The following is a 144,179-nucleotide window of genomic DNA, read 5'->3' as shown; positions in this document are numbered from 1 at the left end:
ATGATGCAGTGTAGCTGCCAGTTGTGTCCACAAGCCAACCTGTAGGAAAACAAATCATGATTTTTTTAAAATGCCCACCAAAATTCTAGTACTTTAGAAATGGTATGATCAAAGGGAGTTTTATAAACTTCTGGAATTACCACATATAAATACCATCAAACAATGTGGGTTTACAATTCCATACTTTTGCCTCCTGGGACAGGAATGGATTTGTCCCCAGCAGTCAGGTAAGGTCTTTTTTATGGGCTTCTGTTTAGAGGTCACACCCATGAGAAAAGGCACAACAGTCGTCACCACAAGACCAAATAAACATCTCTCAACAGTATGGATTTAACTGTCAGTCTTTAGACAAGCTTCAAAAGCCTTGGGATTAAATATTGTGTGCATGAGACCCTCAAATAGAAATATCTAGTGACTTATGCCCTACATTCGTGAATCCCTAAAAATAACTCCATTTTGTTATATTCTTTGTTATGAAAAGTCAACTTAAAAGCTTCATGAGCAGTGATTAATTGGGACATTATGTGAACAGCAGACAAAATATGCAAGACATATACACATACATACTATAGTACTAAAAGGCATGTCAAGTTCTTTCTAAAGAGTAGTGAAAGTACAGCTCTCATCCTTACTTTGCCATAATGGAGCCAATGGGGAAAATGATAGATATTAGAGTGATAAGCTTGTGACCAAATAGTATGAAGATGACTCGCCCACCCCTTCAAAGCAGTTTGGAGAGAAGCAGCTCAAGTCCTCCACACAAAAAAGACCCAACTTTGGAATGAAACTCCCTTTAGGTTGCATTTTCAAAATCATGTATTTTCACAGTGGAATCTTCTGTTCTTTCTACTTGCACAGTTCTGAACTACATGAAGTCATGATGTAACAGCTCTTAGAAGCCCCAGGTGTTTCATACTAGTTTGGTTGGTTGGTTTGGTTGGTTTTTTGTGTGTTTTTGTTTGTTTGGTTGGTTGTTGTTTTGTTTGGGTTGTTTGTTTTTTGTTTTTTTCAGGTACTCTCTATGTAGAAATCATCGCATTGAGACAGAGCTTAAGTAGCATGTGAAGTTTCATGAAGATTGACTGCCCGGGGCTACCTCCATTCAGTGTGCATTTGCTGTTCTTCCTCTCTTTTTACGTCACACCCTCAGGTAAGTCTGAAATAGTGATAAGATTATAGGAAAATAATTTGTGAACTGACCTGCAACAGGTGGGCTCACTAGATATGGTATGGCATGCAGAAAATACACAACACCTAGTGCTGATGATAAGGAAGAAGTTCCAACTACGTCTGCTGTCACAACAGGGATCAGCGTTACATAGGCTCCATCGAAGTAGCCAAAGGTAAATGAGAAAGGCACAAGCAAAGGGAAATTTTGGAGAACTGGCAGGAAAAGACAACAAAGGCCATCCATTCCCACAGCGAAGAGGTAGCAAAAGTGCCGATGCTTCTTCAGACACCTGCAAATTTCAAAATGGAAAAAGAAAGAGATTATCACTGGACACAGCATCTCATTTTATGCACCAACAAGAAGCACTTCAGTCTCTCTCACTCTCTCTTACACAGTTCAAATTTTAGTCCATTTTCTTACACAGTCCTCAGGATGAAAAGCTCCACTCTGATGAGCCCACACAGGGAAAGCTACTCACCTACAGCTTCAAAAGCAGCTGGTAAGCAATAGCTCATGCTGTCTGTCATGCTTCCTGCCTCTACTGAGGGAAGCTGCTCCACTACAAGAATTTTACAGTCTTCTGAAGTTTCAGTGTTTTGCATCCCAGTTCAGCAAGGTGTTCCCAGTATTATGCAAAAAGTATTATAGTATACCTATTTTAGCTGTGATCTTTTTTGTCAGCCCTTAAACACTGGAATTACCATGAGCAAAGCAATTCCCTTTCTCCCCTCAATGACTGATTTTCCCCGCAAATTGAATATACACAAAGAATGTATCTTTTAGAATCAAAATACTTCTTAATATAGCCAGTCTCTACTGATGACACAGATGCTGCACCAAAGCATTGTAAATTCTCATGTACTGGAAAGCATGTATCAATTTTTGGTCAGTTCTTCTGAGCATGTGCCTGACAGTGTTGGGCCCAAACCTTGACCCTTTTCCATAACTTCTGTTATGGAAAGGCAGAAGAATTAGAGACGCTCAAGGAAACAAGTACAGAGGATCATGCTCAATGTACCTCAGGCAGGGGGTTACATTCCTCCTGTCAAATGCAAAAACTTTGCACAAACCCATAATTTCTCAGGAAAAAAAAAATCCCCCCAAAACATCAGAATTTAACAAATTCAGAAAAGACAAAACCATTAAATAGTAAGTATTCACAAAAGTTAGTGTCTTGTTTTCTTTCTTTTTGAAGTTACACAACCTACAAGAAAACTATTGCAACTCCCTTGCATCCAGCCTCTCATCAGATAGAGCTTACACTTGCTTAGCCATAAACCATTACCTTCTGTCTGTCAGCCATCCAAAGGTGACATTACCAATGATGTCTATGACACCAAGTATGGACATGAGAAAGGCAGCCTGGTGATGACTTACTCCAACGCTCAAAGCATAAGGCACTAGGTAGACAAAAAGAGGGCTACAGCCATAAGCCATAAATAAAATTGACACCGCCAGCACCATGAAACCTGGCATCAGTAAAAAGTCATATTCCTTTCTTGAACAGTAGCATAAACATTCATGAGACCACACTTTGATTAAAGGTGAACAGATGGACATTCTCTTCAAGTCTCGTTTCTGTTCTTCAGGGACATAATCCTGTTCAAGAAACTCAGGAGCAGTTTTGCAGTCCTCCTTTAGGGCAATTGGCCGCATCAAGGCACCACAGACACAGAGGTTTAAAACAAAACCTCCCAGGATGAGTAAAGCTCCATGCCAGGAAAACTGCTCGATTAAAAGTTGAACCACAGGGGCCAGGATGAAGGTACCGATTCCACTTCCTGACATGGCTATTCCATATGCCAGTGCTTTTCTTTTGTTGAAATATTTGCCCACCATCGCAATGGCTGGAGAATAACAGAGTGCAAACCCAAGTCCTGGAAGAGAAAGCACAGTGTGGATGGCTTAACACTAAGCATAACATATGAAACACATTACATTACATCAAATAGTCTATTTTCATCAGGACTAATTAATAAGAAGCCTTTTCTGATTCTATATCACACAGTCCAGTCATAGTGTGAAGAGAAACCAGGATGACTCCTCTCTTTAACTGTTAAGATCATTGACTTGACAAACCTAATGGATCATCATTAATCCACAATACAATGGCTCAGAAAGAAGTGATGAGGTTCACTTAGGAACAAGAAAAATCAACAAACGTGAGAGAAATGGTGTGTCAGCCTCTCTCTCCTGGATGCAAGATGAGGTCTTGTCCCAGGGTCTGTGCAATATCATTGGACACACTGTCCTCATGAGGCACTACTTTGTGTTTCCGTCACTTGAAATCATGAACATTAATTTTCAGCTCTTTGAAACAGTGCAAAAAGGTTTGTAACTAATATTCTACAATAAACCTTTTTAGTCAGCTAAAGAAACTCCATACAGTAGTTGCTTGGATTCCTGACTATTTTAAATCCCTGCCTTCAAGCAAAGAAAAAGCCTCAGAAAGTAAAGTAATGTTCAATCTAATAAAAAAATAAGATCCATCTCTCAAATGGGGAAAAGGAGTTTGCACAGAACAAGAAAGCAGATTTTAATCAGCAAATCCTTGGCCTAACACTAAAACATATTTCTGAATCTGCTGCAGAAATGAGCTCCTGACTAGCTGATTTAGAGAATGTCCTGCACTGAAGGAAAAACAGTTCCCATTCCCTTTGGCAGAACTTGCCAATAGAGAAGGTAATTACCCAGCACTGTAACCAGCTTTCCACATCCTCCTCAAAGGCTGCACTGTGCAGAATGAGCAATAAGCCTGCCAGGATGGGGGTAAGTCGATTAAAGGGACTCCAGACAGTGGGTGCCCCTGCTTTGGCATGCCTCAGGAGGTGAGGGGACAACCGGGGCAGAGAGCTGGGATTGTGGGCAGCAGAGCCACAGAAGCAGTCCTGAGCTGGACATCATTACTCAAAAGCTCTATTTGGCATACATACCATTTATTTTTAGAGCTGGCAAAAAAGCCAATAAATGTCCTGAGAAATGTAGAATTGCAAAGTTTGGGGCTGCAAATATCTTCATATCTCTTAGAAGGAGCTCTGCTACTTATTGCCACTCCCCCATCCCACCTCAGCCTCACTCCTCACAGTTTCAAGTCCTGCAGCTTTCATGGATTTAGACCATTATTAGTTGTGCTCCCACCTCCTTTCTGGTTTGGGGCACTGCCTCTAGTGTTTACCAACAGTTCATCTCTCCATTAATTAGTCTCAACAGACTAGCAGTTCACTGCTTGTAGAACTGGCTCTTTACAACTCCATGCACAAAGTGCTACTGCTTTTCCATCTCAGCATTCGCAGTGGTTCTCTCTAAAGAAGCCTCAGTGGCATTAGCATGGTATGTGGCACACTCCCTTGAGCTACAAGGAGCCTTTTATTTGTTCTGAACACATTTGTCAAAGATTAACATTGTAATACAGGAGTGACAAGCACTACAATAAGGATTTTTAATTTATTTTTTTTAAAACAAATAAGCTGTTGGCAGCCTGTGAACTGCAGTAATTCCACCAACTTGTTACTGAATAGCAGGGGACCAAGTACAAGGGCTTATATCACCGTGGCTACCAGGTCAGTATTAGTGAGGAAGGAATGTCAGTGAGGCCATGGGCACTTCTCAAGTTTTGCTGTGCACAGCAAACACGGGGAGATTAGGACAGAGCAAAGGCAATTTCCCCCATACCTGAACACAAATGGAGCAGCTGCTACAGCAACACTACCAGACAGCAATTTGTTTGCTGTTTAAATGGAATGTAATGCAACTAAAAATAAGGTTCACAGCTGAGGTACCAGGTATTCACCCAGTGCTCCTCTGCCCACTTACTCTGATTAAAACAATTTTATTTTATTTTTAATATGCAGATATTTGGGGCAGACTACAACTCCTACAATAGCAGCAGCCAAAGCCTGTCTACTACAATGAAAGAAACAGACCTGAGTATCTCTATTGACCAGTGGGGTGTCAATATGACATGGAGAAAAGACTACCTCTCTTGGAAGTACCATAATTTTTAACATTCCTGTGTGGTTTTCCTGGCAGGAGCAATGAGAGCTGATTGCCTCCTACCTGTAAGAACTCCTAATGATAAGTAGAGATGTTCCAGTCTGGTGGCGAATGAACTCAAAATTAGTCCAGCAGATGCAAGCAGGCCTCCTAGCATGATACCAACTTGGCAGGAGACATGATTGCTGATTAAACTCCCAAGTGGAGCTTTAAAGAAACAAATAAACCTGATAGTTAATAGCAGGTCCTCATATACAGTTTGTTGCAACAGTCAACAAGGAAAAGGAAGCAGCAGGCAAGCAGGAGAAAATGGTGATCACAGCCACACAGAGTGTTCTTCCAACACCCACCCTATCACAATGATGTGAGCACCAAAATAGTTCTAAAAGTAATTTTTCTGAAAGTCAGTATAGAACTGAAGTTTACAGTTGCTTTCTCAGCAGCCATTTTTGTAGATTGAAGTCATTATGGGTCAGATTTGGAGGTCAAGAGGGGACACAGTGACAGCCCATTCTGTTCGTTACTCCATGCTTACAACAGTGAGACCTTCCCCCACCTAGAATTTGCACTTTATCCCTCAGTCATTTCAGATGTCCTACGTGGTGCCTCCCTGGCATTGTGGGCTCTGCATCAGACCCAAACAGCAGAGGGTTTACATCTTTTGGACTATCTCCAGGGTTGCTACCATGGTTATTAACCCTCTTCTGCACTTCTCCAGCGCTGATGGCTCCCAGATCACTCTGCCTATACCATGGGCTGTCATCACCAGCCCTCTCCCTCCCTGATACTTGCAATGCCAAGGCAAGGTTATCTTTAATTCTCTCTCTCTTTTTTTTTTTTTAACCCCAGGATATAACCTGACAGACACAGGAAAGCTACTGTGTCCCATTACAGCTGTGTCCCTGTAGTTCAGCAGTTCTCATGGATTAACCCTCTTCCATAGTATTACGGAATGGGTTTTCACCTAGTTGTACAGTTTTAAAGTAAACTCATGAGAAGTTCAGTACAACTGCTGCACTGATGCATGGTATTCTCATTAACATTGAATTTTCAAGAAAATAACATACAAATTTGATAAAAGGAGAATGACTGTGACTTGATTTGAAAGCAAGATGTACATCCTATTCTAAATCTCAAATATGATTCCAATCAAAAGGCAAATGAAATATGTGCTTAGTTAGTAGTTCTCAAGCACAACTTGTCCCACTAGACCTTGACAAAAATACATTTCTGAAAACTTAGATCATTTGACAAAACAAAGCTCTGCTTCTTTTCTATAGCATGAAGACACTCCCTTCCTGTCTAGCTATGCTGAGGGTTGCATTTTGGATAAACCGTACCCCAGAGAGCCCACAGTATCTATCTTTACCAGCTGACTTCACAAACTTGTGAACATGTTAAACCCAGATGGAGCTGAAGAAAAAGCAGCCATATTAGTTTTAAAAGGGTAATACACACCACAGAGCATTGTAGCACAGTCGACAATGGAGTGGATCCAAGCTGTTCTGGCATAATCCTGCCCAAAGTATGCCTGGAACTCCACAAAAAAAATGGAGATGCACCTAGGAAAGAAAACATTTAACACCAATCTGTTGCATGTGGGATATTTGCCTTGCAGAAAACACTGATCTCATTCTTCAAGTATAAAGAGTACCCACTTGAAGGTCTTTGCCAGCCTCCAGGAAAATCAAATCTATGGTTTGCCTAAATTTTAACAGGTTATTGGAAATTATGGGCTACCTTAGTACATGAAGATGTGAAATGATGTGTGCAAGCTGAATAATTCCAACAGTGCTCTGTGGTAAGGCACCTAGGCTAGGGTGATTCAGTCACAGAATAATCCTTGCTTTACACTGGCACAACTGAAATTTGTGTCCAACTGTTACCCTGACAGTGGGATTAGATAATTAGGCTGGTGTAGAACCTAATACAGACAGATAGCTCTTCCAGAACATTATAATACCATGTTTTTCACAGTGGTATCTGTTGCTAGGTTTTTATAACTTATGATTTTTAACTGAAATGAAATTGAGTCATAGAATCATTGAGGCTGTAAAAGACTTTTAAGATCATCAAGTCCAACTGTAACCTAACTACCATGACCACTAAACTATATCCTGAAGCTCCACATCCACACAGTTCTTGAACGCCTCCAGAGATGTTGACTCTGTCACCTCTACGGGCAGCCTGTTCCAGCCTCTCTTCCTCAAGCCTGTAGTGTTGCTTGGGCTTGTTGTGACCAAAGTGCAGAATCTGGCATTTGGTCATATTAAACCTCATTCCCTTGATCTCAGCCCATCGATTTAACCTGCCCAGATCTCTCTGCAGAGCCTGCCTACTCTTGAGTAGATCAACACTCCTGTTTAATTTAGTGTTGTCTGCAAACTTCTTGAAGGTGTCCTCAATCCCCTCATCCAAATCATTAATACTAAACAGAACTGGCCCCAGTACTGATCCCTGGGGCACACTGCTCATGACCAGCTGCCAGCTGGATTTAACTCCATTTATCACAACCCTTTGGGCCTGCCCATTCAGCCAGTTTTAAACCCAGCAAAGAGTACATCTGTCTATACCATAGGCGGCAAGTTTCTTGAGAGAATGCTGTGGGAGACATTGTCAAAATCTTTACTAAAATCCATATAGTCAAGGTCCACAGCCTTTCCCTCATCCACTAGCTGTGGAAGCTCTAATTATCACCACATTGTGATGTTTCTTCACTGGTACAGAAAGCCTCATCTCTTCAGTTCTTCACTGACCTGGTTGCTCACTAATGGTAACACTCACATCTGCACAAACTGTCCAGCAACGTGCTTAGAGAGTCAGCACCACCTACAGCTATGTGTTCATGGATGTACAAGTGCAAAGCAAGTGAAAAGTAACTTCTCATGAACAGAGAAACAAAACACAGCAGGAGCCCATGGACCTTACAATAGTTTATTAAAATGCTTCCAGGAGAGGTTACTTTTCTCTGCTTAACAAGTGTTACTGTTGTACCTCTCTCTGCAGAGGAAGGGATTAAAAGGCTGCATATTTTCATTCTGGTTTCTGGATCAGCAGGAGATCCCTTTTCCCTCCTGCAAATCAACAAACAATCACTTTCTTTGGGTGGTTTTTTTTTTGCACATACATCATTCTCGTAGATACTCTAAATGTCTGCCAGCCATTAGATGATTTCACATATGAACAGGCATTAAATACACAAGGAAACCTCTACTGCTATCACAGAATTGGTAACTTTGTGTACATAAACTAACACTTTTTGTCACCATTTCCCTACCCCTTTATAATGTTGACTCAAGACCCTAGACTTCAGATCCCTGAACTTGACAGATTTATTTTTTAAAGAAGCACAAAATTTAGCTGCAAAACACCACATTTATGTTATACTGACTGTCTAACACAACACTGTGCTCCTGTCAACATTCTCAGTGTTCCTCACTTACCAAGATGTCTATCTTGCTGCTTAACATAGCTTAAATGTCTGTGTTCACACACACCAGGCTTCTCTGTCTCCACTTGACATGAAAGTCACCCAACAGCAGCTGTGGAACCTATCTCACCCCAGATGTCTATATTATGCTTGTGCAAGGCAGTAGTCTATTCCTGTTCTTTCTATATTTGAGAAAAATATGTTCTGCATGTTTTGGATACCAGAAGGGTATAGAGAGAGGCCTCCTCTCTAGGCCACTGACCTTCTCAGTCAGGATGGTATGTGAAATGCCTGCAATAGGAAAAGGGGGTATTTACAGGTTTTTCAGATTCAGGAGCCAAGAAAATCCACTGGGACTATCAAAAATGAGAACAGTTGTGGGGCCAGAGGGACACAGTGGACCCAAAGGGTCTCTACGTGGTTTCTCCCTCTCTCACAACCACAGCCTGAAATAAAGCTGCCTGCCCCAAGCTTTGATTCCATAAGAAATCAAGGAGAGGGTGTTGAGAGATAGAGTAGTTGTCAGAGGATCTGAGATTGAAACTAGAGGGCTCATAATCCCTCAGCCATCCCCACAACCTTAGGAATTTCTGGAAGCCTTTAAAAATGTAGCATGAGAGAGGTTTGTGCTTAGCAGAATAACCCCTGCAGGTGTGAGACATCAGGGGAGACCCCCAAACCCTCTTCCTAAGGGGAGAGAAAAAACCAAAAGGGGGGTAATGCCACAAACAGGTCAAAAAGACAAGATGCAGCCCCTTTACCTCGTCACGGCCCTGGTACAGATAGTGACAAGGAAGCAGCCGGCAACGATCATCCACCCCCAGCCTCCATCAGGAGGCCCGACATGCCGGGGCGAGGCCATGGCGCAGGCTGGGGCGACTCCTCCCTGCTCCCTGCCTCAGTGGTAGGGGCCGACGCCAGCTGGCTTGCCCAGAGTGGGCTGGGGCTGCCTGGCACATGGGTTACTGGTCATCTGAAGAGAAAGAGAGAGAAAAACCAGGCAGAGAGGGGATCGAGGTACATCACACATGCTTATGCCACAGACGTGGGGGTGTCTTTCAAACATGATTTATGAAAATTTGCTGGAAGAAGCAAAAGTGCCATCAGAATTTGGCCCTCTGTCTGGCATCATTTATTTCAGGGTAATTTGCCCAGCAGTGATATCCTAGAACAATGTAATCTTTTTCCCCACAAATGTTGTAACACATACATGTAATTCACACTCTTTAGTGGTGCCAGTCGCTGCAGCTCATTTACCTTCAGTGGGGCTCCCTTGACTCACACCAGTTCCTGGCCTGAATTGTATTTTCAGTTGCAGCCTCCACAGAGTAGCTATACTTCCTTGACAGATGCTGAATATGCAACATTTCCACTCACAAAAACCACAGGCTTCCCAGGAAATGCTACCTGTTACAGCACATAATATGGATGCCAAGGTACTCCGAAATGCAACTCAAGAAAGCAGCTACATGGTTAATAATGTGCCTTTTCAGTTCTCAGCCAGGTGATGTTCAAAGCTTGGGTGTGCAAGACCAAGGGCTCCCTAACCCAGAACAGCAAGGCATCCCAGAGCCAACCCTAAATATCACTTCATGTAAACCTTTGAGACGTTATTCATCAGCTGCCTTTCTAGAGATACCAGAAGGTGCATTTCAAAACCACTACAAAATTATTTCAAGGAAATATAAACACATGCCAAAGTTTAAAGTGAACTAAGTAGGATAAAACAGGAATGACAAAACAAACAAAACCCACAACACACTAAAAGCTTAGCTGAATTTTTACTAGGCTGTAAGTAGTTCTCTGTAATGACACTGCATAAGAGAAGTAATTCTCATCTACCTGCTTGGCTTTCAAAGACCGCTAATTGCAGATGATCAGTCAAGACACAATCAAGCCCTATATGCTAGCATAACTCAGTGTGTAAGAGTTAAAACCAGAAAAAAAACAAGTGCAATTTTCAGAAAGAAGTCAGGTCCAAACTCCAGTAGCTGTGATGTCATATGAGGCACCTGAAAGGCCATACGAAGTGAACAGTGAAAAGAACTGGTTCTAATCTCAGCACAAAATGTGTGCTTGTCAATGCTTTAGAGCAGTGATTTAAGGTAACCATGGTTGAGGCAGTATCCTTGAAAAAGATCCGTGAATAAATATATCCACAAAAAATGCCAAATACTATATTATACAGCTATGTAGCTTGAGAAGCTAAAAAAGTTACCATGAAATATCTGTTCCAGGTCTTTGCCATTTATTTGTGCCTGTGTACTAGTCAGCCTGCTAGCTATCACTCATTTTACTTGAGGCCAAAAATATTTGGGAAAGAAAATTATTGTCCTATTTTCTCTCTTTGCATAAAAGGCTTTGCTAATATTTATTTATGTGTAAATATTTGTACAAATCTTTCCAATGATTCAGAACCAAAAGCAATGCCCATTCTAAGCCTTAAAACATGTACTAATGCAGCCTGCGTTATTCTCTTCTCCTCCATTGTCACAAACATCTGCTTCATTGTAAATTGAATGCTATCATAAAGGCTTTGCAAGGTCTTTGTTATCCTCTGTGTTTATATGGAGTCTAGTATAATGAAGTCACTGCTGCATGAGGTACTATTACAATATAGCATTCACTAATGACTTGGAAGAGAGTTCAAATATGATAAAAGAAAAATCTCTAATGGCCTGTTTTGCTCATCACATCCATGGCTCTTTGGAAAGATATATATTGCTCCACTCTGCCTGATTACATAAATGCTTCACACTGCATAAAGAATAGTTTACATCTCAAATGGGACATGTGACATAGCTGCAGTTTGTATGATATGGCAACATACATAGCAGCTCACAAAGACTGAGTATGAATTCACAACTAGGGTAATAAGAACTTTTGTAAGCAGCCACCAAACCTGTTATCTCATGGGTAGAGGCTCCTAAGTGACTTTAAAGGGTCCCAGATGGATGCAGTCTTTACAAGTTCATTCCTACAGCTGATTAGAAAAAACATACAAAGTAAGTGAGATCCAAATGAGTTTACAATTTCAAACCTCATCTCCAAGGTATTCAATTGCTGGCACTTATGTACAGAAAAGATCAATGAAAGCTATGAAATGGAGACCAGGGCAGTTTGCCTTTTCTGAGACAACTTCTTAATACAGAGAAAAACTGTCAATGCAGCTGACAGAGCTTTCTGAGAAGTCTCTGTGGGTGCCCATATGACCCTAATGACATCACTGTCCTCTTCACAAGCTTTGCAACATTCTGCTTAAAGGGTAAATTTCATTTTTTGACCTTACTTGTTCTCTTCAGGACAAACATACAGCAGTACCAGTGTGTACTCACACCCTCCTTCCCTCCATACTATGTTCTGAAACAAACTCTCCAACGCAAACAGACAAATTGAGGGAAAAAATGGAAAACAGATTGGCTAATGAAGTAAATTAAGAAAGCATGTGTAGGCAATTGTAGTATTATTCACAAAAAATCGATGAGGGAACATGAAAACGCATGCAGTCAAAAGTTAGAGAATGTCAGGCATGTGATACAAAAGACACATCCATGGACTTATCACTTGACACATATATTCTGTATTTGCCTTCCAGCATGCACTGCTAGTTTGTGAGTACACCATACATCTCATGCGCTGAATACATCCAACAACAGAGAGGTTTGCAGAGTTTATGTTACATTTTGAGTAAGCTGCTGTGAACTAATGACTGATTATTTTTAACTAGTAGGGTAAATTATACATCCCTTTCTGCATAGTTCCAAGCAAAAAAGTGACTCATTAAATATGTGCAGTCATTGGGTCAACAACTTATCTGATGGCTAGGGCAGTGATAATTCGTGCCAGATCAGTGAATGAACAGATCATCAAGTAGATCATCAGTATCAGTATCACTAAGGTTGGAAGAGACCTCAAAGATCATCGAGTCCAACCTGTCACCACAATCATCATGTTCCTGCCTACTTAGGTGGAAAATAAAATTCAAATCTTTTGTGGGTGTCTTTGTCTAACCTAGCCACAAATGCTGATATCCATTCCAATGAAGCCAGAGTGTCACAAATAGATTATATCCTAACTGCCAATAAAGTCTTCCAGAAACTTATCCTGTCAAATTCAGCTGAATAAAGCCAGTACCAGTGCTTACCATCATGTAGCCACTACATTTTTCATCTGCAGGCCTCAAAAAGTAGATTTACTGAGTTACTTTAAGTTTAAGATGGGTGATTGTATATACCCCTAATAATAGAGGACAACCACCTGAACTAACAAAGCACTGACAAAATTCAAATTATTTTGCCCGAGCGTTTTTTGGCAATCACGAGTAATGCAGTTTGGTGAAGTTTATATAAGCAGATGATACATCACAGAAGGATCCTGAGCACTTCAGACACACCTCTGCAGCACATTTGCAAGGCAGGGCTTCTTATTTTGAATCTGAGCAGTATCTTTCACTGCCTGTTCTGGATGAATGAAGATGTCATTTTATGTTTTGATTTTTAAAGCTGGAGAAGGAAATTCCAGAAATGCCAGAAGAAATAATGTCAACCCTTCAATAAGCAGAAATATACATTCCTTTTTTTTTCCAGAGGAGTCAACAGTCTCCACATGCAGAATCCTAACTAATTTCAATGAACAAATAGCAATAGCCAGGTGCCAAGACTTCTGGCCCAGCTTTCCAGGCAAGCTTCAGATCGTGTTTGAGACCCTAGTTTGCATTTTAGCCATATGCCAACATACCTGAGAATCTGATGACATATCAGACTAAGCAAACATAGATTTGTTGCATGATGGTTGCATGATCACTTGCTGTTATTTCCACAGAACCCTGCCTGCCAACTTACACACTAAAAGCAAATATTTGTTGAGGTTACAAGCAACAGAAAAATATCATATTATAAGAAATGCCTGGCCAACAAAGAAATAGGCCAACCTCCCTGTATCAGGATTAGTGCGAATCTCATCTACTTGACTTCATGCATGCTTCAAGGAGTACTGTGCCTTTTGTAGCTTCTGAACTAATTAATAGGCAAGTTAAATAATTACCTTTCTTGTTGTTGCACGTGTAATAAACACTTCTGTCAACCTGTCAATTTTCTTGTAAGTTTAGAAAACTCAATTTGCTTACATTCTGGTGCTGTTTTCTAATTATCCATATCATGGACAGTACAGATTGTGGACTCTGCAAAATGAAGCTGAACAGGCAGAAAGCGCATATTTTGAACAACCATGTCCTCCCCTTCCCGACCCTACCCTGGCTTGCTCTCATGTTGCATCTTTTTTTAACCTTTCTAGTGTGGGGTAAGACTCCTATGGCCTATTTGCTTCACCTTTAGCACTGTAAGGTCTGATCCCCGCTGGCAGTGCTGATTGCTATTATAACACATCTCAGCTGTGCATAAAAATTCCAACTGCTTGTGAGGGCTAAAGGAAAGCAGAGTTAAAAGAAAAGCTCACGAAAGACCTCTACACTTTGAAACCTTTGACAGATCATTTTCACTCAAGCATTAAGCAAATGTGCTTTGCTGTGAGTTCAAAGAAGTTATTTAGGGTGAAGGTGACAAAAAATTCTGCTGATGCATAGGAAAACCTTAGTTACAGAGCATGCCCTGACAGGTCACTAAGCAGTGACTCTGTTCCTCAAATTAATGCATTTGGTTTAATTTGGCAATATATGTAATTTATCAGTTACTTCAGCAGCTTTTTTGAGAGCCCTGGAAAGAAAACAATGTTCCTGAGAGCATCCCTTGCTCAGTATGCTCAGCCAGCAGAAAGGAGTGGGTGAGGTTACTAAAAAGGCACTGTTATAACCTCGCACCTCATCATGAGGTCCCTTTCACTGAGGAAAAGAGCACAAAAATCCACGGCAGCCTAGCAACTGGCCAGCACAGTGACGGGAGCCACTGACCTTTTAAAACGTGGCACACAGCCAGCAAAGCACTCGCTGCCCACTGTGCCTGCCCCTCTTTCCACCTTAAAGATTTTCTTCTTTAAACTAATTGATTCAATAATTATATCACAACACTGTGAAGCGAAGATGTGTAGCAGTTTCATGACATAGGATGGAGGAATAGCAGGTAAGGTCACAGTGGCCTGGCCAGGGACCAAAGGATTGCTTTTTTCCTGCCTCATTCTGCTGCTCTGTTTACAGTGTTGATGTATCTGGCCAGCTCCATCAACTCAAGAAATGCCACCTCATCTTCCAAACAGTTTGTATGTTTTTTTGAAAGCACAGCATTTGTAGAAGAATATGGGGATAGCAAGAGGAATGGGCACAAGGTCAGGTTTGTATAACAGCCCCAGAGCACAAGCACACAGCCCCCCGACCATACTGGGTGTTCTCAACCTACCACTTTCCATTTCTTCACACTATCCTGGCTACACAAAATAAAACAGCTGTGTATTAAGATATCTTTGCAATTTCTTTAGAACTGTGTGGAAGGATTTTGTGCAGTTTACCCAAAGTAACTGGCCCAAATAGATATACCAGCATAAATAAGCACAGAATACACCACCTACTTTCACCTGTTTGATGTATGTAAGAGAAGAGACTTACCCAGAATTTTCTTTCTGGATCAGTGTAAGATACATACATACATATAGGCTGTACCTGCCATTTGCTGCTTTCACAGTGATGATGGCTTGGGTGAGGCCTGAGAAACTTGTGATAGTCTCTGTGTCCAGCACACCAAGACAGAGTCCCAGAACAGAGTCCCATTGAATTTAAACCCTACCACTCCCCCACCCCCCTTTTATTTTTTTAACAATGTACACAGCTTTCAAAGTCACTTTGAGAACATTCATGTGCATGAATTTTATGAAGAACAAGTCTGAAGCAGCTTAAGCATAGCTGGAGAACATTAATTAATGCTTAGAGTGAAAGGTAATGGAATTGCATATATTTACTGCATTTACCACTCTATGCGCTTAGCTCTAGGACATTGTTAATATTTTCCTAGATATACTCTATTCATGTAGCTCTATGACAGTTCTACTATCTGTCTTACTTTTCTTGACATTAAGGTTGTGTCAAACATTATTTGTAGTCATTTGCAACATTCGTTCATTCAAAAAAAAATTCAAAAAGCATAGAATGAGTAGCAAAGGATAGAAGAAGGGGAGAGGAAAATGTCAGATGACAAAGAGAATGTGCTATGTGAGTGTAGATTGTAAGAAATGTGTAAGATTAAATATTGAACATGTTTTGAAAGAGCTCATTTTTTAGATCCTGAAGGGTCAGTGATGACCCTATCTGAAACAACCTACCGTAGAGAAATGAGCTTCAACCAAGCAGCAGGTTAATGGGAAGACACAAAGTTGGCATAATACTGATTACCATATAATAGCCTATTACCTTCATGTCACAGGTTTCTCTTAATACTATGGTGTCAGGGATCTCCCTTCCCCACTGACCAGTGCCCCCTCCAGAGGCTTCCCAGCCCCTTAGCTAACTTCCTCCATCTCACCAAATACAGCAGAGCACATGTTAGTGAGATGCAATATTTGATATGAGCACAGAAGATGCCAATAACTGCAGAAGCTTCTATCAACAGAATTGCCAAGAAATGGCACTTTTTCAGCCTCCTTTTGCTTCACCCCTCCAGCACCTGCATACCATTGTAGACACTACATTCAGCAGTCTGGAAGGCAGATAAAAACCAGGTTGTTCCTAAATACACAGCTCCTCGGATTCAAAGGCTATTTCTAATCTAATTTGTTTTCTCCAAGAAAGAGATGTCCCATTCTGCACCTTGGGTTAGCTATTTAACTGGAAAAGTACAGCTTGTTTTGATTTTACAGAGGCTATTTATCAAGAGCTGTATGATTACAACTTTGCCTTGTTTAACAACAATCCAAGAGGTCCTTTCCAACCCTATGTTCCTAAATAGCAATAACTCTGAGCATTGCAAGGCTACTGCTGTATATCCTCAGCTTTCTTCTCTACTTAAAGATGTTTCTGTCTCTAGAAAAAAACAATGTTTATGCTCTTCTGAGAAGATTGGCAGGCTGATCCACTGAAATATTACTTCTCCATGTCAGTAAGCCTGAAGATTACATGTATCTATATAAGTAGCACATTCAGCTTCTCAAGTCTCCATAAATTCAGCACCTCTCCAGTACTGATACAAATGGTTAACAAGAACCATTTACCTGGAAGTTCATTAAGGGGATTGTACCAGAACCACAGTAAAAAACAAACAAACAAACAAACAAACCCAACCTGACTTCTAATTGTCAGTCACAGGGCTAACACAAAAAGAATACTAAACCAAATTTTAATAATAATTACAGGTTTTTATCTGTAATTTATCTGAATAAATCTGAATGGTTTACTCTGCAAATCTTTAACTTCTTTTAAACTTTTAAGGAGGGGCCTCCCCATGATATAAAATAAGAGCAACATTAACAACCTCTTTGTATTCTAGTAGTACTTCAGGACTTCTAATCAGAGAGTGGATGTCACAGTTCTAGGCATCATACAATTGCCTGCCACCCAAAATATATCAAGATAGAGAAGATAAATTGTATGACAGCCCAGCTCCCATTGCTATGCTGAGCAGCAAATGTTCTTCATTTGCTTCAGTTTGTGCATATGAGGGAGTGGGATGGCTATTAAAGAGGACAGACTGAACAGAACATGGATGCGGGAACAGGAGAAGTAACATAGAAACCAAAGGAATGTTAAACAGGTAGTAGAGAAGAGGGGTGCCAGAGGAGCAGAGTATCTTTCAGATACTGGAAGGCCACAATAAGGTCTCCTCAGAGGCTTCTCTTCTCCAGACTGAATAGCCCCAGCTATCTCATTCTATTCTCATAGGAGAGGTGCTCTAATCTTCTGATCATCCTCATGACCCTTCTCTGGACACACTCCAGCATGTCCAGATCCTTCCTGTAATAGGGGCTCCAGAACTGGAGGCAGTACTCAGGTGGGGTCTCACCAGAGCCTACCTAGCATGTGTAACTGTATTACTGTAAACACATGGTAGGTAGGCAGTGGATGTGGAAGGTTTGTTTATTTACAGTTAGCTGTATGTTTCTAATGATTTCTAACAACATTACATTTATTACTTACTTTTTGAGCTTTATAACATATTATTAATGATAACTAAACATTCTCAAGCACTACTTGTTTACTATTAAATTTAAGTATGATAGTCCAATCATTTTCTAAGTCATTCCTATCTGTGTGAGGATCTGTGTACTTCTCTGGATCAGGCACGTATTAGTTTCCATTGTATTCTTAAAGAAATGTTAATATATGACCCTAATTGTTTGGAAATTCTGAAAAAGCTTTTTATTAAAAGTTGTCTTCAGCTGACACTTTCCCCACATCTGTTATATTATTTTTTCCATACTCAGGAAAATCTTGCCTGAAGAAAGAATATCACTGCAAAAGTTCCATGGAACATGTGAGAACAGAACAGTTTTTCTCAGACCATTACATAGTCAGTCTGTGGAAACCACTACTCTCCATTCTTTCACTGGTTACACATCCCAGATTTGACTTTGGTGATAAGGATTCTCTTAGGTCAGCTGTAGATGACCTGGCAAAGGAGATACCAAGCAAATGCTATTTGCCCTCTCCAGAGAAAATTAGGATGTTATGAGGCACCTCAGGAGTGCTCAGGCACCAACAGTACAGCTGTGCCTGTGTAAAACTGAGAGGCTCCAAATTATGGAGACACATCTTCATGCACACACCTAGAAGTGACAAAGGCCATCCAAAAGCTGCGGCTGCTGACAGCTTTTATGTCTTGTCTCTGATAAGAAATAGTATAGATGCACACCAGTTCCAACATACATCCCTAGTTGGGGGGGTCACAACCTGGGGAAGAGCTGGCAACCATTCTGCAGTGTTCTGGGAGGGCTGTGACATCACACTCAGATGCTCCTCAGCAGAGGGGAAGCCAAAAAGGAGGCAGGACTCTGGGAAATCTGTATGTCCTCACCTAGAAATCTCAGTGCTGTACTTAGCGCATGCTGGTATGCTGAGCTTTTTGCAGTTGTCATCTTTTCAGCCCTTCTGTTTATGGAAAAGCCTTATGCAAGTTATGCAAAACTAATTTGATTTATATTGTCTGTGAAGTTCCTGACTGGATATTAGTAAAACTAGGAACTGCACTTAAAGATACCTTTTCCCCCTGTTCTCAGTGTCAGAGTCTGAGCAGCACTGTCAGATTTTTAACAATTCACACAGAAAAATACATTTCGCTGGTAATTTGCAAGATGTGAATTGTACACAACTGCTTCTAAAGGGAGAGAACTATTTTAAAAAACAAATTCTATACCTACAGAACAAGTTATCTTGAAGATTACCTCTATTAATCTGACATTCTAGGGCTGCTGTTAGTGTCATTTCATCATCCTTTCCTTCTATGTGCAAGATTTGTTTGAAATCAGGTGTGAAAAGGCAAGGCAGGTTATTTCCTTTTGTTCACACAAGCTTATGTTCTGAAACACATCTATTAGGATACTTGATGCCATATGTACTCTACTAATGGAAACACACATCACATGATAGCAGACTGTCACTATGACCACTGTTTTTCTTGGGAGGTTTTCAGCAACTCTGTAAAATTAAGATAGCCTTGTTATCATTTCCCTTTAGCAATTATAATATATAATTATAATACAATATTATATATATATCCAAATACTATATATATCCAAAAGGATTGGATGAATAAGTCTAAATACTGAAAAGAAAATAGAAAGATTAAAACCTGGATGTCTGCTGTTTACCAAAACAGGCTTCCAACAGCAAATACTGATGAATGTTGCTTTACAGGGTTAGGTATTTCTGAGAAGTCACAGCACAGATTACATTTACTCTATTATAAATAAATACATAAATAAATAAAAACATAAAATATTATATAAGACATAATTTATAAGATACAATTTCTATATTGAATTTATAATATATTATAAAGAGATGTAGTAGATATTATAGCCACATGTACATACCAATGGACACGTCTCTACAAGAAGGTTTGTATGTGTGTCACGGCACACAAAACTTCAGAACCTCATAACAGCAGGGAAGCTACTAAACTGAGAGCTACTAAAATGAAAGACAAGGAAACAGATGGAGGTCAAGAGGAAAAACTTTTAGAATGACATTAAAAAAAAACATCTCTGACCAGGAACAGCATATTTGACAACATGCACATTGTGAAAACATGCACCTACTCAAGAGTAACAGTTTGTCTTAGTGAAATCACACACTGAAAGTTAACAAACAACTGATGTGTCTGTGGCAGATCATCACATTCTTCATTCTCAGTCGTCCATTTGCCTCACAGTCATCCATATTTCAACTAAACCCTTGCTTAACAGTTTTAAAGATCCCCTAAAAGTTAAAATATACTTGAAGAAAAGTGCCTCAAGTTCCCTCTGCCGAGCCAATACTGGTGCAGCTGCTTGATTACATCATTTTCAGAAACGATCAGCAGGAACTTTCCATGCTACTTAAGGGTGTGCTTCTGCTAATTACTATTGCAGCCCAGCAATACAGTTTCTTAATTTTAAATTAAAGAACACTTCCCTCCACAGAGAATGTTTTTCTTCTGTTATGTGAAACACACACATGCAAAAAAAAAAAAAAAATAATAAAGGCTACCTGTCCTATTATGTATGGTTTGCTTTCCAGATTTCTGGCTATTTTAACTTTTTAAAAGGCTTTCTCTGGTGTTTCTGTACAAGCTCCATGGGACTCTCAGCAAGAAGAATACTACAGTAAGTGTTCAAACATGCCTATGTTCATATTTAAGGAATGGAAATATAATTGGAGAGAATGCTTGAAAAAATAGCTGACCACAAGAAGGATGGAATTATGGTAACTCATAAAAAGCAGGAGACCAAGAACACTGCAGCAGAGGACCCATGGGTGCTTCTTGCAGGAAAAAAAAAAAAACCAACACCACCTAACTTGTAAGTAGGGAGGGCAGAAATTTTACAGAAGAGAACTCTGAGTTACATTAGGACTAATGAGTTAGTATGTAGAAAAACAGGAAACCACTTTCCTCAGATTGTATCTGTCTTTTCAACAACTGCACTGAAAAGGCAGATAGCTATAAAACAAAGAGAAAAAAGCCCATATGGAGCATCAAGACAAGATGTTAGGGAGTCACCTTGTTAAATGTTAGACAGCAATGATACAAAAACCCGTAAAAGGTGAAGTTATAAAGGACTTGAAAAGGGGGGAATTAAAGAAAGACAGAAAGAGACTGATGCTATCTAAGAAAGTCCTCTAGAAATTTATCTAAGAACTGGCAGTGAAAGAACTGATGTAAATGCTCCATCTCTTCTTCCTATTAAACCCTGTCCTAATTAGAGCAGCTGAAAGCAGCACAACATTTACAGCCACAGAACCAGCCCAGTCTTTCAAATCTCCCATAAAAAACTCCTACCAGCAACCTCTCAAATGAAAACACCTCAAAAGCAAACTATGCAGGCTCTGCTGTTTCATGTGATCCTACAGACCAACTGCAGGCCATTTATCACAGCATCTTGAACCACTGTTTTAGAAAGTTTATGAAAACAAATGCCAAATGCTTGGCTAAAAAATTCAGGAAAAGATTGGAGAAATAAGAATAGGCTTTCAACCTGGTACCATGTTCCAATAGGAGTTATGAATGTTTAAAAAAAAAATAAAATAAAGTAGTTCTGCCTCCTCTATCTCAGCTTTCTATTAGCATTATTGGCCAAGGAGCCCTCACAAAGAAATGCAGTTGCTAGCTGGTCATATTGGACAGTTACACAAATATTGTTTGGTCAAAGTCTCACTACATATCAACTTAGGAACCCAAAACCCAAGAAACTTACAAGGAGGACTCATTAGTTATCCTCTTACCCTGTTATTCTAGCCAGCCTTGTAATTGTGCATCAACTAGATCCCATTATCAATGATCCTTTTAGTAAGATCAGTTTCACTACAAACAACTTATTACATGGATGACAAAAGAAGCAAAAATAACTTGAGAATTATCAGGCAACAAAAATTATGCCTAAAATCAATGTTTATATCTTGAAGATCAGAGAATGATATTCCTTAAAATCTCCTCTAGGTAAAATTAAGTTTCTTTTGTGAATGACAACAGGTCCTAGTGTTTGTTCTTCTCTAGAACATCTTCTATTTACAATGGAAATTGACATTATCTATTGAAAAAAACTATATGTATCATGGTAGCATTATTTAAATTTCATCTTCTGAATTACTTGAAGAGTAACTTGAAGTATCCCAAAGAACATTTGTGACAGAAAACTTTTGGTTCATCCATAAGTACATCAACAACGTAATAGGTAAAGGATAATCTCGATCTCATATTAAAACTGGTAAATAAAATCTAAAGTAAAATTAAATTAACATTTATTTCTCAGCTAAGAAATCTCTCACTGAGCTATGTGTCCATTTCCAGTTAAGTAATGCCTGTGTATGTTGGTAGTCTGAAAAAAATCTGAAAGATAATGCTATCAGTGTCTTCCTATGAACTTGGCTGAACAAAGCTCTCTTGCATGCTCTAAATCCTACATCGTGTGGTCATTTTTCTTCTTGAGAAGGCATTTCATGTTAGGGCAGGTTGCATATGATAACTGTTAAATTGCTACAAACTTCCAAATGCACCAGAATTTAAAAAAAAAATAAACATTAAAAATCCCAACCAACTTATAATCAGTCCTCAAGTGCCAACTGATTTCCTTTTCCTCCTTCACAGCCACCCTAAAGCACAGTCCACCTGTTTCACATGGTATCCTGCCTGTCACCACCTCTACATCCTCGGGGGGTTTACCCACATTGTTTCCCCATCTAGTTTTTATTTCATGCTTCAGCACTGATTGCATAGTCTTTCTCTGTCAGGAGGCACTGATACATCTGATACTGAGGCATTGACATCAGTTACATGTTTGCTGTATTCTCTAGGAGCAATAAAAGAAACTTTTTAATTTTTATGGAGTTTGTCCAAGCTTAATGTACCAGCTTTTCACAATTGTCCCAAGATTTACTTCCTAATTTAGATAAAACAGTAAAGTTGCCTACTAAAGGAGTTCTCTGGAAAAAGTCTCTGCTAGATATGGCTGAAATGTCTATGCAAGAGCTCTTATTTAATGCACTCTTGTTATCCCATCTTTTATGGCAAACTAGGAGAACTTAGCAACTTTGATAAGTATCATTTTACCATCAGTCACTTGGGGGCTGTTTCTGTGTAGCATGCACCATAAGCAACAGCAGAATTACATCATGTGGGCTGCAACTCCCAGAGATTAGTCTCCACTCCATTAACTTCATTACAAATAAACTAGCTGTGTGGGTTAATTCTATTTTATTCTTTCCAACTTCCAGTCATCGGGGTAAATTAAATGGACACTGGCAGAATGAACTCTGACCACAAACAAGAAAGAGATTAAAAACGAGCTTCATGAAGAGCAGAGGATGGTGGATCAGGCAGGGAATGAGTCACAGTTCATCCCAAATTTCCTATTCTTCTCTGCATTGCCTTGCTCTACTGCTCTACATCCTCTGCATCTGGATCCCTAGGGAAACCAAAATGGCAACTGTTCAAAGGTTGGAATGTGTGCTGTGCACCACTGAGCTAAAGAGTGGGGTATAGAAATATCAGTGTTTGCCTATACAGGAAGCCAACTCTGGCTGGGATGCACAGGGGTGTCTTTTGCCCTGCCAATTCTCATCGCAGCCACATGTCACTTTGTGAAAATGAAAATTAAACCTGACCCATTTAATTGTTCACCAATTACATCCTGTTTTAACTGCTGAGATGTTCACATATTTAGGATGGAAGCCAGGTCCTTCAACACAAAATTACATAAATTGCATATTTTTGCTGAGAGCTTGAAGACCCTTTGTGATCATTAGTGATGGCACATTCAGCACCTTCATCCAATGCCAGTTTCTCAGCTGTCATCAAGTTGCATTTTATGGCAACTGCATTTCCCAAATTAAACATCTGTGCCACTTTCAATACAAAATATCAGAAGCATAGAGAAACAGTCTGAACTGGTGTAGATGAGGAAATAGAAAATACTAATGCTACACTTAATAATGAAAACAGCTTCTATAGAAAATGCTTCAGATGCTGCTGGAGCACAGCACTAATATTGCTCAATTGGAGAACCTACCTAGCCCTTGCATTAAATCAGTCCCTTCAATTGGGGAAGGTGCTGCTCCCCTCAGCTGGCTCTTCTTGCTCAACTGATTACTCTCTGCCCTGCTACTGCTGGCATCACATTATAGCTGCCCCAAGGACCACTCAGACTAATTAAATAAAGAAATACAATTACAGAAGTTTGGGAAAGAGAGAAAAGAGAAGTCAATAGGCAGAGGGCAGTTTATGAAGAGGGTTCCTAAATGCCTAGCCAAAACACATGGTGTTGGTTTGTTAGATTAGATTTTACAAGCTCTATAGGAAGGATAGATGGAGGAGAGGGGGTGTTGCCTTCTATGTCAATAATCAGCTAAAGACCATGGAGCTCCACTTGGGGATATATAGGATGACTGAGACCTTGTGGGCCATAATTGAAGGCAGGTCAGGAACAAGTGAAGTTATAGTGGGAGCCTGCTACAGGCCTCCTAACATGGAAGAGCAAGAAGATGAGGTCCTCTACAGACAGGTAGGTGAAACCCCATGTGCACATGCCCTGGTATGCATGAGAGGCTTCAACCACTCCATTATCGGTTGGAGGGGCAGCACAGCAGAGCACAAGCAATCCAGGAAGTTCATGAAGTGTGTTGATGACAATTTCCTTTTCCAAGTGCATTTCACATCTGGGAAATGTGAGTCATTTGGGAGAAATCCAGAAACTGCAGGAAGGAAGGAAAGAAACTTTGAATTTAAAAGAAGGGAAAAAAATAAAGTGAAAAACGGGAGACTGTTTCCATCTTGAACAATGGGGGAGAAGAGGCCAGTGCTGTCCTGCTGAGGACTGAGGATGAGGAGTTAAATTCCCAACTTCAAAACTACTTTCACAAGTGCTATTCAGAAAAGGGATTGCAAGAGTCTAGTGGTTGTTACCTAAACATCTTCTTGGGTTTTGTACTCAAAACCTGCCTCTAGGAAACATCTTTCAATTTTAAAATATCCAAACAATGTTTTCTTCTTCTATTAATCTACCAGCTTTGCAATAAAGAAATGGTTTTGTTGGTTTTTTACTATATATTGATCAGCTCTCTTACCGAATGTTTAAAATGAATTCAAGGGTGGCTTCCAAACATTAGGTATGGTGCTGCCTCAGAAGAAATGGAGTATAAACAGTGTGTGTCAGCAAGTACACCAGCAAACTGGGCCATTTGAGGAATCCTACAAGTTTGGTCATGTCTCTTGACGAGCTATGGATATTGCTTTGATGGCATCACCAATTGCTAAGACCAGAAGAGACATTTCTCTTGATAAGCACAGGCTGGCTTTCATCTAGCAGAAAGAAAACTTAAAATTCTCAGTCTCTCCCAGATCATACAAAAAGACTTGGAGAGTTGAAAAGTAAAAGGTGATAAATTAGTTCTCCACAAACAATGTACCAGTGCGTTAAAAGAACAATAATGTACATTCTAACTAAATATCCACATGTGTACTAAGGCTGCACATTACCTTTATTTCTGGACACTGTTATGACAAACCTCTGGCAGCAACTAATGTACTTATTCAAAAACCATTCAAGGATAATATTCCCCTGAAATGGAAGGTGACGACCAGAACAGTTAAAGAAGAGAATGTTTTATAGTAAAAGGAGCTCAGTTTATCTCTGAAGTGATGGGTTTATATTAATTTTAACTCTATTCAGTTAAATAGCATTACCCAACATACACTTTGCATCAACTTGCAAACCCATTTGCTAGTGCACAGAAGCATGGAGGTACATCCACAACACACACGAGATATACAACACATACAAAAAAAGACAGTTACTTCATTCTTCTCTGTGATTTACATAGCACTCCAAGACAACATTCACACCAAAGCCCAGAAAACCATCTTAGAATCAAGAGCCAGAAAAGTGTTTTCCTTCAGTGAAAACAGATAACATTGCCTAAAAGCAAACATGGAAGACCACCTCATTTACTGCCTTCTCATTTCATTATCCCATCAAATGGAACAAACAGAAATGAATAAATTAAACACATAACAACAACAACAAAGTGCTGCTTCATTTTAAGTCCCAAGGGAAAGCAGCAAGAATGCCCTGCTTTGTGGATAACCTGCAGTTCTCCAACTCTGAACTGCTACTGAAACAAGTATTCAATAGCTTTCAGAGTTTTATTAATGATAACTAAGGTCACCCCAACTCACTAATAAAATATATTGCTTCATTCCCTCAAGCCAGTTCCACAGTTCCCAGCTGCTGCAGGCTTTGGGGAAGAAGTCTGCTACAAATTGCTGCCTAATCTGAGTAAATTATCTTGCTGCTGAAGCAATGATCTGTTGCCCCAGGGGCCCACTCAACTTAAAAGGCTGCAGAGACAAAAGTGATGGATTTTGCCTTTACAGTGAAAGGAAAGATACAGTATGGACCTTCTGGGTATACCTGCATTCTACAGGATCCAGACCCGTACTACCTTGGTGTCTTGTGACCATGCTAGACAAGTGTCATCTGAGCACCTGGGCACACAGCACCACAGAAATTGAGAATGCTTCTTGCAAAAGCAGAAGGATGAGGGACCTTAACTCTGAAGATTTTCACTCAGAAGACCACAGCTTGTCCTGCATGTAGTTACATCCAGCATTCCACAAGCCAAAGAGAGACAGACAATCCAGATAAAGAGAGCCTCCATCTGGGTATCTTCAACCAGAGCAGTTGAATTGGTATATAGTCCCATTCACAACAGCTCTTCCCACTTGCCAGAACACAGACAGCTTTAATAGAAGAAAACTAAACTGTCTTTGCAGTTCATTTTCAGTGACGAAAAACTGAATTATTAGCATGGACATCTTTGACTTTGGTTCTAAAGTCAAATTTCTCCATACAATATAAAAATAGGATAATAACAGAAAACAAGATGCCTGAAGTAAGAATGAGTACAAGTCCTACAACAATGCATAAAACCATCAATACTCTCCAGACTGAAATAAGTTATAGCAGACTACAGAAGGCTTATACGCTGCTGATTTTTCGGTCTTCCCATACCACTTAAAACAGTGCTATTCACTTAATCATTTCTACCATTTAACAGCAGGTCTACACTACATTCCAAAGCATATTTAACATTATATGCCCATGTAAAAGAGTTTAAGTGCATGCAGGTGACAATTGTGCTCTCTAGGATGAGAGGTACCCTCTTAGGAGTGACTTCATTTTCCCTTTTAGGATTTTAGGCATCCGTCTATCCATCTGAATATAATCTGATTAATAAAACTCACATACTGACAATGCCTAGGTCTATTTTCTAGAAGACTGGTCTTTTGAAATGTTCATAGTGCAAGAGAGAAGTGTGGCAAATGTATCCCAAAGTTATGCACATAGATAGCTATACATCACAAAAGTAAAATCATGAGGTGAAAACTCAGAATCACAACAGAAACACAGGATCAGTTATTTGTGTATATAGCTAACTACATAAGCACAACTCTATTAAGATACCTAAGCATTCAGATACATTTGCCATGCAACTACCACATGTCACATACTACTGACCACAATTTAGGAAGCAATTATTTCTTTCATCAGCCACAATGCTGGCAGAAACAGCCCTTACCTCCCACTCCCCGCGACATGTTCCCTCCTCCCAGGCTACCTTCTCAACCCTGACACTGCAGCCACACAGTCAAAAAGATCAGAGTTAAAAGTAACTGATAACCAAAGAAAAAAGATGGTTTTGAACCTGTGGCAGTTTCCCAGTGTGGTTCACCAGCAGCCCCACAAACGGTTGTACTAGTACAGCTCAGAGGGTGGCAGGGGGCTGCTTACGCAAGCACAGTTGTCTAAGGAAACACATGCCAAATTTCTCCCTGAGGAAGCAATTGTGTCTTCATCAAAACATCTGAAAAATCTTCACACACACACCCTGCCCCCATGCCCAGTCCATAGGAACATTGTCTGGGAATACAGATCTAGAAAGGATCCATGGGGGGTCTGCTAGTCCCCTTCCCTGCAGTTCTTGGGTGAGAACCAACCCAGTAAACCAAATCAGTTAGGAGATGTACTCTAGCAAGACACTCGTTAGGTAAGTGAAATACAGCTTGAAGCTGAAGTGAATGTGAAAGCTGGGGGAAAAGAATTTGCTGAGGTTTCCTCCATCTACATATCAGCTAAATCAATTCTGATAAATCCATGTAAAATCAAGTTGAACACTGTACGTATTCTCTTTCCTTGTAATTTTCCAACTTGAGTTAAGGCAAAAGTTAATGATTGCACTTTAAAGGCAATCATACAATGCATAAAATTGCAGTTTAAAGACATTTTAAAGGTATGGAAACCCCTTAAGGAAGGCGCTGAGAAGCCATCCTATCAAAACACAGTTTCTGTTAAACTGTTGCAAAAGATGGGAACTTAAAGTTTAAATATAATGCAAGTGAAAAACTATAAGCCAAAAGCCACATAATGAGCTACATAGCTAAAAACTTAAAAAAAATAACGTGAAAAGACAGTAGCTGCTAATGATTTAAGGTGAGTTATAATATGTCCATAACAGAGGCATAATAGAATCACCCTGAGCAAAATACAATCCTGCTTCACTTCATTAAGTTTCACATTCTCCTCCAATTTCCCAGCACTAACGGAAATGTTTCCGCATTGCCACTGCAGGGGGGGACTTACAACAACAAACAGGCTCAGCTATCCCAACCTGCTTGTTAACTTCATGAAATCAATTCAGTCAAAAGGCTATCACACGACCCCAAATTCATCCCAAATACCTAGTCAATAATTTACCCCCAAGATATTAAACAGTACACAAGTGGCAAATTATTAGAAAGTTCAAAATAAAGGTAATGCTCATTGATTCTTTTTGCTTATTTTTTCTTAAATGGAACCATTTCCTGAACTTAGTCTGTCCATGAACAACAGATTTCTTGTAAGACACATGTTGACAAGTCCACCTGTCCTATGTATGTTATTGCACACCTACTGAAGTCTCAAAAGGGACTAAGTAGTCTCCTGGAAATTAATTGTTTTAACATCCCAGGAGAATTGTCAAGGCTGTTCAGGAAAGGGATCACTATAGCCACTTTCACGGCTATTTCTGTGGAAGGCCACAGAACAGCTCTTCCACTGAGCACTTTGTGCCTCAGGTTTTAGAGCTGTTTTGGGAGCCACGTCCACAGGCTGTGTAAGGGAGAGAGTCAAGGTAACAGCCCAGATAGTCCATGTGCAGACAGCCACAGCGCACACAGCACAGCCCTGCTCTGCTGCCTCTTACAGCTGCCTCTGAACAGGTCTATTTTTTCTCCTTATGCAACAGGAAAAAAGAGAATCACGTTTTCCTTATAACTTTCAGGAACTTGAAACTCTGTATATTCATTAACCGACTAACATGTTACCTAACTGTTACCTAACCAACGGCTTACATATACTTATGCACATATACACACTTCTTGAATGGTGGGGCTTATATTTAGAGTCATAGGATGGTCTGGATTGGAAGACACCTTAAAGAGCATTCAGCGGTAACCCCCCTGCCATGGTCAGGAGCACTTTCCACAGGTGCCCACATTTTTTCCGCGTTTCTTCAGTTCTAGGTTCCCTGGTGCAGGCAGGCATGAAAGCGACTCAGCTGAAGCCCCACCAGAGCTCTGCGAAGCGCCGCTAGGCAGCACGGCGCTCCGCACCCGCTCCTCGCATACCCTCAGCCTTGCCCACACCGCTAGCGCGGCGCAGACCGGCCCCCCAAACCGCGTGCACTCTCCGCGGGGCAGCCCCGTCCCTCCCTTCCTGCAGCTCCCGGACGAACCCCACGGCGCCCCACGCAGCCCCTACCTGCAGGCTGCAGCCCCGCCCGCAGCGGGTCCCGCCGGTGCGCGCTGTCCCCACGGGGCGGTGGCTGCCGCAGGCCCGGGGCGGGGGCAGTGCCCGCCCCCCGAGCAGAGCTTTGCGGGACGGAGCCCCCATCGCTTGGGGCGGGGAGGCAGCGCGGTTTCGCCTCCGATTCATAAGGAGCTAAACGTACCGCGGGAGCGTTCCCGGTAACTTTGGTCACCCACCTCCTTCTCTCGCTGCCGCCCGGCGCTGCCCCGCAGCGGGACCCAGGGGGCTCGGCGGGGCGCTTCCCCTTACTCTGGTTACGGCCCCGCCGAGCTGTCATCAGAGGGACCGGGAATCCCTCCTAGCGTGGTACCTTCAACAACATGAAAAGGGCGTCTCAACAGTGCCACGAGTGTTTTCATCGCATTAAGAGGTGTTGTTTTTTCCCCAAAGCTTGTACTGGGATTTCGGGATCAGTGCGCTCAGGCATTTCAGAAGGAATTTTTAAATTGTTCCAAAGTGAGGCAACACTAAAGAGCAGAAATAACACGGATCTACATACAGCATGCCCTATACACCATTAGGAGTCGTGCTGCCATTGCTTGCTAGTCTTTAAATTTCCAAACTCCATTCAAAACCCCAGACCACGGGAAGGACACACACAGATTTTAGCAGGCTTTGGACCCTAGACTCTTGGAATGAGTTTCAAATTCCAGCAGCCTTTTGTTTATCCAGGGAAGATAAACTAAGTGGCCTGCTGAATGCTGCATGGGTTTTCAGACACAATCTGGGAAGCAGCAGGTCTTTAAGGGACATTAAGCATCCCACGGTACCTTCCCTGAGAACAAAGATAAAATGGGACCTTTTCTAACCCTTCCTAAACAGTCACTAGACAAGGACTGCCTGGTTCCTGTCTTTCACTCAAGCCTTTGCTGTCTTCAGTGCTGCTATAAGAGCAAGTGCAAACCTCCCAGGAGCACACAAACAAAGTGAGAGGAAAGGGTGGCTGGGAAGCATTTGCTACGCTGTTCTTCCAGGATAATTTCAAAATCCTTCACCATAGGAAAGAACACATGATTTGGGTGAGGACATGGCAGCTTTGGGGCAGATTATTAATTGTAAAAGACTCCCCTTTCCAGGTAACAGAGCTACTCTGTACAGGACAGTGGCACAAGATACCTAGGAGAGACTGGTCTACAAGTGCTTCCTCCTCCTTCTGCACCCTGCAGGGTTGAACCTGTGTGCTGAGCAGCCCTCACCTAGAGCACAGCTTCCCTAGCACAAGAACTCCCTTTCCCGTGATGGGGTAGTTAACAGCAGGTGTAGAGGAAAGGGGCTTGGTTTTCCCCATCACTTCTGTGGACAACAAAAAGTTGTTCTTGAAAAAGAAAAAAAAAGTGTATCTTTTACCTTCCTGGTGAGATTTTGAGTTTGTGTCTTTCTGTTTTTGTTTTTTTTACAGTTGTGTAAATAGAGTTCTTGGAAAGATTTATAACCTTACCTGGATTAAACTGTGCTTCATGTTGGAAGATTCTCCATGCCAAAATACTCTACAAACGTAATTACAAAAAGCTTTGTTTGTACTACAAGATGACCTGTGCATCCATCCAAAAGACCAGGGAAGCAGCAAACTTCCTCTGCAGCTCTGGTTGGCAGCACCTTTATGGCAACTCCCCCTCAGTGATGGGAATGGCAGTGGTTATCTGTGTTGTCTGATGACATCTTGATGTCCAGGTTAACAACGGGTGATGCTTTCTTCCCTCTGGTGTCAAAAGGATGTGGTCAGAGAATCACAGAACTACACCATGAATATAAACATAGAGGCAGTAACACTGCTCATACTCTGCTGATCCAGCCATTGGCACTGAAACAACTTTAAACTACACTTTTGTGCTATTTAAATTTGAAAGTTATTTTCAGCACTGAAGTATCACATGCTAGGTATCACCAAAACATTATCCTTGACTTCGTTTGATTCTCTGGAGCAATACTATAACAACACTCTTAACTCCTCAAGCAAGTTTCAGCTGTTAACACCAGACAAAAGATCCATTGTACTGCTCCAGCTAGCACCTGTAATGACTTTAGTCCCTCCAGGACTGCAGGACTATACATGCCATTTCTTTAGAGCTACTGTATTCCTGATATCAGAGGAGTACATCCCCTCATCTGACCAGGCAAAGACAACATGTCTAGGAAGGGGATTGGTTTGGTCCTTATGGAAACAAGAATAATTCCTGTATGCTCCTTTACACTTTCCAAACCACATAAATAATCACAAAGTGTAATACTATGGAATTTAATAGGTAAGGAAAATGCTTTTAGAGTTTGAAGAATGGCTAGGTACATAGTACAGTTGATGAATGGCCTTTCTATGCATATATATTCTTAAAGTATGTTCTTTAATAGAATCTTTATATACAATTATCTGTGGTAAACTGAAAACCCCACTACCCTCGTTTCTCTTACCATTTCCTCCATTTTCCTGATACAGCCAGCCACCAGTACAGGCTGTACTGTAATAGCATGATCATAGTATCATTCAGGGTTGGAAGGGACCACAAGGATCATCTAGTTCCAACCCCCCTGCCATGGGCAGGGACACCCCACACTAGATCAGGCTGGCCAGAGCCTCGTCCAGCCTGGTCTTAAACACCTCCAGGGATGGGGCCTCGACCACCATGTAACATTTCCAGATCTGGTCAGTGACATAAGGATCTACAACCTTCAGCACCCTATAGCCAAAGGGATGCAACCCCCCCGCCCCAGCATCCCTGGAAATTAAGCCAGAGACATCCCAGGCTGGAGAAACTGTGGTTCCTTTGGCTACCCCTCTACAGCTACAGTCCATGTCTTGCTGACTCTAAGACAAGGATGTAAAATACTTGCTTATCACTTGTTCCTTTGTGAAGGTGAAGGCAAGCTTTGTTCCTACCTGTCTGAGCACATGCAATAAGCTTTTTGGACATTATTTCAATGTCTATATTTTACAAAGTTCAGAACTCTAAGTAGTCAGAATTTTCCAGTGTAACAATTTCTCACTAGAAAACACACATTGACTAAAACAAATGTTCTATGGAAATGTCTTTCTGTGGCTCTATAAAGGCAGCAGCTTAAAAAAGAAAACTAAATCTTGCCTGTCACATGCCTTTTTTCTGGGTAGCCTGCTAGGCTTCCTGCTATCAGGCTTTATTAGTGGAAAAAGGAAGTTTTCAAATTGTCTAAATTTCATTTCACAACAGGAAGAAAAATAATTACATGTTGGAATTTTTCACAGCATGGGAATAATAAATTTTGATTAGTTTTTTTGGAAACAAACCTTTGTACAGTCATTCTAGTCTCTCTGCCATATCCACTTAACTGTGCACCTGAAGCTTTCAGTCCATAAAGGAATGTTCCTCCAGAAGAACTAGCTATGTCAATGGCTCTACAACTTATCATGCATTGTGTTTCTGTTCTACCTGCTAGATGACAAGTATGGCTTGCTGTGCTCTTCTGTAGAGTTAGTGTTAGAAGTCAAATCTTGCTCATCAACACCCTCACCTATACCAGCTGTTGAGAAAGCACACAAGCTAAAAAGCCAAGGTTCAAAGCCTTAAGACAGAGCAGGCTCTTTATTCTGTTCTCCAAACCAGTGCATGATGCCAAGTAAAAGATGGTAAACTACTATCAATTCTCCATAACTCCACAACACAGAAAACCACACACTTAACAAGAATTGGCCATACCTAAAACGAAACTCCAGCTGGTACTTGCTGACTGCTGGGACTTTCAGGGAGAGGTCCTCACCTGTCCCAGGTGAGGGTGTTTTTTCCCTCCAGCTCACCTGAGAAATACACAGCTTAACAGCAAGGATCACTTTCAATTCAGTTTTTACAACCTAATTGTTGTATTTGTATTCACAGGCTGTTGTGTTCATAGGCTAAAGTTTATTTTACACTTTAATATACTCCTTTAAATAAAATGTGCCTATTGGTAATATCTACAGCAAACATTTACAGAGTTAACAAAAAGAAACTGTTGTCATTTCAGCCAGAGAGAAAGTTCCAAGCATCAAAGATTTCTGTTTTATTTGGAGATGTACCAGATTAGTTCCAGGGGCACTTATGCAACACAACCCTCAAGCTGTTTTTTTTTTTTTTTCTTTCTTCTTTTTTTAATTCTCTATGTGTGCAAGGCATGTGTTTGCTTTTTTTCTCTGAGAGTTAGGCATGTGTGGACAGAGACCTAAACCAGAACCAGCTAGAAAGTACATCAGAAATTATCTGCAATGCATAGCAAGATACTGCGTTAAATACTACGATGACTCTTTGTGACCTTGCATTTTGGCATCAGCCTCATGCTGGCAAAGCCAGACAAGCTGCCACCATTATGGTGCTGAGATGGTTCAGTTCCCTCCACCCAGACAGCAGTAGCAAAGCAAGGTGCCTCATGGGTTCTCAGCGAGTTATTTTCAGTACAGAAATCAAACAGACCCTTGAAATGAGAAGTACATTTAGGAGACAGGCTTCACCTGGGAGCAGTGAGGTACCCAGAGGTGGGCAGAAGGGTGCAGGTGCAGGCTGGCTTGTGCCTGTGCTCACACACCTGGGTACCACACTGGCCTGAGGGAAGGGGGTAGGGCTGAAATCATTCTGGCCATGCCATATGATGGGGAAATTACAGTGCCTTACCCTTCTTTGTGCCACTGGTACTGTTTGGTAGGAGCAGGTTCGATGCATCACCCCTGTAAGGGCTATCAGATCAGTACAAGCCAACCCACCTTCCCACCAGGTTTTCATGCTGCAAAACCACCCAGATCCTGTATGAGGTCTCAAAACTTCGCTGTGGGCCTGCAAAGCATAAGGGACTGCCATATTGGCACGTGTGTACAAGCATACTTTCAGGTAGGACTGGATACAACTTCTTGGGTGATGAATAGAGACTGCATAGAGCCTTGGAGCCTAAATTTACCTGCTCAAGACATGAGATTTAAATCAGTGAAGAGATGTGAAATGGTCCTATCTAGTATTCAACTGCTGTAAGACCAATGCTGCTAATTTTATGACTAGGCACAGAAACTGGTTTCTTCATTGACAGATTTCTCATTCAAGCTTGAGTGATCTTTCACTAATCAAGGTACTTTGCTTGTATGTTTTTAGGCACAGTCATTTGATGGTTGTTTATAGAGACAGATTTTTTTGCTTGGTTGTTTGGGGGTTTTGTGTTTGGGTTTTTTTGTTGTTGTTATTTTGTGTTTTGTTGGGATTTTCTTGTGGCTATACATTACTGAGTTGATAGTCATACACCATTGCCTTCCTACCACAGTAGGGTAGATGGAATGGTCAGGGACTAAAATGCAAATTGGTTAGCAAACTCATAGTTTTTCTCTTACTTTCAGGAACTCATTTCAATTGCCAAGTGTAATGATCTCCAGAAGAAGAAAAATAGACTTCCATAATGTTTTCATACCGGTAGACAATGGACTCCACAGGGTGATATAACAGCTCTTTTCCTGTTGATAAAGGCACTTACAATTCCAGGGTTGGTATCTGAGAACTTTACAGTAACGTGTATAAAAAGAAACTTAAAAGATTCCCATAATGCTGTGAAGCAGAGATTCATGGAAATCTGACAAAGATGATTTTATAACTCTTTCAGGTAAGAGAAACAGAACAGGTATAGGTTGTATGGCAGGTTAGAAATTAAACTCTTAATAGTCAAGTAACAGAAATTGTGAGATAGGGTTATGGGTCAGTCTGCAGTCATGATGAGAAAGCAGCTTTAATTTCCCTTGCACCACTCTTCCCAACTCAATGAAAAGGCAAACCAGTGATACATAGGGAGTGCCACACTTTACAGGCAAATCTGCTGGAAAGAAGACTTCATACCTGCTGTATTTGAAGAGAAGAGATAACTTACTTTCTAAGCTAAAAGCTACTACAACACTGGGAAATCTGGGAGGGATTTTGGCTTAGCTTGTAAATAGTTCTGATTTTTTGTATGTGTACAGCCTGTTGTAGCCAAGTGCAATATGCTGAATGCTAGCTGGGTAACAGCATGCTCCATGCTTGAGACATAAGAACAGCCTGTATTTGTTTCCTTATTCAAATAACACTAGGAGTGAGGTTGTTCAAAACAAAACATTCTTCTAAAAGGAACTTACGTGTTTAATCACATTCAGCATTGTGTGATTCATTTAGCTAGCTTTGAAAATAGAAAATGGTTCAGTTGTTTTGAATTAATATGCATTATTTTACAGTTCATTTTAAAAAATACAAAAAGAGTAAAAATAATTTTCAAATACAGGAGAGCATTCCCACTGTCCAAAACAATTCCAGTAGTATTTTTTTTTTTTTATTTCAGTCTCTAGGTGAAGCTTATGCAGTCTTCTCAGGGGAGAAGCTTCTAACAGCTTTATCTGCCTTGCCCCCATTGTATTACCCCATTTTACAAACCAGATGTTCACAGACCATGTTTACCATGCTGCCTCTGTGGCACTCCGGGCTATGGGTATGCTGACAGGATATTGATGGGATAATGCCAGTGGGAGGACAGAGAGACTAGATTCAGCAGAGTGGATCAAAATAGAATCATAGAATTGTTAGGGCTGGAAGGGACCTCAAAGATCATCTAGTTCCAACCCCGCTGCCATGGACAGGGACACCTCACACTAGATCAGATTGCTCAGAGTCACATCCAGCCTGGCCTTAAAATTCTCCAGGGATGGGGCTTCCACCACCTCCCTGGGCAACCTGTTCCAGTGTCTCACCACCCTCATGGGGAAGAACTTCTTCCTAACATCCAATCTGAATCTACCCATTTCTATTTTTGTTCCATTCTCCCTAGTCCTATCACTACCTGACACCCTAGAAAGTCCCTCCCCAGCTTTCTCGTAGGCCCCCTTCAGACACTGGAAGGCCACAGTAAGGTCTCCTCGGAGCCTTCTCTTCTCCAGACTGAACAGCCCCAACTCCCTCAGTCTGTCTCCATAGGAGAGGAGCTCCTGCACTCTGATCATCCTCATGGCCCTTCTCTGGACACATTCCAGCATGTCCAGATCCTTCTTGTAATAGGGGCTCCAGAATTGGACAAAGTACTCCATGTGGGGTCTCATCAGAGTGGAGGGGGAGAATCACCTCCCTTGACCTTCTTCTTCTTGATACTTCTCTTGATACTACTATGTCAACACAGTATTACATCTGCCAGTTGGCAATGATTTACTGACTTAACACAACAATGCTTTGATTTCAGTCTCCCAACTGATGCAACTGTTACAAAAGCTTGCGTGAAAGAACATTTTGATCAGGACATTTTTCCTATGGGCTTGAGGCATTCACTTTCTTATCCTTACTGGCACACATGCATTCCCACTTCCACCCAACCTAGCATTTACATTAGGAACTCCTATAAACAGAGACCAATCATTTTGTTTTTGTGCAACTGGCTAACACATAGGAGCGCAAAACAAAACCCCAATCACAAAACCCCCGAGTGTCAACCTACCAGCAGCCACACCATCTCATTGCTTGAAGCACTCATGTCTCTACTGCAATAATATCCTGCATTGTTAGACTGCTGCCTCTTCTTGATGAAGCTCTTCCTTGCTTTAAGCAGCACTGCTCCTTGATGCTTTCAAGGCAGTAAATAATTTAGACCAAGACAGAAGAATCTAAACAAACAAACAAAAAAGCATACCACCTAGAAAAAAAAAAATCTCTTAACATATTCTGTAAGAAAGAGGTAACAAGGTTAGCTGAGGCCACATCCTCATGGATGGGCATAAATGGAGATCTCAGTAACAGAAGTCAAACTCAACCCAGTATATGCATTGCCAAATCTGCTTTGGTACATCAAAGAATTGGTTAAATTCTGCTTTGTACTAGGCATGATGTTCAGATTTGCTCTAACTTTTACACTTGCAGAGACAGAGGGGACATTCATCCAAAAAGCTGGGTAGCAGTGTAATTGTCAACTTTGAAAGATACAGCTGAAGCTAGAAGTGTCCTGATCATCACAACAAAATAAACAAAACCACTTAGGAACATGGAGTGACACATAGCTGTTCTAAGTACAACAGGATGCCATTTGTCTTCCTTCATTGTCTTAAACCATAACATTAAATGGGTGCTTCATAGTTGCATCTACAGTGTTTAGAGATAAAACATGCAGGACCAAAGCATTTGTAAGCAGCTTGGGGTTTACCTCAGGAGAAGCTGCAGGAGGCTGCCAACCCCTTGCTGCAGCCAGCTGTTTTGCACAGCTGCATACAACAAAGCAAACTGCTGAAGGCCAGCAGAAAAGAGCTGTGTTTCTGCCAATGTAATAGTTTTGAAGGGGGGCAGGGAGAAGGAAAAATAATTGAGAGGCCAGTACATCCCCTACTGTGTCTCACTTCCCGAGGCAAGCAATGTTTAAGACCAGGCTATTCAGGCTATTGCCAGCACCTAGAGAGCATACCTGCCACTAGAGATCTATGGTTTCACCACCCATGGCTGGGTGCTTCACACAGCGGTGCTTCGCCCAACTGTTAACCATTAACTCCTCTAGCTCATGACTCCCTAGCTGAACCCTTCCTTTACATCTCAATTAGAACTGCTTGCCATTCTCTCACTGGTTGAGCTAACTATCGTATTGCTTACCCTACAGTGTCGCTTCCCACCTTGCTCATGCTATCCCCGAAACCTCTAAAGGTCATGCTGCTGTGGCACTTCCCCAAGCTCAGTAGCTTGATCCCTTACCCCTTATAAGCCTCAGCTTTTCTTACTCATTTATCTTGTTTCTCCGAGTGCCTTTTGTTGGGATTTTGGAGGGGAAGGTAGAAGGGGGAGGTTCAAAAAACAGACTCTTACTTCACAGTCCTGTTTTTCTCCAGATACACCAATAATCATGCAACTAATAAGATCCAATCAGGAACTGTAATACTTAATTGATAAGGTTTTTAGGTTTAAACCACCATTTATTTCCCAGGATATCCTAGAAAACAGATGTCCTCTACTGCCCAGGTACTGAGAAACAGCAAGACACAAAACAAATGCAAAATTCAAAGCCACCTTGTACTTTTAAAACAGATCCCAGCAGAACTCCTCTGACTGGAAACAATGGTGCATGTTTTTTTTGTCACCAGTTCAACCTCATACGGTTTTTCCATCTCTAAAATTTTGCAGTATCCTGCCAAAAATTACTTTCAAGTATCTTGTGACAGTCTAATGGGAATATAAGCACTGATAACAGTGAAACACCAGGACAGCTTTGGTGAGGTTGGAATGCACTGCAAACACCCAACTTGTACTGTCCCCATGTACTCCATGCTACTCTTCTCTATCGAACCTCATCAAGTAAACAGTCATCTCTCACCAGCAAGCATTAACAACTTTCCCCCAGTAGTTTAGCCTAAAAACCGTAACTTTAAAATACAGACCATTTTTTCTATGGGATGCAAACTTTTGTCAAACTGTTAACAATTGGGAAGTAACAACATCAAATGTTTGAGTCCAAAAGAATAAGATCCTATCACAAGCCACCACAACTGAGAACAGAGAACCCAAATCATTCTGCTCCTACTTACCCTAATAATTACCTTAACATGCCTCAGAAAAAGAAACCAGATTAAAACAGCCCTATTAATCAATTTATACTGAAACAAGTGCTTTCAATACATATTAAATCTGCAAAGTCTTCACCCTTCTTCATTCCTAAACCAAAATGATCCAATGATCTGGGTATTTCTAGGCTCTCAGCGTAACTCCAAGCTTGGTGTGCTCAAACTTAGAGTAGAGGTTCACCTATGTAGTCAGGCAAGAGTGTTTTCAGAGTCTTTGGATACTTCTGGATGATGAAGGAAGACAAAGAACCCTCCCATCAAGTGGACTGTAGACAGCAACTGGATACAAAATACAATCAGAAAAATGCATGACAGTGATTCTGCAAAGTGCTTCCTTACAGCAAAAATATTGGAACGGGGCTAGAAATCAATTACTCTGCCATTTGTCCAGCATCTTAATTATGGAAGAGGTACATGTGAGAAAGTTATCCATGGGACAGCAATATGCCCTTGCAGACAGGAGGGCCAAGGGCATCAAGAAAGAAAAGCACATTCTGCAAGTCTAGAGAGGTTCTCCTCCCCCGTACTCTGCCTTCCAGCTTCTCCTACTTAGTGGCTTCTCATAACTCTCCAACATATTTAGTGTGATGGTTATTTTCCCCAAATGTGCTCATTTGTGAGGATTCACTTCAGACTATTCTTCTTACAGTCTTTAAACTGGGGCAACTTACCCTTTAAGCATTTTCGATTTCAAATTAGTATTTTGAAGCTCATGTTTTAACTTGTGCTTCTCTTAGAACTGCTGTGATCACTTACCTGACAGCCCCTGGAATCTTACAGCTAACATTAGGGCTGCAAGAATTTTGCTTTCCTTCTTCAACCACACAGCCTCAATTTGTGCATCTTGCATAGTTCATATATATATTTTTCTGAATGTCTTGCTCTAGGCTCAAATTCTGCATTTTTTTTTTAGGATTAGAGGATTTCCATTTGTTTAGTTCACATTCTAAAGAAGACTTTAGGCAACTATAAATGCTTAGAATGCAAGAACATCTAAATGATAGATAATCCCTTCAAAAACTGACCACAGAGATAAAAGAAAATAATATTAGCTCCTCTGAAACCAACCAACTCCACAAATTCCTCTGAGTTCCACTGCTTTAACAAGGCTTATTTAGATTGTTGATGTTATGCTTCCCTCTACTGTTCATCATAATTAAGTGCAGTTACCTTTAAACATTCTGAAGTCTTCCTCATAAAAACCTCACCACAATCTTTGGTGGCAGGCAAAACTTGGCAAATAAGCTTCATAAAAGCTGCATTTTGCTCAAGAACAATTAGAGGCACTGAACAGAACTGCCTGCATATACCTCAAGATAAGGATTACATGAAATATCAACTACAACATGGCAATTGCCTCATGCTGTAGTTTAGCCAGGGCAATCCCAAGCACCAATATAGGCTGGGCAGTGACTGGCTTGAGAGGAGCCCTGAAGAAAGGACTTGAAGGTACTGGTGGACAAGAAGCTCAATGTGAGCCATCAGTGTGCACCTGCAGCCCAGAAAGCCAAACATCTATTCTGAGCTGCATTAAGAGAAGCATAGCCAGCAGGTCAAGGGAGGTCATTCTGCCTCTCTACTCTGCTCTGGTGAGACCCCACCTGGAGTACTGTGTCCAGTTCTGGAGCCCCTGTTGCAGGAATGATATGGACGTGCTGCAATGTGTCCAGAGAAGGGCCACAAGGATGATCAGAGGGCTGGAGCACCTCTCCTATGGAGACAGACTGAGAAAGTCTGGGCTATTCAAGCCTGGAGAGGAGAAGGCTTCAAGGAGACCTTCCAGTATCTTAAAGGGGGCCTATGAGAAAGCTGGTGAGGGACTAAAAGTTTAGGATGTCAGGGAGTGATAGGACTAGGGGGAATGGAACAAAACTAGAATGGGTAGATTCAGATTTGAGGTTAGGAGGAAGCTCTTCCCCATGAGGGTGGTGAGACACTGGAATAGGTTGCCCAGGGAGGTGGTGGAAGCCCCATCCCTGGAGGTTTTTAAGGCCAGCCTGGATGTGGCTCTGAGCAATCTGATCTAGAGTGAAGTGCCCCTGCCCAAGGCAGGGGGATTGGAACTAGATGATCCTTGAGGTCCCTTCCAGCCCTGACAATTCTGTGATTCTAAGCTTCAAATACCAAAGCAATGTAAAGAAGAGTGAAAAAAAAAACCCAAACAAACTCCAGAAGTCAAACTGCAGAGAATTACTATAGAAATAACTAGTCATGTGTGCTACAAACCAGTGTTACATATTACACATCATTAATTTCAATAAATAATTGCACAGATACACTAGAAGTGTCAAAACAGTAGTGGTCTTTATTTCCATCAGTCGAGTTAACACTGCAGTTTTAATATTAATTTATTTCAACAATTGGGAGATACAGAAATTAATGACTACTCAAAAGGTGAAATAAACCCCCTTCCAAAAATATACTGGAGAATACAAGTGTCTGAATTTTACACTGCTCCTCTGCTGAGCTCTTCACATTATGTGACATCACATACAGATTTTAAAGTCAAAATAATTTATGGACTGGTTTTCATGTGAGCCTTCACGGTGCCCAAGAAAAGCAAGGCTATGCAGCAATCTAAGTACATAGATTTCAAAGGGGTCTCAATTCAACTGGAAAACAATTAAATCTAGAGCAGTCCACAAATCAAAACAGGTTAGAAAATACTTTATTGGAATAAACACTCATATTTTAAGTGTCCTGGAGAGAAAGTTATCTTCAGCTGAAAACCAGAGAAAACATTAGGCAGTATTTGTCTAGTTTTAGAAACAGAGCTTTGCATAATGCAATTATCAGTTGGTTTTGATTAAGGTCAACTTAAAAGTTTCAGACTACAGAAAAGTCTTCAAATAAATGAAAACGACCTCCTCCCTCTGTCATCTAATGCCAAGTATGTACCACATACACAACATCTGTAGTACACAATTCCTCAAATAGATCAGAGATTTTCAACATCAGGTCAGTAACTGAAATGTTAGTTCACATCTTCTTTTGAATTTTTAATATGGAGGAGAATTAGTCTTACAAAATCAGTTAGCAGTCTGTTCCTGCTGCAATCTTGACTACTGAAAACTTAACCCCCTTGCCAGGTTTTCTGGCAGTCTTGCCAAGAAACCCATGTAGTCACAGAAAGCTTGCAAATTTACATTTTTTTCTGAAGGGGCTGAGGGGTATTAAATTAAAAAAAAAAGTGTCCCATCTAATGAGGAAAGGCAAAAAACCAAAAGCAAAACATAATCGGTAACTCGTTTCACATTAAAATGCATCAGCTTTGTAGTTTCATTTGAAACCAAGAACAAATCATGAAATGTCATGAAAATAAGATAAAAAAATCTCCTAGAGTGATTACTAAATGAAGTTAAAATTACCACACTAATCAGTAAACCCCAGAAGAAAAGCAGATGCCTCATCTTGCAGGTCTGACATTAAACAGTATCTACTTTTAAAATAAATTCATAAAATCTGTGTTTGGCCACTTTGCACATTTTTTTCCCCTAAAAAATACAGTGTACAGAAAAAAATCTCATTATTCCCAGTATGAATTCTGAAGTATAAGCTCAAAACCCAGAAGTTAAAGATCAGCTAAAAGGTTTTTGAATTATTTACAAATCCAGCAGGTAGAACTACCGTAATGGCTTCATTTCCATCCTTGTAGTGGCTTTCACTCTTATCCAGCAGCATCTGCAGTAGGAATCTCTTCAAGCAGCTTCATCACTGATCATCTGTCATTTTAAGCAATTCTAGAAGAGCCCCAACAGCTCCAAAATAACCCTTTAAACACAGCAAAAGCAAACCAAAAATCAATTCTATTTCAGAATAAAACATAAGCATAAGCATGTAGTCTTCACTGTCATTAAGCCAATTAAAAGACTTTTCTTATAAGATTGTCCCTGATGTAGAAAGTATTTGCTGTATCTGAATTAACAGATTTAACATGATCTTGATTAGGTCCAAGAAGAGGCCTTATACTGGGAGAAGTCTTACACAGTTCTCCAAAACTGTTCAAAAAAGTAGAAATTATAGAAACCACTACAATGGTGCTGAATTGAAGCATCATTTCCATTATGAACACATCCCTCTGACAGCCACCTCAAAATCATGTTTATTACCAAGATTAATTCTAGTTCAGGTTTATATAGCAAAATGATGCAAAGGAATAGAAAGCAAAACTAAGATGTGCAAAGCTTAGCAACAAGTATCACAAGATGAAACAAGAGTGTTAACAGGGAAAGAGCATTCTTGAACAAATGTAGAGTTATATTTATGCAGAACTTGCTTTGTGCTTTCACTTCAAAGCAATGGCATTGAAATTCTCCCTGTTAAGTTCACCAAATGAAGAACCACAAGATTTTGGTACTTACAAATGAAAGTTCAATACGTATTTCCTTACCTCATGTTCCAAAAACAGAGCTTTCAGCTGTCCCTTGGACCAATAATCCATAGCATATGCTAGTACCTTCATAGATATCATATTAATTCTGAGGAAGTTGCCAACAAACACCACCTTGTCTATGTTCTGCAAAATTGAAAAGCAGACCAGGAAAAATTATATTTAGATATACTATTTTGCCTCATTCAGTAAGTACATTTCCCTCCACTAAAGTGTAATGAGAATTTTGGGTTACATTTAAATTCTCCAGACTGAAAAGTTAAAACCAGTAATTGCAGTTACAGACTGCTAAACAGAGACGTTGAAAGGGGAAAGAGAAAAAAGAGGACATTTTCTTCCAAAGAAATTCATCATCTGTGCTATCAGTCTCAACATGTTCTTAACAGTCCCAAGACTTCCCTAGCATGAACAGCATTTTGCTGGTTGGCAGATTTGGGTTTTTTGGTGTTTTGGGCTTTTTTGTTCTTGATCTTGTTTGTTGTTTTCTGGAGATTGGTTGGTTTTGCCTTTTTTTTTTTCCTTTTAATTGTATATGATGTGGCTGCACTGAAGACATCTTCCCCGCCCTCAGTTTGTTAGATGAAGCAACCCTAGAGATCACTGTGATTATTAAACCAGAGTGAGAACCTCTGAAGGGTACCTGAAAAGGATTATGTTAAGAGATGTAGAGATGGGAATAAGCATCCTTCATTATTTATTATCTAAACTGTGCTTCCATTTTCAAAAAGCAATTGAAATGCAGCCAACACGCCACTTGGCATGCATTGCATTCCTTTGTTTCAAAGCTCACTTGAACTCAGTTTTCATACAGAACCTTAAGAATTTTGAACAGATAGCACTAGTGTCAGCAAGAAAGCCACAGACTCCCCTTGTTTGCATGTTGCTTATTTCTGGTGCTTAAACAATGCCCTGTAACTATCTTATCAAGCCTGGGTTTGCCCATTGCATTTGCCTGCAATGCTTCTGTACTTGCATTTTGAATAGCTGTACCATATGATGTTCACCATACACCAGAAATGGTCTAGAGCATTGAGTAGGAGGTCAAATCCTGTAGACCTAACTTTTACATGAGTCTTGAAGGAGCCTTAGTAAAGTATCTTCTAGTGTCCTCTGCTGAGAATTACCAGCAAAAATCAGCATAGGGGTAGAAGCACTAAGCATTACTTCTCTACATTCATACAGCTCTGTAAAGCCCAACATCTGGCTCTGCAGCAATTACTTCACTACAGACCACACTTCTCTGTGGTATTTCATGTGCACAGTACCAGACATGACAGAATATCCTCACTTGAATACTCAACATGAAGAGTGCTGATATCCAGATGCAATAATTCATTCATCCAGTCTCTGATGACTGAGTTACGTGTCTGAATGTCCTCAAACCAAGCACGTTGACACAAAACTTTATATAAGTAACTCAAGTGGTTTATAAATATCTACTCCTTCAGACTCTGCAGTTGCATCACCTTGCATTCATACTCATTCTTAGGAACTCATATGGCTGAAAATAAGAACTTCTCAAATTCCAAAGAGCTGCTATTAAACATGGCCAAGAGCACTCTGAATCTTCTGACAAAGCAGTTTTGTCTCTCGAGAGATTTTTGACAAAGGGGAGACAAATATGTAACTCATTTCCTGTAAATGGAGTACCATTAAATTGGTCAGAATCTGCATTTTAATACCATTTTCACAAAATTACTTTTTTGACTGCATATACACACACACAAAGCAACTGTTACCAGAAATTCAAGCAAGTAGTGCCTAGCACCAAGTACAAATAAAAACAACACTGACAATTTTAATCTAAAAATACCAGTCACATCTACTAGAATTGCAGTGTATATTGACATGCAAATTTCACATCAGTTTTATTTTCCAATATTCCTTGCCTTAAAAATTATGTTAAGGTTGTATCCTGGACTTTTGAACTAAACCCACCAATTTTCAGGACCTGGAAAGCACTGACTTTTAAGCTCTCTTAAATGCTCTTGAGGGAGTCTTGATAGTTTTCAAATTGTTTACTACTGAAAGACAGGAAGTCTTAAACTGATGAAGGAATGGTGAGGAAATGCTTACTCAAGCTAACCAGAATGCAGCATCCTTCAAAAGGCATGCACTTTTTTTTTTGTACTCTCTGGGATCTTGCTAAATCATTCAACTGCCCTGCAGTTGAAAGCTATACTATAGCTTCAATGCAATATATACAAAAATTTGCCAATATAATTGAGTTGAGGAATCTACATCAAAAATGTAATTATAAAGCCTCCATATTTTTGCAAGTAGCCTCATACAGCTGCAACTTACATGTTCTGCTAGTAAGAAAATTATAAACCAGGGAGATTGGTTTCTTTGATGCAGTTCTGCTGAGCCTAGGACAGACTGTTTCAAACAATGTATAGAGAAATGGTTCCAGACTATGGAATTTTTCTGCCCCACTGCCAATTCTGCGCAAGGAAACTTTGCTTTGAAGTTCTGCAGACAAAATATTTCATTTATTCCCCAGATTCATTTTTCCCCTGCACATATGCAAGTCGTTTTCCACACAATATTAAAACTGCAATAATTGGGGAACAAAGAAAATCTGGGGAAAAAAAAAAAAGCACAAAAAGCCCCACACAATTAAAAACAACAACAAACCACCAACTTATCAAATCTTGTGCTTCAGGGCACAAACTGATTTATTCAAAGAATCTGAAAGTGAGCTTCACCATAAACCTAATTTAATACACATGAACTCCACAAAAGTATATTCAACTGATTAAGCTCTCATTTGGGCTTTTCATTGATCAAGCTTGGTGAGAATCAGAGCTGTATATCCCGAAGGCAATTTAGGTGTCAAGATGATTTAGAGCAGGATTACTTCCCCCTACCAAGAGCAAGCCAGCTGGAGATTAGCTTACTTGCACTTTTTTTTTTAAATAGTATGTAAAGCTACTAAATAAAGTTTTCATTCTCTAAGGTGACAAAGTAATTTAGTTCAAGCGCTGGAGAAATTCTGCTTTGACATTGTGAAATGAAGACTACTTTACACATCTGCAATCCTCAGAAAAATCATATGGCTCACGTCCAGTTTCAGTAAGCCTGCCCACAAAACAAGGATGTTAGGAACTTTCACAGCAACTCAGAAGCATTAGTTTTATTAGTAGCCTGTTTCCTCTGAATGCATTGCACGTGGCTCCCTGTGGCAGCTCTCCATGCTTTGATAGCCCTGTACAATGCTGCTTGAACTCCATGCCACAAGGCAACACTGTAAAGAAGCTGAAAGCAAAGAGAATACTGAAAGAGAATCATCTTGACTGAGAGTCAAATTGCCAAAGCCCTGCTCCCCCAACAAAGTCTGCAGCCACTTTTCACAATGAAAGGAGGTTATCAGTGGCATTTGATAAGGGCTTACACTATGACTTGGACTGTTCAAGATACTTGGAAGTGCTCTAGAAGAGCACACTAGCAAGAAACACAACATTTATTGGTATAAAAAGTTATTCAGGAGAGCAAGGATGAAAAATTAACAGCATAACAATACTGAAGAGACTTACACCCAGTGTCTAAGGAATAAAATAGCAGCTGAAGCTTCAGTTTAAAAAGTTAAATGACACAAATGGAAGGAAGAAGAGACAGAAAGCCTTCAGGATTCAGTATTCCAAATCAGCCACCACAACTCAAGAAAGACAGATGGTACTGTGGATGGTTTCTTAAAACTACAAACTCTTAGTAAAAGAATTTAGAACAAAATAATTATCAACATGCCATCACAGAAATTTATTGTGCAACCACAGTCATGAAGATCATTTGATCTCAAAATTCGAACCGTAAAAAGATTAAGAAGGCAAAACTAAACAGTAGAAAAGTGACATGGTGTCTTCTGTAAGAGAGAAAACTAAGGAATAGGAACTTTCTGTCTTGAAAAGACCAAAAGGGAGATTGGGTAACAGTTTATTAAAAAAGAAACAAACCAAGACCCACCCAAAGCACTAGTGACTTCTTATTTTGCTATTTCTCCTAAAGCAAAAAGCTAGAAAGGACCCAATAAAATGATACGGCAGACTAGTGAGTTAATTGGTTTTGGTTTGGGTTTTTTCTGGGGCTATGTGAGTGTGCTCAAGAGAAGTGCCTGAATGTTTGGAATTATTTATTTTTAATGGTGTTTTATTGTTTGTCAATTCTTTTTTTAAACTGCTGGAAACTGGAAAGCTACATGAATGGAACGATCCATCCATAGTTACCATGCCCAAAGGAAAGAAACCAGCAAGCATCTGAGAGGAGTTTGAGGCAGTAAAATGGACCACACCTTTTCTTCTTTCAGACCCAATAGAATGGATCTCACATCTACCAAAACATTTAACACAATACACCATCTGAACTCATGCTATGAAAACAAGCCAAGCAAAACACTATTTAACAAAAAATCCCCACAAACCCAAAACAAACACAACAAAAACCAAAACAACCATCAACCAACCAAAAATTATCTGTCAGGGCACAGTAAGATCCATTAATAACTACAAGGTAATTGGAAGTGTTAATTTGGATTACAAAGGCGCTAATGTCTGTATGTTACAGCATGAGAGCAATTGAACAGCTCTTGGCATCAACAGTTGAAGGAGATCTTTACAGTCCACTTTTCTTCACTCTCAACCAACTTGAAGTTCAAAGCACCCCACACTTTGCATTAAAGCATACACAACACAAATCAGTAAAGTTTAATTTAATAAAAGTTTAATGTGGTGTCCTATTTACCAAGGCCAGTTCACACCTAATATAGCAACAGCTTGCACTTTTGTACTCTGACAATCAATTCTGTTTATAAAGGTTTTAAGCTCATAGTAAATACGCTGTCTTACCTCATTCAATGCACACATGCGAGCAATAGAACCTATGTTGTTGGTGATGGTGACCAAAGTAGCTCTGGCCAAGTCCTCTTTACTGATGGAATCTCTCTTTTCTTTACTCATCATATGACCAAAGCTGTGTGAGGAAGATTATTCCTTTTAATAGAAGTTATTTAGGAGTGCTAAAAGCCCTCAGAAATGTTATTATTTAATAAGATTTGCTTGGATTTGATAGCCACTGATTCGAGACAGATTTGAAATGTGAAAAGGCATCTCACTGGAGAGGCAGATCAATGAGCAAAGACCCTTCTTCAATAACTGTAATTTAAATGGAAGCAAGCTACATCAAGCATTGCTAATACCTGGAGGTTTGTTTTGTTTTTTTTTTAATAAAATGAAAGGAAAAGAAAAAAAGGCAAAGGGTAGTGAGAGATCCAAGGACAAACCAAACAACACATTCAGAGTGACATTTCCACACGGACATAGTGCACAGTCCAGGGATCACACACTCATATCAGCAACCAGAGTAAGTTTCTCAAGGAACTCCTTAAGACCAGTTCAATTAATACATACCTTGAGGCTACAGCAGACCCTTGAAGGCCAAACCGCTCGTAGTCTCCTCCATAAATATCTTTCACCAGCTTATCCACATTGGTGCTGTCTCCTTTTGCGGCCATTTCTAGTGCTTCTTCAAACGTCTCACAACCAGTCAGCAGACAGCACAGGCCCAGGAATGTTCCTCCTCCAAGACTGAAAAAGCACAGTTCCTTCAGACCAGTAGCTTGAATAAACTTTCACTACAGCTCTTCAGACTCCCATAAGCAACACTGTTTGTCTGCACAGCTACCAACTGTTATCCTGGAACTCCTCGCTCAGAGAAAACAAACACCCTAAATTGAGTTTCTATTTAGCGTAAATAGCATCCAGTGTGATTTTAACTGAACTACTCAAATCCTTAATATTTAAATAGGAAAAAATATGCTAAGTAAACTGTTAGCTAAGAACAAGGTCCTGTCAAACACTGCAGATGTCAGTTTGCTATTTGGAGCACTCTAGTGAGTTTTCCTTGAGCAAGAATGATTAGCCAGCAGCTCACTTAAGTCAGCGACAAAATAATAAGTAGCAGAGTACCTAAGCAGGGGGAGGCAGCCAAAAATCAATCTTCTACCTTTGACCAGTAGCAGGAAACAGTCTGTTTGATTCCTGTTCAAAGTAAGGTTGGAATCAGCCCTGAAAGTCTCAGCCTTCCAAAGAACTGAGGGAGGAGCATTCACTTAAGTATATTGCATGGGCTCGAGTACGATATCAACTGACTATATAAATTTATCAATGAGTATTTGTGCATAATAGGTTTCTAACTAATTCATTAAGATTTTACTTTGGACTTCAGTCATAACAGATCAACTTCAACTTACTAGCCTTCATGTCCTTCCTCATTCTTTCTTAACACTTGAGAAAGTTAGCCTATTTCCACTGAGTGCAGTCACTGTAAACAAGAGTATCAGAAAGACACTACACTTGCCATTCACAAAAAAACCAAGCAGAGGAGGTCAGATAAGGAAACCACTCAGTACTCTTGGATTGTTACAGCAAGTTTTTAAAGAACATCTTGCAGCACTGTAACATTCAGCATCTGAATAGCAGGAAGCTCTGCACACCAGCCACAAGACAGTATTAATTTCATCACCTGTAACAAGTCAGTAACCCACTGCAGACATGCTTTTCCTTTCAGTGGAAAGGATCAGAAGCACACCTAAAGATATCATAAGGGCTATGCGTGAAAAACAGAATTACAAGTAAACCAATTCCTTTTCCCTTCAACTTGTGTTCATCTGTACTATACACAGAAATGTGGCTCATGGCTTATTGTGACAAAGATATGCCCCAGATAAAGCAACAAAAGACACAGACAGTCACGTGCAGCAGGCAATGAGGAACCGAATGCAGCTCTGGAAGGGACCCTGGAAAATCCAAAAAGCTTCTTTGGTGGTTGTTTTTGGAAGGGGAGTCTTTTAGGTTTCTGTTTTGATGAGGTTTTTTGTTTGTTTTTAAGATTATTAAAAATTACATGTACAAGGAAGAAGCAGATCTACTGGTATTGTTACTACTATTCTGGATGGACACATTTGTAACTACAGTTGACTGCATCAATAATTTCCCAGATGCAGACCCTTTCTCTAAATGAATCCTACGATTCCAGCCTTGCTGCTGGTGAGCTTTTAAAAGAAATGGGAAGACAAGCACAATTCAGGGCTGCGTATGCTAGTCACACTGTCTGGTTCTATCCCTTCATTAATGGGGAAAGAAAACAGAATTAAAAGAACATGAAACTAAGTTTACCTGGATCCTGTAACTCTTTTATAGTTGTCCTTAGAATACACAGCTAGGATGCTGACCCCTGAGCCTATGTTAACCAGCAGCATAGGATATGGATTATCAAGGCAGTAAGGCTGTTTCTGGCACTGTTCAGGATCTGTAGGATTTTCAAAATAGTAGCACTCTGGTTGGCCATTGAAACCAACAGAATCAACATAAAGGAGGCCCTGGATCAAACAGTCCAATTCATCCAGTTTATGGAGTTGCAGATCTGCAATCTGCAAAAGAACAACAAGAAAGTAATAAACAAACATTTCCTAGTATAATATAACACTGAGAAGTACAAAAGGCTCTGCAGAAGCACTTTGATCACTTTAATAGTAACACATTATGCTCCTTAAACAGTACAAAGATCTGGCTAAGCACAAAGTCAAAAATAAAAAGATCTTGCTATCTGCCAGACAGTGGGTACCTTCCAAGACAACGATGTGCTGCATAGTAATGTTGTTTAGTTCCTTTGCCCTTGAGACAATCTCTGCTCTGCAAGCAGGAAACATTTCTCCTCCCCCACCACTATTGGGAAACAACCCATTTCTTTCCCCTCATCCCCATTCCATGAAGAGCTGCATTCTGCAGCTTTTGGACAGTTACCTTGACACATGCCTGCACAGCAGCATTCCTCAGGATGCAAAGTGTTCTAACTCATCATCCAACAACATTTCCCAGCAATTTAATGAAATATTCAATAGAAGCACTAAGATCAAGGAACTTCAGTTAAAGAACAAGATATTTAAAGCCTTACAAAATTGACATGTTTATGTTAATATGCATTACATATGCACTGGATTATGCTTAAGAGCTTTCCATTATTTTTTTTCCCCCTGTATATGTCACCAATAATCCAAAAGAGCTGTTTCTTCAAATTACAGTGAGTACTTTCAAATGCCTCATAAATAATCAAGTATTCCCAGTGTTTGGTGAAAAACAATGTAAAAACCCAAACACTGTCAGACCTATGCTCCCAGCAAAATGTTCATGAAAATTTAACTATAAGAGAAGGTAGAAAAACAACTCTAAGAGCTTAAAAAGAACTTCCCCTCTGAGATCTCACAGGTCACCCATGACTGTACTTGAACAAGTCTACTTGCCAAGAAGCCTGTTTAATACAGGTGGAAATCTCATTCCTTTGCCCTTGTATCCTATTTTGAGAATCTGTAGAAAGTCTTCTTTTCATATGACAACAGGTTTAGACTATTTTAGGAAGAAAATAAATAACTGTAAAGTTGTTCATCCATTCCCTCAAATCATCTGCATCCTCACACGTGCTAAGGATGTCTCACCTAACTCAGCTTTATAACAGAAAAAGCAACAGCTTATAAGGTACAAAAGGAGGTTATACAATACAGTTGGTTCTCAAACATTTGCATATAGGAGGATGTTTTTATAACAGCTAATGAAGATTTGTGAGGCTAATCACCTTCTGTTTTCAATTCTGGAAGGTATAGTAAGCCAATATAAAATGGAAAGACATTTCTGCAGAACAGGCACGGCTAATACGTTACATTCTTTTGAGTTATTTAAATCTCTCCCCTGAAGGTTTTTTCTCTGCTTGCACATAGCTCTAACCTGCCTGAAGAAACAGCTATTCTACGCTTTGGTTTGCCTCTTTGTCCAGCTTGCTAGTCCTCAAATCCTGGAGCCATATAAAAGAAATAAGCCCAAAAGAATCAAATCAACAGTCTCAAAGACCTCAATACAGACTCAGTTATTCACAGGGCAATAGAGGCACTTGGACATTATTTCTTCTGGTTTTAGTATTTCCTCCTGTAACATTTGTAATCCTTTCATAATTGTTTTCTTGGTTACCACATGGTTACACAATTACAATTGCAGAAATTCAGCATAAAAGACTTGAACCATGCAGCCAGCAAATAAAAAGGACAAACATGAATCAGAAGAACACACTTTTAAAAGAAACATTACAAAAAAACTTGAGGCTCCTTTGGATTTCAGCAATTTCTTGTGATTAGGTTAAGAGGAAAAGCTGCAATTAAGAGATACACAACACCGGGCATTAATCAATTCTTCAAGCACTGTCTCACAACAGACATTGCATGGAGCCCACCAAGTCATCACTTGTTAGATTTCTTTGGTTAAAATCCAACTAATCCTGCACATAGTTAGTCAAAATATGGAAAGATTCTATACTAACTACAGTCTTTCTCTAGGTTGTGCGCCGCGCAGTCTCAATTTCCTCACCTTATTGTCTACGTTTGATTCAGCATGACCAAACATAGACATAGTATGAAAAAATCACTCATGTGAGGAACCAGAACTGTTATACAAAGACAAGTCATCAGCAGGTTTATGATCCCTACAAAATCCTCTAACCTCCCATAGGCCTAACACCCAGCCACAAGCTCCATTTGTATCGTCCATGTTGCAGGTTTATAAATAGGAAAGCATTGATGACAGACCTTGCATGATAAAAGCAAGGAAGCCATACAAATCTAAGATAAAACACTTCTGGCATCAGTGCAAGAACAGACAAAAGAAAAAAAATCCTTGTTTCCACAAACTCTCCAGTCAACCCAACAATTTTGTAAGGACAGAAGAAACTAATCAAAGGTTCTTTTGCAAGCACTAAGCAAAAGAGGGGTTTATGAGGTCCAGCCCTCCACATACGAAAGACATACTAGAATTTCTTCTGCTTTTTATAGCTCTCTGCTATATTTAACAGATGATATAGTGTAAGCAGGAAAGCCCTGTTACTGCCTTCCTTTATGTATGATATTCATAGCAGACTGCAACTATTTTCCTGCATTGTTACAGCAGTTTGGTTTTAATTTCTGGAACGACCAAGGTTGGCATCACTATTCCACATCTATTCACCTTCAGTCAGAGAACCACAAGCTCTGCAGCCACCAGACCTCTGAGGATCCAAACAGCCCAGTGAGCCACCAGTGTTTCTGAACACAAATTAGGGCACAGTTGCAAGAAATGTAGTAACAGTCTTGTACAGGAAGTCAAGACAGAGCCAGAGTCACAACTCCCAGTCCCTTCCTCTGCATTTAGAGCTGCCTTTTCTCCATTCATTTCTTTGCTCATAATGACTTAAGCAGCAAAACTGCATCATGAAAGACATGCCTGTAAACATCGTAACGTGTAGGAAAACGTGTGTTTTCTGGTGCTGCCACTTGATCTGCAACACTCCAGTGGTCTTCATCTTTTACTTGTTCAAACCTCTTCTTGCAGGAACTGAAGTTTATATGCAAAAATGCAAACTGAAATTGGGAGCTGCATGTAGCAGCACACTCTAATTGAAGTTTTCCCCTACAACCTTTTTTCAAAGGGCATTTGCAGATGTTTTCCATCCCTTTAGAATTCCTAATGTGAAGGCAGATAGCATAATGGTCAACTTACCCTGTTTTACACTCCTGTAACTATACTCAGCATAGTGCCTCTCTAGAAGAGTTTTATCTCAAAGTTGTGCTATGAGAGGAAGAACTGCAGAACAAAGTAGTATACAGGACCCTGGAGGGAAAATTTACAATGGTTACAGGAAAACCATATGTACATTTTTTTTAAGAGAACAATTTTTATGCATCACACCCAGTCTGTAGAAATTCCTCTTTATTTTAGACTGCTTCTTAAATACTGGGGAGGAAAACACTTTAGATTTCAATTAATGCTTCAGGACCATCAAAACAAGGGACTCAGGACTTCAAACACATTTACAAGCAGGTGCAACACAACAAGGAAGTAATGAACACTTCCAGGACAGTTCACACCTTAGCAACAGACTCACAAAACTCATCTGATTTCAAGGGTACACAAGGTGTGCTGTGTCTGCAAACAGATGCCATTTTAAGAATGAAAGCTCACCTCCTGTACACTTGCAAGATGTGCTGGGAAATGGCACTGCCTGTCCAAGTTTCGGGTGGACTTTTTTGTTTACTTTGTTGGGTTCTGTTTTTTAATAATATGGATGACGTAAAACAATATTTAGCTGTATCCAAGTATCAAACAGTAAGAAAATAACATGGTACCAACTTGCTGCTGCTTTGAAGCATAGAAGCACATGCATCAGAGACTTGGATTTCATTTGTTTCTTTATGGCAAATATTTCCACCTCAGCAAGGAAAACAGGAACAGCCCAGTTCTCCCCAAGTTAGCTGAGGGCATCCATGACACACATGGAGTGGAGCTGAAGTCTAATGGATCAACACTGGCATGCAGACACCTTTTCAGTGAAGCTCCAACTCATGAAAGATTTCATCCAGTTTGAATCTTTACACTGTTACCAAGTTCTATCAAGCACAGGAATGTCCAGACCTAAATGCAGCTATGAGTTCTACTGTCTCATGGAAATTCAATAAGAAATATGATTTTTTTTTTCCCGAAAGAAACTGTTAGGAACATTACATCTTGCAGATTTTTATATCATCAGTTACAATTGCCTTATTTTCTGTATCACTCTGGCTCTTATATGCCTTCTGGATCACTCCAGTTTTTTCTTATAATAGTTTACAGTCTAGCTTTTTCTTTCAACTTTCCTAAACACACACTTCAACTCCTTTGTATTTTGATTGTCTTCACCTCAAACTGCAACCCTGCTTTGTTCCACACCCTGAGGCTGAGAAATACCTACTTGCATTCAAAGGACAATCTAATTCAAGTAAAGAGTGAGCCCAGCATTAGCTGAAGCAGATAAGATAGGCTGCACCAGCTCTGGGGCAAAACAAAGCACTTGTCTGTGATCCTCTCTAGAGGATCTGCCCTCTCGCCCAGCTAGCTGCAAGGACCTCTTCCTTCTCTCTTGACAAGGAAAAGATGCATGTTGCTTCTCCCCCTTTCTTCTAGAAGAGTTTTAGCTTCTTGTGCTCATGGTAACAGAAGGCATCATGATTACTTCACCCATTCTCTGGATGCCACTTTCAACTCCAGCCCAGTCTACACACCACAGGCCAGCACCTATGGCCTGAGCAACAGTGTCCAACCTCTTCAAGCAAATGAGGTACAACAAGATTTTTGAGTGTCTTACACTAATCTAGAGTTACACACCTTACTAATACTAAACCACAGGATAGTGAGTTCACTTGCTTTAAGGTAAATACAGTCCATGGGTCATCCACAAAGTCAGTCCTTAGAATCAGCTAGTAACTGGCACAACAAAATCATTCTCCAACAGCCAAGTTAACTCTTAAAGCTTTTTTCCCTTACAGATTATGGGGCAAGTCAAGGCCTGATTTTGTGTTGGTAACATATTTCCTTCCTCCCCTGCCTCAAATGTTCTTCATTAAGTTATGGTTTTCAGTACAGGCTCTGCTTCCACTGAAGCCATCAGTAAAATTTCTACCAAGCTAAGTCAGGTTCTATAGGTGCCTGTTCACAAAAGGAACACAAAAATTCCACCACTGAGCCATTGAAATCAACGTGAATTTTGCAATAGAGCAGGAGGATTAAGCAACAGACTCATCCATGCCTTAAAACCACTGCTAACTGAAAATGAAGTCAAAAGGCCATAAAGATTAGACATTCAGAAAGGGGGGACAAAAACCCAAACAACAGCAACACACAACATGGAAAAACTCCTCCAACACCCAACAAAACCCCCAAACCAACCCAGAAAAAACTCCCCTAAGCTGGAAATAGTCCTTTTAGTGAATTACTGATGTGCTTCAGTGAACATTAAGTATAACCACATGGTTGCTGAAATTATTTCTGTGGTCTAGAATCGGTTTTCCTACTTCTAGGGGAAGCATTCGCATCTTCAGAATTAATCAAACGATTTTCCAGGCTACTGATCATTATTGCCTGCAGCCACCAAGCAGTCCATGGAGTCTTCTCCAGGTCTCCCCCTATCACCAGAATGGATTACATGAAAGGGAGCAGACCGGTAAACCAAGCTAGCTTTGTAGATTTAGTTGTCTTTCCATATCATGGAAGGCAGGCTAAGGGTAAACAGAAGATGCCCCTCAATTTTACTTTTGATACACAAAAGCAAAAGAGGTGTCTAAACCAAACCTAACTCATTGGGGGATTCAGAATTGAGAGACTGTAACAGGCAAGTAACAACATAAGGAAGAAAAAGCTGCTGTAATTATAGAATGATTGCTTCTTTGGGATTCAAATGTTGGTTTGCAATATGTTGGATCTTTTGTCCCAGTTCTACGCAATTCTGATGTCCCATAAGCATTTAGAAATACCACAAAAGACAAACAACTTAAAAGCATGTACATAGGGAAATAAAGAGTTCAGAACAAAAGCATGTTACCTTTATCAGTTAGTCAGCTTCCTAGCATTTAGCCAGATTTGTAAATGCTGTTCATTGCATCAAACAAAGTTTTCTACATTGTTTCTAAGAAACAGAAACATTTAAAACCTCCTCCATAAATGGTATTATACAATACTGAAACCTGCAACAGCAAAATATTAGACTTGGCACATGTTCTCTCTACCTCTACAGGTGCATTAGAGTGACCAAGTATTGGCAACAAACATTTCAATGCATTGAGAGTGCAGCCCTGAAACTGTTGTCCAACATCAATTTGCAAGCACTGAGACAGCCAACTGCTGCTACAAGAGCTAACGCAGTAGGAAAATACAAGTGTCAGGACACAGGACACTCAGCCCTCCTAGAGAGACTAAGCAAGCAAATCTTCAAGTAACAGGTAGTATTTTGCTTCTGTAATACTCTATGTATACCACACTTTGAGCCAAGAAATACTTGCTATAAAGGTGTGGAACTGGATAACTGCCAAGAGAAGGCCTCCAAAGCACACAGTCAGGTGAGGGCACTTCACTGACTGCTCTGTTACAGGACACCCCAGCCAACCATTATAGTGTTTTTCTTGAACTACCTACACACAAAATGCAAACTAACACTGCAAAGATATGGGATTTCATTCCTAAGTCCACCAATAACTTGCTCTATGACCTTGCATTTTCGTACAATAGCTAGCAAAATATCCCAAGCTTCCAGTGCTTCACCAGCTACTGCAGCAGAGATGATAGAGACTGCTCCCTCACTGCAAACTTGCATCTTTACATCAGACAAAGCCAAAGCTATGGAAAAAAATGCCTAGCTGCTATAGCCACTGGGTAACTTCCAGTTCAACTATAGAGCTGTGGGAAAGAGGGTTATGAACTTACCAAGTAAGCATTTCTAGCTGCTATTACATGATGCAGAAGAGATGAATTTGGGAAGATTAACCATTTCAAAGGGATAGTCAACCTCTTCAGGAAGTTTCAAAGTGACCTTCCATTGTCACTGGAGAATGCCCTGGACACATGGAAGGATGCTCAAACACCTGAACTGAAGGCACACTAAGTAACACTGTCCTGCTGGGGTGCCAACATCCTTACATAACACAAAACTAAAACTTTTGAGACTCCAATCATCAGTAGTCTCTAAGACATAAAAGACTTGCAACCAGCCCACAGTAAGAAATCTGGCACTAGTAGCAAGCTACTAGAGCAGCTCGGAAACTTGATAACCTTTCATTAGGCGAGCTGCTTGCATGTCCAACATTTATTGACAATGACTACACCTACACAAGAATTCCTAGACTTCATGGTGATTTCTTACAGCATTATCTTTCTCCTGAGGATCTAGTTATCTGGTAGGAGAGGGGTATTGCCAAAGAAAAGTAATCTCTTTTATTGCAGGAATGGATGTTTGGAATTAAAACAAAGCACACAAAGCCAAGGACTGCAGGCAACAGCAGTTGGTAAATCAGTACTCTAGCTCCCTAAACTGAAGCAGCCATCACTTGCCCTCAAGACAAGGTCAAAAGCTAGAGGTGCAAGTGTCAGCCCAGCCTACCAAGTGAATCATTCACATGAATCTTAGTGAGACTGCACCAGCACAGGCAGACTAGTCATTCTTTTACAGAAAATAAATGAAGATATATCTCAGTAGAGGAAGATACACAACAGGCAACTGTCTCCAAATGACTATCTCTATAATACAATTTGTAGAAGGGCTCTCTATGCCTCCATTGCCACAACCCGTTTTTGCAGTGTGCTCACCTAAGAGCTAGGACTGTTGCTGAAGTTTATATAAACAGCAGCATTCAAGTAATTCAGATTTACATAAGCTTCTGATGCTCCCTGCAGAGGCTGTTTTTAAATTCTAGGGCATCTGCTCACCCCGTGAACTGCCTTTCACATGACATACTCCCAGAAATGGAATAAAAATCCAGCTGCCACCATCATGCTTTCATACACTTTTCTCCCTCTGCTCCACACTCAGCCTTCCAGACTCTTAAGTCTGCCTGAATACACAAAAAATATTTTCTCTGCAAGTTTTAATAGCAGGACTCCCATGATGCTTTCCCAAAGGAGTTCTTCCCAAACCCATTCCAACTGTTCACGTACCGTTCTGAAGTCCTCCTCAAACTTGTAAGCCCCACCTCCTGTGGCACAGAGCGTAGTGTGCAAACTGGAGAAGTTCTTTTCACTACCCATCTGTATAAATCTGTGCATGGCACAGCTGGGAAAGCGGATGAAGTGCAGGTTTCCTTTGCGTCCACACATAGTCAAGTTTTTCAGTTCAAGATGGACATCACGAATGCCAGTTTTACCATAGGCTGTATTGGAGGTCAGGTATTTCCTAATGCTTTTCAGGTTTTCCACCTCTTCCTGTTCCTCTTCTGCAGTAATGTCCTTAGGTTCAAAGTAGACCAGTTTAACCAATGTTCCACCAATATCCATTCCAAACCATGGAAAAGCTAAGGACAAGGAGGTTGGGGAGAAAGAAAGAGAAAGTCATTATAAATACATGGGTGAGCCATATCACTTGAAACATTTGCTCAACGATAATTCAGTGTAGTCACAGCAGCAGCATCTACTCCTAAAAGCTGAGGGGCACTGAGGTGTCCAAAACTTCATAAAGCATCAGTTTAAAAAGTAGAAGAAAATAATCTCAAAATATTCTTCTCTAAAGAATGAAGTTTTAATAAAATGAAAGAATTTTCTCCCAGGAAAAAATGTTTACTCTTCAGTCAGCACCTCCTGTCAGGGCACACTGACTGCATTTCATCCAATCTTGTCTCCTGGCGCCAATTTATAAAAGAAGGGGAGAAAGAAATAACCAAACAGGAGAGTAAGATTTCTCAACCCATCAGAACTACCTCTGTTGAAATTACACCACCTGCACAAATTAGCAGAATGAGAAAGCCTTGGTTTAGGTTCAGTATTTAGTACTCACAGTCCTTTTCTTTCAGTACAGGCTCCCTTTGCTGGTATGTGTATTAGCCTGTCATAAATCCATACAGGAGACGCCACCACTTGCTTCTCAGCATATATATATATTTGACAAAGATGGCCTAGATCTACCAAAGCCTTTGCTTTGTTAATACCAAATGCAAATAACTACAGAGAACAGGCAGACAGAAGATACTAACTGAACTAGGTTGGTCTGTCTGCTTTGCTTATATACACATGCATACATTTTACATATTTAGCCATGTCAGCTTAAGAAGCTGTAAGTGAGAATGCAAAGTCTATACACAGGTGCTGCACAAGGCTAGTAATGTTTCTAAGATTAATTTGCAAATAATGAGTATGTGGCTAATATCTAAGACCCATTTCTAAAATACCAGTCACACAGTCATCTTTGCTTTTAGGGAGAGCCAGGTAGACTTGCTAGGTGTGTGATTCTACCACCTAGGGCATCCCGGATGCATTACTGATATTTCTACCAGTGAAACTAAATGTGAACAACTCGAGGCAAAGATTTTAATAAGCGTAGCATGTACTGATCACACTGCTCTTCCTCACGTAATCAGACTGTTACTCAACTTCAGGCTGAAGGGAGCTTAGAGGCTTTAACTTCTTACCATAAGGGTCTCAGCATCATTCTTGTATGTCTGAATAATTTGAAAGTAAATTTCACAACTGTTAATAAAACGTCTCGCTCCCAAACCACTCTTTAAGTGTCAGATGTTTAAAATAGTTATTTTGTTCCATTGCTGTATACCAAATAACTAATTCATCAGTTTCTCTCCCCTTTCCCTAAGGACAAGGCAGGCATAATGCATAAACTCCCATGAAGTAGCTTGTTTACAAATCACTTTTTCTAGGAAAACCTTCTATCACCTGTTGTAAAGTCCTAATTTCTTTTTCCATGCCATGCAAGCTGCAAGACACAAAGACATGGAAACGTAGTTTAAGGTTTGAGAAGATAAAATATATACAGATGCACGAGAGCTCCCTGAAACAGTAAGAATTCATAGCAAGTGCTTTTAAAATGGGCCTTATTTTAAAAAGGCAAAATACACTACCATACACTAACGTGTAACTCAAAGACATTTGAAAGTACAAGGTAATTATGTAAGCAAAAGTGCTCCGGTCCACACTATACAACACTACAGTGCAGTGAAGCTCAGAGCACCAATCCTGTTAGCGATTCACACAAATTTTTATTGAAGCTATTGAGAACTTTAATGATCTGTCCCACTGGATCTGTGAGCCTCCTCCTTGAATGCATCTTAACTACACAAGCAAGAAGTTTAATTTTAGCCTGTAGCCTTTATTAGAATAAACCTTTATTAGAATAAACCAAACCAGGTTGGAAGAGACCTTCAAGATCATCGTGTCCAACCCATCAACCAATCCAACCCACCCAAACAGCTAACCCATGGCACCAAGCACCCCATCAAGTCTCCTTCTGAACACCTTCAATGACCTTCAATAGCTAAGCGCATGCCAACTTTCAGCACTCTACATTGAGGACAAAACCTACTACAATCTACCTGTACTAACAGTTGCTTTAAAGCTATAGTGTAGCTTTTATCAGAAGCAGCATCCCATCCTCCTATCAAGCACAAGTGTAAGTACTAACAATCGAGAGTTATTAAGTGACTGCCAAGACTTTTTGTATCTTCTGAGAAGTCATAACAAAATAATTATCAAATAAGTACTGTAACAAACAACTATGACATTATTTCAAACCTGTATTGTTCTTGGGACAGGCACACATATTTATGGAGCAAGGAGAAACACCAAGACACTTTTAGTTTATTCTGTCTGTGAATCTAAGCTCTTTTAATTTCGTTGTGAGCCAGAGTTGCAGAAAGAAATGGACTTTGCTCTTAGAAGAGCAGCAGTTTTCCTCAGCACAAATAAAGACCACAAGATCAGTCCACAATAACCTCTATTTTGGTCACTCAGAAGAGCAGCTTAGTTTTCTTCACAGCTGCTAACATCAGCTATCTGTTGGAATCACTTGCAGTAAAAACAACCTACAACCTACTGGTTGACCAATCGGGACAACACTCAAGTCTCAAAGTTCCTAGTAAGTCACAATGAAATTCATACAACTTCTGTACAACTACAGTGACACAGTAAGAACACTTCTGTATTCCAGAGATTATTTTAAAATTTACTTCTTGTATCTTTTTTAGCTATCAGCACATTTCAACCCAAAATGTACCACTGAAGGACCATCAGGCTTCTGCATTATGTTTAGATAACTCACCTTAGCTGATACCTAACACATTTCAACTTTCCTACCACCATTGCATAGGCTGCTAATGGGAGCATACCTGCAGGCAACAAAGTGCTTCTGGGTTCTTCTGACTCCCTGAATATGGAGGGAAAGACCACTTAGAGGCCTCCAAAATTATGCTACAATCCAGGTGTACAATGAAAGGTAGGGATTTGTGTAGATGTAGTCTCCACAAACCTAAGGGAAATGGGGAAGTTTTGGGTTGGGTTATTTTTTGGGGGGGGTGGTGGTGTTTGTTTTAAACTGGAAATCCAGCATTTAAATGATAACCTGAATAAATGACTAGTTTATTGAATTATTAAAAGACAAGAAAGCAAGGAGGGGAAAGTGAGATCCAGCACATCTACACCTTAAGTTATTAAAAATTGTGAGATTTACTATGAATAAAAAAGAAAAGTGTGTTGCAGAAATGGTTTCACAGTATAAAAAAATGTATTTAACTAAAATTATCTGATAAGACTGTTATGAGCCGATTTCTCTCAGTCAGTATACAATATACTTATTGGATCAATGTAGTTTATTGTTGTGGAGAAAATGGAACTATTCTACTCTTAGTACACTGCAGTAAGTCATAAAAACAAGAACACTAATACCTATGTGTATCACATTACTGATTCAGAAATTATAAAGATGATCATGCATTCTTAGGAGTCTAGCATAAATCAAAGACTTCACTTATCTAATTCTCTTTAACAACCACCACCACCAACTATTTACTGCCTTCACAGAATCTTAGGGGTTGGAAGTGACCTCAAAATATCATCTAGTCCAACCCACCTGCCAGAGCAGGATCTGAAGTAGATCACACAGTAATGCATCCAGGCAGGTTTTGAATCTCTCCAGAGTAGGAGACTCCACAACCCCCTAGGCAGCCTGTTCTACTGTTCTGTCACTTTCACAGTGAAAAAAATTTTCCTCATGTTTACATGGAACTTCCTATGCCTCAACTTGCACCCACTGCCCCTTATCCTGTCATCAGGCATCACCGAGAAGAGCCTGCCTCCATTCTCTTGGCACTCACCCTTTACATATTTATAAACACTAATGAGGTCACCCCTTATTCTTTTCTTGTCCAAGTTAAAGAGCACAACTCCCTCAGTCTCTCCTCATAAGGAAGGTGTTCCACTCCCTTAGTCATTTTTGTGGCTCTGCACTGGACTCTTGAAAGCAGTTCCCTTAAACTGAGGGGCACAGAACTGGAAACAACATTCAAGATGCAACCTCACTAGGTTGGAGTAGAGGGGTAGGAGAACCTCTCTTGACCTACTAACTACAGCCCTTCTAGTACACCCCAGAATGGCACTGGCCTTCTTGGCCACAGAGCACATTGCTGGCTCATGGTCATCCTTCCATCCACTAAAATCCCCAGGTCCTTTCCCCCTTAACTGCCCTCCTCTGTTGTCTTGATATAAAAATCTCAACTACTCCAAAATTTAGCTGCAGAAGTATGTGACAACACAAACAGAAGGTATCTACAGCATTGCAAAGTTAAGTAACCTGATGAACACCAACAGCTGTGTTATCTGGGGGAAAGGTTCACCCATGAGAAATTCCATGTCACATTTTACCTAGTTTCTGCAGAGACTTTTAAAAGACTATGAACCTATAAGGCATACTGCATTAGTTGAACACATGTGATTTTTAAAAATCCTGTGCTTAACATAAAATATAAGGAGGGTGTGTGGAGTATAAATATCAAATTATGACACAGAGGTCAGAGGAAGTCAGAATGAAAGACAACTCCAGGGTCATTAATTAACATTTCCCCCCATTAGAGAAGGTAACCAAGGGTAATCCTTTTCGTATGTTTAAGAAACTACCACATTAGGTTAGCTGAATCTTTTTACTTCTCAACTCTTAAAAACAGACTGTGCCTGAATCCTTGCTGGTTAGAACTTTCTTCCTTTTACCTGGACCCTAGGTTAATTTATTACCAATTTGTGAAGGTTTCTTCTTTTACAAAACTTGTTTCAGCTTATACATCTCTCTTATAGGACTTGTATTTCCTTGAACATATACAGTATCTCATTCTTTTACCTACAATTTGAATGGTGGTACAAATCCGATATTTTAGCCACAAATATCTCTGATAAAACATCTTAAGTCCAGCTACTTTTCTTTCTGGGCATACATATGGTGAAATCCTATTACATAATTTACATTTTCCATTTCATTTGCACAGCTTGATGATTCAATGATGAAAGAACTTCCTGTTCTAATAAGGAGTAGAAGAGAGAAACAAAAATAAGAACAGAAAAGTTAAGAGTCACCCATGAATGTGAAAACTGCTTTCTGTTAAAATAGAAGCCAGTAATAGTTTAGATATATTTTTTAATTACTTCTACTTCACACAGTTATGCTTGGATTGCTCAAAATGTTCTAAAAAGGAAGCATTTGTCTTCCACTGAATAAAAATATTACCAAAAGCTGATTTCTGAAAGTAGCACTGTAGCAGATTAGGTCATTACCTAGTCTGTAGCAATTAATTAAACAAACAACCAAGCCGGGGGAAAAAACACCCAGAACCAAACACCAAAAAGCCACAAACACACACAAACAAAAACAACACCACCCCCTGCCCCAACCAAAAATCTAACCAAACAAAAAAACCCCAAACCAACCAAAACGACTCTAACAAAGAAAAGCCAAACACACAAAGATAGAAGCAGCAATAATTACCTACCAAGAATCTCATTCTTGGATAGTTTTCATCAGGTTAGGTACTGTCTTGTCTGCATAAGCTTCCCATTCCTGTTGGCAAGTTTTTTTCTTTGTGATAAGACTGATAAGATGGATTGCTGGGCCACAACACACCATACAGTTCAGTTTGTTATGACCAGTCCCACTCCTCAGGCAACCCTTACTCCAAATCAAATGGGGATTAACTTCAAGCAGCATGCCACCTGAAGTAATTCTTAAAAGACTGTGGAATGTTCCAATGCCTTGGACAGAATTTCAGTAACCAATAACATGGTATTATTCAATAGCAAGACCAAAACCACTTTCATTCCTGTATTCTTCACCAAAATGCATTACATAACCATGGCATTCCATACTTAATATAGTGACAGGTGAAAATGCCCAGGTTTTCCACAGTTTCCACCTGGCTAAGTACTACATCATGTTGCAGCCAAACACCACAGGTGCAACAATGTAAACACTGGCTGAAAGCATTCTTTGCTGTGAAGCTACAACTTGAAGCATTTACAAATTATAACAAATATGCCTTATAAGTGCTATTGCTAAATGATCACAATGCCTCAAAACACACATTCTTTAACCCCTAACAATTATCAGCTGACCTGAGGTGAGATGCAAGATGATGACTTGACTAGAGACTCCAAAGCTTTATCCTAAGAAAAGCAACAGAATTAAGATGTGCAGCCAGCTTCTTCCCTACATCTGTGGTAGAACACTGCTGTGAAGCACCAGTATAGTTAACCGCATGCTGAAATCTTTGTCCTTACTTGGCTACAATGGTGTTTCACAGGGGTCCACAGAAGCACTTAACTCCTTTTTCTTTCTTCTATTCAAAGATCACATTTAAACTGAATGAGATGACATGCTTCTGAAGTTTGCAGAACTCACACAGTTTCAGTGTTTTACTCTCATCTGGAGCACTTCACAGCGGAAGACACTCCAACAGGTACTGTATGTGTATTGATGATGTGCTGTGATACAGAAAGGTAATGCAAACCCTAGTCTTATAAAGGGTCTGCACTAATGATTTAAACTGGAAAGGCTAGCATCCAACTCTAGTTCATCTAAAGAAAAAAACAAAGCAAAACCAAGCTTCTCAGCAGAAGTAGGTGAGTCAAAGATAAATTAGTCCCAGATCCTCTCTCATCAGAGGCCAATCAGCAAAGCACGCTGGTTTCACACAGAATCTTTCCTTTTCAGATAGGAAAAAGATGGGTATATAGAAGCCTACTTCACTTTGGCAGAAAACCGGAACACTCAAGAAAACATTTAATTCATAAGGACTTAAAGGATTAATTGCTGGAGAAAATAGGTTTCATTTGCTGAAATATTGGGAAATGTCAATTATCTCATCATCTTTTCCACCCCACAATCAATACTGAAGTCCATGACATGTGGCAACTGCACTTCATTTTGCAACATGTCCTTAAGCACAGAACATCTGCAAAGAACACGATTAAATAAAAAAATGAATTAAATAAACCAGGACTGTGTAGTATTCACCTTAGATGCAGTGGAAGGCCCTGTAGCACCAGGAGAATATGAGTATAATGTAACTAATTTAGGCTATCATATTTTACAGCAGGACTAAATAGCAATTCTATTCTTGTACAAAATAAACCACAGGAACTAAAAATTGTAGGATTGGCAAGCATTTGTGTGTTTTATTCAGCAAAGAAACTGCACTCAAAATAGTTTTGCAAACTACTTCCCTCATTTGCTATTTTCATTATAGTCTTATTTCATTAAAACTCCATGACTGAAGTCTCTGTTGTCATACAGGCTGGGCGATGTAGCCAGTTATCCATCTCTTCACAGCGATGGACTCTTTTCCCCCCTCAAGATGGCAAAGGAATTCCAAATATCTCATTCCTTCTTATTCAAGCAACTACAAGAATCCCTAAAAGCCTTATTGTTTGTTTCAAAAGTTTTTATTATTATGAAGAGCTTGATATGCACATGCTGCCTCTTCCCAGTTATACCAATTCAAATGAAAAGTTACTCCAAGTGCTGCATTCATTGTTAGTAGATGAATGTGAAGCTACATGAAGGCTGCAAAACCAGTTTGTGACAGAGAACGCCTTGGTCACCAGTATGTTAAATCTGGTAGAAGACTAACTTACAAAAGGTACTGTGAGCACTACATAATTACTACACAAGATTCTAAAGGCAAAGCAGTATACGAAGCTCAACAAAAAAACACTTGAAAGCTGGAGAAGGCACTGGCTAATATGTAGTCTTGTGAAAGCCAAAGCTCTAGCTGTGCCTATTTTGTTCTGCTTATACAGAGAAGTTTTTTAGGTATTCATTTCAAAATAAAGACAGAAAAAAAAATGGAGTAGCTGAATGCACACTACTTCCTACTGAATAGAAACATCTTTAAGTTTTGGCAGCTGGTAGCCGTGATCCTGACTATCCCCGATTACCCTTTTGGAACACGCTGAACTTTTAACAAAGCAGCAAACATTTGTTGGCTTTTTTGAAGGGCCAGTGAAGTGAGAGTGCAAAGAAACAATTTTTCTACTCTACTTGTAAACTTTACCATAGAATTATTCAATAGTTCCACACCTACATATAGGAAAGTAACTATGATCAAGTAAGTAAAACATGGTATTAATCAACAGATCTTAATAATTATGTACACAAGTATGGAGAGACTCAGAGCCTTAAAAAAAAACCTCAATCAAGTAGGGGGCCAGTATGATAACACCCCTCTAACCAAAACCCACAGGTGATGCTTACAAAAAGCATATGATTAATTAATTATGTTCACAATGTACTATCTTTTTTTCTTTTCCCAGTCTGAAAAATTCACACACACAGCCTCAGTATCTACCTTTTTTTTTTTTTTTTTTTTTTTTTTTTTTTTTTTTTTTTTATTAATTAACTCTAACAGCGCTTGGAGAAAGGAAAGGCACACGTACTATGCTCGCAGTGCTTCCCCAACACTGAAAGCAGAGGCTTGCCCCTCCCTGGCCCGGGCGCTACTTACAGTGCTTCTTGGGCACGATGAGCTTCATGAGCGCGTCTGGGAGGCAGCGGAGGCCGTCAGTAACCTGGGCGCCGCCTGACACGATACTCAGCTCAGCGCAATAGCTACCGCCCGCCCGTGTTTGTGCCGGGCCGCCGCTCCCCGCCCGCCGCCGCCCCATTGGCGCAGGGCGGGCCCGGCCCACACGGTAGCGGGGCCGTGGCCGGCCGCCGCCGCCGCATTGGCCAACACCCGGGGCCCTCGCTCCGCCCGCCCGGCCAGCCGGTGGCCAGGGGGAACGCCCGGGACGCGGGAGCCGGGCGGCGCTCCGCAGGGGAGGCGGTGCAAGACCCTAGCCGCCTGACACCGGGCCGATGTCCAGGCGGGCCGGACTGCAGCAGCGCCACACGGAGGCTGTCGGGCGGGCAACCTCTACCAGCGCCACCCCGCAGTGCCGCGCCTCGCCCGCCGCGCTCATTCACTTACGTGGCCTGTGCCGCCGGCCCGAGTCCGTCCTCCGGCGCAGCCTGCATTTCTTGGCCGGAGAGCCGTGGCTGAGCGGCGGCAGCTCCGAGCGGAGCAGCAGCGCGTGCGGAGTCTCCCCGCAGCTGCCGCTGCTCAGCGGCTGGGTCGAAGGGTGGAAGCCGTTCTGAAGCAGCCCGCCGAGCAGGGAGCAGGAGGCGGCGGCGGGCGGTGGCGGCCCTGCCGGAGCGGCGGGCTGGGCACGGAGCTGCTCTCCCATGGCGGCTGCCTCTTCCCCTTTGTTTCCTGGCTCAGCTCCGGCTGGGCGCGGCGAAACCTCCGTTCATTCCGGCGCCCGTGCCCGCAGCTCTGTACGCTGGGGATGCGGCGCCCGCCCCCCCGGCGGCGGTGGCGCACGGCGCAGGCGTTCTGGCCGCAGCGCGCTGCAGAGGGGCGGCCACCGCCCTCCGCCTGAGCCGCGGCGACCCCCGCCCCCGGGTAATGTGCGCATTCCCGGCTGCCGCGTCCGTCACCTGCAGGGCTCGGTACGCAGCCCCAGGAGCGCGCCGCGGCGGGGGGGCTCGGGGCGGGCCCTCAGTCGCACGGTGTGGGACGGCAAGGACACGGTCACGCTAGGAGCCTGCACCCCGTGCAATGTCGGTATGACTTCGTTCCCGTGACACCAACCCCCCCCGCCCTTCGCTGGCGCACACCGGGCAGGCCTAACCTGGTAACCGGCTGTGGAGTCATTTTCGCTTCAGTGTCCACACGCACACGCTCATGTGACTCAGGTGTCTAGCTCTCGGAGGCCTCCCTGTGTGATCCCTGGTACACCTCGTACCTCATACAAAGTTATTTTTACATCAGCACCAATGTTCAAGTTTTTGTCTACATTGTCACGTGTATCCTCAACAGCTCGGAGGGAGAGGGTGACCTTGAGTGTATTTGACCTCATGCTTTTTTAGTATCTTGGCCTTCCCACCCCAGCACTGATAAATCTCGTGACTGTGATTTATTCCCTGACCACTGAGACATCCAAGTGTAAAAATACACTTTCTCAATGAAATGTATTAAATATCAAGTGGACATAAAATGGGTGAACTCTGCTGCTGCGGTATCGTATGTACACTGAAAAGAAACACTGAGTTTTGCTCTGCACGTGAAGATAGTTTCTGATACTGAGTGCCAGTCACTGTATAGATGGTTGTCCTTAAACAAAAATAGGTCACGGTTCATCCTTACACCTAAAATTAGTACAAGGGACAGGCCCTCTGCTGTAAAACACCTATAAAGATTGAAGAGCTATTCTAACTGCCTCTAGAAGGAATAATGCAGTAAGAAATTGCTTCATGAGAGGTAATGTGACATTCTCCCCAGTTCCTTTCTGGGACCACAACATTATGTTTAGGTAACTGGGAGCAAGCCACAGCAAAACATGCACATTAAGTTGAGGAAACAAAGAGAACAAAGAAGTAAAATTTTCTTCCTAAAAAACACCCACCAATGTTCTGAAGGCGATTAAAACACTCATTTTCCCCCTTCATATCCTAATGCATATGTAACTGCTGTAATTGACAGCCCAAAAGTGATTACCCTGAAGACAGTAGGAAGAAAGGCAGACTATATACATTTATTGATAGAAGAAGCTGTAGTGCTTCCAAACTAAGAAATTCTTTGAGAACTTCCTAACTGAATTATGTTTAAACTAAAAATCAGAAGGCTGCTGCCTGGACTGGCAGGGACCTTCATACCACATGGCAGGTTGATGCAGCTGGCTAGTTAGGCTATATGAAGACATGGAGAATCCTTACTGGTACTATTCTCAGTAGGCAATGGTTGTCCCTTTCTCCATCCCTGAGAAGGAAATTGACAGGAAATACAACCAGCCCAGGGGAGAAGAGGGCAATCGTTCCTGCAAATGTATTTGTCTATGCAGTTAAATGAAAGCATCAAGTATTAGTCCAGAAAATTAATATTTGAAAGGATATTCAAACCTAGAACAGGTAATAGCAAAGGAGATAAATCACAGTTGCTGAGAAATAAGAAAGGCTTCTTAAGAGATAACTGCAGTAAGGCAATTTCACTTTAGACTTGAGGCATTTCCTGGAATCAAGTTAGACAAGCATTAGACTGTACTGGAATACTGAACTATTCACTGTTCCAAGTTTCTAGGAAAAGTTAAGTATCTGTGAGGAACAGTCTAAGTAGGGCTGATCCTGTCTTAAGAGTGAGGAGAAAGCATGGCCTCGACACCTTTTTGAGGTTCTTTCCAATCTTTCATTTTTCATTAGATACTTCCCTAATATTTTGCTGTAAATATTGGACAATCATGCCCAGGACAGAAGTGAATGAGATTCTGATAAATAAAAGAAGTACATAAGCAAAACACTGTTAGGACTGACAAGTTCAGGACAGTGCAGTCCAACGGCATGTTGTAACAACAAATGTCACCTCAAATAATGCTGGAGAAAACATAAAAATGGGGAAATACTGAAGACAGTCCAAATTAATTGACACAGGAACAGATTTCACTTCTAAGTGTGCAAGTTTGCCTCCAGCAGGAATGGAGGAAAACACTTTTGTGTTGTGGAGAGATGAAGCTTGAAACCACTGTGCTGCTTTATCGAAACAATTTCAGACTCTTGTACTGATAAATCATATCACACGAACCAAATTCTGCACTGCAAAATACCAACTTTTTTGGTATTATTTTTGTTTATGCTTATTTAACTTTGGAATGAGCTCTTAGAAAAGTTTTACATACCCTTTATTCTGCATCAGCTGTGAGCCACAGCACACATGAACTCATTGCCTGATGTAGACAGCCTGTGCTCTTCTAATATTCTGCAAAGGGGCTAGATTGGTGATGTGAAGGTCCCACATTATACTCAGTATTTGAAAAGCTCAAGCATCTTAGAAAACACAATCCAGAAGAATACGACAGAATTGATAATGTCACCTCTTGAAAACAGGACAATAAGTAGAAATAAACTATCCTGCTACTCTCACAGTTGAGCAGTTGACTGAAGACTTGCTGTCTACTTGGTTTTTACCCATATTATTTATGACACAATGCATCACAGCACAAGTGGCTGAAAGCAGGTGTTTTTCAAGAGGTACTGCACTATCTTCTCTTCATACCACATACACACATTCCGTGTTACTGCCTACTCTACCTCCCTTAAATTTAAAATATTTAAATCTCTGTATATTTAAAATACACATCTGTCAACAAAGTCATGGCATATAATACAGGTTTAGTTTATACACTCTGAGGCAATTAAAGTTTTCCTCTTCCTTTTATCCTAACTTCGTAAACAAACCCTGTGAGCCTGCTCGGTTTTCAGTCTGACTTGCAAGACAACAATCCAGGCAGAGGTGCAATACTGACACAAAACCGAGGATGCTTCCAGTTCTTTCAGTATTAACATTTACTCAGTATTTCTGTCTTCCTTTCTGAACAGGAATAGGTGGAAATTACATGTTTATTTTTAAATACTCTCCTGTGCATTTTACTGTAAACCAGCAATCTGGTGGTAAAAGGACTACAGACACATATCATGCTGAAGAATCCAGGACACAAATGGACTCTCATGAACTAGTCTGCTATATTGACTCACTGCACAGTACACATTTGTATGGCAAACACTGCATGGATTGTTCCATAACCACTTGCACTTCAGACACCCAGCATTCTATCACCTCTATTTATTTGTTTATAAATAGAGGCAGGCTGCAATTCTGTAACTCTATGAGTCAGTTTCAGCAAGCCAACAACTAACTAACTGAGGTTAAGATACTCTGCCATAGGATGAGTGGTACTGTGCTCCAGTCCGTACACTTTCAGAAGCAATGCTACTAATTAAACAAACAACACCTAACAAGCAAACAGACAAAACAGAAACAAACAAAAAAGAGGCCAAAATCCACAACAACCTTTCAAGCATGTTTTCATCAGGCAACCTGGCCTGGTATTTTCAGGAACCTATGAAGATTACCTCCCCCTCCCTCATTCTGTGGGGGGTCCTGTATCCCTGGTCTGAGGCCAAGCTAAAATAAGCACCAAACAGGTGCAGCCCACATGTAAATCCATTACTCAAGAACTGGAAAAAAAATAAATATCTTGCAGAGCACCAGTGGTGTTACTCTAATTCAAAGCCAGTCAGCTACAAAGCTTTGGTCATTTTTTGGAGAGAAGTGGTAATGAGGAGCATGTGCACATCTCAGTTTACACAAACTATATTAAGCAATGCAAAGAGTGTAATGGCATAGCTGCCTGCAGATTTATGTTCAAGGGGTTGCTGGCATGCTGCCATTTCTGTTTCTATTTCTATTCAGGTTACTTCTATGTTTATCTTGTTTCTGTATTACAGGAAAGTCCTACGATTCAATTTTTCCTCTTGAAAATAAAGCAAATAAAGTACAGCTTGATAAATAAACATAAAAACAGGAACAGCATTCCTTGCAAAAGATGAGATATTGTTGATTTATTTTTTGTATATTCACATATCAAATACCAAAAAGAAAGTACCAAGAGTCCAGTATTTCTTCCCAATTGCTTTTCACTCATACTTTTTGGTGTGTGCAGGACCTTCAATAGACATTTTAATGCCTTTTCTCCTTATTTTAAATTGCAGAGCTAGAAAACCAACAGTCAAACATAACTATATGATGACAAATGATAGAAGGGTAAATCAAATGGGACAAAACAGCTCTAAAACTGTGTACAATCCTTATCTAGAAAATGCAATGACAAAATATTAAAAAGGGACACAAAGGGCTCTGGTGATCACAAGAAAGCTAAGGCTTACTATGACAACAGCTAGCTGGCATTAGCGTTCTGCTTGCCCCAAACACTGATGCATCTGGGAGGCAAAACTGATTTCAGGTGACAGAGGAAGTGAAGGGCATACATTCAGTCATATGCCTGAATCTTTGCCAGATGGAAGCCAAGAAACATTATGTTGAGACCACCAGTTCCTTTCCCCACTCCTGGTGCAGGCTCCTTTCAATTATGCCTTCACAGAATCACAGAATCATTGAGGTTTTTAAAGACCCTCAGGATCGCAAAGTCCAACCAACTTTACAAAGTTCAACCCTAAACCATATTCCAAAGCACCATGTGCAAATGACTTTTAAACACATCCAGGGCCACATACCCTGGGCACCTCCCTGGGCAGCACATTCCAGTGCCTGACCATTCCTTTCTGTGAAATTTTTTTTCCCAATGTCCAGTCTAAACCTAGCCAGCTGTAGCTTCAGGCCATTACCCCTTGTTCTATCACTAACTACCTGTGAGAAGAGACCAGCACCAGCCTCTCTACAACATCCTTTCAGGTAGTTGTAGAGAGTGATGAGGTCTCCACTCAGCCTCCTCTTTTCCAAACTAAACAGCCCCAGCTCCTTCAGTTGCTCCTCATAAGACATATCTTCCAGGCCCTTCACCAGCTTTGCTGCCCTCCTCTGCACTCACTCCAGCACCTTCACATCTCTCTTCTATGGTGGTGCCCAAAACTGGACACAATACTCAAGGCCTTCTGTGACACATAAACAAAATCTGTTTCTCTTCACAGAGTTGCAACTGATCTCCCCTTCACTTTTCATCAAGAAAGATGGAAAAAGACACTCTGTCTAAGAAGGAACTTAGCTTTGGTGGTCTGAACTACCCTCAGGAGGAATATTCTTTTACTTCATCAATGACAGGCAGAGTATAGATAGATTTCCTGGCTGAATCACCAAGCTTAGTGTCTAAGCAAGGGACTATGAATGCTGCCTGAAAGGAGTTGTCTGGTCTACAATATTCATATCTAACAGCAGTAGCCAAGACTAGGAAATAACAGCCAAAAGAGTACATAGATGGAGTTTGGTCTTACCAGCCTACCCCATCCCCATGGTCAGACTTTGCAGTTGGCCAGGCAGTTTCTACAGTTATCCTTTGGCAGCTCTTAGATGAGGTTAGAGATCATAGTTGACATCTTCCACCCCAACTGAAAAAAGCCAAACATGCAGCAGTCACAGAACAGCAAGAACTTTTTCTTTCTAAAGCTTTCCCTTCCAATACCTCTGTTTCTCCGTGTCCAACTATAAAATTACAACTTAATTTGTTGCATTTACTCTTTCACTGAATCATAGCAGAGCTGTTGGTGCTCATCTTTTACAGGGAACAAAAAGACTTCAGTGCCTTATTTCAGTTATTTCATATAAAAATACCTAAATTGGTAAACATTGAAAATCTAGTCCTTAATTATTGTTTATGAGTACAGGCCAACAAAGACAAAATAGTTGTTGGAGGTGAATCATCTTTTTTCCATGTCAATAGTTTCTGTTCTGTGGTTTGTAAAAAGGAAAAGCTAGGTAATCAATTCAAGCTATTAGGTATGTAAAAAACCCTAAAAATCTCATTTCAAATACACTCTCCTAGGTCTCCATCCACTCTGTCTCCTGCCTATGTATTTGGCTCAGTGCACTGCTACTGGCTTTGAAATATAGGGCTACATAAGACAAAATCAAATTGGAAAACATGCAAGTTCACAACTCACTGTTGAGAAATACTGTTCATCATCATAAAAAATGATTGCAACAAGCAGCAGAGCACTTGGTAGATTGCTCCCCCACAGACAATTACCCTCATGTATGCACACATACTGGTTTTGCTTGGGTGAATGTTTTCACTTTTATTTTTCCCCGCTCAGCATTTTTATATGGACCTTTATAATGCCATCAGGAGGGAAGCAACAGTTTCAAAACCAGCACTTTGAAAGACGACAGTGGCTGACAATTACAAGAGACTCTCCTCCCTCATTCAGAACTGCCCATCTGAAGAGGAGGAGAAGCTTTTTCTTCTATCAATACTCAGCAGCACAGAGATTTCTCCCTTGCATTGGTCTGTATTCCCAGAGCTTAAATGAAATTCCCATGAATATGAATGATTACAAATCAGGTTACAACATGGAAACAGACTTTCTATGCCTGTTTCTGGAAAAGGACTACAAGGCATCTCTCTGAATTACTCTAGCTAGACATGCACACCTGCAAACCAGACAAAACTGGCTTACTCCTCTAAACCAGGAGGAAACACACAATGTCCTTCAGAGGATAGAAGTGACACAGAGCTTGTACTTTTGTCCTTCCAAACTAGTCCACAGATGGGAATGAGTGCAAAACTGAAACACAGCACACCTTTGACATTTCTCCTCAACCAGTAGCAGGGAAGGGTATATACAAAAGAACATTTAAGACCAGGGTTAAGTCCAAACACCACAACTAATCTGGAGTTAAAACTTCAGTATTTGAACAACATCATTTTGCTTTCAGCCAGGTAAAACCAAAGTGTTTCTTAGGAATCTCACGCTGAAAAAACAGTTAATATATCCTTGTGAGATTAAGACAAAATCACAGACAATAAAAGCCAAATGTTAAACCTTTAAAAAGTATCTTTTTATCCACACTTGCAAAGAATGAGAGCCTTGTGTAGGAAGGGGCTGTCATATAAATGACAAATTTGTTCCTAAAGGCTCTGACTACTTAGTAACAGGGGAGTGCCCGAAACATTATGCTAACATTAGGTTCATTTGCTATTGTTACATCCTCTGATATTTGTTGCACTGGTGACCTTTCAGGTAAATATTACAGCTAAGAGTCTGTTTCGTGCAATGCATTTTAGTTTTGTCAAGAGGCCAGTTTAGAACTTCCAGGTTTTCACAACCTACGTACACAGAAAAAAAAAAGAGAAACAGATCTGCAATCATGGACTTCTATCTTCTCATTAGATACACTGTCAAACAATAGGAAGTAACTTCCAAGGTCTCTCCAACATAGAGGGCAACTTGCACTTCACTGCAGGATCCTTAGTGCTAGCAAAATATTTGTTTTCTTGCAATAAAATACAACTGATACAAACACACTCTTGGTCTGTTGGGAATTTGTGACCTAAACAACTGCTCTTCCACTTCCTATTTAATGAAACAAGCAACAATGTTAAAATAAAAAGTAGGGAGAGGTCTGAGAAAGGGTTTGAAGACAGGTCTCACCACCAAACTGAAACCTGCATTTGGATCAGTTTGACCCAAAATGGAAATTAAAATATGCATGCTTTCCAACTGGAAAAATGAGTTGCAGTATTCCAGAGTCATTCACAGATTTTTAACTCATTTGCCTAGGCAGGATCAGTGCTAAATGGAAATTTCAGAAACTTCAAATTTCTGAAGCATCAGAAAACGTTAATCTTAGAAGGAATTCCCATTTTCCCTTGCCCCTCATGGATTCAAGAAACATCTTCAGTTCCCCAGAAGTCCTATTCCCAGCAAAAGTGGCTATTAATCTACAAGTGCTTTGGACTGGCCGCTTCACAGTCAAACTTAACATTTCATCAGACAGAACATGCTGTCTTTCATTTGATATGAAAGGGCCCTGGAAAGAGTCCTCCTTCATGTTGCTTACCAAAAACCAGGACCTATTTAGGTTTCAAAAACAACAAAGCAAGAAAAAAAAAAAGACAACCCTTGATTGCAGTTTCAGCAACTTAACTCATCAGCATTAGCTTCCTCTGTTGAAGATTTTTTAGCCTGTTGGAAATATACATTTTAACTGACATTTCTGCTTGTAAAATTCAGTGAAAAGCCAACTATTCATCCTTGCATGTACATCCACATAGGTTTTGTCATTTGGCTGTTACCAGTGTGATCAAAGTTCTAGGAACACAGGTTACTGACCTCAAAACACAGTCTGAAGTCCTTGTTTGACATAATTTGTGTTATTCTCTATGTCAATGGTGATGTCATCTGTTGTCTGCTGTATTTGCAACTGAACAAAATAAAGAGAATAGAAAGTGCTACTCAATGAAGCTTTCTGAAGATATTTTGTCTTGGTACAGGAATAATTTTACCTATACTGGCAAATAGCCTACTTCTTAAGAATGAAGAAGAAGTATAGGTATCTGCAATGCATGTGAAAAGTTTCTAATGTTACAAGTTACACTGCTAATTTAAGAATTGTACTTGAGAAATATGAGCATCTCACCTAAATATGTGAAGACTTTCCTCTTTATTACTTCATCTGAAAATAATTCAAAACTATCACAATAAAATTGTGTTCTGTATTTTCATTGCATGATAAATGTCCACACAGAGGTACCATATCATTTATTTAGGCAAGAGAGTAAGTACAGTAAAATGAAACTGAGTTCTCAGCAACCAGTGACACTGAACTTTGATAGGAGTTAATGATACAGAGGAAGGTCAAGTGCAATGGGAACTGGGAAGAAAGGGAAATATGAGCAACAGACTTGCCTAATAAGAGGCCAGAAATCCCAAGTTTGTGGTCCGTGTCCTCCTCCCGTCATAGGCAGGTATTGGCATTAATTGTGGTTTCATCAAGTCTGACCTCACATGTGATACTACAAACTGCAGGCGCCGAAGCCTGGAGGGGGAGAGAAAAAGAAACAAAGCAGAGAGAGAGAGGGTAGCCAGCAATATGGTGCTATATTCATCCCAAGCTCATATCAATGTTTGCTCAGTAATATTTATCAAGCAATTAAGAATTCTGAGGTGAAAATTTTATTCACAGCTCCTGGATGGAAAGAAGTACATACCACATTAGAATTTCTTTGCCCAAGTTCACTGCTGAGATCCTTGGTGGCCACAGCTGCTACAGACACCCAGTATCTAGGTATACCATCCACCTAGAACTGAAAACATCAGATAAGAAGAAAAAAAAAAGAAAAAAGGCTTGTGTAATACATCCTCAAAGAGGCCTGTGGTGTAATTTAAAGGATAAAGCTACAGTTGTTACACCCGAAATCAAGATTCATGTTTATTTGTACCAGAAATAGCCATCTGATTAAAACAGTAATAAAACTATAGCATCTATTTTTGAATACTTTGTGTTGGTTAATTCATTTAACAAGAGCATGAGTCATCCAGTTAGAAATGAGTTAGAGAATGACTCATTTCTAACTTCATACTAATATTATCCTTACAATAAAAGGATCCCTCCCTTACCATAAATTTGTTTTGGCTCTTTTCACAGTACCCCAATCTGTTCTACATGGAATAATTGGATTAATTATTGGAACAATTATCTTCTTTTTATAATGGTGTTCACCCCAAAAGATCTTACAATGCTTTGCAAATGTGTGTATTCTTCAGTCAAGCATGGTAATATGACAGTACCTGCCAAAACTGCACAAAAGCACCTGACTGAACTACAGTCAGATCCTATCATCTGTTTAAACAGCGAAGGGAAATTCAGATGCACACAACTGAATTATTAACAATGGAATTTTGCCATTTACCATCCCAGTTTTTGCAAAATGGGATTTACTGCGACCACAGAGGGGCAGAACAATCAGTGCTTGGTAACACTTATTTCAGTTGAAAACTTTCGATTTCTTCAGATTTCATCTGCGAGCAGTGTTTCAGTAAGGAAGCCTGTTTCAAAACTGCCTGTTTCAAATCCTTGGCTGCAGCATGCTGTGACAACATTAGGCAGGGCAGCATCAAACTGTGAATTGTATGTTTAACTACATTTGGAAATACTAACTCTGCAAGTCTGGATATGCCCATAAACTGCAATCCATCCAGCCATCTGCATATTGAACTCCTTGCTGAAGAGCCGCCAAAGATGCAACTTCATAAGCAATTTCACCAGTCTAAGACTGCCTTACAGCAGCCCTGCCCTTTTGTCCCACCAGCATTTCTGCCTGCTCTTTTGCTGTCTCAGCACCTCTTTGGTGACACAGATCTACCTCTCGATTTGGCTGAAAATAATAATACAAGAATGTGGTGAAAAAATTAGCTGCTCATGAATCCACCCTTTGAGAAGCAAGTGAAACTTTATGAGTTTTGATGGTATTATCCCCTGAAGAGGAGACTCAGGGGTGACCTTATTGCTGTCTACAACTACCTGAAGGGAGGTTGTAGACAGGCAGAGGTTGGTCTCTTCTCCCAGGCAGCCAGCACCAGAACAAGAGGACACAGTCTCAGGCTGCGCCAGGGGAGGTTCAGGCTGGTGGTCAGGAGGAAGTTTTACACAGAGAGAGTGATTGCCCATTGGAATGGGCTACCCAGGGAGGTGGTGGAGTCGCCATCGCTGGAGGTGTTCAGGAGGAGACTTGACAAGGTGCTTGGTTGCATGGGTTAGTTGGTTGGGTGGTATTGGATGATAGGTTGGACGCGATGATCTTGAAGGTCTCTTCCAACCTGGTCTGGTCTGGTCTGGTCTATTCTATTCTATTCTATGCTATTCTATTCTATTCTATCTACTGTGCCACTTTCAGCAAAGACTGTGTTTCTCTTCATGAGGCCCCCAATATAAGATAGACATGGACCTGCTCAGGCTGGTCCAGAAGAGGCCCATAAAGATGGTCAAAGGGCTGAAGCACCTACACGATGGGGATAAGCTGAGAGCTTCAGGGAGACCTTATAGCAACCTTTCAGTACTTAAAGGAGGCTCACAGGAAAGATGGAAAGGGACTGTTTATCAGGGAGTGTAGTGACAGGACAAAAGACAATGGTTTCAAACTGAAAGAGAGTAGATTTAGATTAGACATTAGGAAGAAATTCTTTACTGTGAGGGTGGTGAGGACTAGAGCAAGTGTTCGAGGCCAGAATGCACAGGGCAGTGAACAACCCGCTCTAGCAGAATGCATTGCTGCCCATGGCAGGGGGGATGGAACTAGATGAGGTTTAAGGTCCTCCCCAACCCAAATAATTTTATGATTCTAGGACTGCAAAGAGCACTGTAGTTCAACTGCAAAGCATAAATACAGTCTCTTCCTTTCAGAAGAGTATGACTATGCAGGGCAGATATCTAGTTAATGTATTAAGCTCCTAGCCTTCTCTTTTTCCTACAGGACAATCACAAGTTTGAAATAATAATAAAATATAGGCTTACAATATAATAATAATTCCCATCAAACCAGGAAATGCCCTGAGCCACCTGCTATTGTCAAAGAGCCACTATTTTCAAGTCTTTAAACATGTCACTGGTTAAGAAATTTATTTTCTAAATGATCATTCCTTGCCCTTTTATCATGCTGTAGGATAACCGTGCTACCTAATACTAGACATACTGATATCTAAACTAAGATGCTAGTAAATAAAATTAAGATTATTTTGCCAGAAGGTAATTCAGGTTATGGTTCTATCACTTAGCTGTACCATGCAGCACAAATGCACTTCCAGAACAAGAATTTAGCTTAGGTCTGAAACTATTCTGAGCATTTCTTGCCACTGGGCTCTACAGGAAGCCCAGGTTAAAACATCTGAAGGTCAATGGCATGACTATCCTCCTCTAGCTGCATCTTCACATGAGTTCAAGGTGAAACTCCTAGTTCCCAAAGCCATGATGACATTCCAAGGAATAGTACATAATGTCAGAGAACAGGACTAATGTCTGAGGTCAAGACAGACATTAACACTTGCCAAGAATAAAAGAAGCTCTGTCTTCAGTATCAGAGTAAGAAAGATGAGTAACACTACACTGCACCACTGTAATGGCTACACTGCAACGTATCTGTCTTCTTGGATTTAACCCATGTTATAGTAAGCTTGCTCTTGAACCACATCTTTTACTTTTGAGACAGAGTGTCTGCTCCTCTGGCTTCTACACAGAACATAAATATACATACACACCCGTCTTAGTGAAAATCTTTCAGTTACTTTGGCTATCAGCTATACATCTGATGTATTTAGATACATCTTAGTATCTTGGCCAGCTTCCCATTTCAGAACTGCATTACTCTAGATACATATTGACTTAATGTTCCAACTCACCTTGTTAAGTTTCTAATAAAGACAACAGCACAACAGTTGAGAATGTCTTTGGTAAAATTTTCTGGGGCTGTTTTAAGGGCTCTGGAATCATTAGAACGCTATTTATAGCTTGTACTTTATTTAACACTAAAAAGGAGAAACAATGCTCTAAAAAAATTATCTTAAGGAATAAAGATTGAAGTTCTTACACCAAGAAGAATTTCCACAAGCAGCCTGGAAATGAAATAAAACTTCTGAAACCTCAATTGAAATAAAACTCAAACATATGTTTCATTTTAGGAACATCCATCCTGAGATCTCACCTTTAAATTACAGTTACCCATGGTGGTATTTATACAGCTTTGTAGATGATTGTACAAAAATCAACAACACATGGAAAGAAATAAAGTTTTTAGTAAAAAGATCTGGAATTCATCCCCAGTCCTTAACCTGGAGGTTACAAGGTAACACACTGTATGCAAAGAAAATAATTAACATCTTGTACAGCAAAAAGCAGCAATAGGCCTAGTCCCAAACTTAGAGCTAAAAAGACATTATGCAAATATTTGCAGAATGTAAACACAGGTTTATAAATAATTCTAAAAAACTGAAAGATAAAAGAAGAAAAACAAAAGAAGAAATAAAAAGAAAATAGGGGGGGTGAAATAAAAAAAAGAGGACAAAAGAGTATATATATAAAACCCCCTTTTCTAAAACAGTCAATGCTTCTGGGCTGCATCTGCCCTTCTTTTAGGTCCAAAGGATATAAGGATTTGAAATCCATAGGAATACTAAGACGCAAGATCCTGACTATGCAAAAACAGTGGCAAAAATCCTGACTTCACTAAGTACAGGATCCAGCTGATTATTCTAGTTGTTGAGCCATTTCTAACACTGTCCCAAGACATCAGTATAATGTTGACTAGAAAGAAAGAGTATTATACACCTACAAACTACCTGCTTGTGGATTCTCTGTCAAGGTTTCCAACTAGGCTAAAAATTGCCTAGTTACATGATTTGGCATGATCATAACCCAAAGTGAAACAGTGTACTGGGTCTGGCTGGCATGGAGTTAATTTTGTGGGGCACACCAGAAATGCCCCAGAAACCGTATTTAGCAACAGTTCTATGAAAAAGCCATCTACACAGACTTGTTCTTAAAACTAACACATCACACAATTTAAGAGTAGTAATCTTTTCTCATATAAAAATGCATTCATGAAAAAAAAAACCCCTTTGACTTTGTATTTTTTAGACGACAGTTTTACTATTCATATCACCTATCTTAAATACTGGATAACTAACTACACTATTCACTACATAACTAAGTCAGACAGAACAGCTGATAGGTTTTATAGGACAAACACTAATGTCACAAAGTGAAAAAAGTTCTTACCATCTTCTTCAACACAGGTCATTTTTACTGTTATATTGACTGATACTGTGTTGTTTGGCCTGATCAGCCAACTCATGTCTAAATGATTCGGTCTCTTTCAGCAACAAAGCATCAAAATACTTAGCCATCGCTAATGGTCTTATAACATCTGTTGCCAGACTTGCAGAAAGACCCTAGAAAAAGTAGAAGGGGAAAAAAAAAAGAGAGACAAGTAGATTTTAATTTTTGTCCTACAGTTAGTAAAGCTTCAATTTCCTTTTGTAGTAAAACATATATAAATATATATATACATACACAAAATACTTCTCGATTATTATTCATCTTGGCAGCCTATTAAATTTTGCTCCAAATTTTGAGTTCAAATGAGTAAGGTGTATCACAGAAACATTTAAGAGACTTATTTTATCATAATTTATGCTGTGACAATGTTACAAAGCCCCTGTGAGGTTAAGAATCCCACTACATTAGGAAAATCTAAGTACAACAGCCCTAAGTGAAGGCCCTAGTGATCCTGCCTTGAACAGCTTCCTGTTCATAATACCAGAAGAATGAAAAAAACCCCAACAAACAAAATCCCCTGCATTACCAATTCCTCAGAATATCCAAGCCATTTACTTGCCTTAGTTGCCAGAGCCAATATAGAAGACTATCTCTGAGGGGTGCTTCATTATGTGGGTTTATTAAAGAGCTGTTCAAATTAAAAGAACCTGAGACTGTAACTGCACTTACACACATGGTGAGTAAAATGATCTAAGACACACAATTACATCTGCAGGTATGTTTTAGCTTGTTGATGAGAGGTAGAAGGTTCTGATTTCAAAATCCTACATTTGACCTTCAAAACAGTAATTATTTATACTACTGTATTACAAGAATAATTGATTTTGAAACTTTTTTGTTTAATTATAAGATTGAAAGGTTGATTACAGCCGAAATTATCTCTTTAGCTCATCAAAGAATTATGCAATAGTACAAAGAGGGTGAGAAAGAATAGCCAGAGGGCTGAGAGAGCAGCAGGAAGAAACACTGACAGCTTTTTTTTTTTTGTCTCAGTTGTGCTCTTTTTGAAGACTAAGTCTTGAGTTATGCAAAATGAACCCCATTAAATATATTTCAAATCTTTTCCCATATAAGATAACACAGCTCTTGCTCAGGGAATAATACTGTGTTTTACTACATCTATGAGAAACACACACTGAGCCTTCTTAACAGAACCATGTTTCCAGCTGTGAGCTCCCTTTCCCTCCTCACTGAATGATGTTTAAACAACCATGACCTCAGAGCACTGGCAACTCCCAATACCTTACTGCCTGGAGCAGCCAGCCCAGCCCCTGAGATGCAGCCAGATGCCAAGCATCAAGGCCTAAGTCCAGCATCAGGTGCTATGGCTTGCCTCCAGCTGCCCATCAGCAACCCTCTCCTTCCTCCCCAGGCTCCTAGCTGGCTATCTCACACTGGCATGTGCCCCCCAATTCCCTTTGCTGGCAGATCTATGATTCATTTTCTAGACTGCATTTTATGGTGTCAGAGCAGATCAATGTGACAGCTTCATGAACATTCATAAGCTCCTTCCAGTGAAGCTTTCCTCCTATCCCACCAAAATCCTGCAATTACTCAGTTAAACACACTAGATGCAAAACAACTGCTGGGCCAGCAGAAAGCCCCTGCTCCCTCAGGGAAATGGCCCTGCACACTCCATCCAGCTGCCCTTTGCCACCCAGCCCTGATGCCATCTCTGAGATCATGACACTATCACCTGCCACTGGGATGAAGCCTCCTGAGCCAGGGAGGCCCTGCAGCTGCCTTCAATTCCCCTGCCACAGGTCTGCCTGAGAGCCCAGTGTGGTCAGGGTAGTGGAGGGACACTCCACCAGTGTTGCAGGGTGAGCAGGGCCAGGAGGGCCTTGCAGCATGGTTGAGGCATTATCTCTGGACATTATTGCAAACCTCAGGCTCGGGGCCATGTCACTTTGTCTGCTGAGAGCAATGTGAGGTGCATTTGTGTCTGAAGGAAGAAACACTGTGTTAGTCAACTCACACTGGGTGGTAATGAAAATGTTTGTTTTCAGGTGACTGCCTCTGTGATGCTTGAGTCAATGGAAAGCTTGAACATGTGCACATTAAAGCACAAAAATTAGATTGACAAACCCAAGCCATTCTTCTCTTAACCCAGTGATTGTAAAGCTAATCTTGCCGTTTCAGAAAACATATTAACTTTTACAGAAAACCAAAAGGTGATGTTTTAGGAGGGCTGAGCAGGAAACAAGCAAATTCATAAAGAACCAGACACAGAAAAGTGATATTGAATGAATTGTGAAATATAAAACTAAAGAAATAGCTTAAAAGAGGTGATTGTGGAAAATATACCTAGAGTATTAAAAAAAAATAGGCAAATGGATAGCTTGCAAAGTCATGAGTCCATAAAATCAGATCTATATGCATTAGAAATAATGTCACTGAAGGCAACTGATACGAGTGAGAGACTGAGGGTAGCACTGTATTTCAGATTAAAGGAAGCATGAAATGCACCCGTAGAACTGTACAAACAAGATAAACGACAAGCACCGTGCTGAAAGATAGGTGTGAAAAGGGGTTGAGATGGCAGACTTCCAAGAAGATAATGCTATACACCATTTTCCTCCAAGATACCTCTGTGACGTTGAGCTTTCAATGCCAGTTGACTCTGAATGAACCCTACAGAAGGACCTTGCCTCTAACCAGCAGTGTCACAGTATCACAGTATAACTAAGGTTGGAAGAGACCTCGAGGACCATTGAGTCCAACCTATCAACACAGACCTCATGACTAGACCATGGCACCAAGTGCCACATCCAATCCCCTCTTGAACGCCTCCAGGGATGGTGACTCCACCACCTCCCTGGGCAGCCCATTCCAATGGTCAATGACTCGCTTGGTGAAGAACTTCCTCCTCACCTCAAGTCTAAACCTCCCCTGGCACAGCTTGAGACTGTGTCCCCTTGTTCTGGTGCTGGTTGCCTGGGAGAAGAGACCAACCCCTTCCCAGCTACAACCACCTTTCAGGTAGTTGTAGAGAGCAATGAGGTCACCCCTGAGCCTCCTCTTCTCCAGGCTAACAATCCCAGCTCCCTCATCCTCCCCTCATAGGGCTTGTGCTCAAGGCCTCTCACCAGCCTTGTTGCCCTTCTCTGGACACGTTCCAAGTGTTTCAATGTCCTTCTTAAACTGAGGGGCCCAGAACTGGACACAGGACTCAAGGTATGGCCTAACCAGTGCAGAGTATAGGGGCAGAATGACTTCCTTGCTCCTGCTGGCCCAAATATTCCTGATGCAGGCCAGGATGCCATTGGCTTTCTTGGCCACCTGGGCACACTGCTGGCTCATTTTCAGACACTGGTTAATCAGTACCCCTAGGTCCCTTTCTGTCTGGCTGCTCTCCAGCCACTCTGACCCCAGCCTGCATTATTTCAGGGCATGAGGAAACACCACATAGCCAAAAGTGTGGAGGGGAAACTGAAGCACTTTGTAATTCCTCAGGAAAGATGAGTTGAATACAAAGCCGAAGGCACTTCTAGTTTGGCTGCTGCTTAGATGTGCTGAAGGGTTTTAGGCCAGGTCTCAACAGTGTTATGTCTTTAAATACCTCTGACAGCAATGTAAAAGCTAACTTAAATATGCTGTCTCATCTCAGCACTCAGATGAGTAGACTATTCACACAGTCTGTCCCAAACTATGCACAATCCTGTTGTATATATCAAGCTTCTAAGAGTAATGGGAAGAGTTATAACAAATAATTAAAAAAAAAAAATCTTCTCCCCTTGGAGAGTGGCAGCCTTGCTCCATAAATTATAGAGAAGTTGGAAAGAAACATAATTTATTATCCCCTGAAGTCTGATTAACAGTTTTGGCAGCAGAAATTTTTGTTACGACTGGCTGTCCTTGCACAAACCACTTTACGGAGAATATATTGGTGGAAAGCCATACAGTGTATTTGCATAGAATGAGTTTCATCATCTCCCACTCCAAAACAGGCTGGGTTGGTTCTGCTGATTTGATGTGTGAGCTCAGGAGCACATGTGAGATTGCATCTTAGTTTGTTCTTTCACTGTGCTGATGGTATCCCTTTGTGACATCAGTTTAAATTATGCAGCATTTACAATATTATAGAAACAGTTTCAGAATTTATAATATTCAAACAAACCTAAAATATTGCTTGTGCCAGGAGCTTTGTTATACCTCAACTTAGCAAAACAATTTTCTGCAGGAAACAGACCACAACTTTTTTAGGAATATGACTTGCAAAACGTTATGAGATCTACATTTTTCCTATCCCACAGTGGGAAGAAAACAACTTTCAGGTTTGTTAGCAGGAGTTGGTTTCCCCCCCCCCCCCCCCCCTCTTTGAGAGGCACTCTCAGTCCCCTCCTGGTATGAAAAAGGTGGTTTAGCATTAGCTTAGTTCAGTAGCTTGAATTCACTGCTCTGTTCAGGAGAGAAATTAAGATACTTTAAAAAATGTTAGCCTAAATCTGAAAGAATGTCTATAAGAGTTTTCAGTTTTGTTTGTCAAATTCAAAGGTGCATCATTTTCTCCTGTTAAAACAGACCAACTCCTGCAACATGCGTGCAAACTGAAATCGAGTACACATTTTTATTGATATGACATAGCCTTTATTAAAAGAAAAATGAGACTTAAGGACGACCTCATCAAAGCAGCTGATACCAGATCTATTAGCATGCTTTTCTTCAAATGAAAAACAAACGTTTGGCTTTGGTAGTTCCTGACTACTTTCAAGTCACTTGTACTTTTATTTCCATTTAAACCTAGCAGACGTTCTTTATTAAAAGTTCAAAGACTTCCGGCCTGAATCTAAAAAGAAACTCATGGCAATTGTTGTTACCAAACCCCGTACATTTCCATACCCTGCCATTCTAGAAAAGGATGATATCTTTGATATTGCTTTGGTGTTCAAGAAATTGAATCAAGTAAACCTGGTTCCAAACAAGAATTTCCACCTGGGGAAGGTGTTAAACAAAGATACCATGCTAACTGTATTCCACAGCTGTCACTCTAGCACTATTGCAACCCGGGGTGTGGAACAAGCCATTGCCTGAACTTAAACCCGGAGTTTCCCAATTCTGCTGATCCCTGTTCTGATATAGGGCATGTGCAGCTTGAATAGGTGCTTTTCCTTTTCACTACCTGCAAATAGCTATTACTCTGTTTATATACAGACTGTACAGACTGCAAAGCCTGAAATTGCTTCTCGGCCTCCAAAACGCCCATGGAAACAGCAGCACTGTAATCACCCGGAGCATTGACAAGCTTTAACTTACGTATATCCATTTGCCAAACCGGCAAAAGCCAGGCACTGCAGACGGCGAGGCGGGCAGCTGCAGGCAGGCCGCGGGGCAACCCGGAGAGGCCAGGGCGCCTTCCCGTGGCAGGAGAGGTCCAACTTTCACAGGAGAGGACAGGCCCTGACAACTCTATGTGCGTGCAATACAGAAGCCTCAGGAGACATCCCCTCGTACCCACATCCATTGCCAAGCCCAGCTGCCGCCGGAGAAGCTGCCGCCTGTCCGGCCGGCAGACTCCACGATCACCACCTCAAGGAAACTACACTTCCCATCGGTCCTTTGGGTGCAGCAACATCCGCATCCCCCCAGAGGGCCGCGCGGCGCCGCGCATTGCCATTGGCCGGATTTGAAAAGAAGCCGCGGCCGTGCTGTACTTGTGAGCGGTGGTGTCTGCCGGTGCAAGGAACGGGAACAACACGAACTTCTCTCACTGTGGGTGAGGCTGGGCCTGCTCAGCGTGGCGTAGCATTCAGGTAAAGCTGTGGTAGTTTGGGGGGTTACTGAGTTTTCGCTTGAGAAGGGAGGGAGGGAGTCGGGCGGCTGGCCGGCCGGCCGGCCGAGGGCTGTGGGCGTTGGGTAGTGGGGTCGGGAAGTAGTGTGGGTGGTCTTCCTGGCGGGCCGTGCTGAGACGTCGTCTCTTCGCTTTTCCTTGCCGCTATTGTCGTGACTAGCGTTACGGTGGGTGAAGAGTCACCGAAGGTGTGTGAAAGCTTCGGTACCGCTGCGGGGTGTGCGAGTTGCGAGTAACGGCTGGCCCAGGGCCGTGACACGGACCAAACCGTGAGGCGGTGTCCCGTAGGAACGGGAAAACAATGTAAAGCTTTGCAGTGGAAGATGGGTTTCCAGAGGGAAAAACTTCATTTAAAACAGCTTTTGTGAGTGTAAAGGCTAGTACTTTATGTATTATGCAATCCGCAAAGCTTATTGTGTAGTTTAGAGCCTTTTCTACCCGTTCTTATGCTGCATGTGAGCGTTAGAGACTGCGTGTACTGTGGCCACACTGTTCTGTGTGCCACTCTGGATCCCTTAGGGTGTCTGTAACTCTAAACCCTATGGTCGCGATAAGGAGAGTAACAATAACGTGTCCTCGTATACAAATGCCTTTTGCTGGTTGCAGACAGGCAATGTGCATGTTTGCACTGGAATATCTAAGGTAATTGTGGTGCTGTATGACAAAATGTGGGGAGAGATGGACAGTCTGCGTCTCAGGTTTTCGTGCTGTCAGTGCTTGAACCATACTGCTGACTGCCAGGCTTACCTGAACACTTTCTGTTCCAGCTTTACACGCACAGTCCTGTTTGTCTTTTGCTTCTAACAGGAAAAAGCACAGAATGAGAGTGCAGTCTTGACAAATCACACTTTAAAATACTCTTATTTAAGGCAATTGAAATGTCAGTTACGTAACAAATATTTTTCCTGTCAAGGCCTGATAAAGAGTTTTGCAGTGTGAATTTGAGTAGCTGACTATGGCGGCACACGTGTATTTCTCCCCAGTAGCAGCTTATTTGCAGTCAGTGTTTGTTTCAGCTGTGATAATACTGCAGGCCAAGTTCTTTCTGGTTTTCATAGAGTTGCCTGACAAACACCCTGTAGATTAGAAGAAACAAACTAAACATGGGTGCTTAGTTTATGTATGACTGTTGTTTCTTTGCCACTTGGTGATGTTTGTGTAGTTTAATGAAGTTCTGTATGTGTGTTTTACAGGCTAGGTAGGAAGGCTGATCTATCAAACGTCTTGACACTGAAGTACAAGTGTGTTTCAGGTTTTATGCTGGGGGGGGTGGAAATGCTATGACTGCTTAATAAGGCAACACTTATTTTGAGCAAAGGAGATTTGAACTAGCCCTGATATGTTGTTTTAATGGACACTGCCATCTTCTCCATTAGTATTTAAAGAGAATGTATATGCATTGCTCTAGCATAGACATGGCAATGTAGTATTAGAAGACCACTGAATTGTGTCCGAAGCCTCAAAACTTCAGGAGGCAATGTTGGGGGTAACTAATAGCTAGAACACTTGCTGCCATACTTTGAGTAATTGCCCAAGGACGTGTTGTGTTTTGTTTGTTTGTTTTGGATTTTTTTTAAAGAAAAGCTGCCAGGTCACATCTGTTATATCACAGGAAAAAACAACAGAAGACTGAAGTGCAGACAAGATACACTAATATTTTAAAAAATCCCAACAAAACAAACAAAAACCCCAAACCAAAATAAACCCTCAACAAAAAAGCCCGAAGCACTTCTTGAAGTTAGGTTGAAATTTACCTGTGTACTATCAACTCCAAATCTTTCACTTTCCATAGCAAATTTTCACTGCCTAGATTCTGAGATACACAAAATCATTAAATTATGGATTAGTGAATTGCTGATCTGTAAAATGACTGGGGAAAAAAAAAAACAAACAACTAAAAAGTGCTTTTTGTATTGTGGCATGAGATCTAATTTTCTAGTATTCCATTAATAGCTAAAACTATTAGTCTTTTGCATGTTTCTGAATTCTGTCCTACAAGGTTTTATAACACATTGCAGCTTCATATTTATCAGGTCCTCTAGAGATGAGAGTCTGGGTTACTCTAGGGATGAGCTCTTGTTCTAAAAGGACAATGCAAAGGAATGCTGTTTTAAGAATTACATCTTCCTTGTCAGACATGGCTTTTGGGAAGATTGTGATGCATGCACAGGGCTTTTTCCCAGTACATGTTTTCTGTTGAAAGAAGAATGGATGTTCTGGTTTCATCATGATGCAAACTGCTCTGCAGATCCACTAACCAGCTACTGGAGACTTGCTCTGTAACTTAGGCAAAAAGCTTTTTTTCATCTTATTTATGAAGAAGGTGCAGTTATTGGTCTCAAATTGACTTGTCCTCTAAGACTTCAGAAGTTAGTTCTACACTATATGATCAGAAAGAAAAACCAACAACAAACAAACACCCACAAAACCCCCAACTTTTATCTTGCAGGATGGAAGAGACTTTGGATAATGACAAAAATTTGAGACTGTCCTATATTGATAGTGTTGAGGTTCAAAGAGCAGGAATAATACATGTGGAAGACATTAAAGCAGATCTCTCTGCTCAATTTTCTTTAGCTTCAAGTTCAGATACAAGTCAGGTAAGAAAGTTTTAATGTTTGTATTTCTTAGATTTTTGTTTGTAATAAGCTTAGTTCTTTGATTAATATTCATGACTAGAATTTTATAGAATAAAAAGTGTATGTAATATTTTAATTTGGAGGAGATACATAGGATTAGATGAAGTTGTGTGGCACTGCATTGATATCTTACTGGGTTCATCAGTGTTCTGTGAATGAGGCTAACTGCTGGTTCAGAGCAACTTAATTATTGATTTTTTTTTTTTGTGGATTTCATTCTTGATGTCTAATTGTCTTGAACCTGTTACTGCATGAGTAACTTAAGCTATTACAATGAACTCCTGCAGGGACCGAAATACTTGTAAAACATGGTAACTTAATTTGCTTCCGATGTCATGAAATAAGTGTGTTCAAAATACCTTGATGAAAATAAAACTGCCTTAACATGCTAGCTGTCAAACACTATAGTCAAATTTCTAATTTCCCTAACTTTTCTTTTTATTTCAAGAGGAGCAGTTTGGAGTCTAAGGGACACATACAAGTCTGCCTGCGTGTTAGGCCATTTACATCATCGGAAAGAGAAAATGAATTGCAGGTGTGACATTTAATGTAAAAATACTTCAACTGTATGTTTGGTTATTTTATTTCCTGTAAACTGAGCTCTTTATACTCATGCCTGCATTGCTTTTACTCCATTTTAACAGGACTATATTTCACTTGAAGACTCAAAAAGCATCATACTGAAGCCCCCCAAAAACTCCTTGAGTCGACTAAGTGAGAAAGCTGCTGGCCAGAAGTTCACTTTTTCACAAGTAAAAAAAAAAGTCTTTAAAAGTTGTGGGGATTTTATGTATTTCTGAAAAAGTTGTTTATTTCATACCAAGCAAAGTAAACTGTAAATAGTCTTTAAGATTATAAGCATAAAACTTAAAAGATTCTTTAAAAATCTCTAATGATTGCTTAATAACTTTTTTCTTTTTTCTTGGTAATGCTCAGGTGTTTGGGCCTGAAACAACTCAAGAAGAATTCTTTGAAGGTACCATCAAGCAACCAGTCCAGGATTTCATAGATGGATACAATCGTCTTATTTTTACATATGGGGTTACAAATGCTGGGAAAACCTACACTTTCCAAGGTATAAATAGAAATGTGTTCTCATTGAATGAACTTCATTTTTTTAAAGTGACTATTACTTCTGGCAAAAATATTATAGCTCTTTCCCTTTCTTTAAACTGTAGGCCTTAGAAATTTAGTTTCTCATGAATATTAATAAATAGCCTTTGAAAGTCTCCTTCCGTAGCAAATATCATGAAACCACCAACAATGTCACTGCCAGAGTTTACATAAACTAGTAATACTGCTTTGTAAGGCTGTAATTTCAACCAGATGTGCATGTGGCCTCTTTCCTCCAAGTATCTAGAATCTAGATCTTAGAACTCCTAGAATCCTCTGGGGAGGTAGAATTAGGAAAATACTTCTATGTATCAGAATGTCAGAACTGTGTAAGTCACTGTACCAGACTAGCATTTTGGAATTTTATTTAAAGTCATATGCATTTTATACAGTTTCAGCTAAGGAATAGTTTGTTTTAATTGCTACAGGCAGAGAATAAAAAAATTTGCGTCTGGATCAAGCATGCACTGAAGTTGTAATTTAATTCCTATTTGCCTTTTGCATGAATAAGTATTATGCTCTGCAAAAAGGGTCTGGGGCAGAGGAAGGAGTGAATCTTCACATGTCTCCTAGAATTTTCTTTGTTTTGTAGGATTTAATGACAATTTTTGTTACCTTGAGAATACAGAAACTCCTGCCACTTCATGCTATAAGTGGCCTGCCAATTCCTCATGTGTGTCTTGAGATTAGAATTGCTTCTCTTTCTGTCTTCATTTATCTGTACACCTTGTTCACAGTAATAATGAAGGCCTTTTGTATGTTACTTTCAGGAACAGAAGATGATGGTGGTATTCTACCAAGGACTATGGATATGTTGTTTAAAAGTATTCAAGGAAAACTATACACAGCAATGGATCTCAAACCCCATCGGTGTAGAGATTATGTAAGGCTGAATAAGGAGCAAGTGAGAGAAGAAAGCACTATTAAAAGATCTATGCTTCGCTTAACAAAAGAGGTACAGGAGTATTTTCTATACTGAGGAGTACATGCATCATTAGGTAGCTCAATGGTACCCTGTTCATTTTCCAGTGGGAAAAGCCTATCTGTGTTTAAGCATGGATGCATGTATTTACTGTCAGATTAGCAGTAAAGGGAGTAATAGAGCTGATGGACTGTTCTCCTATGAATTTGTCTTATAGCTGAATACTTGATAGGATGTAAACTCTGAGCTCTTTTTCTATAGCTTGGCAACAGTATTTATCCTGTGGGGTTACTGGTGCAAATGGTCTCTTCATCTGTGGGGATGCTAGTATGTCTGCTCCATTAAACAATTTCCTGTCTTTTAGTATACTTGAAAAGAAGTAATAATTTCCTATATGTATTTTCCAAACTAGAAAAGAACATAAAAATCTGCTTCCTTTGAGTATATATATTTTTTTTAAAGAGGAGAGCTCTATAAAGCAGTTGACCTTCTACAGGTTTAAATTAAAACATGTTTCTGTTGGACTTCATTAAACAAATCATGGTCAGGCAGTCCAGAAATATACTTGACTTTTAAGAGTTGCTTGGAATCCTAAAGATGTTTTGACCAATTACACTTAGGAGGGATTTGTGTTTTGTGTAAGCATACGTTTTTCTTCGTGTGTTTAGTTCTGAAACGAATAGAACAATATAAAAAAAACCTGAGCACACCCAAGGAATTTGAAGTAGAAACTCTTACTGTGCTTTTTAAAATTTCAATGAAAAGAATTGAGCATCTCCCTAGTGATTATATGCTAGATTATAATGGGGTGTTCTGACTTTTGTGGAATATTACCTTGATATTTATCCCTAAGATGGCTAACTGAAACTTTCCAGTGTGGAAGGCAGGTGGTAGCAAAGTCCTTCAACACTTGAAAACACAGGCATGTGAAATCTATCTCTATCCGTGCTTAAGAAGGAACTGTCATGTGTGTGTTTGACTACACATCTCCCCTCTGGTTTATAGAACTGAATATATGAACAACACTTCAGCTTATAAATTTGGTTGCAAAGTTTGGATCTAGTTAAACAGAGAGGTTTGGGTTACTTAAACATCTAAATACTTGAGGAGTTTTTTAATAGAAGTCTTGGCGTTATACACAAAGTAATCTTGACAAAACATTAAAAGAAACCCTGAAAACCCTTCTAACAGTTAGAACTTATATAACTGGTATCATGAAGCAAAAAGTTGCTTACAATTTTATTTAGGCGTATGAGTGTTCTGCATAAAAATGTTTTGGGGGGTTGACCTAGAAAGCTGTAACATATGAGATTATGAATTGGCAAAACTTCAATAACACTTCAGGATTCTAGATTCACCAGATACAGAATATGTAAACTGCAAATAGACTCCTGCAAATCATCCTAGTAAATCTCACTGGTTTTGTGTGAGCTGCTCTGTTTCCTTCTGTGTTTAGTTTATTCCTGGCTCAGGAAGTTGACATGCTATATTGTGTGATGTGGCATGATATAAGGGAAGTCTTGGGAATGAGTATTAAGGTAAAAACTACCCTTTCAGTAGAAGTGTACAGGTATGTTGAACTGGGCATGTTGTATTGCCAGAATCTTAGTTTCTTTCATCTACACTGCATTGCTACATAAGTAGTCAGTAGACATGTTAGAAGAGTAACTGGTGGTACGCTGTCAATAATATGTTTAAAGTCTCTGTTCTGTTTTGTAGGTAGACCATCAAAATAGCACCAAAGCAGCTGGTGATTCTAATGGTACGTTTTGTATTATTACAGTTAAAGCTGGCAAAGAATATTTCTTGAGATCAGTTTCTTGGCTTCTGGTCTATGTTAATAGTAAAACAACTAGTTGACATTTTTCTATACTTGTGAATTGCATACTGAGCAAGTTAGCTGAGCAGAAAACACAAGGATGAAGTGATTAGAAGAATACCTGAACAGACATTGAATAAGATGAAACTACAGCAATTAGAAGTAGTACCACTTATGCTGTGGGCCCTAGTAGTATCCTGACATCCTGTATGTAATTAGATAAACCTAATTCTAGGATTTAAAAGTTACTAAATATTGGGTTTGCTTTAGAAAGTCAGAATGAAGTGTGTTTGTCAGTTTAATTCTAACAACCCTGTACATGTTTGATAAAATTTGCAAGTGGAAAAGGAAGTAGTAGAGTAGATCTCTCTTGCAAACATATAGGGTAAGCATGTGACTTACAGATACTTAAAGGTGGCTGGGAGAATTTTAAACAAATATTTTGTTTGCCTGGGATAAGTGTTTTGTAGGAGGCTGCTACAATACCAGTTTTTATTCATTTTTTCTAAAAGAAATTCATTTTACTAGGCCTATATTGACTTGTAATGTTTTTTACTTGGCAGACTTGGAAGAACTGTTAAAAGAGGAGTCTAGCACATCTGTGAATAATTACCCCAAGTATTCTGTTTGGATTTCATTTTTTGAGATTTATAATGAATGTTTTTATGATCTACTGAATCCTATATCAAATGATAAGAAACGAAAACCCTTACGCCTTGCTCAAGACATCAAAGGATGCTCTTATGTCAGAGGTAATTAGAATACGTTGCAATTGCAAAGCATGTAATTTGAAAAGTCAAAGTTCCTGTAACTGTTTATTAGATTAGAGAACCCCTACCTTCATTTACTGTGGCTATGGAACTGTCTGCAGCAAGTATAGGAAAAAATCTACTTACATAGCAGTAGCTGTACCTTTAAATAGCATTTTCTCTTTATCCTTAACAGTGACTTAGGCAGTGGAGAGCACACAAGATTTTCTTTGAAATGGCAGAAATGCTGAAAAGAAAAAAAAAAAAATTGACAAACTTGTTAGTAGTTTGGCTTTTAATTTTTCTTTAAAAGACTCAACTATAATTATAAATGCTTCAGCAGCTGTAGTTTTTGGGGTTGGCTTTGGTGGTTTACTGTTTTGTTTGTCAGGTTTTGTATTGAGAAACAGACTTCAGACAATGTGAGAAAGTTCAGTCTGACTACAAATTACATTTTTACAGCACTCTAGTTTAATCAAAATAATGGTGTAACTAGTTTTGGATGGAAAGTAAACAGTTGAATGTTTCTGGCCATGGAAAAAATTAGGATTTGAAACCCATTTGATTATTACAAGTCCTTTGGACAATCATGACACTGGTTCTAGATCAAAGGCTTTTTTGTAGGTGTTTGTTTGCTGCTTTTGTATTTCATATGCCACACTGTAAATTCAAAAAGCTGAATCAGACAATAAACCAAACTCCCTTATTTCTTCAAAGATGAGAAAATGTGCAATGTAGGAAATGGTCTGGTTTGAGCTATGCTTCAGCATAAGGTTTTTATAAAGCTTGGAAGTATAAGGCTGTTCTCAATGTTATTGAGGGAAAACAGGTTTTTGGGTTTTTTTGGTCACAGCTGGTGTTTTTGCTGATACAATTTTGGTGACCTCTAGTGACATGACAGGCTAAAACTGAGAAGCTCTCCAGGTAGCATTCTGCCTGGACGAATACAAACATAGGACTTCCATATTGGACATTGCCTTTTTGGTTTTTCAATGCTCAGGCTAAGCTTGCTCACTTAGTTTGGATTGAAGGTTTTAGTGTGTTTAACAGGATGAAATGATGTGATGTAACTGTTCTTCCTCTCCCATGGAAGGGGGAATTTCAATGCTTTTAAAATGCTTTCATGTCTCAAGTGAATGTACTAATCTTGGTGTGCATATATTACCTACTAATACATTTGGTTTTGATAATGATATTTATATAACAACTATATTTGTTCTCTGTAAAGATCTTCGCTGGATTCAGATATATGACTCGAAAGAAGCTGTTAGACTTCTAAAACTAGGATTGAAACACCAGAGTACTGCAAGCACAAAACAAAATACTTGCTCCAGCAGAAGGTAAGAAACATTTTTAATAACATTGGGCAGAGGATGTCATGTGAGAGGACAGAGAAACTGAAATGTGACTTGTGGCTTTCAGGAGGGCAAGAAGCTTTAATAAGGTCTGGATTTGTAGGTTGCAGTTTTGCCATGCTTTAGCAGTATGTGACCCAATGCTTTCAACCATGATTCAATCCTTCAGCAAGATGAATGTGTATGAATGGTACAGCATCTTATCAAATAGCCTTCAAGCTTTATTCTATCTAATGGTCTGGTTAAAAAGCAAAGTAAGTGCTATGTACAAACTTTTTTACAGGAGGCAGTTATATAGACAGGTTCAACAACATTTAGAACAGGTGTTGAGGCTAAAAATATTTGAAAGGTATTGGCCTATTTTGTCACTTCTGCTGATTTTCAACTTGTTGTTTTAGTCACAGCATATTCACAGTTAAGATGCTGAAAATTGAAGATTCGGGAACACCACGAGTGATTCAAGTCAATGAGTAAGTTCAAAGAGAACTGTTGTCTTCTGTGATGAAGTTGATTATATTCCATCTTGGTGTACTGATACTGCAATATGCACCCAGCATTCCCTTGTAGAGCCTCATGCATGCATGGTGGTTTCTCCACTTCCTTCGCTCGTATAGCACTTGGCCTTCTATTTCAAGCCATCAGCTTGCCTCTTCTGTTCGGTACAAGGTTCTATTAGTCCTTTAGTCCTCTATACTCATTAGCTCATGTAAATCCTTAGGAGGAGGAGGACAAGGGCAGGAGGGAAATGGGAAGCATGTTGGGAAAGGGTATTTCAGAAAGTCGTGCAGAACTTGCTTTAATGTAAAACATTGAAAAGGATACAGTGTTCATGTGGATGAAGGTGAGCAAATTCTTCCTCTAAGAAAAGTGATCTTCTAAAACTTGATAATTTGTGTGTGTTTTGAAATAAATCAAATGAGTTTTCCTTATTTGCTTTCAGATTGACAATGTGTGATCTTGCTGGCTCAGAAAGATGGACCAAGACCCGCAATGAAGGTGATAGATTGAAAGAGAGTGGAAATATAAACACCTCTCTTCTGATTCTAGGCAAGTGTATTAATGCACTCAAGAACTGTCAACAGACCAAGTAAGTCCTTTTATAAATTGCAAATTGGCTATGTTTTTTAGGTGTTAGCTGCAATGTTTAAAAGCTGTTGTTTACAAAAATGTTAGTATTGTATATTTTAAATACTTACAGACTTGTAAGGCTTTACAACATCAATTTTACCTTTAATTTGCCTTGTTTTGCTCTTTAATGAAATCACTGAAATTCTAACATCCTATAAACACTTTTGTAGACTCAACTACTTCTGAGCTGGCTTATCAAATAAACTTTGGAGTAAGTTTATAACCCCTTTTTCAAAAGTGTCATAGTAAGAATCAAACATTCAGCCCTTTGCTCCTTTGAATTACATTTCTTGCATATTTTGAGTGTAACTTTTTTTTTCATCAGCAGGGTATTGCTGTGCTGTTGAAACTGTGCACTCATTGGCAAAATTGTTTTTTCTAAATCTTGACACAACTTTAACACTCTCCTCCTGATCTAGCTAACCATATGCAAAGAAAAGAAAGCTTTTCTACTATTTATGCCCTAGCTGGGGAATCTAAGTGTAAAATAATACAAAACTTCACCTTTCTGTAAAACCAATACAATATATAGTCACAGATGGATGGAACTGTGCAGGAATTGCTTTTTCCAGAGGTTCTTATGTGAATGTTTATTTCTGTCCCAGAAGTTAAATAAACTGTGTGCTCAATGATAGTGCCTGGATGCACTTTACCAAGTTCACTTATGCTGTAACACTGTTCCTGATAGCCTGTTTGAAGTTTGTCACACTTTAAAGTGATAATCTCTTAGTGTTAATAGATGGCCATTGCTAGTTGAATGGGAAACAACAACTTTAAATTATTCTTGTTTATCAGTCCTGCAGCTTGGCTGTGTATGAACCATAATTGTGTTCTGGCAAGAGCATCACTATCTTGCTGACACCTGTAGAATTATTCATATAACTGAATAAACAGCTGCAGTGAACCTACTAAGTGGCAAGAATGTGTATCTCTACATGTTCAGCATATACTTGCTTTCTTGCCAAGGTACTTGCTGTTGTCTGTTCTCAGAGGCAGGATACTGGGTGAGAGATCACCAATAATGTTGCATACTGCATTGCTAGAACTAGATACATCATTTTCACGAGGGTTGAAACCAAAGGAGATGGGTTATTGTTTTATGTAGCATGAGGCTATGTGACCTACCCTAGGCTACATGCTGAATGTGCTTTTGATTTTAAGTGCTCCTATTGATTGAGTTGCAATGGCCCATCTGAGATAAGGGCTAAAACAGTGACATCCATGCAATCTCTTTACAAACAGTTGTCTAGTCCAAAACAACTTTGATTTCAAGTTAAGTCTTCAGGCTGGATAACTTAATATTGACTGGAAATCTTTAAACTTCTGGTTATCTGTTCTTTTGTCTTCGAAGGCTGCAGCAACACATACCCTTTCGTGAAAGTAAGTTAACTCATTTCCTGCAAGGATTCTTCAGTGGAAAGGGGAAAGTATACATGATAGTAAACATAAGCCTATGTGCTTCAGTATATGAAGAAACACTCAATGTACTGAAGTTTTCAGCTATTGCACAAAAGGTAAGTGTGGTGGAGTTTATCTTGTTGATCACTACTTACAATTTGCACTTAAAGAATAAGTTTTCTCACTTGTAAGAATATTAATTTAGTTACTGGATTCTTCTGCCTTGTATTCCAATCCTATTTTCTAATTATTTGTAGTCATGCTTTATTTCCTTAAAGTTTTCAAAAATGCTTTGTTGGAACTCTTTCCCTGGGAGCATGGGGATAGAACTATCTCCTACCAAAAATGCATAGTTCCTATAAAATGTCCAGTTTAATGAGACTCTCCAAATATAAGAAAAGATTGAGGTGAATTTTAGTTCTGTACTTACAACATGCTCTCATGTTGGAGTAACTCTAGCTGCCTCATATACTACTGCTATTTTAAGTCTGAATATTTATTACTCAGAATATTGATAAAATTTGAAAGAGTAATTTGAAAGGTCACGTTTATGTCCATAGAGGCTTCAGTCAGAAGGTGGAAGTTCAGTAGAGGGAGTAGAAGTGAGTGATAAAACTCTGAACTAGGAAGGAAGACAAAAGTATTGAAGATCAGTGCTGCAGCCTTACTGGGAGCCATGGAAAACTTTTGTTGACAGTTAGATAGGTTCAAAGGATATTAGAATATGGGCCTGTCTAAGCAGGCTAAGTATACTCTAGTGTACTTAATAAGCAGACTAAGGGTAATACAGCTGTTCAAGAAATAGTTTGAAAGATGATATTCATGCTATGCAACTAGAAATTCAAAATGTGGGAAATACGTATATTTCTATTGGTGCATGAAGTGGCAACTGTCTTGTAGGTGGTTGAACTTGTGAAGCTTGGTGTTCTTGGGTTCAGAAAAACAGACTATGAAGGGCCTCCTTTTTGCTCTAGCTGGTATCTGATCTAAGTAGTGACTCTGAGGATAGGTTGGGGAAGTACTATGCTCAGGATACCCATGGGAAGGTGGAACAGGTATCTCTTGGAAGTGTCAGTACTGATTTTGTTCTTTATTTTCTGGATAGGTTTTAGTTGTAGACACATCTATTCTTCCCCAAGATCAGTCATTTGGCCAAAAATCAGCAAGAGAATCACTACTTAGTTACACTAAAATGCCAATCCCAAGGAAAAGAGCTACTATTTTGTGGGACAGAAGCTTAGAAGACGTCATTGAAGATGATGATTGTGAGATGGAGGAACACTGTACTATGTCAACAGAAGAACCAGTGCAGGAAGACAAAGAAAAAGTTATTCTTGGAAAAGAAGAATTTATGGTATGTGCCAGGGGTACTTCAAGAGTTAGTGTGGCTTGGAGTTTAAAAGCAAGATATTCTGTTTCCCCAATTTCTTTCTTTTTATTTCTTTTTTTCTGATCATCCCTATTCTCCCTAAATCCTGCATTAGGAATTAAAAGTACAACTACTCATGATTTAGTGTCTATTATAGTAAAACTACAAAAATATAGACTGGGCAGTAAGAATTAGATATTTGCATGTCTGTCATCTTGGTAATCTATGGTGGTCAATGCACAGCAAGTATTACCTCCTGAAGATGTTGGTTTGTGTTCTAAATATGAGATCTCTGAAAACTGTCCTTTAAGGAGAAACAATTTTAGTCACTTCTAGATAAGACAAGAAGATGGCAAAGGAGAGCTAGAGACTGTTTTATGTAGGCTTAATTAACATTGCCTCAAAAAGGAGCATCTGGAAAAAGAGACAAATCCTGTGGAGCTTAAGCCTGTTTTTTAAGACAACTTCAAGGATTCTAGTAATAAACTTGTTCTTTTGCAAGGGCTCACTCTGTGCCAATCTAAAAATTGCTGCGCTAGTGCTAAACAGATATTTCAATCTATTCCATGAATCCTCTTGTTTATGAACAAGCTAATAACTGGGAAAAAACCCAACTTTAGCCAGCTAGAAGAGTACAATGTGGTAGAGTTTGAGGAATGGGGAAAAAATATCACTTCTGGGAAGCTTTTTCTTCATGAAAAAAATGAATATTAATTACAACTTCAGAAGCTGCTAAGTCTCGTGGAAACATTGAAGGAGAAACTTATTACTGAAAAGAAGGACAAGTTAATGCTGGAACTAAAAATCCGTGATGAAGTGATGCAAGAATTTACCAAACACTTTGCTGAGCGGGAAATGAATTTCAAGTAAGTTAGCTTTAAGCATTTTTTAAAGTTTACCAGTTAAGAAATGAAATTTAAACTCACTTTTGATCGAGAGATGGGTTACAGAAATAAGACACCACGCTCTTCTGTGAGGCTTATTGCCTCTGTTAATGGTTCAGTTTCTGTTTGGATTGAGTTCAGGAAGAATACTGTATAGGAAAGGCTTTTGGGGGGGGAGGAGACGGGGAGGGCGGTGGTTTGGGGTATCACAGTATCACTAAGGTTGGAAGAGACCTCAAAGATCATTGAGTCATTCAACAAGTCCAAGTGCCGGGTGGTGCACTTTGGCCACGGCAACCCCATGCAGAGCTACAGGCTGGGGTCAGAGTGGCTGGAGAGCTCCCAGACAGAGAGGGACCTGGGGTTGCTGATCAACAGCCACCTGAATATGAGCCAGCAGTGTGCCCAGGTGGCCAGGAGGGCCAATGGCATCCTGGCCTGCATTAGGAATAGTGTGGCCAGCAGGAGCAGGGAGGTCATTGTGCCCCTGTACTCAGCATTGGTTAGGCTGCACCTTGAGTCCTGTGTCCAGTTCCGGGCCCCTCAGTTTAAGATGGGCATCGAGACCCTTGAACGTGTCCAGAGAAGGGCAACAAGGCTGGTGAGAGGCCTTGAGCACAAGCCCTGTGAGGGGAGGCTGAGGGAGCTGGGATTGTTTAGCCTGGAAAAGAGGAGGCTTGGGGTGACCTCATTGCTCTCTACAACTACCTGAAAGGTGGTTGTAGCTGGGAAGGGGTTGGCCTCTTCTCCCAGGCAACCAGCACCAGAACAAGGGGACACAGTCTCAAGCTGTGCCAGGGGAGGTTTAGGCTTGAGGTGAGGAGGAAGTTCTTCACCAAGCAAGTCATTAGCCATTGGAATGGGCTGCCCAGGGAGGTGGTGGAGTCGCCATCCTTGGAGGCGGCGTTCAAGAGGGGATTGGATGTGGCACTTGGTGCCATGGTCTAGTCATGAGGTCTGTGGTGACAGGTTGGACTCGATCTCTGAGGTCTCTTCCAACCTTAGTGATACTGTGGGGTAGGTAGGGGGAGTGTGTGTAATCTAAGCAGTGCTTGTTTCCTGTAGAGCTTTGACAGGATACCTGTTAAAGTGGCACTGAAGTTCTTTGATTGCTGCAGCCTTAATGATACTCTAAAGGGGTATTCTGGCTGAAGAAGCTTAAAGATGATGCTTGAAGTTAACTGGTATTTATAGTCTGTATATATCTTATCTCCCTCTCCTTTTGCAGGGAGGTATTTTGGATGTAACAAAGATTTTAATGGTTTGATTTTGCTAAAAAAAAACCCTACAAAACCAAACATCTTTTCGTTTATAGATAGCTCTATTAACAGCCTCTTAGTAGCCCATGCTTTTAGCTGGCTTATTTTTCCTACTATAGAGAGCACCTTTCTTATGAGCGAGAACAGCTTGAAGAAAATTCTGAAAGACGTCTGGAAATCTTCAAGGAACTTATCAACGGTTGTACTGAAAGTAAAGGTGAAAAAAATGAATTGGAAGATCAGCCTCACAAGGAACAAGATGGACCTCTGGTAATTTTATCTTCACCCTCTCCCTGCCCCAGTAAAATCCTTCTTACTAGCTAAATCTTACAGTGATGGTATGTCTCAAGGATTGGATGGTTGTGGTTTCAAGGAATTGCATGTTGTGTAACTGTGTCCTTGGCAAGATATGTTTATGGCATTTAATAGGAGTAATTGATAATTTAGGAATCTGGAGCTTTCTGTGTTTCTGCAACTCAAACTATGCAAAGACATTGGGCTAAAAGCATTAAATGTCTATTTGAAGTATCTGAAGATGATTTATTTTAGGCCTCATATAGGCTGTACTGGAGTGGTGCTGTAGACTTCTTTCCCTCCCTCAAGTCTATTGTAGCTACAAATGAATTAACAAGAACTGTACATATACTTAAGCCGCACTAGATTCTTATTTCATAAGTTGCTACAAACATATTTCACCTCAGATTTTTACTGATACATGATTTCAGATGTTTTCCTTCTAAAGCAATGCACTTGGTCTATTCATTCAGCTTTTTAACTGTTGAAGTACTAGTTTTTATATTGAATTTGGTGAGGATGCTTTTGTGGTGATATAAAATGGAATGTCATAGTGGATCATAAAATGCTCTTTAAGTAGCTGTTACATGATACAGGAAACTTACGTTTGAAGGTAGACAAGAGACTGGCAATCAAATTGGATATGAATCCACAAGACTGCCTTGGAGCCAAAATTAACTGTTTGAATTTGTAATGATCTTCAGAATTTTTTGTAGACCTAATGGCTATTGTGCAATTATTTGCTATTTCAGGATGAAGGATATATCACAGGGCCAGGTGCCTGTGTTGATCTTGAGGGCGTTATTGATTCCCTGCAGACTGATGTCATTGACATCAAAAAGCAGGCCGAAGAAGCACATAGATACATTGTGTCCCTGGAGGACCCACAGGAAACTATAGTTTGGCTTGAAAAGCAGCTGAGAGAAGTTACTGCTGAACTAACTAAGACTAAAGAAGATTTGACAGAGAAAACCAATGAACTAATCAAAACTGAAGAAAAGCTGGCACAGAAAACCAAAGGTGAGATGGGTGTGTCGTGTGAAAGGCAGAAAAAGTGTAAAACAATCCAGTTGAGCTGGATTTGTGGACCAAAACATAAGTAAAACTATTGCTCACCACCTTTATGCATGTTCAGGTTGAACAAATCCACAGGCCTTGGTTATTTGATAGTTTTCAGGTTTGTCTTAAAAATTAATTGTGGACTTCTGAATCGTGGGTTAAAGTATCAACCTGAATGATTCTTGATTTTATGGGTATTACAGCATAGCTACAATTATTCACATTTTGCTAATGCAGTGTTCTCACTTACCCTCTGGAACACTCATAGAGGAAAAAGTATCAATACCTCATAAAGAAATTTCAGTGGAAGTCTCTTGACATGATAGAAATACTTACTGTAAGTAGAAATTGACATGAGAAGCTGTTCAGGTTTTTTTTTTTTTGCAATAGGGGGATTTTGGTTTTGCATGGGTTGCAAGGCCAAACATATTCAAAACCTAATGAGGTACCAGAAGATCTGGGAAAATGGATTGCTGAATAAACTATGTAATAGCTGCTTATTTGATGTTGGCTGCTTTTCTTGTTGCAGACTTGGAAACACAGATAATTAAGTTGGATGAGTCTGCTGAGCAGCTTAAAGAAGCGACTGAGGTAATTTTCCCAAGCAAAAACCTGTGCAAAATTATTTGCTTCAGTAAAAAATTCTGATGGCTTTTGTGGTGGTTTTAGGTTATGCCTTTAAAATTTAGTTATAGATTTTGAGCAGGAAAGTAGAAAAACATAAATAAATGACTATTGGGTGTAAAAAGGAAAACAAAATATTATTCTAAACAAATTCATTGGATAAATACTGGGAATAAGATGGGCTGTACCTAAACTATCCTTCTTTGTTGATCTCTGCTGTTTTGCTTTGCTCAGGAGAGATTAACCTGCTTGTTGGCTGGCCTTGGCTGGAATTGTTTAGTTAAGTCTAACTCACTGCTTGTGGGACAGGGGAGAGGGGGACAGTGGAACAGCTTCCCTGATCTCAGACCAGGGTTTTTTGTGTTGTTTGCTAGTTACGAATATCTGTATAATATTGTAAATACTGCATGTTTTGTACATGTTCATTGCACTCCTCTGTAGAGTGTAGGTCTTGCTTGTAAATATAGCTTCATTTGCTTCTGAGTTGGTCTGGCAAAGTTAATGCTGGGGGGGGGAACTTCAATCCACCACAGCTTTAAATGTCATTATAGTATGTTTCAAGCTTTTTGAAGTGTGTACATATATATCTCTATAGATATATCTAGATGTCAAGCTTAGCTTAAATGATCTTGCTTCTAAATACATGGTGTAGTTCAACAATTTAACACTAACTGAACTACTATCCTTTATTTTCCAAGAAAATGGATACACAAAATAAAAGGATTCAAGAACTCATGGACATGGTGGAGCAAAAAGATGATGCTATTATAAGACTAGAAGATTTGATATCCCATTTTGAAGAAACCATGAAAGACTATGTAAGTCTTAAACATCTCAATTTTCTTTATACAAATAAAAGCTACCTTTATGCTTATAATAGACTTCACTTGGAAAAATGAACATTTTGTTCAACTGCTGCTTGTTTCACATGGTAGCAGGTGAAGTTGATATTGAAACTAAAGTTACAGAAAAATGGCAGGGGAGTGGAAAATTACTTTTGGAAGCAGTGATCTTGAGTTATTAGAGGGCTGCAGACAAGACTATAGAGTCCCTTTGAAGGGGGCGGAAGAAAACAACTCTTTAAAGTGAGGGGACTTAAGCAGTGGAAAAAGAGGAATTATGTCACTGTCTTTTTTTTTCATTTTTGTCTGAACGGAAGAGAGAGGAAAAGTGGTTTTGCTACAGCAAAGGATGACATTTATTTGAAGTTAAAAGATAGAGAAAGGACAGTGATTGTGTAAATTTGCCACAAAAATCTGTTCTGCTTATCAGCACTATGCTCACACTTTCAAAGGGCATGGGGGTGAAGCAAAAGAGCAACACACATGTGGCATTGGAAAGAACAATGGTGAGTGTTCAGATCAACAGTTTGAACTAAGAGTGGATGGCCAGGGTATCTCCGCCTTTTATGTTATTAATAAAACTTGTAACTCGCTATTGTACTGCTGGCTGGTGAATGCTTGAAAGGGTAGCTCAGCTAAACCTATACAGTTCATAAAAATGAGAACACACAGTTAGGCTTTTGGTTTGGTTTTATTTTTTGAGCCTGCTGTCTAGTAACCTGAAGTAGTTCTGAGAAAATTTTAGATGAGATGATCTATTTCTCTCATCTACTATAAAGATAAGACTTTAACTCTACTTCATCATCTGTTCCCTCTCTGTGCTCCACAGCAACTTGGCCTTTCAATAGTATGAATACTCTGAGAGTGCCAAGAGCTGTGATTCCTTCCTATTACCTCTTCCAAGAGCAAAGCTCCAACTGTCTGCTGTTTTCATGAGACTGTGGCACAAAACTCAAAACATGACCACTAATTCGTTCTTGGCAACCAGCATGACTTGCCCATGTGTCATCTTGCCAGTAAAGAAACTTTAATCTTAGCCAGATGTAGACTAAAGTGTATGTGACATAACTGACTGGGCTTTCAAATTGCATCAGATCTGTCATGACAAAAATTATCTGTCGCTTTATTGAAGGCAGTTAATGCTTGCAACTCTACCAGTTAAGGCAAAGTGAGGAACTTGTAGAGCTGACCACTTCTTCTTTGAAGAAATTGGGTATTTCATCAACTCCTTTGACATTGGAAGCTTACATGCAACCCTTTAAATTTGTATTTTCCTACTCTCTTGCAGTGCTTTCTGTACAGTGCAAAGCACTGTGCTTATTAGTATCTGAAGGTGTCTGCTTTTGATTTAAATAACTGGCCTGTAACTGACTTGTTCCTCTGACAACTGTTATACGTGTGACCTGCATAGTAATATTTCATATGCTTATATGTTAAAAATAAATGCTCCTTTTGTAAAACTTTAAAGTAATCTTCTTTTGATGCAGGACAAGACTGTAGCGTCCATTAAAAAAAAGTTGGTGAAAAACAACTCTAGCATAGTGGATGAAAGCAGCCAGTTGGAGGATTGTGAGGACACTGCGTTGGAAGTGGGAAGAAAACGTTGTTTTGAAAATAAGCCTACTGCAGAAGAGCCACCTGCAAAGAAAGGTACAATCTACCCCTACTCAGCAGGGGGTCTTCCAAAAACACTTGACTGCTTCAGAACAGAAGCAAAAGTTGAAGTGTAAAGATTTGCATTATGAGGAGAAAATAGATCTATATTGACCTGTAAATGGCAATAACTGTGATGTAAATATCTTCTTTTGCAGGAGGTCCTAATACTGTTTGCTCTTAAATGTTTAAAATAAAATATTTAGATTTCCTTTTCTGCTGCTGTTTCTCACCCATCAACATACTTATGGACTGAGCCATGCTTCTTAAGCAATTTCTTTACCAAACTTACTCTTGCTGGACTTCTGATGAGAGTAGCATCTCCTGCTCAAGTTTTTTTGGTGGTGTGTTCTTGTAAGGGTGGGTTTTTTCCTGGGGTGGTTCATTTGTTGTGTTTTCTCAAGCCATTGACAACCTTTTGGCTTAAACAGTCACTTTTTCATTTCCATAGTATGTGCTGTGAAACTTGATGTTTCATTCTATTTGTATGCTGTGAACACACCAGCATGGTGACAGTGGTAGCAAAGAAGAAAAGCTTTCCATTTGAATGGAAGTAAAATGAAGTCCACAGTTGGCGTATTTTGCATGTCTTGTATGCAGTTCTAGTCATCTTGTTTTACTTGCTTTGTGTGAGTTTACCAGTCCTTTTAGAATGAGATGCATAAACTGCTTGCAGTTGAAGACCTTCAAGGTCTGTATGCAGTGGGTAGTGAATTTCATAAAGCTTGTTAAAGGGGAAAAAAAGCCCAACAAAATAAAACAAACAAACAAAGAACTCGCTCCATCCCACCCCCCAAAAGAAGTGATAGTTTTTATCTAACAAGAATTTTAAAGTGAATGACTAACAGTGCTAATTAATGTAGCACTGAAATTTTTCTGTTGGTAAGAGCAAGCTATTTAGTCATTTAAAATGTCTTTTTTTATGGGTGTTGAAAATAAGGCATGTGATTTTTAAACTGAGTTACTAAATGCTCCATAATACATTTTATTGTGTCTTATATATGTAAAAACACACACACTTTTAACCAGTCATGTTACATGTACTTGGTATAATAGAATAATGAGCACAGCTACACTGCCACCTTTCTTGTAGAATTTAGATATGCTAGTGACCTATGACCAGTTTATCTTGCAAGAATGAGTTACTATGTCCTGAAGTTCAGCTTTTTGTACTTTCTCTAGGACTTGCATCCCATATTTTGGGGTGGGGCATTTTTTTGTTCTTGTTACTTCCTACATGAAAAGCTTCTGCAATGAATTTTATGTATCTTGTAGTAGTATTCATCCTGCTTTGCTGCATGGTTGGGAGTATCAGTGCAAAGCATCTGCCTCACTTCTAAATTCCCTTACATGGAAGCTCTGTAACACAAATTGTTATCTAGTTTAGAAACCAATTGTAAAAAGGAAAGGAAGGTCCCAAATTCTAGCTGGAGAACTTGAGACTGTTTTTTAGCTTCATTGTAAAAGTAAGGGGATGCTGAGTATAAATTATAGAACTGTTCCTGTTGGAGGAGACCCCAACCACTAACCCTACTCTACCAAGTTTGCCGCTAAACACCACATTTCAACCACCTTTAAACACACCCAGGGATGGTGATACAACCAGCTCCCTGGGGAGCCTGTTCAATGCTTGACTACTCTTCTGGTGAAAATTTTTTTCTTAGTGTCTAGCCTCAGCCTACCCTGGTGCAGCTTCAGACTATTCTTTGTTCTATCACTAATTATCTGTGAAAAGAGACCTGCACCTGCCTGTTTGTATTGTCTTTTGAGGTAGTTGTAGAGACAAAACTGTCCCAGTTCCCTCAGCTGCTCTTCATAAGATGCATTCTTCAGACCCTTCACCAGTTTAGTTGCTGTTCTTTGTACCCACTCCAGCACCTCAATGTCTGTCCTGTATTGCGTTGCCCAAAGCTGAATACAGTATTTGAAGTGCAGCCTCACTAAAGGCTGAGTACAGGGGGGCAAGCACATCTGTACTCCTGCTGGTCTCATCATTCTGATATAAGCCAGAATACCACTTGCTTTCTTTGCTCATTCAGGTACTTGTTGATTAGAATTCTCAGGTCCTTTGTCCTGGAGAACTTCCAGCCACACTTTCCCAAGCTTGTATTATGGGATGGGGTGGTTGTGGCTCAAGTCTGGCACTTGGCTTTGTTGAGGCACATGCTATTGACCTTAGCACATTGATCCAGTCTGTTGAAGTCTCTCAGTAGAGCCTTCCTACCCTCAAGCTCCTAATAGAGTGCACTCTATCAATGATCCTGATAAGGAATTAAAGATGTTTAAATAGTAGTGGCCCTAATACTGAGCCCTGAGGAACACCACTGCTGACTGGCCACCAACTGGGTTTGACTCCATTGACCACCACTCTTTGGGCCTGGCTGTCCAGCAGATGATCATGTGCTCCTCCAAGCCATGACCAGCCAGGTTTTTCACAAGAAATCCATGGGCATCCATGTCAAAAGCTTTATGAGAGTCCAGGTAGACAATATCCATAGCCTTTCCCTTATCCATTAGGCAAGTCATCTTGTTGCAGGACTTGCCTTTCATAAACCCATGCTGACTGGGCCTCTGGTTGCCCTCTGTAGGGTGCACAATGTTACTTGAGAGAATCTGTTCTTGGACTGTAGTCAGACTAACATATCTATAGTTCCTCACATCTTCCTTCTGGTCCTTCTTGTAGATGGGTGTCACACTTGCTACCTTCCAGTCCACCAGGACCTCCCCAGATAGCCAGGATTTGCAGTAAAGAATAGAAATTGGTATGGTGAGCGCATCTGCCAAATCTTTTAGTATGCTTGGATGTAATCCATCCTGTCCCATAGACTTGTGTGCATCTGAAGTGGTGTAGCAGGTCCCTGACCGTCTCCTCTTTAATGGTGATGACCTCATTCTGCTTCCCCTCTCTGTCTCCCATCTCATGAAGTTGGGTGTTCAGGGAACAACTAATTCTACTGCTAAGGACAGAGGCAAAGTAGACACTGAGCACCTCAGCCTTTTCCCCATTCTCTGTCACTGTGTTTCCTCCTGCATCCAGTAATGGATGGAGATTCTCCCTAGTCCTCCTTTTGTTAATGTATTTATATAACTATTTTTTTATTTCTCAGGAAAACATGATATCTTTGCTTTTCTTAACATACCATGGGAAACTGCTGGCTGTATTAAAGAGATTGTTGAACCAGTAAACGTGGAAACTAAATGTAACCAAATTTTGTTTAGCTCACAGATATTAGTAAATCTAGCTAGATATTTCTACTAGTGGTGCAGAGTAGAATCAATAAGGATAGAAATACCTCTAAGATCATCAAGTCCAACCTTCTACCCAACATGTCCATGATCTCTAGACCATGTCCCACAGTGCCATTTCTTGAACGCTTCCAGGAATGGGGGCTCCGTGACTTTCCTAGGTAGCCAACATGTTCCAATGCCTCATCAAAATACAAGTTTGTGAGGAGACATACTACAGGATGGATAAAGAGCATCTTAAAGATGTATTAGACATGTATATTTTCTCCCTTTATTTGGAGGATCTGAATTTGTCAAAGAAAATGTGAGCTCTTGAGCCATGTTTCAGAGGAGCCATCAAAGACATTTCCTTGATTGGCTAGATGGGTCTGCTGAGGCAACTTGACACTCAAAGCAAGTAAATAAGATCTGTTTTCCCCTCCCCCCTTCTATTCATCTTTTGTTAATTTGAATTTATTGAGTGAAATAAAATTAGAAGCTACCAGAGCCACATATGAATTGTGGGCACTTGCTAGGAAGAGATGCTAATAGTATCATAGAATCACTGAATCCTAGAAACAGAATTGTTTTGGTTAGAAAAGACCTCTAAGAGTTCAGCCATTAACCCAACACTGCCTGGTCACCACCAAACCGTGTCCCTCAGCAGAATGCTGGAATAGAGCAATGATGAGATAGTCTTTAAGGTTCCTGAACACCTTTTGCCACAAACTAGGTCTAGAAGACTGAGGCATCCATTGCATGTTAAGCCATTCAGAGTTTTACGTGGGTAGAAGTTGAGGCATAGGAAGTTCCATGGGAACAGGAGGAAGAATTATTTCACTGAGGGTGACAGAACACTGCAACAGGCTGCTCAGAAGGGTTGTGGAATCTTCCTCTCTGGATGAGTTCCTGTGTGACCTGGCATTGGTGATCCTGTTTTGGCAGGAGAATTGAACTAGATGATCTCTCGAGGTCTAATCCAGCCCCTGACTTTCTGCAGTTCTGTGATTTCAAAAAGCAGTATGATATGAGAGTGTGGCTTTCACATGGCAACTGTTTTCCATGTAGTAATAGCTATTTGGTACTGCTAATGACTTGTATTGCTGATCTTAAGCAACCTGAGCTGTATGGAGCATTTAATTATGTTTTGGGTGTTTGTGTTTTGGTATTTTAGGAGATAAAAAGGCAAGTTGGGAAGAGGATTCTCTAGAGCAAAAGAGAACTGAATATGTGAAAAGAAACACTTCTGAGCACAGTGAAGAAATATCAACATTGAAGGAAAGAATTAAAACCTTGGAAGGTCAGCTAGCTGCGCTTGAAGACCAATGCAGAAAAGAAACAAACAAAAATGAAGAGTTCAGTGGACAGATAACAAACTTGCATCTCAAGATCTCTGCTTCTGAAGAAAGGGCTTCCAGCTTAAGTGAAGACCTTCAGCAATGTCGAACTGACTGTCAGGAGCTTGTTTCAGAATTGGACAAACAGAAAGCTATAAACAGGGAACAGGAAGAAAGGATTATTGAGCTAAATAATGAAGTAGAACATGCAAAAAAAAGTATAATTGATAAAGTTTCAAAAATTAAAACAATGCAGTCCAAAGTAGATGAGCTGTATAAAGGTCATTCAGAGACTTATGCTATGGATATTGATTTTGTTAATCTAAATGATTCCTTAGACTCTCAAAAAGATGAACCAGACAGAGGTCAAATGAGTCCTGCATGTGTGCAGTCCCAAACTGCTTCTACAGCAGATCTGAGGCAGGAGTGCTCCTTTCACTGTAGTGTTGAAAGTATTTGGGAAGAATGCAAAAATATTATTAAGGCCTCTTCACAAAAAAGTCAGCGGATTCAGGAACTACTTCAGCAAGTTGAAGCCTTAAAAAAGGTGCTTGATGATACTGAGAATTGTAACAATGAACTAAAAATAAAATTAAATGAGGTTGAAAATCAGTCAATAAAGCAGAAAGATAATATGAATCAGTTGCAAGAGCAAATCCAGAAGAAAACCCAGGATTTTGAAAAGCAGGCTGCAGAGGATCACAGAGTAATTGCGCAGTTTGAGGAAGAAGTTGCCAGTTACAAGGGAAAAATCAGAGAGCTTGATTGCCTTTTGGAAACTCTTAGAGTTAAAAATGACAACATAAAGAAGTTAGAAGAAGTCCTTCATGAGAAAGAAACTATTATTTTAAGTCTAGAAAGTAATAAAGTATCTTTGCAAGAGAAATGTGCCAATTCAGACAGAAAACTGAAAGAATTAAACGATCAAGAAGCAAATTGGAAGGAGGAAGTTTTGAAGCTCATGAACAGTTTGGAGAGTATGAAACGGTCCCTTCAGGAAAAGGAGAAAACTGAGCATGAGCACACACAATCTGTAGCATTGTAAGTAATGAAATAACGAGTCTCTTTCTCTAAGGGCTATAAGTTAAAACTATTTTCTGTGAACATCAGAATAAACCGATGTAATGCATTTGAATGTTTATCAGCTTTTATTAACCAAACCCTTTCTTCTTGGCAGTCTTAATGCATTACTTGAATTTTTTTATTTGCATATTTTGCTGATTATATTTTCCTCGTGTGTTTGTATAGTCTGTCAAACATACCTAAGTCACATGGAACTATTATGGGAGGAAACTGTTACTTGCATAGAAAGAAGATGAAATCCAAAAGTAAAACTTCTAAGATTGTAATTGATCTGAGGTTCTGTTAATGAATAAATTCATCAAAGAGTCTGAGTTGATGTATGAAAGCTGTTTCTTTGAGATGTGTAACACTAATTTGTGCATATTCATTTTTAACACCAGACTACATAAAGATCTTTCTGAGAGCTCTGCCCTTGTCCAGAATTTGAAAAAAGATTTGCAGAGGAAAGAAGAAGAATATGTAGATTTGAAAGAGAAATTTGCTGATGCTAAGAAACAAATTCAGCAAGTACAAAAAGAGGTTGGTAACCATTGGCCAAACGTTTCTTTTGCAAGATTGCTTGAGGTTCTGTTATTCAAACCTATTTTCACAAATCTCAAGCTATGATGGTTAGGAGTGATTCATACATAAGGCTATCTTCAGTCATGTATTTAGAGTAACAGTGAATCTTAAGTTATGTTGCTATTGAAGCTGTAGACCAAGGACCATGTGTCAAAACACAGGCTAGTATAGATAATGCAGAGAGGTAGTGCATTTTATTTATACACTTGAAAGAGGTTTGTGAACAACTATGGCTTATCTGGTTATGGGGAAGGACCCTATGATCTTTATAACAATAGTAGCCTTACATTACTTGTGCTGGCTCCAGAGCCTCAGATTTATGGAAAATACTGGTCTCTGGGAGGAAAAGATTGGTTAATCAGAAAATCTGAGCTATGTTTTCTCTTGAGGAGAACAAATGAAAAAGGAATCACTTTAAATGGATTTTAATTGCTAGCATTTAGTTACCAAGTAGTAGGATTTCTTAGAACTTACTTGATATCACAACTTTGAAATGTTGATATGTTAAGATGTCATCACATCATTGAAATTCAGAAGACTTGCAAGAGTTTGGGCTTGAAAGTTAAGCCTTTAAAATATATTGACATCTTTCCTAGCAGCTTAATATTGAGGGACCTTATCCTTTTCAACACTCAGTGTGTATCCTCTATTTGAGAAGAAGGAAGGACTGGATGGGATCAGGTGTCAGCAAACTCCTATTTTTTCTTAAAGGACAACTCATCCTGTAGTTTGATTAGGTTATTTCCTGGTTAGGCATTCTAGGTTTTCTTTCAGTTTGTTGTTTTCCCAGCCAAATGTAACACCTTCTTGTACGGTGAAAATCCTGCTCTGGAAAAGATGTGTGATAATCTTTTCTAACCCCTGAGATGGAGCTAAGATGCTTGTAAAAATTTGACTCTTAGAGTATTTGGATATTTAGATAACTTACAAGGATTGTAAGTCTGATCACTTAATGTTAGTTTTGCTTGCCATCTTTGTGAATCGTTGCAGGTGTCCACAATGCGATCTGGGGAGAAATCCCTGAGGGATAAAATTAATGAACTGGAGCATGCTAAAAACAACTTGAGTGAACAACTGGAAATGAAACAGCGCACAATCCTGCAGCTTCAAAAAGTATCTTATTTTCTTAATGTTACTTGGTCATAACTTTAACTAATCCATTAGCGAGGCAAATTTTCCAAGCAACAGGAGAAAGCTGAGAGAAATCAGGGCAAAACAAGAGTAGCTAAGTGAAATTAGTTCTAATGCATGAATGAAAGAGGCTTTTTTTTTTTTAAAGAGCATTTTACTGCAGGGCACTTTCACATTGTTTTAAATAGGATAACTTGCTTAGTAAATAGACATTTGATACCTGCAGATACCCTGATTCTGATTAATGGCACTTAGACATTGTTATTAACATATTTTTCTCTAAACCTCTTATTTTATTTTTTGCAATCAGCTTGAATGCTGCCTTATATAGGAAAACTTAGTTATTCTGGACTGTTTTTCTTAAATACTGCATTCAGTACTTGTTAAAGCTCAGACAAAAAAAGCTACTAATTTCTAGCATGAATATTTGTTTCTTTCAATGGTTTTTCTTTAAATGCTTTCAATGTCGTATTTAGGAGCAGCTGAAGAATGAGAAATTGGACGAAATCACCAAACAGTATGAGAAAACATGTAAAGGTCAGGAAAAAAAAACACCCTTGGCTTTAGGAGGATTTTGGTGGGGTGGAAGGCCGGTCTTTTTGTTTTGTTTATTGGGGTGTTGGCTTTTCTTGACATGGCAACATAATGAGTTGTTATCTTGTTAATGACTTCAGAGACACTTGTATATTTACAGTTTAAAATACTGAGAACTTCAAACTAGTCATTAAAGTGTTTAACTCAGAAACTAAGTTTTATTGAATTAGGACTGGTTCAAGAGTAAAGAAATAGTCTTGGTATAAGACACAAGCTTCAGAGAAAGCGTGTATTTGCTGTACTTATTTGCTAATTTACTTGGCCTTTTTAACAAGAAACACTGAAGCATTAACTACCACAAGAGCAATTCTGGCAAGTTTGGTAAAAATTCATCAGTTCAACAAGGGTTAGCTGTTCATATAATACACGCCATACGTTGATGTTAGCAATGAAACAGCTACATCAAGTTGATAAATATCTGTTAAGAATTTTGGTTTTGGGTAGTTTGGTAGAGATGCTCTATTTCTTTCTGCTGGAAGTTTGGACCTCAGGAAATGGGAACAATTTGTCATGGGGGCACTTTGGGAGAAAACAATGGGCGTGAGGAGGGGCTTCATCTGTCCGTTTATTACCTTCAGATCTACACGCAAAGGAAAAAATAATTGAAGATATGCGGATGACGTTAGAAGAACAGGAACAGACTCAGATTGAACAAGATCAAGTGCTTGAAGCCAAATTAGAAGAGACCAACAGATTAGTTCAAGGTAATCTCTCCATGGGAATATAGCAAGGGGCCATAATTGTTTTGGATGTATTGTGATAGCTGCTGTAAATTTCTGTTTTATTTGCTGACTGTTAACTAGGTATTAATTTCATGTAGTATATAACAAACTTGTAGCAATTAAAGGCTTCCATTGTCCCTTTTCTGTCACAGCTAATAAATTCAAGTAACTAGTAGAAGGATGTGAGTAGGGTCAAATATGCATTTGAAACTGTTATATAATCTCATGTTGTGTACTGACTAGAACTGGAAGCATGGAAGCAGAAATATGGAGAGCTGGATAACCAGAGCAACAGTAACTGCCAACAAAAGAGCAAAAATGAGGAGAAAAATGAAAATGAAGAATTAATGAAATTGCAGAAAGAACTGGAGGTAAAATATGATGATGTACTTAGGTTTAAAGCCATAACTTCCATTAGGGATCTATGTTTTTTGTGTTGCTATCTTCAAGAGCTAGTGTGGGCTACAGCGAATTGTTACACTTGTAAAGGAAGCCTACTCTAAAAGCTGCAGTTCATGAGTGTAGCAAAGTCTAGATGCAGTGTCTTTCTAATATGTGGCATCACTGATGCCCCATGGTGGACTACACCCTTCACTGTTTTGCGTTACCATGGGCGGTGCTTCTGTATGTGGGCTCCTCTTACGGTTATCTTAACTGGTACAACTCCAATATTTCTTCTGAACCTCTTCTGTCAGTTGCTTAGGCAACTAAATCAAACTCTTTCAAAATCTGTTTACTGTATGCCCTGTAAGGCCTTTCTGTTAGGCTAATTACTTACCATGAATTCTCCTTGGATTAGAAAGTAATCCTTTTTTCCCAAGCATCTTTTCTGGTGCCTTATGTCTTGTGTGGGAGAATGTCTTGTGCCTGACAAGATATTAGCTTGTGATAGAAAAGGAGACAAAGTTGCTGTGGATAGAAGTTACATTCTTGGGTGTGCACTATTCAGTCTACCATTCAAATTCTGTTACATTCTTTGCCTTTCAGTCTTGAGCTAGAAGTTTTCTAACATGCCCTGTAGGGCAGTATAAAAGATTAGGGGATTTTTTTTTAAACTGTACAGACCCTTTTATCTGTACTTTTCGGTCTAACTTTAAGAGGGTTTGTTATATATGTGTAATAGCATTTTTAAAGGGGAAAAATAAGTAGTGTTCCATGAAAAATTGCCAGTCTGAGTTAGAAGTGCTGAAAAGATCTAATGTTTTTTCAATGGGGAAGAGAAAATGAGAATATAACACTTGCACTTGGGAACATGCTGGATTAAACCTATGCAAGTGTTTCTGTTTACCTTTTCTAAATGAATGCATTTAATGGTAATCTAGATTTTAGGACTTTGCTTAATCTGTCTGCTATTTCTGTTTTCATTAAATTAGGAAAATCAGGCAAAGTATCAGTCTGATAGGAAAAAATGGCTGGAGGAAAAAGCAAGACTTGTAAGTCAAGTAAAAGAAGCTGAGAGCCATCGCAACAGAGAAATACGAAAATTTGCAGAGGGCAGAGAACGTCACATAGGGCAGCAAGCAGAAATTGTAAGTGACTTCTGTCAAAGTCCTGTGGTGTAAGTCTAGTACAGAATAAAACTCATGTCAAGTGTTTAACAGTGTGGGTGCTTGAGGGTAGCTGGCCTTTGTCAAAATTGCCTGACTTAAGCGCATGGCAAGACCTAGGTGAGATCTTCCCAGTATGAAAAGGGACGAATAGAAGGTTTACAAATGAAAAAGCCTATGAGACTTTAGGAGGAACAGAAAAGGCAAGTAGGAGGTGACTTAAAAAAAGCTTCTTTCCAGATATGAAGTAAAAATACTTGGTCAAAATGCTAGTGACAGGCTCTCAAAGTAGAGTCTACTGATAGTTAATAACAAGGTTCATGCGTTGTGGTTCACTGGACTGCATCAGGCTCATAATTTCTTAAATGTGAAATTCTTATGAATTTGTAAAATGTGAAACTGTGTTTCAATATGGAAGTAGTTAACAATGACTTTCTGGATGTTAGTAGCTTAGGATGACTTTGTGGCTTTATTGCTAACAAGTCTCAAGTAAGCAAAATCACAAAGCAAGCAAGGAGGAGTGGTGGTTCTTACCAAAAATTGTTTGCAAATAGCGTAAGTGTAAATAAAAAAACGATTTCTGAATTGAAGCATGGTTTGCCTTTGCATATTTGTAGTCAAACTAGTTTTATGTGAGCTTTAACTCACATTGGCTTGTGAGTGTAGTAAGCCCATAAAATATTGTCAATTATGCAAAGCCAAACTATCATAACAGTTAAGGCAATGTAGCAGTGTTCAATTCTAACCTTCTTTATTCCCATTTAGGAAAGACTTACTGCACAGCTGGTAGAAAAGGAGAGCAGTCTTCAAAAGTGGCGTGAAGAAAGAGATCAATTAGTAGAAGCTTTGGAAATACAACTCAAGGCTTTGGCTTCTAATATGATACAAAAGGATAAAGAAATAGCAGACCTGAAAGAGGCTGCACTACAGGATTCAGAAAAGGTGATCTTTCTTGCTCCTGTGTGATTATTCCTTTGTTGTGTCTGGGGTGGTTGGTTTTTTTGTTGTTTGTTAATTCTTTAAAACATTATACTGGCACTCTTTTGGTGCTCTTAAACACTTTGCAGCTTTTTTTGTTCATTTGAACTACTGAATATGGTGAAGCTTCAGCTACTGTTACAAATTTGCTTTCAAAGAAACAAAGCTTTTAAAAACAGTGTAGTCTGTTTTGATCTTGCATAGTTGAACTGAAAATCCAAAACAACTCACATTTGCTGCCTTTTTCACAGCACCAAAGACTTCATTATAAATAGGTGAACTTCTTGTAGCTCTACAGAAGTAGAATGCAATTAAAACTTTTGCATTAACCCTTCCCAAGCTATTAAAGACCTTTTCGACTTCATACATAAAATTACTGGGTTTTTTGTTGGATATCTGACTGGTTTAGCCTACAATTCTAGAACTTACACTACCAAGTAATGGTACTGTTGCTTATACATTAAGTTCTTTTCCCCATTCTAACATTTGTGGCAATTTTTGCTGTGTTTATTAGGATAAGGAAACTGATATAGAGGAGCTAAGAAAACAGCTGGCTGAGAAAGACTGCTTACTAAAGGAACTGAGGCAAAATATTAACCATGGACACCTTCAGTCCTTGGCAGAAGTACCTGTACCTGAAGATGGACAAGATGAAATAGATCAGTCTGTAAATAAAGAGGTATGTTTCTTATAGGAAGTGTATATGAATTATACATTATTGCTAACTTTTATTTCAACATGTATGTATTTCAGGAGATTCCTAATGTTGTTGAAAGGTAATTTCCATAGTTCTTCCTTCTTTTACTATATCTTCAGTTTTGAGTTGTTCTTCATTCTTTCTCCTCTGCCTTTCATAATGTTTCAGAAAAATAAAAATACTTCAGTTACTAGAATGCCACAACTCTCTCTCCATTGTAGAACTTAGGTTCATGAAGAAAGAACTAATTAATCCAGGTTATAGAGACTTGATGACATTTACAGTGTCACTTCAGTTTGTTAGTGTCAAGGGCATTTCAGCCTAGCTTTTGTGATAGAACCTGTAGTCTGGTAATAGAGGTGGTTCTGTAACAAAAGCTGCAAGCCCAAGGAGGGGTTCACAAGGCAAAAAAGCAGTATCTTTCATCTCACTTCAAACCAAAACAGTGGTGGAAACTTATGCTATACTTTTCGTATTTCCTGGACAAAAATTCAAAGGCTTGCAACTGTTCTGAGACTTCTGAATCTGACCCTAGACCATTGTGTGCTACATGAACAGTATCTAATGAGATATTTTTGCTAAGTTGAATTAATGCTATGTGGCTCCATTACTACTTAATGATGGACAGGGCTGGACACATTTCCTATCAGTCCCTTCTCTAGCTGCTTGAAAATGCAATTCTCCTCTTGTTGCAGGACTGGACTAAATGCCGAAAGGCATTTCTTCGTCTCTTTCCTCACTACTGCAAAATAAGACTGTTCAGCTAGTTTCTTGCTACTTCATCAGTTCAGTTAGTACCTTATAGATCAAGCTTGTGATTTGTAAAGGAGGACAGAATAGCTCTGTCAAGGGTTACTGCTTTGTATGGCTTTGTAATAGCAGCATAAAATTATTTTGCTATAAAACTAGTTACAGAGAAGAATCATTGTGAGAAACTGGTACTGAAGTACATACCTGAAGCCAGTAGTAACAATGTTTGATGTAATGAATAAGGAAAGCCTGTTAACAGGATTATTATATGAGAAACTGTTAGGTTGTATCACAGTACATTAAAGTTTGGATGGGACCTTCAGACGTCATCAGGTCCCTGTGAAAGCAGAATTGCCTAGGGTAGTCTGCACAGGAATGTGCCTAGGTGGGTTTTGAGTGTGTCCAGAGAAGGAGACTCCACAATCTCTCTGGGCAGCCTGTCCTAGTGCTCTGTCACCCTTACTGCAAAGAAGTTTCTCCTCATGTTGAGGTGAAATCTATGTTCAAGCTTGTGTTGAAGTTGAAGTGAATGAGGGGAGAGTCAAATAATTTTCAGGAAATGCATAGTGGAGATAAAGAACAACAACTGAAGTAATCAAGGCAATGTCTCCTGCCTTGTGAGGAGAGGTTAAGGCAACCTAGAGGGTTATGGAGCTGAGGCTTACAAAGTCATGGCTGTGATGGTTGAACAGAAGGCAGAGCTGTCCTCCTTAACATCCTGCAAACCCTGGGCAGCATTTGATAAAACTTAGGAAATAATTTTAAAGAAATTAAAATAACACATTCCTATATGAAGTAGCTAGTGATCTTCTGGAGGTGGTGGAAACAAAAGTACTGTCAACAGGGATTAGAAAAAATTGTAGTAGAAATCAATAAATGTATTCACATGTGGGTACTCTGAGGATTAGGCAGAAGTGCATTTGTAACACAATAACTGAGAGTGCTGCTGGGAGATGACGGAGTGAACAGGTGACAAGGTGACCAGGATCCACACAGGTTGTCCTTAAATAGCACCTTCTTTTAGCACTCTTGGAGGTAGAATATTGAACTGGACCAACTGTTGGTGAGACCTAGCAGGGCATGTTTTATGATTGCATCGTGAGTAGATTTTGCTGCCTTAAACTTGTGTTGTCTTTCAGTTCAGGTGTTCATTAGCTGTCTGCACTTAAGTTTTTGTGCTGTAACTTTAGAAAACTCACTCTTTTGACATAATTTTTATTTATTCTAAATATTTACAGTTGACAGAAAACCAAAGCAGGACTAATCCTTTAACTGGACAAGCTATTCCAGTAAAAGATGAAGTTAAAGAGAATGATTCATTATCTCAATGTCCTAGTAGTGCTTCTTCATTAAGTGAGGTTGGTACAAAACTTTATATTTGAAAACTTTACGCAGCTGTATTGATTTTACTAGATGTGAAATAGGGAAGAAATTTGTATCCTGTTTGTATCCTGCACAGTTATAAAGTTTAATTCTGCAAATGTCTCTTGATGATCAGAGCACCTGAATTAGTGGCTTTTGGTAGAAATAAAAGCTATCGCAGATAATTATGTAAATAATTTTATCTTACTTCAACTGTGTGCTCTGAAAACTTACCTCTCTGATGTTTCTGAAGTGAGAAGTCACCTGAAAACAAAACAAAACCAATACCACCACCACAAAAAAAAACACCTAATCAGCTCCTTTTAAACGGATGAGCAATATCAAGACAAATTTGGATTTGCTTTCTTCCACTGCAGGATTCTTGCATGTAGCTTTGTTAGCTAATGACTCTAACCATTCATATGTAACTTTTTGAGTGCTAACTCTTTCATGAAGTAGCAGTAATAGAGAAAAATGTTTTTATTAGCCCACTTCATTCTTGGGAATTCAGTGGTGCTGGTATTTCCACTCAGGATCCCAACAGAGCCTGTCAAAGAGGGTGAATACCTTTTTGGCTTTCCATGGGCTTTTGTCATTTTCACTTTTGAGAGAAGGTACCCTTCAGGATCAACAGCAGTACTAGCAGCCACCTGCACAGCCTCAGTAGCCTGTCTTCTAGTTTTCATTTGAACAGTTACTGAATTAATTTTTGTATGCTCTGTGGCAGCAGTTGAGCTGCTGGCTAGATGCAGGAAATGGGGAGACCACAGCTCTTTCTTGCTGACTTTACTAAAAAAGAAAGGGTTGAATGGGTGGTTGAAGGTAAGTGCTGCGGAGGAAGAATTCTGCAAACTGATCTTTCCATCCCAGGGGTGCTATGCTGATCTTGCAGTTTGGCTATAAGTAGGTACAAGACAAGTCCTTCAGCTTTCAGACAATGGTGATTCCTGAATTCCTGTTCTTCCTCCAGGCAACGTAGTCACATACAATTCTCTCACAGGCTGAATCTAGCTCATGGCTTATGGTTTGTCAGTTGGACTTTTAGTTACACAATTAACTTTCCTAATGTAGAAAGGGAAGGGAGTGCCCCCTAAAGATAAGCTAGACAAAGATTATAGTTTTGTCTCTCAAGCTTCTGTTACTACTTACATCTAAGGGGCAGCAGAGTTAAGATGAAGAAAACTATGAAAATTCTACTACTGCCAGCTGTGAAAGTGTGACTAGTTGTCTGCCTCTCAGGAAAGCTATTTGAAAAAAAAGTACAGGACTGAGATCATCAGGGAAAACTAAGTTCTGTGGTTGTAGGTAGAAATATTTACTATTTTTAAACTCTGCTATAGTTGAAGTAGATTTCAGAACTGTTTTCGTAAGTGGTCCAAAAGCTGGCAGACAGAAAATGGAATGCTTACTTTGCAATCCATGGGGGAGGGACGTGTTATAGGAGGGTTTTTGACTCACTTCTTGATTTCTTTATGCTTGTAGGACCATTCAGAAATTGTCCTTGACTCTTCTGAAGTGTCCACAGAAAATGGCAAAACTAGTCGATTCCCCAAACCAGAGATGGAAATCCAGTTCACACCTTTGCAACCCAATAAGATGGAGGTGAAGCACGAGGGCAGTACCTTGCCATCTACAGTTAAAGTGATCAAGCCAAGAAAGAAAAGGAAGAGTGAAGAGATGGATGAGGTATGACCTAGAACAACTGCCACAATGTATTGTGCAGTTCTTCAATGCATTACTCTGATAATTCGTTAAGATTCTACCTTTATCTTGTGACTCTGAGACCTTATGGACGTACCTAGGGTATGTTTAAACCTCTTTCCCCTCCCACAGATAAGTAAATAGTGGACCCCCCTCCAGCAAATAAATAGTGGATCTCCAACTTGTTTTGATTAAGGTCATAGCTTATTCGGGATCTGGATTTGCACATTCTCTTTGCATTTTACATTTCTCTCTCCCTGCTGGTACCATATGCTTTTGTCTCCAGCTTTGATGTGTGAGATTACAGATCGCTTCTATCAAATTGCTTCTTTTGGTTTAGGCACGCACTGATACCAATTATAATCTCTTCTAATGGGAAATCACAGATTAAGATCCTGGGCTTAATTAGTGCATTTTGAAGTTTCAAGACCACTTCCTTTTGATTCTTTCTCCTGTTTGTGTTTTCTTTGATCTTTTTCTACTTGGAAGGGCTAAATAGAACTAATGCACCAGCAACTGAACCTTTGTTTTTGTGGACCTTAATTCCTCTAATTCCTTCAGTGTGAGGTTACATGATCTAGCTTGCTTAATGTGCTGAGAGACTGAGGCTCTACAGCATGTCAAGGTGGTAAAAATCTTCACTGCTCCTACCTGAAATGCACATTTCTTCTCTTTGGCTTTTATTTTGATTAGCGCAAACACATCTATCTCTAAGATACTTAAAAAGTCTAGGAAACCCTAAAGTACTTATGTGATTGATCCTCCTTGTGGGGTTTATGAATCTTTATGCCTCTCAATACTTTTGAAGCTAGCAGATGAAAATGAATGAGGTGACCTGTGGATGATTTAGGTAGGTGGCAAGTAATCTCTTTCAATGAGTGATCTTATTTCAGATTGAGAGTGAAATACCTGTTACTCTTCTCATTCAGTCACTCCCATGAGTGATAATATTGTCATATTTATTTTCTTAGGCTGTTGTGAAAAGTGAGAACAAGAAAAACACAAAACCTGCTATGACTAATTCACCTTCTACAAGCAACAAGAAAACGGTTTGAGTTTATTCTAGTTTTGAAGTTTGGCCTTTCCTGTGAAGGTGGACTTGTGAAAGCAGTAATCTTTCTTATGCAGCAGTATTTTATCCTTATCATGTATTTGAATATGACTCTTAAACGCTTATGTTGTCTTCCTACTAAAGTCCATAATTTAACAAGCCTGTGTTTGCCATGAATGTGTACTAGCTGCAGTGTACAATCATGCCAAGTGAAGAAATAGTTAGGAAGACTAGTTTGAATGTACTGCTAGTACATGTGATGTTACAGGCAATACTTCTGAAGGAAGACTCAGGTTCTTGTTATTTATATGCAAGACAGTTACAAAAAGGTGGTTTTAGGCTTTAGTAGTAACTTGGTCATGTGCAGGGAGGATGAGTAGTAGATTTATTTCCCTTATCAATTTCCTTCTGCTTTACTTTAAACAAGCTTATCTAAGTAAATACTCTACAACCTTGAATATACTGGTTGGATGTTTTTTAAAGTAATTGTTTCCTGTATTGCTCATAGGCTGGATGTCAGGAAGAAGTTCTTCATAGAAAGCGTTATTGGCCATTGGAATGGGCTGCCCAGGGAGGTGGTGGAGTCACCATCACTGGAGTTTAGGAAGAGACTTGATGGGGTGCTTGGTGCCATGGTTTAGTTGATTAGATAGTGTTGGATGATAGGTTGGATTCAAAGTTCTCTTCCAACCTGGTCTGTTCGGTTTGATTCCGTTCTATTGTATCCTTAGATGTATCCTGTAAAACTTAGGCAATTTTTTCATCTCCCGTGTGTATAAAATGAGATTGTCTCCATCATTTGCTGTGGTAGTTATCATTAGTATAATGAACTTAGATGTCAGTAGCAATGTTAAAAATGTCAGCTTGAAATAATATTGAAGTCAAATTGGAATTAAACTTTCTGTTTTCTTGTATCTTGGTACAGATGTCATCTCGAAAAGAATACTTCTTAAGAAAGCAAGAATCTACTTCAAGTATAAAGTCACCTAACAAGAAAGACAGAACACTGCAAAAAATTGGAGACTTTTTTCAAAGTTCTCCCACAATTATTCACTCTAAAGGTTGGTACAGAATAAATAAGGCTTATTCCATGTTCTCTGGGTGTTGTAAAATGCCTTTGTTTTCCTACTGTGAACTACTAATGCAGACATTGTTCAAAGAACATGTCTCCTGAATTAAGTTGTTCTTTCACTTATGAAACAATAGAAGCTAAACTGGGGCCCAGTGTACTGAATCTGGTAGCCTGAAAAAGGCTGCCTAGATTGCAAGGACCATATGCTTCTGAAATTTAGGTTGTGTGAAAGGTAAACCAGGTGGAATGAACAGACAGTGTGGAATATGTGCATGCATGATGGTTATAAAAGCAATGATGACTTAGGCTCAAAATATCTGAGTTACCTTTATTCTTCCTTACAGTGAAACAGATAAAGACAATTTCAGAAACTTGCCCCACTGCTCTAAAAAATTAGAGAGCTGAATCCAAACTTCAAATCATTGTTCTATATATGCAATCCCTTTTTCTCCTGTCTCTACTTTTTTCTTGTGGACCCTAGATTAATGATTTTTTGATGTACATATATGAGGGGAAGATTAGTTCTGTGTATAAAAAACAATTAAAAACTGCAGTTAGCAGAGGCCACAAGAAATTGCCAGCATTAAAGTCTGAAAGACACTATTTGGTTAAAACAAGGTTGGTCATTCAGTGTGGACAGGTAAAATTAAGATCTATCTCAGTATTAACTTTACAAACATCCAGTTTTGTCAGATTGCTTCCATGATGACAGCATGTCATTACCAAGGGAAGCCAAATTCAGACTACTCAAAATTTCACCCAGAAAATACTTAATTTGCTCAAATGAGTTCTAGTTTTTGATCTTTATTACCGTGGCCTGTATTTTTTTCCTCTTTTACATAAATTAGTGTTGTTTGGAATGTCTTCTTTCCTTCTAGCTCATAATATGTATGCATTCATCTCTTTATAGAGCTAGTACTAGTTAGATAAAACAATACAGGTATAAATATATAAAATTCTCTACCCTGTGCTTATTGTCAACACAAAAGTTAAGCCTGTTCTTCAATTCTTGTGGTGCTTAACATTCAGTGAAATCTGAATATTAATTATTAATATACTATTTAAATGCATCCTTTAAGTTTTTACATCTGATGCTATAGAAAACTTTCCAGTTGTAGAAAACTGGTGGTTAAATACCAGATCTGAATTTTTATATTTATACTTCAGAGTACATCTGTTTAGTTTTTAAACTCTTTTAATAAAGCTTGGTTTTTTTTCATTAAATTTAGAGGCTCACAAAATGAGTGAGACATTGATTTACTATAAATTGTTTTCTTCTAGCAAAGAAGCTGATGGCAACAATAAGCTCTCCCAAGTCTGCAGAACCAGAAGGTGTCAAAGAAAATGAGCTCAAGCCAAAGCGAGCTAAGAGAAAACTCTATACAGCTGACATTTCTTGCCCTCTAGATATCCCTGCTTCCTCGGTAAATGATTACAGGTTGTTGTCTGCTTACTGGAATGTGTTTCTGTAGTCTTGGCTTAAAATAAACTGTCAGGAGGACAGAACAAACCTAGAGGCCTGATTATGTTGCTGAAGAGGTTTGAAATGACTGACTTGTTTTTCGAGTCTACTTGATTATTCCTTTTGGTCTTTTCTTTCTGCTGTTTTACTTAATTTTCTCTATTGTCTCACCTATGCTGTTTGACTGCTGACTTGCTGTACAGGTGATACAGCAATCACAGAGATATCTTTAAAATTGATTTATAGGTATCTTAGCTGTGGTATGTGGAGTATTAATTTTTTCCTCTGCTAACAGCAATTGAGTGAAAATTTGTTTTTCCAGTAGGTGTTCCTTTAAAGGGAGAAGAGAAATAGATGCTATTAATGCATCCATAGATTTGGAACAGATTGATTGAAACACTGGAGAGAAAGATCTGTCTGTACAATTAACTTTGTAGGGCAAGTAAGCGACTCAGATAACCTCTGATTCCATTTATGCCCAGCTGATATTTGGGTTACTTTAGGATGTGGATACATCGGTGCTTTTTTGCAAAGCACAGTTTAAATAGCCTTCTGGGTGCGCTTGAATTGTGTTGCCCTGTCTAAGCCAGACGATAAAGGGTCTTATAGGTGAGGGCTTGCTAAAATCCAACATTAAGGTTTTGACAGTCACTATAGTGCTAAGTGCAGTCTTGCTCTCTTGGAAGTACATCTCTTTCTATTCAGTCCTTTCTTCACTATGACAATCGTTTGCCCATAGTGAGATGCATTAGTGAATTGTCTTTAAATTGTATGAATGGATGTGGTAGAAACCAAAAAAGCTCTGTATTGAAGGATGGAGAAAATGGCACACATGCAGAGCAAAACCAGAGAGGCTTAAGAAGTGAAAGGAAAAGAAGCCCGGGATAGTCAGAGAAAGTTAAAGGAATTTGAGAGTGTGTTTTTATATATATATATAAAGAAAACTTGAGTTTTATATAAACATGTTTCAGCAAAAATGGAACTTTTTATGTTCCCAGTAGTTGCTTATTGTGATGTGCTAAAATGGACTCTGTCCTGGGAGGTGTCTGACTAAAAGACAGTAGGCAAATGTCATCCTAAAAGTAGCTTCTGGGATAAACCTTGTTTTCTGTGTCTAGAAGTGCCTGTTACTTATCTCTGAAGAAATGCTTGAATAACTCTTGAAATATTCTCTTTCAGATCTTTGTAGAACAAAGAGAGAAGGAAAGTGATCATCAAATTATAAAGCGACGGCTACGATCAAAACTAGCTAAATAATTTTGCGGAAGCATATCCACAATTCCTAGTTAAATCATATTTCCATTGTATATTTCAGCTATTGTATATAGGAAGTAATAAATACTTAGTCATGCTTCCAAGTCTGTATATAGATGTATGGAATTGTTCTGATGATTTCTAGCTGTGACTCCATTAAAGCTCCATACTGTTCATGAAAGCTTATGTCTGAATCTTTTTTTAGGGCTGGTGTCTTTGGAAGTGTTTATAATTTATCCATTGTGCAGTAAGAACCGTGCCTGTGGGGAATGATTTAAGTAGCTTTTGTCAGATGGCAGTATACCAACTATAACATTGCGTGGAAAAAAATGAGTACACATCAAAATTTATCCTGAAATTCTTTAAAGGTTAAAAAACTGAATGGACAAAATTAAGGAATTAGCACTTCATGGAGAAATTTAATGTTTTTCATCACTTGCATAGTTTAAGCTGTCTTCTCTTTACTCTTCTAAATTAAGTAATTTATTATAAGCATAATATTCTTGACCCATAAATAATTATCTGCTATCAGACGTGACCCATTCTCAGACAGACATTTGACATTTTATTGTAATCATCCAGTTCTGCTCCTAGAACAGCTACTTTCAGCTTATAATCAGTGACTGATTAAACATTTAAAACACTTTAATTCAAAGGTTACAGTGACTCCAGTCACAGGCAGTGATTTTGTTTTGTAGGATTTTGCATTGTTTGAAGGACAGTACTAGTGATTTTTCAGAAAGAGCTGGAATTACTTTGACCTGCTGTTGGCATGGATGAAGCAGGACAATACCAAGAAGTGATCATTTACTTGAACTTCTTGCTCATGCAACTTTCTTATTTTCATTTTTTTGAAGGACTGTCAACCAAATGATATAATTTGCACTTGGAGAACTGCATTATTTTGACTTACTGCATTTTAGTTTAACACATCACATCTGTGATTCTATTAGCTTTCTGTTTAGAGTCCTCATCTGTTTTGCACATTCTATGATGCTAAACTGTCACTATGTAAGTCTATCTTGTTTACAAGATTGCTTTTTGAAGTTTGCTATTGGCCTGACCACATTTTTCAGAAGTTCTCTGTCAACGTCCAGCCTGGGACTTCCCCCCCCCCGTCCCCTTCTTCCAACCCATACTAGTTCATCAGCAACAACTGTCTGGCCTATAGAAGCAGAGATAGTTTATTCATATAGGCAGGTAAGTGCTACTAATTTTTGATAGTACAGTTTCAACCTTGCTGTCCTTCAGAAATTATTCCGTGATTTAACAGTGGCAGGTGGCTTGTTAATTTTCGTTGCTGCTCTGCATTGTCTTTTGAAGAGAAGAAATTCTCAGATTGACTCACTGGCGCAAGCATGAGATTACAAATATTTTTTCTTGAAAGAAAAGTGACTTTCTGTATACAAAATTGGGTCATGCAGAGCTGGCATCCTAACAGACTTCCCAAAGAAAGTCTTCTGGAGTAGCAATAACAAATTCTGCTTTTGGGGTTTTTCAGTTGCTTGGTTAGTTCTGGGTTTCATTGGGCGGATGAGATTGTTTGTACATTTTAGTAAATCTAGTTTCTGAAACACAGCAACCTAGTTCAGTATCTACTGAAAGTGTGTGATACTTAAAATAAGTTTTTGAGTTTTTTTCCAAGAGAAGAAGCTGGGATCCTTACATCTTCAGTAACACAGTTTTAAGATGTGGTCTCACTTCTTTGGTCTCTTGTTTTTCCACACAAGGAAGGAAACTCTTCCACAATGCAAAGTGTCCATTTCTGGGGTAACACCTGCAAAGTGCCTTGTACATCAACACCATCGTCTTTGAATAGTTCCTTTTAAGAATATCACAGTGTGAAGGATAACATTTGAAAACAGTATACATTATACATCTGTCAAGCTGCCCAAACTCTTCCAATGGTCCAAGCCCCCTCTTGAAGGGACTATACCTTGCTCCTCATCTTCAGCTGATCTAGTATAAACATTTTTTTTTTCTTTTGCCATCCTCATGACACTCCAATTACAGGCATAATGAAAACTTCTGGAAAGAAAATATGACTCTGTTTCATATAGGTCAAGCTTTGTTCTTAGGTGAAACAAAACAAAGAAGAACTGGCATCATTTGATCAGACAGCTCATGAAGGCTAGGGTAAATTTCTGGGGTCAAGGGAGTAAGAAAAGGAAGCAGAATATTTTTGAGGTGACTTTTTTTCCCATTAGTAAGACAGCTTTGTGTAATAAATTCAGGTACTTATTTGAACATTCTTGAAACTTCATTACTTCTGTGAGAAAATACATCTGCTTGGGTCTCTCTAAACACAGTTAACAACAGCAAAACTCCCAGGAGATGGCGCTGAGCCCCTGCTTGAGATCTTGCTTATCTACGCTGAGAACTTCAACTGGGAGGTGCCGGAGGGTAGAAGCGTTTTTTCTTAGTTTTGAACTGCCCCACCTTTATCCCATTTAGCCAAACTTCATAAAAAGCTCGTAATGGGGATTTGCTAAACAATTCTTTTGGCAGATTTCTAGTCACAAGCAACATAGCTCTGTCACACAGGATTTTGGGTTTTGGTTGGCATTCTGAGAAGCAGTTTTATATTCACAGATGTTGCTGTGCAGCAATGGGTGAACAGGTTACATTTCACAGAAGTTTATATACTTGTTTAAAACAAAGATAAAGGATTCTTCCATTGAAAATTTAAGTGGGCAGAGCTAAGGGTCCTCAAAGGTTTAATAAAAACTGAGATCAGATTCCTTAAAGAATTTGTTTCCAAAGTTGCAGCATTTAATGTTCGTGGCTCTTTGTATTGATGGATGAAGTTGGGTTTTCTTTTTTTTCCCTTCTAGAAATGCAACTCTAAACAAAACCAGTATTCTACTATATAGACTTCAAATACATTTTGTGTATTTGCAAGCTTTGACTTTTCAATTCAGCATTTTAATGTGATCTTTTCCTGCTGTGCACTGAAGCCTCCAGATTAATTCTGAAACTCTTATCCAGGAGAAAAGACAGGGTTTGGGAGTTTAACTGAAGGTCCAACGTTTTTCAGTTCATTAAATAACTAGAAGATTTGGGTTACATGAACTTGCACCTGTTTTAAAGTGTCTTATGCTTTTTAAAAGGAGTCATTTAATCACAGATGAATTGCTGACATGATGCATCAATGCTGTCTCATTCCACTTTTGAAAATTCTAGTTGAAGAAACCTCCTAAGTGCCTAAGGAAAGGGCAGTATGTGTAGATAAAACACCTCCGTACATTAAACGGCATGTCTCTTTCAGATTGTCTTGTTGTACCTTATGAGTAGGTATAATTCATCTTGGAGGCTCTGTATAAGGTGGAAATTCTGATTGTTTATGTTTGCAGAAAGCTATCCAGCTTCTATATACATGACTAATCAAAGAAGGTTTAGATGTTCTTTTCTTGTCATCTGTGGTTAGTAACCCTTAAACAGTAATTCTGCGCTGACAGGTATCCTGTCTTAATGCCTCAAAACAGCACCAAAAATGATTATGCAGGCTCTGTGCAAAATCCAGATACCAATCCTCCCCTCTGTGACCTTTAAAACTTTGGATGTAGTTAGATGAGCCTGTTGAAAGGTTCTTGGCTGGGGATGTGTCCCCATGCAATCTCTTATGGATTCAATTGCTCCAAGGATGGAAGTCTGGAAGGAAGCTGACGTGAATGAGCTCTTGAGGGTGTTTGACAGGAGAGAATTGCTTCAAAAGCAGCTGGCAATAGAGAGATATGTTGGGGGTTTTATTCTGAAAAAGACAGAATCAATATATGTTGTTGTACAAAATAAGCTTTTTCCTTGCTTGAAGGTTAGTGATATCCAGGTTCATGTTCCAGAGAAAATTAGTTTGGGGGAAAAAAAAAATATAAATTTATCATTTCTGTGATTTTTTTTTTTTTTTAAATATATTTAATTTCTTCAAAAACATGAACTTTGGAAGTTTAACTGCTTGGTATTAGCCAGATACAACTGTAGGCACAAATGCTCCCACTAAACAGCAGAATGTCTCAGGACTAGATTGCAAAATGGAATGCTATTGCCTGAAACGATCAATAAGGCCAGTGAGGCTGACTCTGATTAACTGCAACCTAGAAACTACTTGAGCAAATATTTCCAGAAATCTGCAAGGCGTTGATTTTGTGACGCTGGAGGCAAAAGAGTAGAAAGGGTGGAGTGAATAGCTTGGAACAACAGATGTGACCAGGACTCCATATCAGGCGTTTTATAACATGTAATTGCATCACAGCAGAACTGTTTTTAAAAAGCACAATGCTGTTGTGAGAACAACAGAATTGCTAGCTTCCACCATTAACAACAACAACAACAAATATTTACTGATCTTGTGCTTTGCTGCTACAAAATTGACCTTTTATAAAATACCACACTGTTTAGTGAGTTTCAGACTTACTTGTGTGCATTTTCATAATGTACAGCAGGCAGGGAAAATAAGCTGCTTTACTGAAAGTAATCAAAGCATGTAACATCACAGTCGTATCAGTTTGTATTAACTGTTTTAGCCACCCTGACTCAACAGGACATCTTGGAAAGCTGTTTTGTCAGAGGGCTCCACCAGAGCTGTCACTTTGTGAGGCAATGAAGGCAAGAGAGATGTTATTACTACTTAACTTTTTAGTACTGCTCTCTTGCTACTAGCTGTTCCTAGCAAGCTGAACTGATGGCTCCTCTCCCAACTTTCTGGCATGCTATAGTGTTACTCTTTGGAGCTGGTCCATGAGCCCCACCTAGCAGTCAACTAAGGAATAGATAAACTCACTGGCCTGTTTCTGCAAATGTGCTCCCTATTGCTCAGTGGTACGTAGAATAAAAATACCTGCACTTACTCCCAGCTACACCACGCTCTCAGCACTTAACATGATGTTACTTTTCATGGGTTTGTTTCATTATTTAGACCATGCCACTAATTGCAGTGGAACTAGGATCTGACTTCCAAACCTGGAAGGTGTTTGGAGACCTCACTTTGCTCCCCACACAAGTGGTCATAACCTCTTCTTCTGGACTATGTTATGATCATGATCCAATCATTATTGGAAGAAAGTTTTGTGATCATCTGTAGGAACCAGAACAAGAGGACACAGTCTCAAGCTGTGCCAGGGGAAGTTTAGGCTCGAGGTGAGGAGAAAGTTTTTCACTGAGAGTCACTCACCATTGGAATGGGCTGCCCAGGGAGGTGGTGGAGTCACCATCTCTGGAGGTGTTCAAGAGGGGATTGGACGTGGCACTTGGTGCCGTGGTTTAGTAATGAGGTCTGTGGTGACACATTGGACTTGATGATCTCTGAGGTCTCTTCCAACCTTGGTGATTCTGTGAACAGAGATAGGTTTCACTGATAGCTGAGATGCTGCACAGGTTGATATCCTCCCTTTCTCCCTTTTGTTGTTTAAAAAAAAAAAAAAAAGGACCAAATCAGTTTTTTGTGTTTTCCTGTTTAGGGTCTCAGATGGTGAGGAGGAGGAGGCATTTGGAGAAAAGATGAAAAAGCCCATGCCTTTAGTCCCTACAGAAGGGACACATTGCTGCTGTAAGGGGGAGGTCTTTCAGAAATGTCTCTGAAGCAGACTTATGCTCTGAGCATGGCTAAGTGTTGAAGTAAAGGCAATGAGTGAATTCCTGAAGAAAGTGGTTTTACAGAGACAATTCTATGCTTGCACACATTCTTAAAAGTCCCTTATTCCTTTCTTAGCAGGACAGAATGCCACTGCCCTTGATCTGGTATTGTTAAAAGGTGAGATGTGGGTACTTAAATAAGGTACATTCCTCTCAGGAAATAAAAAACAACACAAGGACCATCCCAAGAAATGGTTTACTTGAACACCTTCCAGCATTTCTCTCTTTAAAGTAGTTCTATCTTTCCTAACTGTGATGGGAGGTCAGGAGAGAGTCTACTTTTTCAGTCACCTGCTTAAGTTTTCCCTTTATAAAATGTAAATTGCCTTTTGCACACCTTTCAGAATACTAGACACTCCACAGCCACTGGGAAACAGTCTTGATTTGTTTGCTTTCAGGGGTTTGATGAAACCAGGCAAGTGATAGCTCAGTGGAAAGTCTGTCTGCAAGATATTTGGGGTGCCTTTTTTCCACCCAAGCAGTTTAGCCAGCTAAAACATGTTATCCAAATACTACATTTGCATCACCAACCGTTTTGAAACTAATTCTGAAGAAAATGCTCTGTTCTTATAGATGGGGTGAATGGAAGAATCCTATAAAGTGATAAAATTGTGCTATCTTGAGAGGAAACATATCTCTTCTCTACCCTTCCTTATTTTCCCTCCTTTTTTCCTAATATGCCCCAGCTTTTGAAATAAACACAACATTATTCCACAGCTCATTCTCAATTTTTAATGAAGATTTATGCTACTCAGTATTTTTATCTTTGAATTTCAATAAAATATCATCTACAGTAAAACAGCACTTAAGGGTCGTCTTTGCTACAATTGGAACAAGCTGATGACTGTTTCCTTTTTATCTGAGGCTGGAAACATTGAATTCATCTATGCGGAGAATTACAGTATCAGTTTAGGTTTTGTTTGTCTTGTTGATAGAGGAAGCACAATAACACTTCTCACAACTTCTTAACATACAATTTTCCAGATATTATAAACTCTATTTAATAAAATTAATAGCAGTGAAGGTGATCTGACCTTGGAGCCTGTTGCTGTCAGACACAGAAGTCCTTGGTCCCATTTCTAGTGCTGGCACCAGCAGCCAACAGACCATTTAGGGAGCTACAGAAAACTGCCCCACAAACAAAACAACTTGATCTGTGGTTTGAGGAATGGGTATTGGTTCAGAAAGGAGATAACTACCACAGCTGCTGCAGGAGCACAGAGGAGCAGGAGGATGCAGAGCTCATGTAGCGCAGGAGAAGTGGTCCTGCCCACCTGCCCAGATGTGCTCATGAATGTTACGTACCCTGTGTTCTCTTTCAGCCCGAGCTTCAGCAAGAATAGCTGACATAAATACTGAACTGCTCTCATCAGCTTGAACCTGGCTCTTTCTGGGGCCCAGGAACACTGGTGATTGATTTGGAGGTGACTGCCAGCATCCTTCCCAAAGTACTGTAATCTCTTTCCTGACGCTGTGGGCTAGAAAGGGTGAACAGAGACAGAAGTTTCCACTCCAAGGCAATGTCTTGCCCTGTGGTGCAACAAAGGCACTCAGAGAACACAAGAAGCATACCACACAGGGAACAGGGAAGAGCTTTGATGTCATTTTGTATGTAGTAGAATGTCATCTTGGTTTAGTGGAGCTTTTGCAATTGCAGTGGAAATGTGTTTTCTCTAGAGACAAATATTTGGAAGGTGGAATGAGATTTATGTGCTTGGAAGGAAAAAAGTTAAGAAAGTAATTTTCATATGTGAGTCCAGGCTCTCCAGGGATACATAACAGTAAATAGAAATCTATAAATCAGTATAAAAAGTCTCCTGATCAAGAAGTGACTTTATACTTTGTGTCAACCAGAGCATAATTCTGCTCTGCATAGAGAACAAAACAAGAATTGCTGCAAGATGTGCTCATGCCATAGTTTCCCTGTATTAGCAGGTGAGATGTAAGGTAATTTTTTTCATTAGAAAAAAGGTCAGTTCTCAGCAAATGTTATCACCGAACTCTTCTAGGAGTCAGTAGTATTTGTAAAGTCAAAGTCTTGGTCCACAAGATTCTGCCTCAAAAAACAGCTCCAACTGAGGATGAGGTTGAAGCAGTATTACAAATATCTTGTCTCCTCTTTCAAACATGGAACATGTAGTGAGCTCACTATAAATGTTTCTGGGCAGCTGTAGCATGCTCCTACAAAGCAAACCTTGATTTGTCACATTTGAGTTTCAAGGTGTTTCAGCTAATAGGCTACTATGGGAGCATGAGGTGTGGGTTTCTGCTTCTGTAGTGAGCAGGATCAGCTGGTGACAGGACCCCACAGGTGATGTGAGAGGGGTCCAGACAGGAGTGCAGGAGAAGAAAGCCAAGGCATCTCCTCTTTTCCATCAGTACTGAGCTCTGCTTCTGAAATAGGGCTGTAGTTTCACAGACTATTGTAGTCAGCAGCAGAGGCATGTCTAGCCAGATTTATGTAGCCTGATGAGGGAGCAAATGGTATGAAATGTAAAGAGGATGAAAAAGCCAGATTGCAGGAGGAGAAAGAAGAGGAGGAGGGATATGGGTATTGCCCTGTTCTAGTCATGTTTTCTGTGAAAGCTAATGCTCCTCTTTTAGTGTTAGTAGCCTTTTCTTAGTGTGCATTGGGTATACTGAAGTTAGTGAAAAATATGGTCTGCCTGATACCTGTGCCCTTTCCTCTTCTGCCAGGCTGAGATAAATTTTCATCTCTGGATTTATATTTCTGTCTGTATGTCTCTTTGGAGATACCTGAAATAACTTGCAGCAGAATTTCTGTAACAGCTTTATGTGAATAAGACAGTAAATATTTTCATTCTTAATTTCTTCATGGTGGATGACTAATTATGCCCTTACTTTCTGCAGAGTTATTAGAAGAGAATTGGAATTATGGGCCATAATTCTAACAGCATGCTAAAAATATGCTCAGTGATGAAATGGTTAACAAAATTACTGTCTCTCAGTAGCAAAGGTGCTCCTGGCTTGCTTAGAACACCTGATAGTCTGTAACGTTCTTTCTGAAGAGGCAGAAGCAATATCTGTTTTTACATTCTTCAGGTAAGTATTGATACATTAGTAAGCCTATGGAAACACTATACACATAGAAATGTAACTATGAACAAAATAGAACTGTAGATTTGTGGTAGTTTATGGAGCTTATAGAATGGGGCATTTGAAATGCCCTTCATAACTCTGTTTTGGGGAGAAGTCTCCCTGAGATTCTTAAACTTGTGGCTTGCTCAGTCCCTGCAGCATCCTGAAACCTCAGAATTTATGAAACCTAAGCTTGTGTTCCTCTCAGATCCCCTATGGAGCTAATCTAGACAGTTCTGTGGAAATACAGCAAGCAGTCAGCAGGTGATAGTCTCTGAATATTTATCAGGGCTGAAGGCACATTTTTGTCACTAGGGTAAGTGAGAACTGCTAATCTTCTAGTGTTTAGCAAACTCCTTTGGGGATCCCAGATGAATTATGTTGTGTAATCATCAGTGGCCCCTTCTTTGTTTTTATTTTACTGGCCAAAAATCAGGAGCACAACTATGCAAAAAGAGGCAGAAATTGCACTAAAGTCTGCAGAGGAAAGCCTTCCCTTCAAATGCAGTTTTTGCTTTAGTCAAGGAATTTTGAAATTAAAACAAGGAAGCTCCTGATAAAAATTGGCTGAGTGGTTGCTCCATTACAATCTTTGGGGATGGAATAGATCTGCTCAATTTTCTTCTTGGTTAAAGGCTTTACTTCTTGGTTGCATCAACAAGTAATTGGAGTGGTGGAGAGAGCAGCTGAAGCACCCTACTCTATGGCCTTACTCTGAGTTAAGCCTAGGGCCATCCACTTGACCCAGATACTAATGGTTGCTGGTTTCTTTGAGGACTTTAAAGGCAAATACGCTAGTGCACACAGAACAACGGATCTAACAACTCTCCCTGATGTGGACGTTTGTCACTTATCTTAACTAAAAGCAAAAATACTCCAGAAGAGACCGTGTGGCTCTGCTTTCATCTCAGCCTATTTGCTTTCCCTTTTATAAGCCTACATTAAGTGATAGACAAATAAAATTATGATGCAAAGCCTTGCATCAGAGAGGGATTTGCAGCTTATTTTATCTCTGTCTTCACAGTAGTTGTGTATAAAGCATTTTTTTTTTCTTGAATTCCCTTACAATATGATATATAGTGAGAAGTGCACCTTTGTGAACATCTTTCTCTTAGAAAACTTATAAAAACATAGCATAAAAATATATATTTGGGGGTCAAAAAATAGATAGAAAGTGTAGTATAGCATCATTTGTTACCTCTGGCAGTGTTTGAATTTATTTTAATTAACCCCCCCAGAAAAACTACATAAGGCTACCCTTGAAAAACCTAGGAGAGTCCCAGCTTTCAGCTAAACTCTTTCACATAGTTTGGTATTCTGGTTTCTACTAGTGAGTGGAAAAAAGGACTCCTGGAAAGTGTTGTGTCCAAAGGTGTTAATCTGAGGAAGTTTCTGAGTAAGACTTATTGGACTTTCTTTAAATTCAGGTGTGCATTTGAGGAATAAAAATACTTCTAAACTCCAAATTCCATTATGGTAGTCAAATCTTAGCTCTGATTTGTTAGTAAAATGTTACAGCTGTTTCTCAGTTAAGCCAACTACTCACAAATCTTTTGAACAACTCAGTGTCAGGGAGCACAGATCAAGCTTCGTCTCAGTCAATTATAGCTGCTACACTGTATGGTATAATTGGATCTTCAGGAGAATTTCCCTCTGTGCCATGGAAGATAGGAAAAAGCAGTCTGAACTCAAAATCAGGTGTAAATTATTAGAAAGTAGTTATAACCATTTGTTTTATGTGTCTGAAAAGTGTAAACGCTTTCCAAAATGCATTTTTTTTTCCTTTATCTTTTTTTTATTATCTATAATTCCTGTTAATGATATTTCATGATTTACTACTGACTTTGAGAATCCTGGAACTGAATTGGCCTGATGTCAATGATTCCAGGCACAAATGTTTTTTGTGGGTTTTTTTTTTCCCTTTCCTTTTTTAATTTTTTTTTTTCTGGAAAACAATTAGTTTTGAACCTTCCAGAGATAAAGTGAGTCCCCTAACAGAGAGAGGAGATGACCGTCAGCATGAGGTCCATGGTGACATGTTGGACTTGATGATCTTTGAGGTCTCTTCCAACCTTGGTGATACTGTAATATTCCCCAAACATTTCTGTGGGCCTTAGTATCAAAATTATGGACACTGTCCTATGGAGTGTTTAGCCAAAGTTGGTTATGGAAGAGTCTTGACTGTCTGGTCAGTGTGATATGTGTACATGTGCAGGGAAAGGAAAAATAACTTCTTTCAGTGGCTCCAAGGTGCAGTATCACAAACTGTATTTTTCCTGACAGTGTCTTGGTGCTGTTGGAAATGCTGATCAAAGAATTAAGTGAAATTTCACTAACATTCTATTAAATAGGCAAAATGCAATTCAAATCAGACTCAGATGTGATGTGAAATTATTTTGTTCACTCTTCTTTGGTTTTGCAGTGTCTTTATAGTTGAGAGTCTGCCAAACTGCTTCTCAAATATGGATGCCAGAGCAGTTTATTGTACCAGAAGAAACTACTCTAGTTTCTTTATGGAGAACTGTGATATCTCTCCTACAGCCAGTGCTCCAGCCCTGAATTCCTAAACTCAACCTATCATTTAGTCGAAGTCCAACCTTTCCTAAGGCAGCTTGATCTCACCATGCTTGAGTGATTCTCACTGACCAGGGTGATTAACTTGTGGTATTTCTGCCAGTGTGTACTCTATGAGATAAGAATGTAAGCAGCATAAACTGAAACTTTTCTTTCTTGGCTTTCTTTCTCTTGAAAGAAAGTGTCTCAAAATGTTTAATAAACCTGGTGATGTGAGCTGCATTATGTAGGAATTTGCAGTCTGTGGGGAACTCACGAAACACTCACTCTCAGAACCAGCTGAGGGGATTGAGGGCTGATGGTAGATGCAATGTGTTCAGTTGATATTTTTGGGGGGGAGAAATACTTTGAAGATTTGGTTTGCTGTTTTTTGTTGTTTGGGGTTTTTTCTTTGGGGGGGGTAGGGAGGGGTTTGGAGTTGTTTGGCTTTTTTTTTATTTAAAAAATTATGTTTGTTTCATTGATTCATTAAAGTGCTGGATCAAAATGGGAACAAAATATTCTAGCTTTGACAAACTGTTTTCAAGTGCTTTAAAAGGCAGCTTGTGCAGAGATTAAGCTGTGACTTTGGATTCTTTGTGGTTACATGCTTTAGTGGAAACCAATATAAAAGATGACACAATCCCTTTCTCTCACTTTCAGACAAAAAAGGCTCACTTCACAGATTTCTATAGGAAAACATAGAAAGTGAACTAGGCTCTGTTATTAATTATGACATTCATTAAAGGTGTGAGACTTCACAGGTGTCTCTCCATTGAAGCCTGACAAGTTGTTCAGGCATTGATGAGGATGTCTCATTTGAGAGATATTAAGGACAGCTGAAGTCAGTGGCTAGCTAGATCTGGGAGTGGAGAGGAGGGGTGTGTGGTATGAAAGCATGTGCTGTCCTGTTTGTGCTGTGGAGGGGGGGGGGAAGAAAGACCATGAGTAGCAGGTGCTGGTCTGCACCATCAAGTGCAACTTTGGGCCTCTGCCTGTTGAAGATAGTGAACAAACCAGTTCAGCTTCAGTCCTCTGTGAGGTAAGAGCTGGGTGCCTGTTTTCTTCTTTACATCTTTTATCAAGAGGTTAATGTTTTTCCTCACCTGTAAAGTGTTTCTGCTGTCTGGGAGGTTATTGAAGAGATTTCTGATGTAGGCTTTATCTTCTGTGGTGCAGAAAGAGAGAAAAAAAAATGAGGAGTTTTCAAGTTCTCTGATCTTTATTTAGCCTGTGCTTTGTAAAATTTTATTTCACTTCAAAGAGTGCTTTGCTTACATAAGAACTGTAGTGAGTGATTTTGAAGAACAGTTATTTCTGCAGTAGTTGAAAAGACCTAGTACTTCTCCTAATGTGTTGGTCTGTGTGTTCAGTACTGTGGAAGTGAATTCTTGACTAAGAACAGCATTAAGTTTGTGCTAATCTTTCAGCTTCTATAAGTGTAATATGTTGGTTTTGTCTGTATTTCAGCAAGCAGATTTTTAAATGAATGTGTAGGTAAATGTTATGGGGCTGTTAAGACATAAAAGGATATTAATTTGACCAAATATTAAACAGAGATTCTCGGTTTACTTTTTCTCACATAATTGTAAATGGAAACCTATCATGTGATCATGTCAATCAATTTGTCTTAGCATAGTTCACAGACATTTGCTCTTATCTCCAGTAGAGCTGGTAAAGGGAAGGCAGCCAGAAATACTGGAGAAGCTGTATTTAGCTTGTTGTGCCCTTGCTCCTAAGCACTCAAGTGCAGAAGCTAGGGGAGTATAGGGCTGGCAGGCTGGCCTGATGCCATGTAGGTGGACCAGAGGAGGCCAAATGATGGGCTGCCTACATCAAAGGTGACCCTGAGGTTTGCTGAAGCAGCTGGTGGTGAATTTCAGAAGACAAAGTAATTTGTGTTTGCAAGTAAAATGACTGACTTTAGAACAATAAAATATAGGGAGGCACTTGAAATTAATACTTTTCCCTGGAAGTAAAGTGCTTAAAACAATTGCATGGAGTGTAAATGACTTGGGAATTAAAGGATCCTTTGGTGACTTTGAGTGTAGTTTTCTGTTAACGCTTCTGTCAAACCTGTTTAATTTTGTAATTCCTTTGATGCCTATTGCATGCAGCCCAAAAGGGGAGTAACAATAGTGTCCTTGGATTGTGACAGTCTGAAATACAAAGTTAGTAGCTGCAACACATGATGTTGGCATGGAGAGTATGATTTCTTTGCCACTTTTCTCATAAAGTGTCAGAAGAACTTAACTGCACAACGCAAACATTGAAGAGCTGGAGTTAAAACTCTGGGCAGGTTGGGGGGAAGGAGAGCACTACCTGAAAGTCACCTACATTCAGTGAGACACAGTTTTTTTTGCTTCCCTTGGTCTGGTTTCTGTCATTACAATCCCTGCCAATACAAAATCAGGTATTTCTCTTCAGACTCTGAAATTCATTAGCTGTGTTTTGGCCATGATACCTACGAATGGTACTTTTCAGCAGATGACTAAAGCAAAACTTGTCTAAGATGTTCCACAGTACATTCATTCTCAAGAGATGAAGAATTTTCTATAGAAGTACAATGCATTTTAAGTGCAATTCAGGAACTGAATGTTTGATCTGTTTAGATCTCTGAAATGTTACCACATTGCCCAAGTGCTTACTGAGTTTTCTTTGGAAATAACTATGGAGTCTGGTGGTTTGACAGAGCTCCTCAAGACAGCTGTGGCTTAGCTTTAGGCTGGGTGATGAAGCTGATGAGTGAGCAAAGGTAGATTAGGAAAGGCACTAAGTGTCTGCCTTTAGATATTGCTATGCTTGTGCTGTTTTTCACAGAATCGTAGGAGTGCTAAGCATTGAGAAGCTCTCCTCTCAGCCTTCTGTTTTCAAAGCTAAACAGCCACAGGCCTTACTCCTCAGAAAGATGCTCCAGTCACCTCATCATCCTTGTAACCCTCCACTGGACTCTCTCTAGTAGTTCCTTGTCTCTCTTGAGCTGGACTCACTACTCCAGATGTGGCCTCATTAGGGCAGAACAGAGAGGGAGGAGAACTTCCCTTGAGCTGCTGCTCATACTTTTCTTAATGCATCCCAGAATACCATTAGTCTTTTTGAACATACAGGAAAATTTCTGGCTTATGGTTAACTTGTCCACCAGTACTCTCATGTGGTTTTCTGCAGAGCTGTTTTCCAGCAGGTTAGAATAATCTGCAAAGTGTTACTCTTCTCTAGCTGCAGGACTCTCATTAAACTTCATTAGTTTCCTCTCCACCCAGCTCTCTCACCCGTTCAGGTCTTGCTGAACAGCAGCACATATCTCTGGTATATCAGTCCCTCTTCCCAGTTTTGTGTTATCAAACTTGCTGAAGGTACACACTCTTCCTTCATGAAGGTCATTGATGAGTGTCTCGATCAAGACTGGATCCAGTACTGACCTCTGGGGAACACCATTGGCTACAAGCCTCCAAGGAGACTTTATGCTGCTGATCAAAACCCTGTGATGTGCCTTATTGTTTTTATGTGCTGTCAGCTAATGCAGTGCAGCTGCTGTTGGAGAGCAGGATGGAGGAAAAATAGCAGATGGTACCTTCACAAGGAAGCAGGAGCCAAGTGGTGTATAGTGTATTGGTCATTAGGGAACTGCCTTTCCCCCTCAACTCCTCCTTGTTTCATTTTTTTCCTCTCTGATATGATATACAAACAAATAGTAAAGCCACCAGTTTCTCCCCAAAGAGGGCTCTTACTGTTGTGGCTAGCGATATTTTAACAGTTGACACTGTTATGAGAGGAAGATACTTAACAAAAGGTCTCAGGAAAACTGACTTGCTGAGGAAAAGTTTGCTCTTGCCTTTAGAAAACCACACAAGACTAGAAAAGTCTTTGTTCAACAACCAGCAAACTATGAAACAGGACTGCTGGAAAATGATTACATAACAATTTCAAAACCATAATTTGCAGTTGGGTAACAACAAATGAGATCTTTTCACTTTCTTTCAAAGAGAGAAAAAGGACCAGTGGATATCTCTTCATAATGGCAGAATAAAACCAGCTCATAGTGTTGGAGAGAAGACCTTAAGAGTGTCATTTCAATGTTATGAGTAATGTTTAGAAGTACAGTTAGACAATGGAATCGATTATCCTGGATTTAGCATATGTACGGTGATTATCCAAATGGGCTGATATCACTAGTATAGGTACAAGCCAAGTATCTATCCTTTTTTAATATCAACATGGAATTAGCTGCTTCTATTTTCCGCATAATCAGGGAGATCTTTGTATAAATTTATGCAGTCAAATCCCTCCTCTCACCTTGCTCCAAATGCCCATGCTCTACTCTGTTCATATGCTCTTCAGGACAAGGCTGGAAATAAAACATGGAAAATGAACAAGTGAGAGAAAAAAATACTTATTTTTATTGATTGTCCTTACTGAACCTCACTAATTCACCAAACTTACTGAAGAATTATGTCCTAAGTATGTTACATGATCCAATTATCTCAGTCACTCATTTCTTGAGAAAATGATAGCCTGACTAATTCCTTTTTTAACATCTTGTAAAGATTGATGTCTCAGGAATGTCATTTTGTTCTTTGCTCCCATCCAGTAACAACTACTTTACGTTTTGCATCAAGAGCAAATTAGTAAATCTCAATTAATGCAGTAATCTGTCTTGCTGGGTACAAATGTGCCTTTAAGCATTTTCTTTTTAAGCTGAAGGATTTTAACAGTAGTAAATATTAATGTTGGAGGAAACCAAATTCAACCATATCTTTTCTCCCTGCAGTGCACCGTTACAAGAGGTGATGATTTAACCATTCCCTTAAGTCTGAAATATTTTGGGGCATTACCATTGGATTTTGAAGTTGATTAGATATTGCCAATATGACATACGCTTGGAAGCTCTTAACAGATTTTCATGATGCAATAACCTTATTTCTTGTTATGAGTCGTCTTTATTTTCAGAGATCTAAAATGATGAGATGACTAAAACCCATTCATGAACTGGCTTTAGTTA

General features: G+C 39.7%; 3 protein-coding genes across 14 annotated transcripts in view; 1 reads left to right on the top strand and 2 right to left on the bottom strand.

The window, feature by feature from the left end:
* SLC16A12 (solute carrier family 16 member 12) overlaps positions 1-29,909 on the bottom strand; it is a 30,492-nt gene extending 583 nt beyond the window's left edge. Inside the window, exons 1-7 of one of the 6 annotated variants that reach the window (XM_068139703.1) lie at positions 27,424-27,459; positions 9,356-9,567; positions 6,623-6,726; positions 5,228-5,371; positions 2,457-3,048; positions 1,201-1,460; positions 1-39 (exon numbers count right to left, since the gene is read on the bottom strand). The exon at positions 1-39 is cut by the window's left edge and continues 583 nt beyond it. In XM_068139703.1, coding sequence (XP_067995804.1) covers positions 1-39; positions 1,201-1,460; positions 2,457-3,048; positions 5,228-5,371; positions 6,623-6,726; positions 9,356-9,456 — 1,240 coding nt within the window. In that variant the 5' untranslated portion in view covers positions 9,457-9,567; positions 27,424-27,459. Of the gene's footprint in view, positions 40-1,200; positions 1,461-2,456; positions 3,049-5,227; positions 5,372-6,622; positions 6,727-9,355; positions 10,350-11,496; positions 11,512-27,297; positions 27,460-29,740 lie in introns of those variants that run through there. The other 5 variants (XM_068139704.1, XM_068139706.1, XM_068139707.1 and 2 more) reach the window with 5 other exon arrangements.
* An 11,460-nt stretch (positions 29,910-41,369) lies between these two features.
* Positions 41,370-87,973, bottom strand: PANK1 (pantothenate kinase 1). 7 transcript variants are annotated; one of them, XM_068139725.1, is made up of 12 exons: positions 87,732-87,973; positions 82,416-82,588; positions 77,857-77,952; positions 77,555-77,684; positions 76,979-77,069; positions 74,141-74,254; positions 59,002-59,354; positions 50,644-50,897; positions 48,877-49,053; positions 48,316-48,439; positions 43,475-43,600; positions 41,370-42,855 (listed from the first exon to the last, which is right to left on the bottom strand). In XM_068139725.1, exons 7-12 carry the CDS (start codon positions 59,335-59,337, stop codon positions 42,796-42,798), a joined length of 1,077 nt encoding a protein of 358 aa, XP_067995826.1. In that variant the 5' UTR covers positions 59,338-59,354; positions 74,141-74,254; positions 76,979-77,069; positions 77,555-77,684; positions 77,857-77,952; positions 82,416-82,588; positions 87,732-87,973; the 3' UTR covers positions 41,370-42,795. The 7 variants fall into 7 exon arrangements, with proteins under 7 accessions (XP_067995826.1, XP_067995829.1, XP_067995828.1 ...); XM_068139728.1 differs by lacking the exon at positions 76,979-77,069; XM_068139727.1 differs by lacking the exon at positions 82,416-82,588.
* Positions 87,901-128,069, top strand: KIF20B (kinesin family member 20B). The gene is made up of 34 exons (XM_068139709.1): positions 87,901-88,228; positions 90,716-90,866; positions 91,354-91,440; positions 91,550-91,657; positions 91,842-91,980; positions 92,789-92,973; positions 94,660-94,702; positions 95,323-95,511; positions 96,737-96,848; positions 97,262-97,333; positions 97,804-97,950; positions 99,343-99,505; positions 100,495-100,743; positions 101,485-101,624; positions 103,021-103,171; positions 103,948-104,215; positions 104,784-104,845; positions 105,577-105,696; positions 107,208-107,370; positions 111,773-112,976; positions 113,399-113,537; positions 114,570-114,692; positions 115,187-115,247; positions 115,883-116,008; positions 116,270-116,397; positions 117,400-117,555; positions 118,339-118,515; positions 119,066-119,230; positions 121,237-121,356; positions 122,843-123,046; positions 124,033-124,110; positions 125,038-125,173; positions 126,466-126,608; positions 127,826-128,069. The coding sequence occupies exons 2-34, from the start codon at positions 90,717-90,719 to the stop codon at positions 127,901-127,903; spliced, it is 5,586 nt and encodes a 1,861-aa protein (XP_067995810.1). The 5' UTR covers positions 87,901-88,228; position 90,716; the 3' UTR covers positions 127,904-128,069.
* Positions 128,070-144,179: the final 16,110 nt, after the last annotated feature.

Source organism: Melanerpes formicivorus, unplaced genomic scaffold (assembly GCF_026170545.1).
Source record: "Melanerpes formicivorus ecotype bairdi unplaced genomic scaffold, bMelFor1.0.p_v2 SCAF_6, whole genome shotgun sequence".
NCBI classification, from domain to species: Eukaryota; Metazoa; Chordata; class Aves; order Piciformes; family Picidae; genus Melanerpes; species Melanerpes formicivorus.
This window is presented reverse-complemented; position numbering and strand designations above follow the sequence as displayed.

Bases quoted from the DNA above. Each gene is read 5' to 3' on its own strand.
- KIF20B (XM_068139709.1), top strand. From the start codon at position 90,717: ATGGAAGAGACTTTGGATAATGACAAAAATTTGAGACTGTCCTATATT. The intron at 112,977-113,398 runs GTAAGTAATGAA...TTTTAACACCAG, and splicing joins CACACACAATCTGTAGCATT to ACTACATAAAGATCTTTCTG. The intron at 113,538-114,569 runs GTTGGTAACCAT...GAATCGTTGCAG, and splicing joins TTCAGCAAGTACAAAAAGAG to GTGTCCACAATGCGATCTGG.
- PANK1 (XM_068139722.1), bottom strand. From the start codon at position 68,547: ATGGGAGAGCAGCTCCGTGCCCAGCCCGCCGCTCCGGCAGGGCCGCCA. The intron at 48,440-48,876 runs GTATGTATTAAT...TTCCTCACACAG, and splicing joins GGGTCTGCTGTAGCCTCAAG to CTTTGGTCATATGATGAGTA. The intron at 42,856-43,474 runs GTAAGGAAATAC...CTGTGTTTAAAG, and splicing joins CTCTGTTTTTGGAACATGAG to GGTTATTTTGGAGCTGTTGG.